This window comes from Ostrea edulis, chromosome 1, assembly GCF_947568905.1.
Source record: "Ostrea edulis chromosome 1, xbOstEdul1.1, whole genome shotgun sequence".
Taxonomy (NCBI): Eukaryota; Metazoa; Mollusca; class Bivalvia; order Ostreida; family Ostreidae; genus Ostrea; species Ostrea edulis.
This window is the reverse complement of record NC_079164.1, coordinates 72,548,633-72,668,574: the sequence shown is the minus strand read 5'-3', so window position 1 is coordinate 72,668,574 and position 119,942 is coordinate 72,548,633. Positions and strand designations below refer to the sequence as shown.

Below are 119,942 nucleotides of genomic sequence, written 5' to 3'. Positions count from 1 at the left end.
ACATGTACAGGTAAACATTCACGACATACTACATGTACAGGTAAACATTCATGACATACTACATCTACAGGTAAACATTCACGACATACTACATCTACAGGTAAACATTCACGACAAACTACATCTACAGGTAAACATTCACGACATACTACATCTACATGTACAGGTACACATTCACGACATACTACATGTACATGTACAGGTAAACATTCACGACATACTACATCTACATGTACAGGTAAACATTCACGACATACTACATGTAGATGTAAACATTCACGATATACTACATGTACATGTACAGGTAAACATTCACAACATACTACATGTACAGGTAACCATTCATGACATACTACATCTACAGGTAAACATTCACGACATACTACATCTACAGGTAAACATTCACGACATACTACATCTACAGGTAAACATTCACGACATACTACATCTACATGTACATGTACACATTCACTACATACTACATGTAGATGTAAACATTCACGACATACTACATGTACATGTACAGGTAAACATTCACGACATACTACATGTACAGGTAAACATTCACAACATACTACATCTACAGGTAAACATTCACGACATACTACATCTACATGTACAGGTAAACATTCACGACATGCTACATGTACATGTACAGGTAAACATTCACGACATACTACATCTACATGTACAGGTAAATATTCACGACATACTACATGTAGATGTAAACATTCACGACATACTACATGTACATGTACAGGTAAACATTCACGACATACTACATGTACAGGTAAACATTCACAACATACTACATCTACAGGTAAACATTCACGACATACTACATCTACATGTACAGGTAAACATTCACGACATGCTACATGTACATGTACAGGTAAACATTCACGACATACTACATCTACATGTACAGGTAAACATTCACGACATACTACATGTACATGTAAACATTCACGACATACTACATGTACATGTACAGGTAAACATTCACGACATACTACATGTACAGGTAAACATTCACGACATACTACATCTACATGTACAGGTAAACATTCACGACATACTACATGTACATGTACAGGTAAACATTCACGACATACTACATCTATATGTACAGGTAAACATTCACGACATACTACATGTACAGGTAAACATTCACGACATACTACATGTACATGTACAGGTAAACATTCACGACATACTACATGTACAGATAAACATTCACGACATACTACATGTACATGTACAGGTAAACATTCACGACATACTACATGTACATGTACAGGTAAACATTCACGACATACTACATGTACATGTACAGGTAAACATTCACGACATACTACATGTACAGATAAACATTCACGACATACTACATGTACATGTACAGGTAAACATTCAGGACATACTACATCTACATGTACAGGTAAACATTCACGACATACTACATGTACATGTAAACATTCATGACATACTACATGTACATGTACAGGTAAACATTCACGACACACTACATGTACAGGTAAACATTCACGACATACTACATCTACATGTACAGGTACACATTCACGACATACTACATGTACATGTACAGGTAAACATTCACGACATACTACATCTACATGTACAGGTAAACATTCACGACATACTACATGCTGATGTAAACATTCATGACATACTACATGTACATGTACAGGTAAACATTCACGACATACTACATGTACAGGTAAACATTCACGACATACTACATCTACAGGTAAACATTCACGACATATTACATCTACATGTACAGGTAAACATTCACGACATGCTACATGTACATGTACAGGTAAACATTCACGACATACTACATCTACATGTACAGGTAAACATTCACGACATACTACATGTACATGTAAACATTCACGACATACTACATGTACATGTACAGGTAAACATTCACGACATACTACATGTACAGGTAAACATTCACGACATACTACATCTACATGTACAGGTAAACATTCACGACATACTACATCTACATGTACAGGTAAACATTCAAGACATACTACATCTACATGTACAGGTAAACATTCACGACATACTACATGTACATGTAAACATTCACGACATACTACATGTACATGTACAGGTAAACATTCACGACATACTACATGTACAGGTAAACATTCACGACATACTACATCTACATGTACAGGTAAACATTCACGACATACTACATCTACATGTACAGGTAAACATTCACGACATACTACATCTATATGTACAGGTAAACATTAACGACATACTACATGTACAGGTAAACATTCAAGACATACTACATGTACATGTACAGGTAAACATTCACGACATACTACATGTACAGATAAACATTCACGACATACTACATGTACATGTACAGGTAAACATTCACGACATACTACATCTACATGTACAGGTAAACATTCACGACATACTACATGTACATGTACAGGTACACATTCACGACATACTACATGTACATGCACAGGTAAACATTCACGACATACTAAATGTACATGTACAGGTAAACATTCACGACATACTACATGTACAGGTAAACATTCACGACATACTACATCTACATGTACAGGTACACATTCACGACATACTACATGTACATGTACAGGTAAACATTCACGACATACTACATCTACATGTACAGGTAAACATTCACGACATACTACATGTAGATGTAAACATTCACGACATACTACATGTACATGTACAGGTAAACATTGACGACATACTACATGTACAGGTAAACATTCACGACATACTACATCTACAGGTAAACATTCACGACATACTACATCTACATGTAAAGGTAAACATTCACGACATGCTACATGTACATGTACAGGTAAACATTCACGATATACTACATCTACATGTACAGGTAAACATTCACGACATGCTACATGTACATGTACAGGTAAACATTCACGATATACTACATCTACATGTACAGGTAAACATTCACGACATACTACATGTACATGTAAACATTCACGACATACTACATGTACATGTACAGGTAAACATTCACGACATACTACATGTACAGGTAAACATTCACGACATACTACATCTACATGTACAGGTAAACATTCACGACATACTACATCTACATGTACAGGTAAACATTCACGACATACTACATGTACAGATAAACATTCACGACATACTCCATGTACATGTACAGGAAAACATTCACGACATACTACATCTACATGTACAGGTAAACATTCACGACATACTACATGTACATGTAAACATTCAAGACATACTACATGTACATGTACAGGTAAACATTCACGACATACTACATGTACAGGTAAACATTCACGACATACTACATCTACATGTACAGGTAAACATTCACGACATTCTACATGTACATGTACAGGTAAACATTCACGACATACTACATCTACATGTACACATTCACGACATACTACATCTACATGTACAGGTAAACATTCACGACATACTACATCTACAGTACACATTCACGACATACTACATCTACAGTACACATTCACGACATACTACATCTACAGGTAAACATTCAAGACATACTACATCTACAGTACACATTCACGACATACTACATCTACATGTACAGGTAAATATTCACGACATACTACATGTACATGTAAACATTCACGACATACTACATGTACATGTACAGGTAAACATTCACGACATACTACATGTACAGGTAAACATTCATGACATACTACATCTACAGGTAAACATTCACGACATACTACATCTACATGTACAGGTAAACATTCACGACATGCTACATGTACATGTACAGGTAAACATTCACGACATACTACATCTATATCTACAGGTAAACATTCACGACATACTACATGTACATGTAAACATTCACGACATACTACATCTATATCTACAGGTAAACATTCACGACATACTACATCTACAGGTAAACATTCACGACATACTACATCTACATGTACAGGTAAACATTCACGACATGCTACATGTACATGTACAGGTAAACATTCACGACATGCTACATGTACATGTACAGGTAAACATTCACGACATACTACATCTACAGATAAACATTCACGACATACTACATCTACAGGTAAACATTCACGACATACATTTACATCTACAGATAAACATTCACGACATACTACATCTACAGGTAAACATTCACGACATACTACATCTACAGTACACATTCACGACATACTACATCTACATGTACAGGTAAACATTCACGACATACTACATGTACATGTAAACATTCACGACATACTACATCTACATGTACAGGTAAACATTCACGACATTCTACATGTACATGTACAGGTAAACATTCACGACATACTACATCTACAGTACACATTCACGACATACTACATCTACATGTACAGGTAAACATTCACGACATGCTACATGTACATGTACAGGTAAACATTCACGACATACTACATGTACATGTACAGGTAAACATTCACGACATACTACATCTACATGTACAGGTAAACATTCACGACATACTACATGTACATGTACAGGTAAACATTCACGACATTCTACATGTACATGTACAGGTAAACATTCACGACATACTACATCTACATGTACACATTCACGACATACTACATCTACATGTACAGGTAAACATTCACGACATACTACATCTACAGTACACATTCACGACATACTACATCTACAGTACACATTCACGACATACTACATCTACAGGGAAACATTCACGACATACTACATCTACAGTACACATTCACGACATACTACATCTACATGTACATGTAAACATTCACGACATACTACATGTACATGTAAACATTCACGACATACTACATGTATATGTACAGGTAAACATTCACGACATACTACATGTACAGGTAAACATTCACGACATACTACATCTACAGGTAAACATTCACGACATACTACATCTACATGTACAGGTAAACATTCACGACATGCTACATGTACATGTACAGGTAAACATTCACGACATACTACATCTATATCTACAGGTAAACATTCACGACATACTACATGTACAAGTAAACATTCACGACATACTACATCTATATCTATAGGTAAACATTCACGACATACTACATCTACAGGTAAACATTCACGACATACTACATCTACATGTACAGGTAAACATTCACGACATGCTAGATGTACATGTACAGGTAAACATTCACGACATACTACATGTACATGTACAGGTAAAATTTCACGACATACTACATCTACAGATAAACATTCACGACATACTACATCTACAGGTAAACATTCACGACATACATTTACATCTACAAATAAACATTCACGACATACTACATCTACAGGTAAACATTCACGACATACTACATGTACATGTACAGGTAAACATTCACGACATACTACATGTACAGGTAAACATTCACGACATACTACATCTACATGTACAGGTAAACATTCATGACATACTACATCTACATGTACAGGTAAACATTCACGACATACTACATCTATATGTACAGGTAAACATTCACGACATACTACATGTACAGGTAAACATTCACGACATACTATATGTACATGTATAGGTAAACATTCACGACATACTACATGTACAGATAAACATTCACGACATACTACATGTACATGTACAGGTAAACATTCACGACATACTACATCTACATTTACAGGTAAACATTCACGACATACTACATGTACATGTACAGGTAAACATTCATGACATACTACATGTACAGGTAAACATTCACGACATACTACATCTACATGTACAGGTAAACATTCACGACATTCTACATGTACATGTACAGGTAAACATTCACGACATACTACATCTACATGTACACATTCACGACATACTACATCTACATGTACAGATAAACATTCACGACATACTACATCTACAGTACACATTCACGACATACTACATCTACAGTACACATTCACGACATACTACATCTACAGGTAAACATTCACGACATACTACATCTACAGTACACATTCACGACATACTACATCTACATGTACAGGTAAACATTCACGACATACTACATGTACATGTAAACATTCACGACATTCTACATGTACATGTACAGGTAAACATTCACGACATTCTACATGTACATGTACAGGTAAACATTCACGACATACTACATCTACATTACACATTCACGACATACTACATCTACATGTACAGGTAAACATTCACGACATGCTACATGTACATGTACAGGTAAACATTCACGACATACTACATCTACAGGTAAACATTCACGACATACTACATCTACAGATAAACATTCACAACATACTACATCTACAGGTAAACATTCACGACATACATTTACATCTACAGATAATCATTCACGACATACTACATCTACAGGTAAACATTCACGACATACATTTACATCTACAGATAAACTTTCACGACATACTACATCTACAGGTAAACATTCACGACATACTACTTCTACAGGTAAACATCCACGACATACTACATCTACAGGTAAACATTCACGACATACTACATGTACATGTACAGGTACACATTCACGACATACTACATGTACATGTACAGGTAAACATTCACGACATACTACATCTACATGTACAGGTAAACATTCACGACATACTACATGTAGATGTAAACATTCACGACATACTACATCTACAGGTAAACATTCACGACATACTACATCTACATGTACAGGTAAACATTCACAACATGCTACATGTACATGTACAGGTAAACATTCACGACATACTACATGTACATGTACAGGTAAACATTCGCTACATACTACATGTACAAATAAACATTCACGACATACTACATGTACATGTACAGGTAAACATTCACGACATACTACATCTACATGTACAGGTAAACATTCACGACATACTACATGTACATGTAAACATTCACGACATACTACATGTACATGTACAGGTAAACATTCACGACATACTACATGTACAGGTAAACATTCACGACATACTACATCTACATGTACAGGTAAACATTCACGACATTCTACATGTACATGTACAGGTAAACATTGACGACATACTACATCTACATATACACATTCACGACATACTACATCTACATGTACAGATAAACATTCACGACATACTACATCTACAGTACACATTCACGACATACTACATCTACAGGTAAACATTCACGACATACTACATCTACAGTACACATTCACGACATACTACATCTACATGTACAGGTAAACATTCACGACATACTACATGTACATGTAAACATTCACGACATACTACATGTACATGTACAGGTAAACATTCACGACATATTACATGTACAGGTAAACATTCACGACATACTACATCTACAGGTAAACATTCACGACATACTACATCTACATGTACAGGTAAACATTCACGACATGCTACATGTACATGTACAGGTAAACATTCACGACATACTACATCTATATCTACAGGTAAACATTCACGACATACTACATGTACATGTAAACATTCACGACATACTACATCTATATCTACAGGTAAACATTCACGACATACTACATCTACAGGTAAACATTCACGACATACTACATCTACATGTACAGGTAAACATTCACGACATGCTACATGTACATGTACAGGTAAACATTCACGACATACTACATCTACATGTACAGGTAAACATTCACGACATACTACATCTACATGTACAGGTAAACATTCACGACATACTACATGTACATGTACAGGTAAACATTCACGACATACTACATCTACATGTACAGGTAAACATTCACGACATACTACATGTACATGTACAGGTAAACATTCACGACATTCTACATGTACATGTACAGGTAAACATTCACGACATACTACATCTACATGTACACATTCACGACATACTACATCTACATGTACAGGTAAACATTCACGACATACTACATCTACAGTACACATTCACGACATACTACATCTACAGTACACATTCACGACATACTACATCTACAGGTAAACATTCAAGACATACTACATCTACAGTACACATTCACGACATACTACATCTACATGTACAGGTAAATATTCACGACATACTACATGTACATGTAAACATTCACGACATACTACATGTACATGTACAGGTACACATTCACGACATACTACATGTACAGGTAAACATTCATGACATACTACATCTACAGGTAAACATTCACGACATACTACATCTACATGTACAGGTAAACATTCACGACATGCTACATGTACATGTACAGGTAAACATTCACGACATACTACATCTATATCTACAGGTAAACATTCACGACATACTACATGTACATGTAAACATTCACGACATACTACATCTATATCTACAGGTAAACATTCACGACATACTACATCTACAGGTAAACATTCACGACATACTACATCTACATGTACAGGTAAACATTCACGACATGCTACATGTACATGTACAGGTAAACATTCACGACATGCTACATGTACATGTACAGGTAAACATTCACGACATACTACATCTACAGATAAACATTCACGACATACTACATCTACAGGTAAACATTCACGACATACATTTACATCTACAGATAAACATTCACGACATACTACATCTACAGGTAAACATTCACGACATACTACATCTACAGTACACATTCACGACATACTACATCTACATGTACAGGTAAACATTCACGACATACTACATGTACATGTAAACATTCACGACATACTACATCTACATGTACAGGTAAACATTCACGACATTCTACATGTACATGTACAGGTAAACATTCACGACATACTACATCTACAGTACACATTCACGACATACTACATCTACATGTACAGGTAAACATTCACGACATGCTACATGTACATGTACAGGTAAACATTCACGACATACTACATGTACATGTACAGGTAAACATTCACGACATACTACATCTACATGTACAGGTAAACATTCACGACATACTACATGTACATGTACAGGTAAACATTCACGACATTCTACATGTACATGTACAGGTAAACATTCACGACATACTACATCTACATGTACACATTCACGACATACTACATCTACATGTACAGGTAAACATTCACGACATACTACATCTACAGTACACATTCACGACATACTACATCTACAGTACACATTCACGACATACTACATCTACAGGGAAACATTCACGACATACTACATCTACAGTACACATTCACGACATACTACATCTACATGTACATGTAAACATTCACGACATACTACATGTACATGTAAACATTCACGACATACTACATGTATATGTACAGGTAAACATTCACGACATACTACATGTACAGGTAAACATTCACGACATACTACATCTACAGGTAAACATTCACGACATACTACATCTACATGTACAGGTAAACATTCACGACATGCTACATGTACATGTACAGGTAAACATTCACGACATACTACATCTATATCTACAGGTAAACATTCACGACATACTACATGTACAAGTAAACATTCACGACATACTACATCTATATCTATAGGTAAACATTCACGACATACTACATCTACAGGTAAACATTCACGACATACTACATCTACATGTACAGGTAAACATTCACGACATGCTAGATGTACATGTACAGGTAAACATTCACGACATACTACATGTACATGTACAGGTAAAATTTCACGACATACTACATCTACAGATAAACATTCACGACATACTACATCTACAGGTAAACATTCACGACATACATTTACATCTACAAATAAACATTCACGACATACTACATCTACAGGTAAACATTCACGACATACTACATGTACATGTACAGGTAAACATTCACGACATACTACATGTACAGGTAAACATTCACGACATACTACATCTACATGTACAGGTAAACATTCATGACATACTACATCTACATGTACAGGTAAACATTCACGACATACTACATCTATATGTACAGGTAAACATTCACGACATACTACATGTACAGGTAAACATTCACGACATACTACATGTACATGTATAGGTAAACATTCACGACATACTACATGTACAGATAAACATTCACGACATACTACATGTACATGTACAGGTAAACATTCACGACATACTACATCTACATTTACAGGTAAACATTCACGACATACTACATGTACATGTACAGGTAAACATTCATGACATACTACATGTACAGGTAAACATTCACGACATACTACATCTACATGTACAGGTAAACATTCACGACATTCTACATGTACATGTACAGGTAAACATTCACGACATACTACATCTACATGTACACATTCACGACATACTACATCTACATGTACAGATAAACATTCACGACATACTACATCTACAGTACACATTCACGACATACTATATCTACAGTACACATTCACGACATACTACATCTACAGGTAAACATTCACGACATACTACATCTACAGTACACATTCACGACATACTACATCTACATGTACAGGTAAACATTCACGACATACTACATGTACATGTAAACATTCACGACATTCTACATGTACATGTACAGGTAAACATTCACGACATTCTACATGTACATGTACAGGTAAACATTCACGACATACTACATCTACATTACACATTCACGACATACTACATCTACATGTACAGGTAAACATGCACGACATGCTACATGTACATGTACAGGTAAACATTCACGACATACTACATCTACAGGTAAACATTCACGACATACTACATGTACATGTACAGGTAAACATTCACGACATACTACATCTACAGATAAACATTCACAACATACTACATCTACAGGTAAACATTCACGACATACATTTACATCTACAGATAATCATTCACGACATACTACATCTACAGGTAAACATTCACGACATACATTTACATCTACAGATAAACGTTCACGACATACTACATCTACAGGTAAACATTCACGACATACTACTTCTACAGGTAAACATCCACGACATACTACATCTACAGGTAAACATTCACGACATACTACATGTACATGTACAGGTACACATTCACGACATACTACATGTACATGTACAGGTAAACATTCACGACATACTACATCTACATGTACAGGTAAACATTCACGACATACTACATGTAGATGTAAACATTCACGACATACTACATGTACATGTACAGGTAAACATTCACGACATACTACATGTACAGGTAAACATTCACGACATACTACATCTACAGGTAAACATTCACAACATGCTACATGTACATGTACAGGTAAACATTCACGACATACTACATGTACATGTACAGGTAAACATTCGCTACATACTACATGTACAAATAAACATTCACGACATACTACATGTACATGTACAGGTAAACATTCACGACATACTACATCTACATGTACAGGTAAACATTCACGACATACTACATGTACATGTAAACATTCACGACATACTACATGTACATGTACAGGTAAACATTCACGACATACTACATGTACAGGTAAACATTCACGACATACTACATCTACATGTACAGGTAAACATTCACGACATTCTACATGTACATGTACAGGTAAACATTGACGACATACTACATCTACATATACACATTCACGACATACTACATCTACATGTACAGATAAACATTCACGACATACTACATCTACAGTACACATTCACGACATACTACATCTACAGGTAAACATTCACGACATACTACATCTACAGTACACATTCACGACATACTACATCTACATGTACAGGTAAACATTCACGACATACTACATGTACATGTAAACATTCACGACATACTACATGTACATGTACAGGTAAACATTCACGACATATTACATGTACAGGTAAACATTCACGACATACTACATCTACAGGTAAACATTCACGACATACTACATCTACATGTACAGGTAAACATTCACGACATGCTACATGTACATGTACAGGTAAACATTCACGACATACTACATCTATATCTACAGGTAAACATTCACGACATACTACATGTACATGTAAACATTCACGACATACTACATCTATATCTACAGGTAAACATTCACGACATACTACATCTACAGGTAAACATTCACGACATACTACATCTACATGTACAGGTAAACATTCACGACATGCTACATGTACATGTACAGGTAAACATTCACGACATACTACATCTACATGTACAGGTAAACATTCACGACATACTACATCTACATGTACAGGTAAACATTCACGACATACTACATGTACATGTACAGGTAAACATTCACGACATACTACATCTACATGTACAGGTAAACATTCACGACATACTACATGTACATGTACAGGTAAACATTCACGACATTCTACATGTACATGTACAGGTAAACATTCACGACATACTACATCTACATGTACACATTCACGACATACTACATCTACATGTACAGGTAAACATTCACGACATACTACATCTACAGTACACATTCACGACATACTACATCTACAGTACACATTCACGACATACTACATCTACAGGGAAACATTCACGACATACTACATCTACAGTACACATTCACGACATACTACATCTACATGTACAGGTAAACATTCACGACATACTACATGTACATGTAAACATTCACGACATACTACATGTACATGTACAGGTAAACATTCACGACATACTACATGTACAGGTAAACATTCACGACATACTACATCTACAGGTAAACATTCACGACATACTACATCTACATGTACAGGTAAACATTCACGACATGCTACATGTACATGTACAGGTAAACATTCACGACATACTACATCTATATCTACAGGTAAACATTCACGACATACTACATGTACATGTAAACATTCACGACATACTACATCTATATCTATAGGTAAACATTCACGACATACTACATCTACAGGTAAACATTCACGACATACTACATCTACATGTACAGGTAAACATTCACGACATGCTAGATGTACATGTACAGGTAAACATTCACGACATACTACATGTTCATGTACAGGTAAAATTTCACGACATACTACATCTACAGATAAACATTCACGACATACTACATCTACAGGTAAACATTCACGACATACATTTACATCTACAAATAAACATTCACGACATACTACATCTACAGGTAAACATTCACGACATACTACATCTACATGTACAGGTAAACATTCATGACATACTACATCTACATGTACAGGTAAACATTCACGACATACTACATCTATATGTACAGGTAAACATTCACGACATACTACATGTACAGGTAAACATTCACGACATACTACATGTACATGTACAGGTAAACATTCACGACATACTACATGTACAGATAAACATTCACGACATACTACATGTACATGTACAGGTAAACATTCACGACATACTACATCTACATTTACAGGTAAACATTCACGACATACTACATGTACATGTACAGGTAAACATTCATGACATACTACATGTACAGGTAGACATTCACGACATACTACATCTACATGTACAGGTAAACATTCACGACATTCTACATGTACATGTACAGGTAAACATTCACGACATACTACATCTACATGTACACATTCACGACATACTACATCTACATGTACAGATAAACATTCACGACATACTACATCTACAGTACACATTCACGACATACTACATCTCCAGTACACATTCACGACATACTACATCTACAGGTAAACATTCACGACATACTACATCTACAGTACACATTCACGACATACTACATCTACATGTGCAGGTAAACACTCACGACATACTACATGTACATGTAAACATTCACGACATTCTACATGTACATGTACAGGTAAACATTCACGACATTCTACATGTACATGTACAGGTAAACATTCACGACATACTACATCTACATTACACATTCACGACATACTACATCTACATCTACAGGTAAACATTCACGACATGCTACATGTACATGTACAGGTAAACATTCACGACATACTACATCTACAGGTAAACATTCACGACATACTACATGTACATGTACAGGTAAACATTCACGACATACTACATCTACAGATAAACATTCACAACATACTACATCTACAGGTAAACATTCACGACATACATTTACATCTACAGATAATCATTCACGACATACTACATCTACAGGTAAACATTCACGACATACATTTACATCTACAGATAAACGTTCACGACATACTACATCTACAGGTAAACATTCACGACATACTACATCTACAGGTAAACATCCACGACATACTACATCTACAGGTAAACATTCACGACATACTACATGTACATGTACAGGTACACATTCACGACATACTACATGTACATGTACAGGTAAACATTCACGACATACTACATCTACATGTACAGGTAAACATTCACGACATACTACATGTAGATGTAAACATTCACGACATACTACATGTACATGTACAGGTAAACATTCACGACATATTACATGTACAGGTAAACATTCACGACATACTACATCTACAGGTAAACATTCACGACATACTTCATCTACATGTACAGGTAAACATTCACAACATGCTACATGTAGATGTACAGGTAAACATTCACGACATACTACATGTACATGTACAGGTAAACATTCACTACATACTACATGTACAAATAAACATTCACGACATACTACATGTACATGTACAGGTAAACATTCACGACATACTACATCTACATGTACAGGTAAACATTCACGACATACTACATGTACATGTAAACATTCACGACATACTACATGTACATGTACAGGTAAACATTCACGACATACTACATGTACAGGTAAACATTCACGACATACTACATCTACATGTACAGGTAAACATTCACGACATTCTACATGTACATGTACAGGTAAACATTGACGACATACTACATCTACATATACACATTCACGACATACTACATCTACATGTACAGATAAACATTCACGACATACTACATCTACAGTACACATTCACGACATACTACATCTACAGGTAAACATTCACGACATACTACATCTACAGTACACATTCACGACATACTACATCTACATGTACAGGTAAACATTCACGACATACTACATGTACATGTAAACATTCACGACATACTACATGTACATGTACAGGTAAACATTCACGACATATTACATGTACAGGTAAACATTCACGACATACTACATCTACAGGTAAACATTCACGACATACTACATCTACATGTACAGGTAAACATTCACGACATGCTACATGTACATGTACAGGTAAACATTCACGACATACTACATCTATATCTACAGGTAAACATTCACGACATACTACATGTACATGTAAACATTCACGACATACTACATCTATATCTACAGGTAAACATTCACGACATACTACATCTACAGGTAAACATTCACGACATACTACATCTACATGTACAGGTAAACATTCACGACATGCTACATGTACATGTACAGGTAAACATTCACGACATACTACATCTACATGTACAGGTAAACATTCACAACATACTACATGTACAGGTAAACATTCACGACATGCCACATATACATGTACAGGTAAACATTCACGACATACTACATGTACAGGTAAACATTCACGACATACTACATCTACATGTACAGGTAAACATTCACGACATTCTACATGTACATGTACAGGTAAACATTCACGACATACTACATCTACAGTACACATTCACGACATACTACATCTACATGTACAGGTAAACATTCACGACATACTACATGTACATGTACAGGTAAACATTCACGACATACTACATCTATATGTACAGGTAAACATTCACGACATACTACATGTACAGGTAAACATTCACGACATGCTACATGTACATGTAAACATTCACGACATACTACATGTACAGGTAAAGATTCACGACATACTACATCTACATGTACAGGTACACATTCACGACATACTACATGTACAGGTAAACATTCACGACATACTACATCTACATGTACAGGTAAACATTCACGACATACTACATTTACATCTACAGGTAAACATTCACGACATACTACATTTACATCTACAGGTAAACATTCACGACATACTACATCTACATGTACAGGTAAACATTCACGACATTCTACATGTACATGTACAGGTAAACATTCACGACATTCTACATGTACATGTACAGGTAAACATTCACGACATACTACATTTATATCTACAGGTAAACATTCACGACATAATACATCTACATGTACAGGTAAACATTCACGACATGCTACATCTACATGTACAGGTAAACATTCACGACATACTACATGTACATGTACAGGTAAACATTCACGACATACTACATCTACATGTACAGGTACACATTCACGACATACTACATGTACATGTACAGGTAAACATTCACGACATTCTACATGTACAGGTAAACATTCACGACATACTACATGTACATGTACAGGTAAACATTCACGACATACTACATGTACATGTACAGGTAAACATTCACGACATACTACATCTATATCTACAGGTAAACATTCACGACATACTACATCTACATGTACAGGTAATTCACTTTCACAGATCACACCGTCTCCATTTATCACCCCGAACCATCAAACCTTAATTTACACCCCAAAAAAACCCTATTCAACTTATAACTTAAGACTCGGGCTTGAAAGAATATCTTAGAGAAAGCGATTATATAAGAATTTTCATAAGTGGCAGGGTACATGTATAATGATATCCTTGTAAAACGGGATAGTTGATCCCTTCACAAGCTAATTACCAGTCAGTCATTTAATTTCATCTCCTTTAACCTTGGACCTTGACCCCCCTTTAAAAAACGTTAACATTGGCTATATCTATTGAACCAAGATGAATAGGGATTTGATATTTCTCAAATGGATGCCTCATGACAAGGCCTTACATATGGAAACCAAAACATTTGACCTTGAACTTCGACCTACTTAAAAAAAACTTTAGCCTTTTGAACGAAAGGGGATAGGTTAGTAAGTAGAATATGCTTCCGATTGATTGATTGAATATTGTTTTACGTCCCTCTCGAGAATATTTCACTCATATGGAGACGTCACCACTGCCGGTGAAGGGCTGCAAATTTAGGCATATGCTCGGCGCTTATATTATGGCTATTGAGCAGGGAGGGCTCTTTATCGTGCCACACCTGCTGCGACACGGGGCCTCGGTTTTTGCGGTCTCATCCGAAGGACCGCCCCATTTAGTCGCCTCTTACGACAAGCAAGGGGGTACTGAGGACCTATTCGAACCCGGATCCCCACGGGATTCATGCTTCCGAGTGAGTTGTGTTATCGTCTGACCACTGTCGTCAAGCATTGTATAATCATGATGTATCAGACTTTGTATGATGACATTGTCTGCAGACAACTATAATCAAGTATTCTCTTATTCTCCAGTCGTATCTATATGTAATTTACCTTTATCATTTACATTTGCAGGAAGCAAGATGATAGTCAGAACATTTGAACATTTTTTTTTATTGTGCGAAAGATACATTCTTATCTCATTTAAAAATAATTTTCAGGATTGATATGTCATACTATTTTAAAAAAGGGACACCCGGGCCTTTTTCACTCCTATCTATATCATTTACTTTTGCAGGAAGCAAGACGATAATTAAAAGCAAGACAGATGCCTACACCATTTATTGCCAATTTTAAGGATTGTAATGTAAAACAAAGAAGGACACTCGGACCGTTTTTTCTGCTACGCTTCGATGGTTCGGCTGTGTAATTTTTGTTTTTCTTCTTTAGACCTTACATTTGTTTTGGAATCTTTCAGAATGTGAGCCTCGAAAACAGATCTGAGGCTAGTTTTGCTGACAAAATTTACGTATTCTAAATTTTCGTTGGCTTTGCTTGTGTGGAAATGATGCAAGCGACACAGATCGCATTGTTAGCTCACCTGATCGTCTGTTGTCCGTCGTCTGTAAACCTTTCACATTTTCGACTTCTTCTCCAGAACCATTGGACCAATTGCAACCAAACTTGGCCAAAAGCATTGTTAAGTAAATAAATTTCACGTTTGTTCAAATGAAGGATCATGTCCTCTTCAAAGGGGAGATAATCACAAAAATGCAAAAATTGGGCGGGGTCATTTAAAAATCTTCTCAAGAATCATTGTCAGAAAAGCTTCCTGACATAGTTCAGATTCACGTTTGTGAAAAGCATGGCCCCCGGGTGTAGGATGGGGCTACAGTAGGGGATCAAAGTTGTACATGCTCTTATATACTATTAGGTAAAATCTTTGATAATCTTCTCAAGAACCACTGGGCTAGGAAAATACAAATTTACTTGAAAGCTTCCTGACATCGTGTAGACTCAAGTTTGTTAAAAGCATGACCCCCGGGTGTAGGATGGGGCCGCAATAGGGGATCAATGTTTTACATACAAATATATAGAGAAAATCTTTAAAAGTCTTCTCAAGAACCACTGGGCCAGAAAAGTTTACATTTACATGAAAGCTTCCTGACATAGTGCAGATTTTTGTTAAAATCATGCCCCCACCCCCGGGAGGCGGGTAGGATGGGGCCCACAATAGGGGATCAGTTTTACATACAAATATATAGAGATTTTGATTTTAAAAATCATCTTCTCAAGAACCATTGGACCAAAGAAGTTTATATTTACATGAAAGCTTCCTGATTCCTGACTGCAGATTCAAATTTGTAAAAATCATGGCCCTTGCGGTAGGTTGAGACCCCAATAGGGATCAAAGTTTTACATGCAAATACGATAGGGAAAATCTCTAAATATGGACCAAGGTGACTCAGGTGAGCGATGTGGCCCATGGGCCTCTTGTTGATTTCACCAGAGCAAAATTACTTCTATGGCCTTCAAAAACGTTTACCTTCCATGGAACACTCAATACATTTCACAGCTACTGGAACAGGTTTCCTTGTCAAAAGTTATGGACATAGTATATGCCACATCCATGTAGAGATGCATGAATGTTCCGTTGTCCTCTCTTCTAAAATGTTCTTCAAATACTTGAAATAAATTTAGATGTATGCATACCATACTGGCTTTCTTATTATTAAGTAACCGATATCAATTCTACAACGTGATTGAAATAAACTCGTATTTGAAATATATGTGTCGTGTAGCGGTCAACCATTCAAGGATTGATCAAGCTCACCATTACTTAACTTGCGTGGTCAGGAGAGAGAAACTCACTGGCGAGGCAGTATAAGTTCCCTCTTATGCTGTACGCTAAACTTCCCACTACTTCGCCCCCCAGCTTAGCGTGAGTATTCTCTGACTCAGCGGCGGCATCCACACTACACTGTCACCATTTTGTAACGCGTAGCGGTCACCCATCAAAGGGCTGATCACTCTCGCCTATGCTTAACTTCATTAAGCGTGATCAAGAGAGAGACTCTACTACATATGTACATCTCTAGAAAAGCTAACTCGCTGGCAAGGCATTACAAGTTCCCTAAATACTGACCGTTACAATAAGCAGATGTATACCCGAGGGAATGTACCGGTGTAATGTATAAAGATGTACATGTTATATAAAATGTATTTTACATATTTACAAGTTTAATCAAAGGACAAAGTTTTATCGTGGACAAGCACCGTGATATTAAAACAACAGGTGTAACATATATCAGCGATGTAATTAAACTCTGATTACTAGAATACTGTAGATGTGTAGAAAATTTTAGAAAAAATGCACAAATATAAACCAAAGTACCGAGACTCGATATAAAATCTCATCGTTATCTTCCAAGTCACAGACGTGTCCCAACCATCAAAAGTTTTATACTGAATATCCATGATACAAACATACAATCTGCATCGAAGTTCTATATGGCAATAGGGGATTTTCAAGTTCATCCATATCCGTCTTTATTCTGCATTTAGTCACTATTACGTCATACTTTTTTAGGCATGGTCATATCCGGTTTATCGTAGTTACGTAAATACACTAAGTCATGTGTAAGTGTATACACAACCTATTGAAATGGACGTTGATTCTATGCAAGTATAATCGAACTAAAGAAATTTTTTGTTACAGATAAGTGTTTCTTGTTCCTTTTACCGTAAAAGTAACCCACAAAGGCAATGTAAGTTTGCGATTGGTATAAATTTGGAAATCCTTTCCACAAATGTTGATGTAGATACAGAAAAAAATTTATCTCAAGCTCTTGAAAATCAATCGCCGATCCGTAAAAATTGGGGGGGGGGGGGGATTGAATGAAGACATATACCAGCTATTGAAAGTTATTATGCCATGATTTATCTTTACAAATATTGGGCATCATTGGAATGAACGGCGACTTCGGCATTGCAAATCCGATAATGGATATATAGGTACTTCTGAGGCATTCACGTAGAATGAGGGAGGGGGGATGGTTCCCATTTTAACAACCATAACTTTCTATTATATATATATATATATATATATATATATATATATATATATATATATATAAAGATATATTTCGTGACGCAACCACCCAGCCCCCCCCCCCCCCCTTCCGAATTTTTATAGCGGCAGAAGTGAATGGTACGAATGCAGTTTATGCCGTGAATCCATAATATGTTCTCCCTACGATTCAAGTAATCAGAATTTGGGGAAAAAATCTTAGGCAATATATATGATACGCTACTACCCCCCCCCCCCCCCCCCCCCCCGGCGGGCGTTGGTACGATAAAAAAAAAACCTCACTGCTACGGCCCTGAGCGCTAAGCATACATGTAGGTCTAAATTTGCGGTACTTAACCTAAAGCTGTTGGTGTCTTAAAATAAGAAATGAGTGAAAACTCCTCAACCAGTCATAAAAACAATCAATCATTAACCCTTCCCCCTCCTGAATTTTAAAAGGTGTGAAAAACTATATATTGAGGTATAATAAGTCGTATGCCACTACTTAACCTTCATCCATGCATTTTAAATTTGAAAGATTTTGAATATTAGTCAAATGAACATGTTAGGATTTGTTTGTTTTGATATATCTATTTATTCTTGTCAAGAATTTTAGACAAAGTCTTGTGAAGGCATCTTCTCTGACTATCCACCCCCTTCCCTGAAAAACGATGCTACGTCACGTGCCTGCTTTCCTCTCTTACGTAAATCCGTATTACATCCCTCTGCCACACACCAATGGCACTGGTACTTAAATTCGGTATCAAAACCAGTAAGTAAAATAAATGAACGAAATCGTCTGATTGTTAGCTAAACCGGAAGAAAGCATGCCTAAAAAATCGCCAAATCACGTGACTTAGGTAGATTCTAAAACACAAAATACGCACGGAACGGAAGAACTCGAAAATCCCCTATTGTTTTATCAGATACCGGATTCTAACATGGGACTTGTTCAGGTAGTGGTGGACAATAAAAAAATGAGTGGGAAATGGAAAAGCTGTCATTTAGCTTCCGCTGTAATGCCATTTTATCATGTATACCTCGGATACCTAGACCAGAAATCATGATAGCGCGCGTCGCTTAATCATTCCTTTCTCATTTTACTTTAGTGACTTCAAATACCAATGTATTGGACTTGTTTCATTTTATTTCCATCTGGTACAAAATCCATTCTATTTTGCATGTCGGCAGTTTCCCCAATTTAAACACGAATTAAAGCTTGATACATATATGTAACATATTGTGGTAATTAAACCTCAACTTAACTCAACAAAAGAAACCACATTGGCGTCATTGAGACCGTCTATATTGAAATTTTAAAAAGCTGATCGTACAATCAAGGGGAATTATGTGTTTCCTATATCATACGAATTATTTAGTGTCCGTTATGTCATAACTGTGTGTTGAAGAGCATATATTTCGTAAAGGTCCACATAGACTTAAAACGTCGTTTTAGAGAATTTGTCCAGAGTGCATGAAATTATTGACAATTAATCAAATAACCGAAATTTTGTTAGCATCACATTCAAGGAACCCGGCCCGATTTCTTGTCGCAATATTATAATACTTAACACATACATGTACACTAAATGTCATTTATTAACTAATGTTAATCTCATCGTACACAAATATTGGGTTAAGACATGGGACAATAAAGAGTATTACAAATATACTGCATGAACAAAAATAAAACACAACCTCTTAGTATCTTCCCACAGAATGGAGAGCACAGTAAATGTACCCCAAATCTAACTGATCATGGGTATTCTAAACCTAACTGACCATGGGTATCCCAAACCTAACTGACCATGGGTATTCTAAACCTAACTGACCATAGGTATCCCAAACCTAACTGACCATGGGTATTCTAAACCTAACTGACCATGGGTATTCTAAACCTAACTGACCATGGGTATTCCAAATGTAACTGAACATGGATATCCCAAATGTACGTCATTTTTCTGCACAATGATTTAAAACAAAACAGTAAATGAATGTGTAAAATCATATACAATGCATGTACATGCAGCATGAGCTTAATCGGCGTCACTGTCATTCACAAACGTTTCTTTCATTCAAATAAATCCACATTAACAAGCATACCGACAATATTCATCAAAAAAAAGTAAAAGGTGGTATATGAAAGGCAATTTTTTTCTAAAGTATACCTTTGAAATGAAAATCATTAAAAATCAATGCTGGTACAGTGTATTTATCCATGTACTTCCAGTAGCATTAATGCTGGTTTCAGTTGGATTTAGTAGCATTAACGCAGGTTTGAAACCAGAAAGTTTTGAGAGAAAAGTGTCTATAAGCATTTCTAGCATTCAAATTAGCAATGATTGCAAGTCATTCACAATTCACAAGTCAAGCATTTAGGAAATGTACATGCAAAATATTCAATGTCATTTTCGTGTATGTACATGTATATACAAAATAACTATTGAACGAAACAATGACTTTCATGGCTAACATTTCGTACATTTTCTGTTTTATAAATTGTGTTACAATGCATGCAGTGATAGCTTAACCTAATGTAAGCTAAGTACAATGAATGGTACAAAACTTTATAAAACAGTACAAGAGTCAGATACAAAACGACTAAATAATCTAAAATGCAATTATAACTACATGCACTTTGTAACAGGTGCATAGGTTAATCAAACATATCCTAGAAGTACCAGGAGTCTGTCTTGTTTAGTTCAATTCAATACTACATGAAATAGGGAAGAGTTATATTCAGTGATATCGTGTACATTTGAGAATTACTCGAAAAGCATCTAAGCAGATCTAAAATTGTTTTCATCGAGTTCGTGTGAAGTATGTCTATAAATACAAACGGGAAATTGTTACGTTATCTATTAGACTTTACCTCCTGACACGGAAGTATGTCTGGTGATATTTGTAAAGGTCCCCGTTACACTAAGTATGGGGATTAAAATTTATAATTAGTTTTTTATTGAGATCTTATGGTTTTTGGAAAGTAGTTATCTGATATGAGATGAAAATATCGACACACGACAAATGTTTATTATTTCCTTAAATGTGGATGTTTTAGTGCAAACAAAATCTATACAATGTATTATTATATACAGCTTACTGCCATACATAAGTCAACTTCTATTCATCTTAGAGTAGAATTCACTGAAACAACTATTTTAAAATAATTTTTCATAAACTTATTCAATACGGAACTTTCGGGATATCCCGATTATATTTGACGTTTATACACCACGGTCAAGTGATAATAACCAATTGTAGGGCAAAGTTGACATCGATACATAAGGTGTTTCGCTAACAGACGGTCCGTAAAAAGTTATTCGCAGTCCCACGATGACGATCCAAGTCATTATTGGTGCTTAGTATCTGGGTGTAAATTAGATGGAGGGGAAAAGGCGCATTTAAACGCGTACCATTGGATGCAAGGCGTGAAGTTTTACCGATATCTTCAAGATATTCCCTAGATTTCTTTCCCGCGCCGACTCGCATAATTTAATCAATTGTATTTTCCTATAAAATGTTTGTAGTGATTCCTTTCTTTCAAAGATAGCATTTAAATGCAGGAAATTGATACCAGTTGAAATATTCCATGTTTGTTTATTTAGTTGTTATTGTAATCCGGAAGTGACATGCCCTACAATTACATTCAACGCGCGATAAAAGTCAGAGTGGATCTGTATCTCGAAAGTCCCGTATTCACGGTAACATTTGCACCATTAACAGTCCAAATATTTGCAGTTTCTCGTCTGAGTATCTTAGTTTTCCTGTGCATTCATACACCTACCATATTACTGTAAGAACACCACACTTAACGTTTCCGTTCCACTCTTAAAAAGAAATATAAAAAGAAATCGAATGCTGAAAGTTAATGTTAAAGTTTCATAAATCATGTGTCTACAATTCTTGGTAAAAGTTTTAAAATCATGAAAAGAATAATGTACACATGCTTTGTAATACATATTTTACATTTCATAAAGATCAAAGCAAAAATGAGTTCAGAATGATTGTTCAAACAATAAATATTTTTCAATGAAATCCATAGCGTAAACCATGGGAGTTGACTCACATTTGGCTCTATACTGTATTTTAAAAATCACATCGAGCTCAACGCTATTGTAATTAACAGAGTAATATGATTGGTTGATATCACTATTGGCATAAAAACGAACGTGAAAAGCGAAGATAACGAATAGTGATCAATCTCATAACTCCTATAAGGAATACAAAATAGAGAGTTGGGCGAACATGGACCCCTGGATATACCATATGTGGGACCGGGTGCCTAGAAGGAGTAAGCATCCCCTGTCGACCGGTCATACCCGCCGTGAATACAGACAGCCACAGGGTAATTATTCATAACTCGATTATCACCATGAGAAATGCTTATCTGGCGGCCGCCTGGTAATGTTATGTGATGATCGCCTTAAACGTATTTGGTGACCGTCTAAAATTCATTTGGCGGCCGCCAAATAAAATGTTTTTTTCACCTGGGTCTAACCTGCTCCATTACCATGGAGAAATAGCAAGTTTAAAAATACATGTGTAAGGTCAGTCATCATATTGCACGTGTTATTTGATTGATTGCAAAAAGTACATTTTGTACATTTTGGCATTCACATCCGATTTTGTAGGCACATCATTTATCCTCCATTTTCATCTTTAGGCAATTAATTTCATTCATATAAGTTGTTCTTTGTGCCTACATGTGGTCTTTTCACAAAAGCTTTGTCGTACACGTTTTCAGCAACACACACATACGGGTTCACCTCCTCCTCTTCCTGAATGGTATCTTCGGAAAAATGTTCGAGTGGGATGGATTCGTAGACATTGTTGACGCTTAATATCGTCTTACGAGACACAGGTCTAATGTTATCATTTTGGTTCCGGCGAAAAGTCGAGGTTTCAGAAACTCTGTTGAGAAGAACAGTTTCCAAGAAAAGTAGCAGGACGATAATAATAAAAGACACCTCCCATTCGAAAAACAAATTGCAAACAAGGCTAAATTATTTTACCTTTTTCTACGTTGTATTCCCATACATACCCCTAATGCAATCAATGTAATTTCCACAATACAAATTCCAACCGCAAGGAACACTAAAAAAGTATTTTCAAAAGGTGCATGAAAAGGAAAATATAACAAACAGTTCATACAAAACGAAAACGTTCATACATTTTTTTCAATATTTTATCCCAAGTATACTTAGTATAAAAACCCACACGCAAAGGCATAAATATACGATGCTATCCACATTAAATGTCATTGTCCCCATGCATGTACGTTACCTATTTGGTTTGGACGCAATGAAGTGTCTCCTGTAAATGTAAAGTCTCTAATTGTAATGTATGAAAGAAAAATTGATATGATTAAAGCTACTAAAAGAATACTTAACTTCAATTGTACGGATTGCAGTTTCAGAAGATCAAAAATATGATAGATATCACATATAGAAACTATTACAAAATATAAAAGGCTATTTGATATTCTGACAGTAAAACCAAAGGGATCTGTGGATTAGTAATGTTGACAATGGTTAAGCCCCCTCAAAATCTGAAATTACAGGTGCAATTTTTGAGAGTGAAGTTGAACTGGAATTTCCATGTAGAAAACTGACTATATGATACTATCACAAATTTCACGCCATTTCTTGTAATATGAAACAAGGAATGAAGTATTTTATTGTCCTATGTCAGCTTTGGACGGAAAACGTTGCTTTCATACGAAATATCTTTTTATTCTAAAAACTGCGGAACTTAGTAAACAAGAAAATTATTATCACTGACGTACATGAATGTTTGACAGAGACATGTTTTGTAACAACACGAATCTTTTTCATGAAGTTGCTCTATTTGAGGAATATACGTTTTTGAAATTGCCAGTTTTTCATTAAAATTTAAAGAACAACAATTGGATAAATTACTGTGACGTCATATCAAATTAGAAGTCTATCACTACCACTTCATATCCAAAACGCTGTTATTCAAAATACAACAAAGTTAATTTTCAGAAAATTATCAGTAATAGCCAATTTCAAAAAAATTGTAAGTAATTGTAAGACCAAATTTGGCCCACATCACTTATATTAGAGACATTTTGAGAGAACACTCACAATGAGGAAGTAATGCAATACAATTGCTCGAGGATGTTACAACCGATTTCGTCGGATCGGCCATATAAGACCGTTCATTACTGTCGACGCTTGCAAAATACTTGGGAAAATTTTAGTGACGTCGTGCATTGACTATAATGAAGCCCTTCTTTATAGAGTTAACAAGTCTTACATAAAAAAAACTTCAACGCGGCTCATAATAACGACAGCGAGAAGTGACCATAATACACCAATTTTGAAGTGAAATTCATCAGTAAATGCGAATTATATCTATATGTTTTTAAATCTTCACATGGTCTAGCACCAATGTATATTGCGGAGCTCATCAAGGGTTACGTCCCAAACCGTTCCTTTCTTTCAGAAGAGTCTATATTGTTGCTCGGACGAAGAGGTATGGTGAACGGTGTTTGGACAAGGCGGCTCCTGTGCTCCAATACATATTAGCAAATCAAACATTCTTAACAGTTGTTTTTTATGTTTTCCGCCACACTCAGCAATTTTTCAGTTATCTGGTGACACCCAGTTTTTATTGGTGGAAGAGAGAACCCAGATACAATGTACCTGGGAAGAGACCACCGACCTTCCGAAAGTAAACTGGGAAACTTTCTCACTTATCGGCGCGAGCGGGATTCGAACCCGCGTCCCGCTCGCGCCGATAAGTGAGAAAGTTTCCTAGTTTACTTTCGGAAGGTCGGTGGTCACTAAGTTGTGAATGTATCTGACGATCTTTTTTTAAAAATTCGTATTTCTGTTTAAATTGCCCCAGTTAGTCCTTCTAAACATTTTGATCCCTTTTATAACCATTTGCCAAATTATCTGTGTAATATAAAAAATCGATTTAAAAACAGAAATCGCCGGGTTGTTTTAAAATATATTATGCATCATAGAGACAGCAGTACAAAACATACTGGGAAAAAGATATATCAAATGTTGAATTTTATCCAAAACATGGAAGCACTTTTAAAATGCCACATGTATGTCTTAAATGTTTTTATAACATATATAATGTACAAGGTCTGAAAAATGTTAAGTACAACCTGTGAGGAGATGGCTACTTAAAGTAGGTACCTTGCTTAAAAATTACAAAGTTCAACTACATGATGTGAAACTAAATTTTTCAAAGAATGTCCGATCACCCAAAATGACACATGCAGATCTTCAATGCTTCTATAAGAGCTGTACAAGGTCTGAAGGATGTCAAATAAATGCTGTAAGAGGTGATTACAAAAATAGGTACCGTCTATTCAAGACATGCTCAAAAGTTCAACTACACGTAAATATTTCGAAAGATGTCTTATCAATGTGTAAATGGCATATGCAGATCTTCGATGTACACAGTTTGAGGAACGTCAAGTTAGAGGTGTGAGAGGAGTAAATTACATAAAGCAGGTACCCTATTACAAGGATGCCCGCCCGCCATTCACCATTCTATAAGCCGCTTATACGTTATGCAACTCGGCCAATAATCTAAATCTTTGTATCGTATTTTATTGTATTATAATCCTCTCCTTATCATACTATACTTATCTCCAATGACAGTTTGTCCCTTTCATAATATAATCGACATTCTGAAGTAAATTGTACATTATTTCATATACATGTACCTGTGTCTTCAGGAGTTGTACTTCTTTCATTGCTTGGAGTCCCCGTAAAAACCACTGGTGACGTAGTAGGGTCTTCCTTTTCTTTCTCGTTGGTAGAGACACTGGTCTGGATTTCCGAGGACGACCTAATGAACGTTGTTGGCGTTGTGCTCGTGTGAATTGTTGATGTGAAATCTCCTGTGTTGGCTAGAGTTGTTTTATTTGCTTTAGTGACGATAAATACAAGTTGCACAGGTGTCAATGGATTCAATATACAATTCTAAATATGGTTAAGTACTTTTGTGTTAGTATCTAGTTTATCAAAAGTGGAAAATGGTTTTAAGAATTGAAGATGTGCATTTACATGGAATGTTTATGATTAGCATACACAGTAAAAGTGGGGCTTGATCACCAAACGTATAAGTACATGCGTAAGGTGTATATGGTCTTGATTGTTGAAAAGTGTATTTATATATTTTTCTATATATTGTTTTACGCCTCACTCGAGAATAATTCATTGAGATAGAGACGTCGCCAGCTGTAGTTTGTCTGGGACATACTACAATTGTTAAAGGTGAGGTGGTAGTTGGAGGAAAAGTGGGAAAGTTGCCCCCCCCTTCTTGATAAACAAATAGCAGCAACAAAATTCCTGATTCGTAAGTGGGGGAGGGGGGGGGGGCTATATTGTCTCAAATATAAAAGAAGTTCTTTAGTCTTCATGTTCGTAATCCGTGTGTGGATATTTTACTATTTCAGGACATTAAAGCTTACATTCTTCTCTTTCACTACTACTGTTGAAAATCAGGGGGGGGGGGGGGGACTCACCCAATGTGATTTGCATTACTAAATAACAAACAGCGCCAATACTGTCGATATCCTTTGGGGTATACATAGCCATCGCATCTTTCAGAACTCGAGATTAATTCGGATAGCCATTATTCTGTTTGAGTTTTGTACTGTTTACGCACTTCCGTGATTAGAGATTTGAATGAGATGATTCTGGACAGAAATAAATTATTAAGAATATACAACGGATAGACAGCCGTTATCAGAGGATTTTAATCATTAAAGAAGAATTACCGGGAGTGAATGGGGCTCTGAAACTAGCTGGTAAGCAGTGTAAATAACTTTTAATCGACAAATATCTCTCATGGAGTACGGAAAGGGGTAGATTGAGTGTTATATATTATGAATCAGTTGGATAGGACATTTTTTAAAACGTGAATAAATTAGTGTTCTGTGATAATGACACGTGTATTTAAGCTTCCTGAAACATGACAAAAATGTGTAAAGAGACACCATAGATCGGAGAGAAATAGTTCGAATTTCCTCCATTGTTTACATAAACATGGAGGTTATAGTGCAATATCCTTGACCCAAGCGTCTATGATCTAGGTCGGAAATACAACCTATCATTGGGTCAAATGCTGTCTGACGTTTTTCATACCGATTGTTAGGCCGTTCTTGGCAGACTGATTTTGACTACGGATAACTCCTTTTACCTGATCAGGATATCTAGGGCTCACGGCGAGTGTGACTGGTCGACAAGGGATACTTACTCCTCTTGGGCACAATCCCACCTCTGGTGTGTCCAGGGGTCTGTGTTTGCCCACCTATCTATTTTGTATTACTTAAACACACGCACGCACGCACAGTCACACACTCATAGAGATAGATCGATAGATAACAAATACTTTTCGCAATGATCGGTAAAAGTATAGGTAAAAAATAAAAAGGATACACGAAGACGTTTAGTAAAGCTTTGGAGCTTTCATTTCAAATCTTCAGAAGCTTTACATTTAGTAACGTGTTACTAAATGTAAAGCTACTGAAGATTTGAAATGAAAGTGCTAAAGCTTTACTAAACGTCTTCGTGTATCTTTTTATTATTATTATTATTATTATTATATATATATATATATATATATATATATATATATATATATTTATATATATATTCAACTGTATTCTCCTACATAACACTATTACGAGCAATACGTATTTATCACTGCATAAATCCACTACGGGGTCAACAGAGGTCACGGCTGTGCGTATGAAGATTTGTTTAAAGTAGGTAATAGGTACTACTTTTACTAAGGCAATACGCATCTAGCAATCGCTCTCACTTATTACAGAAGTCTATCAATAGATGAAATGAACATCACAAAATGTATTTATGGTTTTATTTGTATTCCAAGCAGTGAATTTTCATCAAAATATTTGATAAAAGCATTTCTATAAACAATGTCTTTAGTTACTTATGTATGTCTAAAATTTCGTCTGCTACAACTTCACCCTGGTCATCGGTGATGCGGAATTGGACATTAGGCTTTAGGAAAAAGGTCATTCACAGGATGTATGGCCGATAAGTTGTCAAAGTGCATTAAGACCTAAATGTACACCCCCACTGCCTCCGTGCCACAACAGCCATAAGGTGATTGATGTCGGTATCCAAGTTTATGTCGGGACATCGAAGCGAGGCGTGATCCCCTATTGTGGCCCAATCGTACCCCCGGGGCTGGGGGCCATGATTTTAACAAACTTGAATTTGGATTTTGTTAGAAAGTTTTCATGTAAATTTGTAGTTTCTTAGCTCAGTGTTTTTTTTGGTAAGATTTTTAAAGATTTTCTCTATATATTTGTATGTGAAACTTTGATCTCCTATTGTGGTCCCATGTTACTCCCGGGGTCATGATTTCAACAAATTGGAATTTGTTCCATGTTAGGAAATTTTCTTGTAAATTTCTACTTTCCTGGCCCAGTGGTTCTTGAAAAGATTTTCAAAGTTTTTACTTCTGCTTACTTCTCCTAGGAACCTGATCCCACCTCTGGCATATCCAAGGCTGCATGTTTGCCCAACTCTGTATTTTGTGTTGCTCACAGCAGTTGTGAGATTGGTCACTGTTCGTTATCTTTACCTTTCATTTTACCTATATATTCGTATATAAAACTTTGATCCCCTATTGTGGTCCCATCCTACTCCAGGAGTTCAGGACTTTAAAAAACTTGAATCTGTACTATGTCAGAACCATTTCATGTAAATTTGTACTTTCCTAACACAGTGGTTCGTTCGAAGAAGAATTTTAAAAAAGCTTTTCATTATATATTTGTATATAAAACTTTGGTCCCCTATTGTGGCCATGTCCTACCATCGGGGGTCATGATTTCAGGAAGCTACTACACTATGTCAGGAAGCTTTCATGTAAATTTAAGTTCTTCTGGCTAAGTAGTTCTTTAGATGAAGATTTTAGAATTACCCCACCTCTTCTTTTTGTGATTATCTCTCCTTTGAGGTGACATGGCCCTTCATTGAACAAACCTGAAAGCCCTTTAACCATGGATGCGTTTTTCCAAGTTTGGTTGAAATTGACCTAGTGATTTTGGAGAAGAAGTTGATAATGTTAAAAGTTTAGAGACGGACAGACAGACAAAGAAACGGGCATACAAACTATGGATAAAAAGCGATCAGAAAAGCTCTTTGAGTTTTCAGATCAGGTGAGCTAAAAAGTAATGAACAGAAAGATGGCACAGGAATTAAATGTTTCAATTTCAAAATCAAATTATACTCTGAATAATGATCTACCGCTCGAACATATCTGATCTCATATGATTTCAGAATGAGTCACTGTACTGATATCTCCCAATTTCTAAATTTTCGAAAAATTAATCATATATTTCTAAATTACGTATTGATATTATTACCCATCGTGAAATAGGGGGTTGTGTTTGTAGTTCTCGTAGTTGTAGGTGATGTTGTTGTTACTCCTGTTGTTGTCTTTACTCGTATTGTTGTTGTTGTTGATACTGGTGTTGTTGTTGTAACTGGTGTTGTTGTTGTAACTGGTGTTGTTGTTGTTACTGGTGTTGTTGTTGTTACTGGTGTTGTTGTTGTCACTGGTGTTGTTCTTTTTTTTGTTCCTAATGTTATAATTGTTGTTCTTCGTACTAAAGTTGTTTTTGTAGTTGTTTCAGTCGTACTTTTCGATTTCGGTAGAGCGACTACAAATGATGAATTATACTTCATTAAGCAAAAATCCATCTGCTTGTGTTTCCTCTATTACCTTAGAGTGAGAATATCCGATCTAGTCTAGTGAAAATGCATTATTTACCTTTCCATCGGAGTGAGAATCCCTTTGCTGAGTGGCGTTCGTTAGACACGAAGGTTAATCTTATCACGTTACCCCTCACCACCTGCTTAAATTGATCAAAGTCACCACACCTCTTCAGGGCAACAAAACAACATGGTTCTTGTTCTGTAATCTGTTACGAACGATGGTGTTAATAGAATATTCCCAATAATATACTTACAAATGTTTACCTTCATAAAGAAAACAATATTATGCGTTGTTTTGGACAATTTTATTTGGATTTTTTGTACTGTTTGTAATCCATACAATGTAGTGTATAGGAAGTGATTTTTGAAACTTACAGCTTCAAATATCAATACCACATAAAGATAGAAAAATCACAAAAATCCACACCCGCTTCATCCTTACATGTGTTAATGAACATATATATTAACGGGAAACTAACAATTCAACTAGTGACAAACGGGATAACTTCATCTTCGTTCACATTCCACATTTATGTAGCAATACTCCATTATCACCTGGGTATGTAGTATATTTATTAAAGCCCCATACAACCGAAAGCTTACAGCTTCAAAGGATTTCGTTTCTTAATGTAACCATGTTAGATAGTTCATGGCAAGTGTGACCGGTCGGTAGAAGATGCTTACTCCTCCAAGGCACCTGAACCCACCTCTGGTATATTCAGGGGTCCGTGTTTGCCCAACCCTGTATTTTGTATTGCTTCCAGGATTATGAGATTGATCACTGTTCAGTGTCTTCGTCTTTCAGGACAACAATTCGATAAGATATATATTATTACACATAATTATTGATATGCAGTATTTTATGTGATGATATTAGAAGGATATCAGCATTTTGTAAAATCAAAAGGTTTATGTACAAGGGAAGAAGTTACTGCGAGAACAGGAAGTCATACTTAGAATCCACCGTTTCATATACTTCATACAAATATCTTAAAATCATCAAAATTCATAATGAAAGATATCAATCAAACGCCTGTGGATGTTACCCTCTTACCCTGGCTTTGTCATTTTCTGACCCCCCTTACGCTTCACCCATCGATTGTGCTAGTATGTTGTAAAAACCACAAATGTACTGAATTAGACTTGAAGTATAAGCTAACATTTCAACTGGCTGTCACCATCACAAATGATTTAATGAACATAGCCAATGAAAGAGAGGCGTTCACCATCCACCCCTCCCGAAAACAACATTGAAAACTAAAATAATTTTCTCAACACTTTTCAACAAACATAGCCTTGAGGCAACACTAATGATATGAAAACCACTAATGATGTATGTTGCATTAATGAATACATTTGTGTTTTCTAATGAAAAATAATACAGATTTGATGATGCACCATGATAACCATTAATGATTGATTAATTGATGTTTTCTGCCACACTCAACACTTGTTCAGTTATCTGGTGGCGCCCAGTTTTTATTGGTGGAAGAGAGAACCCAGATACAATGTACCTGGGACGAGACCACTAACCTTCCGAAAGTAAACTGGGAAACTTTCTCACTTACCGGCGCGAGCGAGATTCGAACCCGCGCCGACAGTGGTGAGAGGCCGTGTGATTTTGAGCGCGATACTCTAACCCCTCGGCCAAGGAGGCCCTACCATTAATGATAATCCGTTCGTTAATGAAAAAGTAAAGTTTAAACAGACGATTTATAATCAATGGTTATGATAGTGCATGATTATAGCGATCTAGTTTGCCAAAACAACCTATCATTGGGTGAAATGTTGTCTGAAGTGTTTCATAGCGATTGTTAGACCATTCTTGTCAGATTGATTTTAACTACGGATTACTCAGTTTACCTGGTCAAGAGATAAGGGCTCACGGCTACTGTGACTGGTCGACAGGAAAAGCTTACTCCTCCTAGGCACCTGATCCCACCTGTGGTATATTTTGGGGTCCGTGTTTGCCGGACTCTCTATTTTGTATCGTTTATAGGAGATATTAGATTGATCAGTGTTTGTTATCTTAACCTTTCATAGAGGACAATCCCTCAAAATATTACAGCAATATTGAATGTCGTAAAAATATTACAGTCAATCAAAAATGACAACCAACAGCAGATTGGTAACCGTGACCTTTTTTTTTGTACAAGTATGCAATAATGACGTCTAGTTGTATTCATTATGACGTTTTATGATAACTTTTATTTGATAAGATGTTTTTTTTGCTAAAGAATGACTTAGATTCCAAAGCAAACGAATCACGTGTATGAAACGTTTGCCTCTCTTGGGATCGAGGTATGAAAAATGCAAGTTCACACATGTACCGGCATCCTGTTGACATGTGTTGAGCCCGAAAAGATACAGCGAAAAAGAAAGATTGAAACAGACTCAATGTATACTAAGATGAAGTTGATTGCCCTAGTAAGATATGAAAAACTAAAAGGCTTACAGATAATTGATTTTGAGATTAATTAAAAAAAGTCATCTCAATATTAATCTAAGTAATAAAATACCAATAGTAAGATTAGAAATCAACTGTTTGAAGTTCTTGGCTATTTACAATTAGAGTGCTGCAGTCATCCAGTCTCTTGTTAGTTAAAAGATGATAAATCAAATACAAGGTATTTAATTTCTTGCCTTAATAAGATCACGAATTATAATTGTTTTATATATACAACACTCCATGTATGATCGTATTATTGAATGCTAAATATTTTTCTATATAATAAATTCCGTGAGTAGTGTAAGTATGTACTGCATTATGTGTAAATACATGTGCGTTGAAAACGTTTTGCCACGAGAAGGGGAATTTAAACGATTTTTTCCCCATTCTCTATCCTCTGCTCGCTAACACCTACGCTATATCAATGCTAAAATTACAAGTTTCTTGTAAACCACTTTTAAAACGTTTGGTCTACATTAAAGGGGAAGTGAATTTCATTTACATCACAGGGGCCAATGATACCGTTTTTAGTGTTTAAACTAAAAGAGTTCCGTTATACAATATGTCTCCCTTTGTTTTGTTTCCATTTGGTTTTGCTTCGTTGGATTTCGTTCCATATTTTACCGGTACCCACCAACAGCATGATCAAATCGCTGTTATTGTTGAAGATCTAGAAAGTGTAATAGCAGTATCTAATTGGAAAATGTTACGTTTCACATTTTCCTAAGACTTCAAATCAACACGAAATTCACTTTCATCCGTGTTATTAAAGTAGTTATATTTCTGTTCCTTTTTGCAAACGCAAAGATTGTATACTCAAGTAGCCGGCAATCTGTAGAGGAATGAAATATTCTCGGGATCATTATATGATGTAATATTCATTTCCCTGTGTGATTTCTATTCGTATAAGATATTTTAAGGAAAGAGTCCATAAAATAGATGAACCTAAACAAATTGAATGTCATGATCCAATATCAGATCATTTATATTGAGATCGACAGTTATAGTCAAAAGGCATTGAAATGAAAATCTTTGGACGGTCAAAAGCGTTGTCCTGACAATTCTAGTAAGCTTCACATTATATTGATGTGATTTTACTGTGAATTTTCACGGTTTGTGTTTAGAATATTATGTTATGTTCTATAGTTGAGGATACTAATATGGGGTTAGACTCGTTGTAATTTGAAAACGATTTGGTATATTGACTTTAAACTTAAATCAAACTAATATTGCAATACCACACCATGTTTCTTATCTCAATGGAAAAAGTGTATTTTGAAGGCAATTATTATATTTTAGATATTGTGCATTGACTTCCACTTCAACATGTGACCTTCTTTTCCATTCTCCGTTCGACGGTCTCTCAATACAGGTTTGACTGTATACCCTGCTGATGAAGAAAATGGTTTTATGACGAAGACCAGTAAAGTTAGAAGTTAGCGACAAATAAGAAATCAATTCAAATGCACGTATATCACCTCCAAGAAATCTGTACATGGTCCATACTGATATTTATCAATGTCAAACTTGTCAAATGTAAAAGTGACATTTGCTGTCGGATCTCCCGTTGTGAGAATCCAGGTGTAATTGACGTTGTTGGGATAGGGTTCAGGATAACCTGGGGATGTGAATCTCCCTGTGTTCTCTGAGATGTACTGCATCACCAGCTGTCTCTCCGCCCATCCGTAAACTTCAATACCAACATTACTGAATTTTACTTTCCTATTTCACAACATATTAGTCATCTTTAGTAACCTTGGTATGATTGGATAAAAAGGAATCTTACCTTGGAATAAAACAAACAACAGTGAACATATAACAAAGTACATGCTTTGTCGTTTGAACACTCCCAAATAGTCTGTTAGGAAAGATTTACAAAATACACACACGGAAAAGAAAACCGGATCCGGCGTTAAATGTTCAATACGAATACATGAGTACTATTTTGATTTACTATCAATGCAAGTTTTGGCCATGAAGGAAGGTGCTGGACAAGTGATGTGGGAAAACAATAATTTTTTAGACGTCCTTGAAGTGAGAAGGAAATATTTTTGAGATAGCCTAATTACAACATACAATGTAGAATGACAGTGTTTTGGTTCAATATCAGCAGGCTTAAACCTTCCAATCGTTAATTTGGTGAACGGAAATTTTCAGTTTTGATTTTATCAAACTTTCCCAAAAATAGAACTCCTCATAATATTATGATTTTGTGTTTTTATAATCATGTCTAATATTTCTTTCAAAGGAGGTGGGATTGTTGTATAGATCCATATTTCGAATATATGAAAAAGTTATGATAACGAGCAGCAATTATTCTCATTGCTCCAATAAGGAAATGCAAAATAAAGAATTGAGGAAACACGGACTTCTGGATATATCAAATTGGGGATCAGGAGCCTTAGGAGGAGTAAACATCCTCTGTCGACCGTTCATACCCGCCGTGAGCCCTATATCTTGATCCTGGATACAGAGTAATCCGAGTCAGAATCAGAGAGTGAAGAACGGCCTATCAACTGGTATGAAACATGTTAGACAGCATTTGAATCCAAGGCAGGTTGTATTTGCAACTAGGTCATTATAATTTCTCCTGGCCATTTCAAAACGGCAGTATAAACATTTATCGCCATTTCTAGCTGATAAATATACGTACTATATTTACCATCTACATGTAGATGTGAAAATCACGGTCTTTTCGCTATGACCTTAAAAACGTCGGTCCCGTATCCCAGCAGGCGTTGGCACGTGAAAGAACCCTCAATGCTTCGGCCCTGAACGCTGAGCATATATCTAATTTTGTGGTACTTCACCTACAGCTGCTGATGTCTTATATGAGTGAAACATTCTTGGTGGGACATAAAACAAGCATTATATCTGTCAAGATTGATATGCATTATTTCCACTTGCAGAGAATTGATGAGGAAATGTCATACGATATACATATAGATAGCATATTTTGATGTTGTCAGGTATCCACTACGCCTTGGGTTTTTCTCCTTTGTGACACAAGTCTTGCATGCTCTGATTTAATGTTTTCATGATATAAAGTTTGGATTGGAATATACTAACCTTCGTCAGACCGTTTCTCTCTTCCACTCTTATGAACGGAAGCTACAGGTAAAACAAGTGCACTTACACTCAAAACTGTTTCATTGTATTCATTTGATGCTTTTTACCTATATTCAACATGGATGTACCGGTTAGCCTGTTCTACATCCTATTACAATGGGTCTCTCATGTGCTCCAAAAAATACTTATGCATATACTTCCTTCTCTCTTGCCATACATTGTATTGGTTGTATTGCTTTGAAGCATTGTAAGTAATTAGAATGAATAAATATCGGAACATGATTATGTCCTTTATTTGTTACGGAAGCACTGTGTGGAGATATGTACCGAGAAAGATGAAAGATCTGCACCAATAAAGAAATACTAATTAAAATAAAATAAATACAAAAGTATGCATGATCCAACCTTTATTGAAATGAGTTAAGTGTCTCGCTGACAAAATATCGTTTCAATTAGTATTTTAAAGAAATGTTCTGCATAAAAAGGAAGTTCTTATACAACAATCTATATCGTTTTCATAAATATTTTCATACGAGAACCTTGAAGAAAGTTTACTAGCTGATGACCTCAATGTAATCAACATCTGGTTCGATGTAATCATCTGAACAATCGTTACCGTCTCTGGGTGTGACGACCTCCTGTAAAGGTAATGTGTTGACTGTACAATATGGCTGTCTTCTTTCCTGCAGTGAGACGTCTATGATATTTGCACAAACGTATGGTGATTCCCGACGACGATATCTGAATGATATGTTGAAAAAAGTGAAGCTAACGAACAATGGTCAACCTCATAACTCCTATAAGAAATACAAAATAAAGAGTTGGCAAACAAGGAACCCTGGATATATCAGATATGGGATCAGGTGCCTAGGAGTAAGAATCCCCTACCAACCGGTTACATCAGCCGTGAGTTCTATATCTGATCAGGTAAAAGGAGTAATTTTAGTCCAAAACAGTGCTCCAAAAACATTCGGTTATTAATTGGTATGAAGCATGTCAAATAGCATTTGATCAATTGACAGATTATATTGCAAACTAGATACATGTAGTTAGATTCGATGTTCAATAAAATATCTAAGTAGGAAGCAGATGTGAATACGAATTTACTTATTTAAGGATTGTTTTATTTTACAAGACGTAGGTATTTAGGTACATGTATACATAAAACATGGAACTTTGTATACTTTATATCGTCTTGGGTTTATCATGATACGTATTTATGATCTTCATTGATTCCATCGAGTCCCCGAATCCAAAGAAATTTTGGAGAGGAAGTTTGAAATGGAAAGGGTGTTACATTCCAAATACTCGCTCAAAATAATTGTTTTGCAATGTTTTTCAAAAAAATGGTGTTCAAATTCTCGTAGCCTATTTTTCACATGTAAATGTACCATTACGAAGTCCAAAGGTGAATTTAAAAATGCATCTTCGTAATAACCTGTCGAAAATTTCAAGATGATGTTTCAATTACTATCAGAGCTATAGTCTTCACACTTTAACTTTACACGATCACTGTCTGTTTTCTTCACTTTGTCACGAAGAGTTGATATTTATTATCAATAACCCTATTTTGTTGAAATAAAGGTGTGGTTTTTTTTTTTACGTCAGGACATAAATTCACCGAAGTTAAGCAGATTTAAAGTGTCCCTAAATATACAAGGAAAGTATATTTGATTCTTAATCAGTCATATCGGACCACAAAAAACAAGTGTCAAATTTTTGGATCGACCTGTCCCTCCCTCAGGTCGATAGAAGAATTACATAGAAAAAGAATACAAAAAGCACACAAATACTAAAACTAAACAACAGAAGCTGATAACAAGTCTACATATTGAAACTATCGCGTTTGATATGGAGCAAGCCATTTTTAGATCGAGCATCACAACTGAACTGAACTAATCAGTCTTACTTTAGGATATAGGGCTCACGGTGGGTGTGACCGGTCGACAGGGGATGCTTACTCCTCCTAGGCACCTGATCCCACCCCTGGTGTGTCCAGGGTCCGTGTTTGCCTAACTATCCATTTTGTATTGCTTATAAGAGTTATAAGATTGATCAGTGTTCGTTATCTTCGCCTTTCACTAGATAAATTCAAAAAAGAAGGAGGTTACTAATCATGCAGTATGTTAACTTGTTCTAAGGTGGCAGGGGACAGTTTTTTGGGGTTCTGACATATGTGGGTAGGGGGTATACATCAAAGTCAAATTATGACAGACTAATGAAAAATCATATTTTCCTTTTATGTCAATACTGGTATTTCATATTGGTGTAGTTAATAAATTAGGAACCTAAATTACATGTAATCTATACATACTGGTGTTGGTGCACAAAACATTTTCTGAGCAGGTGCCCTTTTCTTACTTCGATTTCTTTTATGTTGGCTAATCCGCACCTCTCCCACACCAACACTGTACCAAGCGAGGGGATTTAGACACTGTGCAATCAAGAACCCTGTCTGCCCTTCTTACACTCTACCTTTCATATGGGACCATTCACCTTCCCTATCAGCTACAGACCTTTTGCTGGACCATGTATATTTTCACCGGAATTTCTTCAGCAACTCACTACGTACCGTAGTTTTGCATTCGCACCCATCTATATGCTAGGAATCATGGTGACACTTACATGTTGAAAGGTGAAGATAACGAACAGTGATCAACCTCATCACTCCTATCATTTTTATCAAGCACTCAGCTACATTTGGCATATACCGTAGACTTATTCTTTACATTTTTCACACATGTAAAAGAAAATTGATAGGGCCTAAAGTGCGAAACTCTCCCCTGCTACCTAATGACGGCTTATAATGAGTGTTTCGTACCTGAAGTTCTAAAGCTATATAACTAGTGTTGAACTTTGACCAATTTGAAGATTCACTGTTCATGTCGTAGGTCATTTTTGTGCTTTTTCATCCTTATTTATTTGATCTCGCATCTAGACGATATTCATATTGGTATTTACTGTACTTAAGCATTAAAATGCCATTTTTGTCGAAAACATATTTGTAAGTGATAAAAATATGAAAAAAATATATATATATACTCGGATTTCTTTAATTTCATTCCCAGAAAAGCTATGACGATGATGAAAATTCCATTCGTAGTCAATAGCAAAAGAAGTACGTATCCGGCTGCAAAAGATAAAACACAATTATAGCATCATTGTCATTTCAAAGAAGGCGTTGTTTAATGTATTGATTCAGATTGTATAAGCTGTGTAATTATTTTGATTCTTACTGCCTTTCCTTGACATTGAGGTGGGAAAAAAACCGGACATCTCGTCCTCGCCAGTTCCTGAAAAATGAGCAATGCTAACTGCAGTCAATAGAAAAATACTAGAAATTCTTTATATATCATATCAACAATCTCTCTCTCACTCTTTCTCTCTCTCTCTCTCTCTCTCTCTCTCTCTCTCTCTCTCTCTCCAGATTACAATTTTATCTCGTTAAATTTCGCAATTCCTATACTGTACGAACACGCCTTTGTCTCAAGTCAAATACACATTCTGTTATTCTATTAATTTAACACTGAGATAATGTTACACGTTTATTCAAATTTCCATATTCCTCATGACAGTATATACAATATGTATAGTATAATAACTATTGAAGCCAAATTCATTAACTGTGGGGTTGAATACATCACCACCTTTTTAAAAACACTAAAAAATAAATTTTGGATTGATGTATTCAAGTCCTACATTACATTAGTCTTATTGATGGGTCTACTGTTGCTGCTGATTCACCTCTGTTTTATAATCCACAGATTCATATTGGCGGAAAACCTATTTTTGATAAACAAATGTTTGACAGCAACATCAGACTAATTAATGATATTATTAATGAAGATGGTTCACTTTTTAGTTTTAAATATGTTTGTGATATTTATACAAACAATAGGATAGTTTTTAAAGAATTTAACAGCATTATCCATGCAGTAAGAGCATGGATACAAAAAAATTCAGACCCTGGAAAAAACATCATGAAGCTCACAATTCCATAACTTATGACAAATACTGACATAATTGTGAAATGTTGCAAATCCAATTTTTTCTATGGAATTTCTAATAAAAATAACTCGGTCTCAGATGGCAAAAAGAAATGGAGTGAGCTTTTAGATGTAGACGACAGGGAATGGAAAATAATCCACAAAATACCCTTCAGAGTGACAAAAGACTGTAAGATCCACTGGTTTCAATACAGCCTTATAAATAAAATTTTAGGAACAAATTCATTATTGTTCAAAATAAAAAGAATAGATTCTAAATATTGCAACTTTTGTCACTCTGAGGAGGAAATAATAGAACATATTTTATGGGAATGTGATTGTTTACAACTATTTCTCGTAGAATTCAAACAATTTTTAGAAGATAAGACTGACCGATAGATAACAATTACAAAGAAATCCTTTATATTAGCTTGTATTGAAAACAATGGTGATGTACAAAACACTATCATTTTATTTATGAAGTATTATGTTTATACTGCAAGATGCACTAAGAAACCTTTAAACTTGCCCAATGCAATATCACAAATGAGATTATTTTATGAAACACACAAATATATCGCATATACATGTAAGAATTGCGGGAAAAAAGATACTTAATGGAACAGATGGAACTTACTATTTACTTATTAAAACATGTCTCTATCTCTCTTTTTCTCTCTTTCTCACTATCTCTCTCCATGCACATAATTATAATTATTATACGACATGTTATATTCATGTACTTTATTATGTGTACAAAAATCAATAAAAAACTATTGAAGCCATCTTTTGTTTGTTATTATGTTCTAGAGATAAAAAACATTAGTTAACAAACATTAATCATGTGGTGTGAAAGCACACGATGTAAATTTCGGTGACATATTTTTCATCCATTGAGATTGGACTAGAAATAAATTCACTACTTTGCCATTGGCTAGTTTTTCCCAGAACAATTGTGGAACGGTTACAGTCATAAACGTTCATGAATCTTCTACTTTATAATGAAAAGGTAAAGATAACGAGCAATGATCAAAATCATAACTCCTATGAGGAATACACAATGAAGAAATGGGAAAACACGGACACCTGAATATAGCAGAGGCAGGATCAGGTGCCTAAAATGCTTAAAATCAAGTGTAAGATGGCATTTCTTTGAGCTTAAAGCTGACAAAGGAATTTTATCCATAAAATGAAACCATTATTTTGTATTTACGCTTTATTTCATCGGAAATTGACATCGAAGTACATTGTGTGTTAGGTTGTAGGTAAAAAGATTCAATATAGATCGTGGTAAGTGTTGATGCTCGAATATTGTCTTACATGCAAGTCATACAATGTAGTGTTCAGTATTTTGGATTTTAGGTATAGTCCTAATCTTATCTTAATCTGGACACCTTTTTCTGTAATTTGAAGTCTTTCAATTTTAAAACAGTCAATATATAGATCAAGACATCTTGTGTTTTTGTGGTGGGGTACTTGTGATACAAGATAATTGCTAATTCACAAACCAGGAGTCGAGAAAGTGGCTATAAGAGTGCTCAATTTCATACTTCTTTTAAGCAATAGAAAATAGGGCAAACACGGATCACTGGATAAACAACCGTTCCATGTTGAAGGTCACATCCGTCAAGAACCCTATATGTTGATAAGGTACACGGAGTAATTCGTAATCAAAATCAGTTTGCAAAGGACGGTCTAACAATTGGTATCAAACACATCAAACAGTATTCAATCTAATGGCAGGTTGTATTTGTAAATAAGATCATTTTAACGACTATAGAATTTTAAAACTGCTGACTTTAAGGGAGACTGTTACAATCCCTGCGACATCAACTTATTTGTCTTTAACCTACCTTGATTTAACAAGATTACCGTTAACGGTACATAATACGCCAGTGAGAAGATTATATGTTTTTTTAAATTATGTTTGTTTTGTGACATTAATTAACAAACATGACAGATCAGAAGTTGCAGTTTAAGAATAAAGTAAAGAAAGTTATATATAATTGGTGATAAATTTGTGTTATATATACATGATGTGTAGAAGTAATATGATTTACTGTCAGTTAAATTAATACAAGTTTAACATTTGAAGGGATTTTTTTTTTACTTTACAGGGTTATGGATGTGAAAAAAAAATTAACACAAAAATATTAAATTCTAGTAGTTTAACAGCAGTTTAATTCAGCATCAACACACAAGCTTACCAAATCTTGTTCTCAATATCTAATTGTTCCAGATGTGTATGAAGTCAATATCTTCTGCTCATTAAAAAAAAGGAAACAAAATCAAATGAAACTTTCAACAATATAGTAACAGTAACAAACAAGAGACCCATGGGCCACATCGCTTAACTGAGTCACCTTTGCCCATATCTGAAGACTTTCCATATATATTTGCATGTAAAACCTTAGTCCCTATTATGACCCCAACTACCTCTGGAGGCCACCATTTTTGCAAACTTGAATCTATACTACGTCAGAAACCTTTCATGTAAATGTCAACTTCTTTGGCCCCAATGGTTCTTGAGAAGAAGATTTTTAAAGATTTTCCCTATATTTGTATGTAAAACTTTGACCCCCCCCCACTTGTGGCCCCATCCTACCCCCGGGGGCCATGATTTGAACAAACTTGAATCTGCACTATGTCAGAAAGTTTTCATGTAAAAATCAGCTTTTCTGGCTCAGTGGTTCTTGAGAAGAAGATTTTCCCTATATATTTGTATGTAAAACTTTGATCCCCTATTGTGGCCCCATCCAACCCGCGGGGCCCATGATTTGAACAAACTTGAATTTACATTATGTCAGGAAACTTTCATGTAAAAATCAGCTTTTCTGGCTTAGTGATTCTTGAGAAGAAGAGTTTTAAAGTTTTTCCCTATATATTTGTATGTAAAACTTTGATGCCCCGGGGGCCATGATTTGAACAAACTTGAATCTGCACTATGTCAGAAAGTTTTCATGTAAAAGTCAGCTTTTCTGGCTCAGTGGTTTTTGAGAAGAAGATTTTTAAAGATTTTTTCTATATATTTGTATGTACAACTTGATCCCCTATTATGGCCCCATCCAACCCCCGGGGCCCATGATTTGAACAAACTTGAATTTGCAATATATCAGGAAGCTTTCAGGCATATTTCAGCTCTTCTGGCCCAGTGGTTCTTGAGAAGATTTTTAAATGACCCAACCCTATTTTTGCATTTTTGTGATTATTTCCCCTTTGAAAGGAACATGGCCCTTCATTTGAACAAACTTGAAAGCCCTTCACCCAAGGATGTTTTTGGCCAAGTTTGGTTGAAATTGGCCCAGTGGTTCTGGAGAATGTGAAAAGTTTACAGACGGACAGACAGACGGACAAAATGTGATCAGAAACTCACTTGAACCTTCGGTTCAGGTGAACTAAAAACTTGGATCGTCATGCAGTGAAACATAATACTATTTTTTTAATCATTAAAAAAAATTATTAGTTTTAAAATCATCATAACACAACATAAAAAACATGCATTTGCTCCAAGTAAAATAACAACAATTAAATTAAAAATACAAAGAACTATCCAGACTTAATCACAGCATGTTCACATCTGTTCCAAAAAAAAAGCTAATTTTGTATAGATGCATATCTTTTCTGTCTACATGGAGATAATTATTAGGACTATCAAAAGGCAGTGGTATTTTGTAAAAGCTGCATTTTTGGGTACCCATGGCGTCTTCATTTTCATATGTACATGTATGTATTCCATTTCTCTTTTGATACACATATTTTACATACTGATATATCTTCTTAATCTGAATTTATGTCATGTTTTGTTGCAAAATTTAAATCAAACATCTGTGTATAATTCCCCCCCCCCCATGTTTATTCCCTAAAGTATATTTGTAATCTTTAATGCTCGTCTAATGGCAAAGAAAGGGAAGTGTCTCAACATGCAAATTTGTATAAATGCACAGTCAGACATAGATGGGTATATGAGAAGAGCCACCATTGGTTACAGACACTATTTTTGGAACAGACACTTACATTGTTGTTCTTACTTGTTCATTAACATAATATAGATAAGTGAACAAGGTATTGTTGACATGAACATTAACATGCCTCTTACCTGGATTTTACCAGTTACATTTGATTCCTCATTACCAGATGAAAACAATGCCCTTTTGGTTGGTTTATTCTTTTCATTTTGTATTGTAGTTCCAAATGTAGAAATTGCCAGATTTTGTCCATCTATCAATAATTTGTGAAAATGAGAACAAAATCATGTAGAAATGTTTTAAAATATGACTATTAACAGCATGTGAAATAATGGGATGCAAGTTTATCAGTGACCATAAATGTACCCGAGATATTGTCATGACTTTGCCATGGCTATTTCTCTTGAATAAATATGAAATGTCAGACTATTCTTATGCTTTGTTATGTACAATGCAAAGTAGATACTTCAATTTCAATCAGGTTGGCTTAGGTTGTTTATTCTGTTATAAAAATTCACTGTCTCAATTTAACCCTTGTATTGCAGTGTGGTCAACAAACTAGAATTGTCTATAGTAATATCAAAGAATGCTTTGTGCTAGGTTTGGCTGAACTAGAAATTGACTCACCATGGCCAGTTATGGAAAAAAAAAAGAAAAAAAGAAATCATTAATTTTAACCTTACCACATTTGTCCTCATTTGGAGTAATGGGGACACATCCAAGCAATTGTTGAGAAGGTTCAGGCAACTGTCAATGTAAATGTATGCAAATGTATAAATATATATACTAAATATAATTTACTGGACATGAATTTGTTATTATCGAATCTAATTGTGGTGCCAACCAGGGTTGGGCGGTCAAAACCGCCCCCGGTTTTAAACAGTGGTTTTAACCGTCCTGGTCAATACTCCCCAAGTGGTCAATACTGGTCAATTGTGAATTAAACTGTCCATTTTCCTATTTTTGTACATTTCTTGCAAAGATAAAGATAAATTAAGTCTTTTAATTATATGGATCAATTGTTGATTAATATTTTTCGTTAGATAATCATATGTAATTTCATAAGTTTAATATATTTGGTTTGCTGAAACTGACCGAAATATCTTCAGTACCAACCAGAGGGTCACAGTTCTATAGCATAGCTTGACAATTGGAGACAGACCTTTTACTACATGTACCTGGACAGATTAAGAATAAAAGGTAGCTGGACATTACCTGAGCACTGGAAGCAGAGTTGACAGGTGTTAATAAGCATAGGCTGGGACCAGAGATGAACAGTGTGCCAGTAATTGTTATGAAAACATCACCAACACACCCCCTCAAATGTTTATTCAACTGTTAAATGAAGATTGATGAAACAATTCTTATATAAGTAGTTCTTGTTAAACTAAGGAATTTGAACAGAAACTTTTACATCATCCCCAATTCAACAGAGTCATTTGTACATTATTTATTTAATATTATGACTTATAAGTATATTATAAACTGATAGTGCATGTTATGAATTACAGTATTTACCATAATGGTCATTTAAACATTTAAAATAAATAACATACTATAATGACCAAATAATCTTCAATCGACCAGTATTAACCAGTATTGACCGCTTTTAACCAGTATTGACCACTGGCCCGGTCATTACGCATATTGGCCACTTTTTTCCAACCCTGCTATATACTGCCAACTGATAAGGTTAATTATGATATATATATATATATATATATATATATATATATATATATATATATATATATATATTTGTGTATATATAGGGGTCTAATGCTCTTATTAATGTTTTAATCATCTCTATATTAAAATTTTAAAGCAAATATTTTATTTTTATTCAAACGAGAGCATTCAAACATTAGAAATAACTTAGTGTAACTTACTTGTACTTCTGCATCATGTGATGTACAAAGGTCTCTAGGGGTAATGTCCTTAAATTCTTTAATTTCCACTGGGACAACAGCAAGTACATTAGAAGGAAACTTAGTCAGTTTCCTGGGTTGCTCTGATGCTGGACTCCTGGCCAAACGTTTTTCTACATGATACACACGTAAACCGTGGGTGGGCGATGGTAACGCAAGTGTAAATGCCCGCATTGTCCTCGTATTGGCATCCTTAATGTGCTCTGTAAGTGAGCGTATTTCATTTTTCAAACGCAACACCCTTTCTATTGACCTGTTGCATTTAACACAAATACCTTTAGGTCCGTCGAAATTGAAATTCTCCTTCGACTCGATCACTTTTTCTATATTCTGAACCCTTTCAGCAGTTAATTTTAATTTCAGGTTATTCAATTTTTTCACAATAACGTCACCAGATGTAGTAGTTTCTCGTGTTTCAAAACAAAACCCACAAATTACACAAACGTTTTCTTGTAAATAAATTCGACATGACGTCAAGGGCGCCGCCATTACAAACAACATTCGATACCTTTCGGATTTTTACTGTGATAACCGTGTGATAATCTTGTTCCGACTTACACTTATGCCTCGGCATAAGCTGTCATCTGATTGGCTAATGACTCACGTGACTGAACACGAGTCTCTGTGGGTCGTTGTTAGATCTTTGTGTAGCGATTGCATGAGCGGATCAAAGATCTAATTTTAATTAGATTGTTATTTAACAAGATATACTTTGATATGTATTTAAATTGACCTACTTCATTAAAAACAAACTCTGTGTGTGTTTTTGTAGGTTTTTTTTTTTCCATGTATATACAAGGGACTTATGAATTTATGAACTTAAATAGTTGAAATTGAAAAGAAAACACTAATTGTTTCTTCTCCGTTCGATGTATGAATATTGTGCGTTCAAATTCTCAAGTACAAATGTAAAATAGATCAAGCTAACAGCCGTGTGTGACATTGCCGTAATATGCGGACATTTGTTAGTGTAACACGTTGCTACAGCTTTACAGTTACGATTGACAGACTTCATATTTTATAAGAAACTTTGAACTGTAGCCTATAATGATTAAACGTACAAAATTTGTAAAAATTGTGAGAACCCATGGACAAATTCATACGATAGAACATACTGTCTGAATATATATCGCACATCTCCATGCGTAATACACGTGTACATGCTGGGCCTGTGTAATTGAAATGTTTACCGGGGTATTCCTAGATAGGATGTTCTATCGTTAAAATGATAATGTCCTACGGACCGATTGTGGTGAGGGCCTGTCCCGAGACACATTTAGATTATTCTAACTAGGGTATTCCGTATGGCCGTATAAGTTTGTACTGTATGTTTGATTCGAACATTCATTCTGTTTCGAACAATATCATTTTTAAAGTAACAAAAGGTAGGGTAATCGGTACTTTTAAAGCCATCGGAACGGACTTCGGAATCAAACATACACGATAGGTGTAACCCTCCCCCCCCCCTCCCCTCTCCTCTACCTTTTTACTATAGGCCATGACTCTCATATTTACTCGTTTAGATATTGTTTTTTATTTTAAAAAATATATAACAACATAAAAACTCACCTCTTTGCTGTTTCTTTTTGAGTCGTATCAACTGCGTTAGATGTATGTATTGCGTTCCTTGGAATCTGACGTTTCCAGACGACACTTTTGTTATTATTATTTATTTCTTTTCGACATGGCCGCATTGATTACGAGTTAATTTTTTTAATGGAAAGTGTTAATCTAACTTTGCATTTTAATTTTAGTTTACAAAATTGAGTCGTGAGTAATGCGGCCCATGTGAATTTATAGACTGAAGTTGGCAAATTTATGCGATTTTCCCGGAAAACGTGAAACTGCGGTAGGTTTGGGCATTTACTTGAGTGCTTTAAACATCCAGTGTGAGGAAACGATTGCGCAATACAACTTGGCTCATGTTATGGATAAAAAATATAATCTTAGATTTATTCTAAAGTGTTCTTTAATTTTTCCAAATTTGGTAGACCAAAAATGGCATATTGTGGGTCATGTTCTTTGTTGAAGACGTTTTTGATTTCACTTGGACACAATATTGCCAGTTATGCAGTTATAAATGTTTTAAACAGAAAAATATCTATGATCCTTATCAAATTTTGAGTAGTACTTCAATACTGGTGTATAGATACATAATGATTTTTAAACCTGATTACACACATTAAAAGTCTTTTTACTAAAGAATCTAATCTACATAACATTTTATGTTTGTATATTCTATAGGCTACATAATTAATAAGTAAATTTAAGGATTTGGTTTTATCATTTTGTTCTAGAAAAAATCCAACAACAATGTGTTTCCATTGAACTTTGAAGGATAGATTACTGCTAACAGTGTTCCATATATTTAAAACATCATCACACTCGTAAATCAAATGTTTTGTAGTCTCAACTTGCTTACAATGTGTACTTTCATTCTTTACATCTTTTTTCCATTTGCTAATATATGTAACTTCTTTAATATGGTAAGATAATCCACATTCACAAACAAACGTTGACTCAAATCGATTTAAGCGAAAAGAATTCTTAAGGGAAGTACGAGGTGAAAACGAGCGATAAATTGATTCATTCACCTTTCCAAATTAACCTCTGGCTCAGGAAGTAAACGTAGCTCAATGACTACTCCAATATTTCCATATTCAATGCTTTTGAAATGATAAATTCTTTCAACTCCCAGATGTTTAAAAAGTTAAAAATTATATATGAATCTTAGATAAAAGAATATCATATACTAATTACTTACCTGTCGTGCAATTGTAGAACGTTTTTGTAGTTGTTTCAGTCGTACTTTTCGATTTCGGTAGAGCGACTACAAATGATGAATTATACTTCATTAAGCAAAAAATCCATCTGCTTGTGTTTCCTCTATTACCTTAGAGTGAGAATATCCGATCTAGTCAAGTGAAAATGCATTATTTACCTTTCCATCGGAGTGAGAATCCCTTTGCTGAGTGGCGTTCGTCAGACACGAAGGTTAATCTTATCACGTTACCCCTCACCACCTGCTTAAGTTGATCAAAGTCGCCACACCTCTTCAGGGCAAGAAAACAACATGGTTCTTGTTCTGTAATCTGTTACGAACGATGGTGTTAATAGAATATTCCCAATAATATACTTACAAATGTTTACCTTCATAAAGAAAACAATATTATGCGTTCTTTGGACAATTTTATTTGGATTTTTTGTACTGTTTGTAATCCATACAATGTAGTGTAAAGGAAGTGATTTTTGAAACCTACAGCTTCAGATATCAATACCACATAAACATAGAAAAATCACAAAAATCCACATCTGCTTCATTCTTACATATGTTACTGAACATATATATTAACCGGAAACTAACAATTCAACTAATGACAAACGGGATAACTTCATCTTCGTTCACATTCCACATTTATGTAGCAATACTCCATTATCACCTGGGTATGTAGTATATTTATTAAAGTCCCATACAACCGAAAGCTTACAGCTTCAAAGGATTTCGTTTCTTAATGTAGCCATGTTAGATAGCTCATGGCAAGTGTGACCAGTCGGCAGAAGATGCTTACTCCTCCAAGGCACCTGAAACCACCTCTGGTATATTCAGGGGTCCGTGTTTGCCCAACTCTGTATTTTGTATTGCTTCCAGTATTATGAGATTGATCACTGTTCATTGTCTTCGTCTTTCAGGACAACAATTCGATAAGATATATATCAATTACGCATGAGTATTGATATGCAGTATTTTATGTGATGATATTAGAAGGATATCAGCATTTTTTAAAATCAAAAGGTTTATGTACAAGGGAAGAAGAAATTACAAGGAGAACGGGAAGTCATACTTAGAATCCACCGTTTCATATACTTCATACAAATATCTTAAAATCATCAAAACTCATAATGAAAGATATCAATCATACGCCTGTGGATGTTACCCCCTTACCCTGGCTTTGTCATTTTTTGACCCGCCTTACGCTTCTCCCATCGATTGTGCTAGTATGTTGTAAAAACCACAAATGTACTGAATTAGACTTGAAGTATAAGCTAACCTTTCAACTTTTATTATTTTCAACTGGCTGTCACCATCACAAATGATTTAATGAACAGAGCCAATGAATGAGGGGCGTTCACCATCCACCCCTCCCGAAAACAACATTGAAAACTATAAAATAATTGTCTCAACTCTTTTCCACAAACATAGCCTTGAGGCAACACTAATGATATGAAAACCACTAATGATGTATGTTGCATTAATGAACACATTTGTGTTTTCTAATGAAAAATAATACAGAATTAATGATGCACCATGATAACCATTAATGATTGATTGATTGATGTTTTCTGCCACACTCAACAATTTTTCAGTTATCTGGTGGCACCCAGTTTTTATTGGTGGAAGAGAGAACACAGATACAATGTACCTGGGACGTGACCACTAACCTTCCGAAAGTAAACTGGGAAACTTTCTCACTTACCGGCGCGAGCGAGATTCGAACCCGCGCCGACAGTGGTGAGAGGACGTGTGATTTTGAGCGCGATTCTCTAACCCCTCGGCCAAGGAGGCCCTACCATTAATGATAATCCGTTTGCTAATGAAAAAATAAAGTTTAAACAGACGATTAATAATCAATGGTTATGATAGTGCATGATTATAGCGATCTAGTTTGCCAAAACAACCTATCATTGGGTGAAATGTTGTCTGAAGTGTTTCATACCGAATGTTAGACTATTCTTGTCAGATTGATTTTAACTACGGATTACTCCGTTTACCTGGTCAAGAGATAGGGCTCACGGCTACTGAGACTGGTCGACAGGGGAAGCTTACTCCTCCTAGGCACCTGATCCCACCTGTGGTATATTTTGGGGTCCGTGTTTGCCGAATTCTCTATTTTGTATTGTTTATAAGGGATATGAGATTGATCACTGTTTGTTATTTTAACCTTTCATAGAGGACAATCCCTCGAAATATTAGAGCAATATTGAATGTCGTAAAAATATTACAGTCAATTGAAAATGACAACCAAAACCTGATTGGTAACCGTGACCTTTTTTTGTACAAGTATGCAAAAATGACGTCTAGTGGTATTCATTATGACGTTTTATGATAACTTTTATTTGATAAAATAGGGGTCTTTTTTGCTAAAGAATGATTCAAAATTCAAAGCAAACGAATCACGTGTATGAAACGTTTGCCTCACTTGGGATCGAGGTATGAAAAATGCAAGTTCACACATGTACCGGCATCCTGTTGACATGTGTTGAGCCCGAAAAGATACAGCGAAAAAGAAAGATTGAAACAGACTCAATGTATACTAAGATGAAGTTGATTGCCCTAGTAAGAGGAATTACCAGATCTATTTCATAAGATATGAAAAACAAAAAGGCTTACAGATAATTGATTTTGAGATTAATTAACAAAAGTCATCTCAATACTAATCTAAGTAATAAAATACCAATAGTAAGATTAGAAATCAACTGTTTGAAGTTTTTGGCTATTTACAATTAGAGTGCTGCAGTCATCTAGTCTCTTGTTAGTTAAAAGATGATAAACCAAACACAAGGTATTTAATTTCTTGACTTAATAAGATCACGAATTATAATTGTTTTATATATACAACACTCCATGCATGATCGTATTACTGAATGCTAAATATTTTTCTATATCATAAATTCCGTGAGTAATGTAAGTATGCACTGCATTATGTGTAATTACATGTGCGTTGAAAAGGTTTTGCCACGAGAAGGGGAATTTAAACGCGTTTCCCCCATTCTCTCTCCCCTGCTCGCTAACACCTAAACTCTATCAATGCTAAAATTACAAGTTTCTTGTAAACCACTTTTAAAACGTTTGGTCTACATTAAAGGGAATGTGAATTTCATTCACATCACAGGGGCCAATGATACCGTTTTTAGTGTTTAAACTAAAAGAGTTCCGTTATACAATATGTCTCTCTTTGTTTTGTTTCCATTTGGTTTTGCTTCGTTGGATTTCGTTCCATATTTACCGGTACCCACCAACAACATGATCAAATCGCTGTTATTGTTGAAGATCTAGAAAGTGTAATAGCAGTATCTAATTGGAAAATGTTACGTTTCACATTTTCCTAAGACTTCAAATCAACACGAAATTCACTTTCATCCGTGTTATTAAAGTAGTTATATTTCTGTTCCTTTTTCAAACGCAAATATTGTATACTCAAGTAGCCGGCAATCTGTAGAGGAATGAAATATTCTCGGGATCATTAGATGATGTAATATTCATTTCCCTGTGTGATTTCTATTCATATAAGATATTTTAAGGAAAGAGTCCATTAAATAGATGAACCTAAACAAATTGAATTTCATGATCCAATATGAGTTCATTTATATTGAGATCGACAATTATAGTCAAAAGGCATTGAAATCAAAATCTTTGGACGATCAAAAGCGTTGTCCTGACAATTCTAGTAAGCTTCACATTATATTGATGTGATTTTACTGTGAATTTTCACGGTTTGTTTTTAGAATATTATATTATGTTCTATAGTTGAGGATAATAATAGAGTTAGACTCGTTCTAATCTGAAAACGATTTGGTATATTGACTTTAAACTTAAATCAAACTAATATTGCAATACCACACTATGTTTCTTATCTCAATGGGAAAAGTGTATTATGAAGGGAATTATTATATCTTAGATATTGTGTATTGACTTCCACCTAAATATGTGACCTTTTTTCCATTCTCCGTTGGACGGTCTCTTAATACAGGTTTGACTGTATACCCTGCTGATGAAGAAAATGGTTTTATGACGAAGACCAGTAAAGTAAGAAGTTAGCGACAAATAAGAAATAGATTCAAATGTCACGTATCTCACCTCCAAGAAATCTGTACATGGTCCATACTGATATTTATAAATGTAAAACTTGTCAAATGTAAAAGTGACATTTGTTGTGGGATCTCCCGTTGTGAGAATCCAGGTGTAATTGACGTTGTTGGGATAGGGTCCAGGATAACCCGGGGACGCCAATCTCCCTGTGTTCCCTGAGATGTACTGCACCACCGGTTGTCTCTCCGCCCATCCGTAAACTTCAATACCAACATTACTGAATTTTACTCTCCTATTTCACAACATATTAGTCATCTTTAATAACCTTGTTATGACTGAAAAAAAAAGGAATCTTACCTGTGAATAAAACAAACAACAGTGAATATATAACAAAGTACATGATTTGTCGTTTGAACACTCCCAAATAGTCTGTTAGGAAAGATTTACAAAATACACGCACGGAAACGAAAACCGGATCCGGCGTTAAATGTTCAATACGAATACATGAGTAATATTTTGATTTACCATTAATGCACATTTTTACCATGAAGGAAGGTGGTCGACAAGGGATGTGGGAAAACAATAATTTGTTTAGACGTCCTTGAAGTGAGAAGGAAATATTTTTGAGATAGCCTAATCACAACATAGAATGACAGTGTTTTGGTTCAATATCAGCAGGTTTAAGTCTCCTCCTTCCAATCGCTAGTTCGGTGAACGGAAATATTCAGTTTTGATTTTATTAAACTTTCTCCAAAATAGAACTCCTAATAATATTGTTAAGTTAGTAGTTAGCAACAAATGAGAACTTAATTAAAATGTACTCTACTCAAAGCAGGCCTCTCACACTACACTGCCACCATTTTGTAACGTGTAGCGGTCACCCATCAAAGGGTTGATCACGCTCAGCTATGCTTAACTTACGTGATCAACAGAGAGACTCTACTACATATGTACATCTCTAGAAAAGCTAACTCACAAACAAGGCAGTACAAGTTCCCTAAATATTGACCGTTACATTAAGCAGATGTATACCCAAGGGAATGTATCAGTGTATTCTAAAACACAAAAATACCCATGATTGAATATTTTCCGAGTTCATTAAGCATGTACAAGTAGGAAGAGATGTGATGATGTATAAAGATATACATATTATGTTTTTACATATTTACAAGTTTAATCAAAGGACAAAGTTTTCTCGTGGACAGTGCTTGTCCACGATAAAACTTTGTCCATTGATAAATCTGGTGCATCAAAATTGGTACCATATAAGTTTTACATTGACATGTTTCATTTTCTTTCCATGTGGTACAAAATCCAATCTATTTTGCGTGTCGGCAGATTCCCCAATTTAAACACGGATTAAAGCTTGATACATATATGTAACATATTGTGGTAATTAAACCGGAACTTAAGTCAACAAAAGAAACTATCATGGCGTCATTTAGACCGTCTATATTGAAATTTTAAAAAGCTGATCGTACAATGAAGGGTAATTATTGTTTCCAATATCATACGAACTGCGTGTTGAAGAGCATATATTTCGTAAAGATCCACATAGTAAAACGTCGTTTTAGAGAATTTTTCCAGAGTGCATGAAATTGTTGACAATTCATCAAATAACCGAAATTTGTTAGCATCAAATTAGCATCACATTCAAGGAACCCTGCCCGATTTATTGTCACAATACAATACTTAACACATACATGTACAATAAATGTCATTTATTAACTAATGTTAATATCATAGTATACAAATATTGGGTTAATACATGGGACAATAAAGAGTATTACAAATATACTGCATGAACAAAAATAAAACACAGCCTCTTAGTATCTTCCCATAGAATGAAGAGAACAGTAAATGTACCCCAAATCTAACTGACCATGGGTATTCCAAATCGAACTAACCATGGGTATTCTAAATCTAACTGACCATAGGTATTCCAAATCTAACTGACCATGGGTATTTCAAATCGAACTGACCATGGGTATTCTAAATCTAACTGACCATGGGTATTCCAAATTGAACTGACCATGAGTATTCTAAATCTAATTGACCATGGGTATTCCAAATCTAACTGACCATTGATATTCTAAATATAACTGACCATGGGTATTCTAAATCGAACTGACCATGGGTATTCTAAATCTAACTGATCATGGCTATTACAAATTTAACTGACCATGGGTATCCCAAATGTACGTGATTTTTCTGCACAATGATTTAAAACAAAACAGTAAATGAATGTGTAAAATCATATACAATGCATGTACATGCAGCATGAGCTTAATCGGTATTACTCTCATTCACAAACGTTTCTTTCATTCAAATCAATCCACATTAACAAGCATACCGACAATATTCATCAAAACAAAGTAAAAGGTGGTATATGAAAGACAATTTTTTTTTCTAGAGTATACCCTTGAAATGAAAATTATTAAAAATCAATGCTGGTACATATATTTATTCATGTACTTCCGTTAGCATTAATGCTGGTATTTATACAATGTACATGTACTTTCGGCAGCATTAATGCTGGTATTTATCAATGTACTTCCGTTAGCATTAATGCTGGTACTTATCCATGTACTTCCGGTAGCATTAATGCTGGTATTTATTCATGTACGTCCGGTAGCATTAATGCTGGTTTCAGTTGGATTTAGTAGCATTAACTCAGGTTTGAAACCAGAAAGTTTTGAGAGAAAATAGTGTCTACAAGCATTTCTAGCATTCAAATTAGCAATGATTGCAAGTCATTCACAATTCACAAGTCAAGCATTTAGGAAATGTACATGCAAAATATTCAATGTCATTTTCGTGTATGTACATATATATACAAAATAACTATTGAACAAAATTGAATGACTTTCATGGCTAACATTTTGTACATTTTCTGTTTTATAAATTGTGTTACAGTGCATGTTGTGATAACGTGATCTAATGTAAGCTAAGTACAATGAATGGTACTAGACTTTTATAAAACAGTACAAGAGTCAGATACAAAACGACTACATAATCTAAAATGCAATTATAACTACATGCACTTTGTAACAGGTACACAGGTTTATCAAACATATCCTAGAAGTACCAGGAATCTATCCTGTTTAATTCAATTCAATACTACATGAAATAGGGAAGTGTTATATTCAGTGATATCGTGTACATTTGAGAATTACTCGAAAAGGATCTAATCAGATCTAAAATTGTTTTCATCGAGTTCGCGTGAAGTATGTCTATAAATACGAACGGGCAATTGGTACGTTATTTATTAGACTTTACCTCCTGACACGGAAGTATGTCTGCTGATATTTGTGAAGGTCCCCGTTACACTAAGTGTGGAGATTAAAATTTATAATTAGTTTTTTATTTAGATCCTATGGTTTTTGGAAATTAGTTGTCTGATATGAGATGAAAATATCGACACACGACAAATGTTTATTATTTCCTTAAATGTGGATGTTTTAGTGCAAACAAAATCTATACAATGTGTTATTTTATACAGCTTAGTGCCATAAATAAGTCAACTTCTATTCATCTTAGAGTATAATTCACTGAAACAACTATCTTAAAATAATTTTTCATAAACTTATTCAATACGGAACTTTCGGGATATCCCGATTATATTTGACGTTTATACACCACGGTCACGTGATAATAACCAATTGTAGGGCAAAGTTGACATCGATACATAAGGTGTTTCGCTAACAGACGGTCCGTAAAGAGCTATGCGCAGTCCCACGATGACGATCCAAGTCATTATTGGTGCTTGGTATCTGGGTGTAAGTTAGATGGAGGGGAAAAGGCGCATTTAAACGCGTACCATTGGATGCAAGGCGTGAAGTTTTACCGATATCCTCAAGATATTCCCTAGATTTCTTTCCCGCGCCGACTCGCATAATTTAATCAATTGTATTTTCCTATAAAATGTTTGTAGTGATTCCTTTCTTTCAAAGATAGCATTTAAATGCAGGAAATTGATACCAGTTGAAATATTCCATGTTTGTTTACTTAGTTGTTATTGTAAACCGGAAGTGACATGCCCTACAATTACATTCAACGGGCGATAAAAGTCAGAGTGGATCCGTATCTCGAAAGTCCCGTATTCACGGTAACATTTGCACCATTAACAGTCCAAATATTTGCAGTTTCTCGTCTGAGTATCTTAGTTTTCCTGTGCATTCATACACCTACCATATTACTGTAAGAACACCACACTTAACGTTTCCGTTCCACTCTTAAAAAGAAATATAAAAAGAAATCGAATGCTGAAAGTTAATGTTAAAGTTTCATAAATCATGTGTCTACAATTCTTGGTAAAAGTTTTAAAATCATGAAAAGAATAATGTACACATGCTTTGTAATACATATTTTACATATCATAAAGATCAAAGCAAAAAAGGAGTTCAGAATGATTGTTCAAACAATATATATTTTTCAATGAAATCCATAGCGTAAACCATGGAAGTTGACTCACATTTGGCTCTATACTGTATTTTAAAAATCACATCGAGCTCAACGCTATTGTAATTAACAGAGTAATATGATTGGTCGATATCACTATTGGCAAAAAATCGAACATGAAAAGCGAAGATAACGAATAGTGATCAATCTCATAACTCCTATAAGGAATACGAAATAGAGAGTTGGGTGAACATGGACCCCTGGATATACCAGATGTGGGACCGGTGCCTAGGAGGAGTAAGCATCCCCTGTCGACCGGTCATACCCGCCGTGAATAAAGACAGCCACAGGGTAATTATTCATAACTCGATTATCACCATGAGAAATGCTTATCTGGCGGCCGCCTGGTAATGTTATGTGACGGTTGCCTTAAACGTATTTGGTGACCGTCTAAAATTCATTTGGCGGCCGCCAAATCAAATGTTTTTTTCACCTGGGTCTAACCGGCTCCCTTACCATGGAGAAATAGCAAGTTTAAAAATACATGTGTAAGGTCAGTCATCATATTGCATGTGTTATTTGATTGATTGCAAAAAGTACATTTTGTACATTTTGGCATTCACATCCGATTTTGTAGGCACTTTTCAGTTAAATTCTTAACATCACTTGTCCTTCATTTTCATCTTTAGGCAATTAATTCCATTCATATAAGTTGTTCTGTGTGCCTACATGTGGTCTTTTCACAAAAGCTTTGTCGTACACGTTTTCAGCAACACACACATACGGGTTCACCTTCTCCTCTTCCTGAATGGTGTCTTCGGAGAAATGTTCGAGTGGGATGGATTCGTAGACATTGTTGACGCTAAACATCGTCTTACGAGACACAGGTCTGATGTTATCATTTTGGTTCCGGCGAAAAGTCGAGGTTTCAGAAGCTCTGTTGAGAAGAACAGTTTCAAAGAAAAGTAGCGGGACGATAATAATAAAAGACACCTCCCATTCGAAAAACGAATTGCAAACAAGGCTAAATTATTTTACCTTTTTCTACGTTGCATTCCCATACATACTCCTAATGCAATCAATGTAATTTCCACAATACAAATTCCAACAGCAAGGAACACTAAAAAAGTATTTTCAAAAGGTTCATGAAAAGGAAAATATAACGAACAGTTCATACAAAACGAAAACGTTCATACATTTTTTGCAATATTTTATCCCAAGTATACTTAGTATAAAAACCCACACGCAAAGGCATAAATATACGATGCTATCCACATTAAATGTCATTGTCCCCATGCATGTACGTTACCTATTTGGTTTGGACTCAATGAAAAGTCTCCTGTAAATGTAAAGTCTCTAATTGTAATGTATGAGAGAAAAATTGATATGATTAAAGCTACTAAAAGAATACTTAACTTCAATTGTACGGATTGCAGTTTCAGAAGATCAAAAATATGATAGATATCACATATATAAACTATTACAAAATATAAAAGGCTATTTGATATTCTGACAGTAAAACCAAAGGGATCTGTGGATTAGTAATGTTGACAATGGTTAAGCCCCCTCAAAATCTGAAATTACAAGTGCAATTTTTGAGAATGAAGTTGAACTGGAATTTCCATGTAGAAAACTGACTATATGATACTATCACAAATTTCACGCCATTTCTTGTAATATGAAACAAGGAATGAAGTATTTTATTGTCCTATGTCAGCTTTGGACGGAAAACGTTGCTTTCATACGAAATATCTTTTTATTCTAAAAACTGCGCAACTTAGTAAACAAGAAAATTATTATCACTGACGTACATGTATGTTTGACAGAGACATGTTTTGTAACAACACGAATATTTTTCATGAAGTTGCTCTATTTGAGGAATATACGTTTTTGAAATTGCCAGTTTTTCATTAAAATTTAAAGAACAACAATTGGATAAATTACTGTGACGTCATATCAAATTAGAAGTCTATCACTACCACTTCATATCCAAAACGCTGTTATTCAAAATACAGCAAAGTTCATTTTAAGAAAATTATAAGTAATAGCCAATTTCAAAAAAATTGTAAGTAATTGTAAGACCAAATTTGGCCCACATCACTTATATTAGAGACATTTTGAGAGAACACTCACAATGAGGAAGTAATGCAATACAATTGCTCGAGGATGTTACAACCGATTTCGTCGGATCGGCCATATAAGACCGTTCATTACTGTCGACGCTTGCAAAATACTTGGGAAAAATTTAGTGACGTCGCGCATTGACTATAATGAAGCCCTTCTTTATAGAGTTAACAAGTCTTACATAAAAAAAACTTCAACGCGGCTCATAATAACGACAGCGAGAAGTGACCATAATACACCAATTTTGAAGTGAAATTCATGAGTAAATACGAATTATATCTATATGTTTTTAAATCCTCACATGGTCTAGCACCAATGTATATTGCGGAGCTCATCGAGGGTTACCTCCCAAACCGTTCCTTTCTTTCAGAAGCGTCTATATTGTTGCTTAGACGAAGAGGTATGGTGAACGGTGTTTGGACAAGGCGGCTCCTGTGGTCCAATACATATTAGGAAATCAAACATCCTTAACAGTTGTTTTTTATGTTTTCCGCCACACTCAGCAATTTTTCAGTTATCTGGTGGCACCCAGTTTTTATTGGTGGAAAAGAGAACCCAAATAAAATGTACCTGGGAAGAGACCACCGACCTTCCGAAAGTAAAATGGGAAACTTTCTCACTTATTGGCGTGAGCGGGATTCGAACCCGCGTCCCGCTCGCGCCGATAAGTGAGAAAGTTTCCTAGTTTACTTTCGGAAGGTCGGTGGTCACTAAGTTGTGAATGTATCTGACAATCTTTTTTTTAAAATTCGTATTTCTGTTTAAATTGCCCCAGTTAGTCCTTCTAAACATTTTGATCCCTTTTATAACCATTTGCCAAATTATCTGTGTAATATAAAAAATCGATTTAAAAACAGAAATCGCCGGGTTGTTTTAAAATATATTATGCATCATAGAGACAGCAGTACAAAACATACTGGGAAAAAGATATATCAAATGTTGAATTTTATCCAAAACATGGAAGCACTTTTAAAATGCCACATGTATGTCTTAAATGTTTTTATACCATATATAATGTACAAGGTCTGAAAAATGTTAAGTACAACCTGTGAGGAGATGGCTACTTAAAGTAGGTACCTTGCTTAAAAATTACAAAGTTCAACTACATGATGTGAAACTAAATTTTTCAAAGAATGTCCGATCACCCAAAATGACACATGCAGATCTTCAATGCTTCTATAAGAGCTGTACAAGGTCTGAAGGATGTCAAATAAATGCTGTAAGAGGTGATTACAAAAATAGGTACCGTCTATTCAAGACATGCTCAAAAGTTCAACTACACGTAAATATTTCGAAAGATGTCTTATCAATGTGTAAATGGCATATGCAGATCTTCGATGTACACAGTTTGAGGAACGTCAAGTTAGAGGTGTGAGAGGAGTTGATTACATAAAGCAGGTACCCTATTACAAGGATGCCCGCCCGCCATTCACCATTCTATAAGCCGCTTATACGTTATGCAACTCGGCCAATAATCTAAATCTTTGTATCGTATTTTATTGTATTATAATCCTCTCCTTATCATACTATACTTATCTCCAATGACAGTTTGTCCCTTTCATAATATAATCGACATTCTGAAGTAAATTGTACATTATTTCATATACATGTACCTGTGTCTTCAGGAGTTGTACTACTTTCATTGCTTGGAGTCCCCGTAAAAACCACTTGTGACGTAGTAGGGTCTTCCTTTTCTTTCTCGTTGAAGGAGACACTGGTCTGGATTTCCGAGGACGACCTAACGAACGTTGTTGGCGTCGTGCTCGTGTGAATTGTTGATGTGAAAATCCCTGTGTTGGCTAGAGTTGTTTTATTTGCTTTAGTGACGATAAATACAAGTTGCACAGGTGTCAATGGATTCAATATACAATTCCAAATTTGGTTAAGTACTTTTGTGTTAGTATCTAGTTTATCAAAAGTGGAAAATGGTTTTAAGAATTGAAGATGTGCATTTACATGGAATGTTTATGATTAGCATACACAGTAAAAGTGCGACGTGATCACCAAACGTATAAGTACATGCGTAAGGTGTATATGGTCTTGATTGTTGAAAAGTGTATTTATATATTTTTCTATATATTGTTTTACGCCTCACTGGAGAATAATTCATTGAGATAGAGACGTCGCCAGCTGTAATTTGTCTGGGACATACTACAATTGTTAAAGGTGAGGTGGTAGTTGGAGGAAAAGTGGGAAAGTTGCCCCACCTCCTTCTTGATAAACAAATAGCAGCAACAAAATTCCTGATTCGTAAGTGGGGGAGGGGGGGGGGCTATATTGTCTCAAATATAAAAGAAGTTCTTTAGTCTTCGTGTTCGTAATCCGTGTGTGGATATTTTACTATTTCAGGACATTAAAGCTTACATTCTTCTCTTTCACTACTACTGTTGAAAATCAGGGGGGGGGGGGGAGGGGGGACTCACCCAATGTGATTTGCATTACTAAATAACAAACAGCACCAATACTGTCGATATCCTTTGGGGTATACATAGCCATCGCATCTTTCAGAACTCGAGATTAATTCGGATAGCCATTATTCTGTTTGAGTTTTGTACTGTTTACGCACTTCCGTGATTAGAGATTTGAATGAGATGATTCTGGACAGAAATAAATTATTAAGAATATACAACGGATAGACAGCCGTTATCAGAGGATTTTAATCATTAAAGAAGAATTACCGGGAGTGAATGGGGCTCTGAAACGAGCTGGTAAGCAGTGTAAATAACTTTTAATCGACAAATATCTCTCATGGAGTACGGAAAGGGGTAGATTGAGTGTTATATATTATGAATCAGTTGGATAGGACATTTTTTAAAACGTGAATAAATTAGTGTTCTGTGATAATGACACGTGTATTTAAGCTTCCTGAAACATGACAAAAATGTGTAAAGAGACACCATAGATCGGAGAGAAATAGTTCGAATTTCCTCCATTGTTTACATAAACATGGAGGTTATAGTGCAATATCCTTGACCCAAGCGTCTATGATCTAGGTCGGAAATACAACCTATCATTGGGTCAAATGCTGTCTGACGTTTTTCATACCGATTGTTAGGCCGTTCTTGGCAGACTGATTTTGACTACGGATGACTCCTTTTACCTGATCAGGATATCTAGGGCTCACGGTGAGTGTGACTGGTCGACAAGGGATACTTACTCCTCTTGGGCACGATCCCACCTCTGGTGTGTCCAGGGGTCAGTGTTTGCCCAACTATCTATTTTGTATTACTTAAACACACGCACGCACGCACAGTCACACACTCATAGAGATAGATAGATAGATAACAATTACTTTTCGCAATGATCGGTAAAAGTATAGGTAAAAAATAAAAAGGATACACGAAGACGTTTAGTAAAGCTTTGGAGCTTTCATTTCAAATCTTCAGAAGCTTTACATTTAGTAACATGTTACTAAATGTAAAGCTACTGAAGATTTGAAATGAAAGTGCTAAAGCTTTACTAAACGTCTTCGTGTATCATTTTATTATTATTATATATATATATATATATATTTATATATATATATATATATATATATATTCAACTGTATTCTCCTACATAGCACTATTACGAGCAATACGTATTTATCACTGCATAAATCCACTACGGGGTCAACAGAGGTCACGGCTGTGCGTATGAAGATTTGTTTAAAGTAGGTAATAGGTACTACTTTTACTAAGGCAATACGCATCTAGCAATCGCTCTCACTTATTACAGAAGTCTATCAATAGATGAAATGAACATCACAAAATGTATTTATGGTTTTATTTGTATCCCAAGCAGTGAATTTTCATCAAAATATTTGATAAAAGCATTTCTATAAACAATGTCTTTAGTTACTTATGTATGTCTAAAATTTCGTCTGCTACAACTTCACCCTGGTCATTGGTGATGCGGAATTGGACATTAGGCTTTAGGAAAAAGGTCATTCACAGGATGTATGGCCGATAAGTTGTCAAAGTGCATTAAGACCTAAATGTACACCCCACTGTGTCCGTGCCACAACAGCCATAAGGTGATTGATGTCGGTATCCAAGTTTATGTCGGGACATCGAAGCGAGGCGTGATCCCCTATTGTAGCCCCATCGTACCCCCGGGGCTGGGGGCCATGATTTTAACAAACTTGAATTTGGATTTTGTTAGAAAGTTTTCATGTAAATTTGTTGTTTCTTAGCTCAGTGGTTTTCTCTATATATTTGTATGTGAAACTTTGATCTCCTATTGTGGTCCCATGTTACTCCCGGGGTCATGATTTCAACAAATTGGAATTTGTTCCATGTTAGGAAATTTTCTTGTAAATTTCTACTTTCCTGGCCCAGTGGTTCTTGAAAAGATTTTCAAAGTTTTTACTTCTGCTTACTTCTCCTAGGAACCTGATCCCACCTCTGGCATATCCAAGGCTGCATGTTTGCCCAACTCTGTATTTTGTGTTGCTCACAGCAGTTGTGAGATTGGTCACTGTTCGTTATCTTTACCTTTCATTTTACCTATATATTCGTATATAAAACTTTGATCCCCTATTGTGGTCCCATCCTACTCTAGGAGTTCAGGACTTTAAAAAACTTGAATCTGTACTATGTCAGAACCATTTCATGTAAATTTGTACTTTCCTAACACAGTGGTTCGTTCGAAGAAGAATTTTAAAAAAGCTTTTCATTATATATTTGTATATAAAACTTTGGTCCCCTATTGTGGCCATGTCCTACCATCGGGGGTCATGATTTCAGGAAGCTACTACACTATGTCAGGAAGCTTTCATGTAAATTTAAGTTCTTCTGGCTAAGTAGTTCTTTAGATGAAGATTTTAGAATTACCCCACCTCTTCTTTTTGTGATTATCTCTCCTTTGAGGTGACATGGTCCTTCATTGAACAAACCTGAAAGCCCTTTAACCATGGATGCATTTTTCCAAGTTTGGTTGAAATTGACCTAGTGATTTTGGAGAAGAAGTTGATAATGTTAAAAGTTTAGAGACGGACAGACAGACAAAGAAACGGGCATACAAACTATGGATAAAAAGCGATCACAAAAGCTCTTTGAGTTTTCAGATCAGGTGAGCTAAAAAGTAATGAACAGAAAGATGGCACAGGAATTAAATGTTTTAATTTCAAAATCAAATTATACTCTGAATAATGATCTACCGCTCGAACATATCTGATCTCATATGATTTCAGAATGAGTCACTGTACTGATATCTCCCAATTTCTAAATTTTCGAAAAATTAATCATATATTTCTAAATTACGTATTGATATCATTACCCATCGTGAAATAGGGGGTTGTGTTTGTAGTTCTCGTAGTTGTAGGTGATGTTGTTGTTACTCCTGTTGTTGTCTTTACTCGTATTGTTGTTGTTGTTGATACTGGTGTTGTTGTTGTAACTGGTGTTGTTGTTGTAACTGGTGTTGTTGTTACTGGTGTTGTTGTTACTGGTGTTGTTGTTGTTACTGGTGTTGTTGTTGTCACTGGTGTTGTTCTTTTTGTTGTTCCTAATGTTATAATTGTTGTTCTTCGTACTAAAGTTGTTTTTGTAGTTGTTTCAGTCGTACTTTTCGATTTCGGTAGAGCGACTACAAATGATGAATTATACTTCATTAAGCACAAAATCCATCTGCTCGTGTTTCCTCTATTACCTTAGAGTGAGAATATCCGATCTAGTCTAGTGAAAATGCATTATTTACCTTTCCATCGGAGTGAGAATCCCTTTGCTGAGTGGCGTTCGTTAGACACGAAGGTTAATCTTATCACGTTACCCCTCACCACCTGCTTAAATTGATCAAAGTCACCACACCTCTTCAGGGCAACAAAACAACATGGTTCTTGTTCTGTAATCTGTTACGAACGATGGTGTTAATAGAATATTCCCAATAATATACTTACAAATGTTTACCTTCATAAAGAAAACAATATTATGCGTTGTTTTGGACAATTTTATTTGGATTTTTTGTACTGTTTGTAATCCATACAATGTAGTGTATAGGAAGTGATTTTTGAAACTTATAGCTTCAAATATCAATACCACATAAAGATAGAAAAATCACAAAAATCCACACCCGCTTCATCCTTACATGTGTTAATGAACATATATATTAACGGGAAACTAACAATTCAACTAGTGACAAACGGGATAACTTCATCTTCGTTCACATTCCACATTTATGTAGCAATACTCCATTATCACCTGGGTATGTAGTATATTTATTAAAGTCCCATACAACCGAAAGCTTACAGCTTCAAAGGATTTCGTTTCTTAATGTAGCCATGTTAGATAGCTCATGGCAAGTGTGACCGGTCGGCAGAAGATGCTTACTCCTCCAAGGCACCCGAACCCACCTCTGGTATATTCAGGGGTCCGTGTTTGCCCAACTCTGTATTTTGTATTGCTTCCAGTATTATTAGATTGATCACTGTTCATTGTCTTCGTCTTTCAGGACAACAATTCGATAAGATATATATTAATTACACTTGATTATTGATATGCAGTATTTTATGTGATGATATTAGAAGGATATCAGCATTTTTTAAAATCAAAAGGTTTATGTACAAGGGAAGAAGAAATTACAACGAGAACGGGAAATCATACTTAGAATCCACCGTTTCATATACTTCATACAAATATCTTGAAATCATCAAAACTCATAATGAAAGATATCAATCAAACGCCTGTGGATGTTACCCTCTTACCCTGACTTTGTCATTTTCTGACCCCCCTTACGCTTCTCCCATCGATTGTACTAGTATGTTGTAAAAACCACAAATGTACTGAATTAGACTTGAAGTATAAGCTAACCTTTCAACTTTTATTATTTTCAACTGGCTGTCACCATCACAAATGATTTAATGAACAGAGCCAATGAATGAGGGGCGTTCACCATCCACCCCTCCCGAAAACAACATTGAAAACTATAAAATAATTGTCTCAACACTTTTCCACAAACATAGTCTTGAGGCAACACTAATGATATGAAAACCACTAATGATGTATGTTGCATTAATGAATACATTTGTGTTTTCTAATGAAAAATAATACAGAATTAATGATGCACCATGATAACCATTAATGAATGATTGATTGATGTTTTCTGCCACACTCAACAATTGTTCAGTTATCTGGTGGCGCCCAGTTTTTATTGGTGGAAGAGAAAACTCTGATACAATGTACCTGGGACGTGACCACTAACCTTCCGAAAGTAAACTGGGAAACTTTCTCACTTACCGGCGCGAGCGAGATTCGAACCCGCGCCGACAGTGGTGAGAGGACGTGTGATTTTGAGCGCGATTCTCTAACCCCTCGGCCAAGGAGGCCCTACCATTAATGATAATCCGTTTGCTAATGAAAAAATAAAGTTTAAACAGACGATTAATAATCAATGGTTATGATAGTGCATGATTATAGCGATCTAGTTTGCCCAAACAACCTATCATTGGGTGAAATGTTGTCTGAAGTGTTTCATACCGATTGTTAGACCATTTTTGTCAGATTGATTTTAACTACGGATTACTCCGTTTACCTGGTCAAGAGATAGGGCTCACGGCTACTGAGACTGGTCGACAGGGGAAGCTTACTCCTCCTAGGCACCTGATCCCACCTGTGGTATATTTTGGGGTCCGTGTTTGCCGAACTGTCTATTTTGTATTGTTTATAGGGGATATGAGATTGATCACTGTTTGTCATCTTAACCTTTCATAGAGGACAATCCCTCGAAATATTAGAGCAATATTGAATGTCGTAAAAATATTACAATCAATCAAAAATGACAACCAAAACCTGATTGGTAACCGTTACCTTTTTTGTACAAGTATGCAAAAATGACCTCTAGTGCTATTCATTATTACGTTTTATGATAACTTATTTGATAAAATAAGGGTCTTTTCTGGCTAAAGAATGATTCAAATTTCAAAGCAAACGAATCACGTGTATGAAACGTTTGCCTCACTTGGGATCGAGGTATGAAAAATGCAAGTTCACACATGTACCGGCATCCTGTTGACATGTGTTGAGCCCGAAAAGATACAGCGAAAAAGAAAGATTGAAACAGAATCAATGTATATTAAGATGAAGTTGATTGCCCTAGTAAGAGGAATTACCAGATCTATTTCATAAGATATGAAAAACAAAAAGGCTTACAGATAATTGGTTTTGAGATTAATTAAAAAAAGTCATCTCAATATTAATCTAAGTAATAAAATACCAATAGTAAGATTAGAAATCAACTGTTTGAAGTTTTTGGCTATTTACAATTAGAGTGTTGCAGTCATCTAGTCTCTTGTTAGTTAAAAGATGATAAATCAAACACAAGGTATTTAATTTCTTGACTTAATAAGATCACGAATTATAATTGTTTTATATATACAACACTCCATGTATGATCGTATTACTGAATGCTAAATATTTTTCTATATCATAAATTCCGTGAGTAATGTAAGTATGCACTGCGTTATGTGTAATTACATGTGCGTTGAAAATGTTTTGCCACGAGAAGGGGAATTTAAACGCTTTTCCCCCATTCTCTATCCCCTGCTCGCTAACACCTAAACTCTATCAATGCTAAAATTACAAGTTTCTTGTAAACCACTTTTAAAACCTTTGGTCTACATTAAAGGGGAAGTGAATTTCGTTTACATCACAGGGGCCAATGATACCGTTTTTAGTGTTTAAACTAAAGAGTTCCGTTATACAATATGTCTCCCTTTGTTTTGTTTCCATTTGGTTTTGCTTCGTTGGATTTCGTTCCATATTTTACCGGTACCCAACAACAACATGATCAAATCGCTGTTATTGTTGAAGATCTAGAAAGTGTAATAGCAGTATCTAATTGGAAAATGTTACGTTTCACATTTTCCTAAGACTTCAAATCAACACGAAATTCACTTTCATCCGTGTTATTAAAGTAGTTATATTTCTGTTTCTTTTTGCAAACGCAAATATTGTATACTCAAGTAGCCGGCAATCTGTAGAGGAATGAAATATTCTCGGGATCATTAGATGATGTAATATTCATTTCCCTGTGTGATTTCTATTCATATAAGATATTTTAAGGAAAGAGTCCATTAAATAGATGAACCTAAACAAATTGAATGTCATGATCCAATATGAGTTCATTTATATTGAGATCGACAATTATAGTCAAAAGGCATTGAAATCAAATTCTTTGGACGATCAAAAGCGTTGTCCTGACAATTCTAGTAAGCTTCACATTATATTGATGTGATTTTAATGTGAATTTTCACGGTTTGTTTTTAGAATATTGTATTATGTTCTATAGTTGAGGATACTAATATAGAGTTAGACTCGTTCTAATCTGAAAACGATTTGGTATATTGACTTTAAACTTAAATCAAACTAATATTGCAATACCACACTATGTTTCTTATCTCAATGGAAAAAGTGTATTTTGAAGGGAATTATTATATCTTAGATATTGTGTATTGACTTCCATCTAAATATGTGACCTGTTTTCCATTCTCCGTTGGACGGTCTCTTAATACAGGTTTGACTGTATACCCTCCTGATGAAGAAAATGGTTTTATGACGAAGACCAGTAAAGTAAGAAGTTAGCGACAAATAAGAAATAAATTCAAATGCACGTATCTCACCTCCAAGAAATCTGTACATGGTCCATACTGATATCTATAAATGTCAAACTTGTCAAATGTAAAAGTGACATTTGATGTGGGATCTCCCGTTGTGAGAATCCAGGTGTAATTGACGTTGTTGGGATAGGTTCCAGGATAACCCGGGGATGTGAATCTCCCTGTGTTCCCTGAGATGTACTGCATCACCAGCTGTCTCTCCGCCCATCCGTAAACTTCAATACCAACATTACTGAATTTTACTTTCCTATTTCACAACATATTAGTCATCTTTAATAACCTTGGTATGACTGAAAAAAAGTAATATTACCTGAGAATAAAACAAACAACAGTGAATATATAACAAAGTACATGATTTGTCGTTTGAACACTCCCAAATAGTCTGTTAGGAAAGATTTACAAAATACACGCACGGAAACGAAAACCGGATCCGGCGTTAAATGTTCAATACGAATACATGAGTAATATTTTGATTTACCATTAATGCACATTTTTACCATGAAGGAAGGTGGTCGACAAGGGATGTGCAAAAACAATCATTTGTTTAGACGTCCTTGAAGTGAGAAAGAAATACTTTTGAGATAGCCTAATCACAACATAGAATGACAGTGTTTTGGTTCAATATCAGCAGGTTTAAGTCTCCTCCTTCCAATCGTTAGTTCGGTGAACGGAAATATTCAGTTTTGATTTTATTAAACTTTCCCCCCAAAACAACTCCTAATAATATTGTTAAGTTAGTAGCTAGCAACAAATGAGAATTTAATTAAAATGTACTCTACTCGAAGCAGGCCTCCCACACTACACTGCCACCATTTTGTAACGTGTAGCGGTCACCCATCAAAGGGCTGATCACGCTCAGCTGTGCTTAACTTGCGTGATCAAGAGAGAGACTCTACTACATATGTACATCTCTAGAAAAGCTAACTCAAGAACAAGGCAGTACAAGTTCCCTAAACATTGACCGTTACACTAAGCAGATGTATACCCAAGGGAATGTATCAGTGTATTCTAAAACAAAAAACTACCCATGATTGAATATTTTCCGAGTTCATTAAACATGTACAAGTAGGAAGAAATGTGATGATGTATAAAGATATACATATTATGTTTTTACATATTTACAAGTTTTATCAAAGGACAAAGTATTATCGTGGACAGTGCTTGTCCACGATAAAACTTTGTCCATTGATAAATCTGGTGCATCAAAATTGGTACCATATAAGTTTTACATTGACATGTTTCATTTTCTTTCCATGCAAGGTGAAGATAACGAACAGTGATTAATCTCATAACTCCTACAAGCAATACAAAATAGATAGTTGGGCAAACACGGACCCCTGGACACACCAGAGGTGGGATCAGGTGCCTAGGAGGAGTAAGCATTCCCTGTTGACCGGTCACACCCGCCGTGAGTCCCATATCCTGATCAGGTAAACGGAGTTATCCGCAGTCAAAATCAGTGTGCCAAGAACGGCTTAACATGTGTTACAAAATCCATTCTATTTCGCGTGTCGGCAGATTCCCCAATTTAAACACGGATTAAAGCTTGATACATATATGTAACATATTGTGGTAATTAAACCTCAACTTAAGTCAACAAAAGAAACCATCATGGCGTCATTTAGACCGTCTATATTGAAATTTTAAAAAGCTGATCGTACAATGAAGGGTAATTATTTGTTTACAATATCATACGAACTAATTAGTGTCCATTATGTCATAATTGCATGTTGAAGAACATATATTTCGTAAAGATCCACATAGTAAAACGTCGTTTTAAAGAATTTGTCCAGAGTGCATGAAATTATTGACAATTCATCAAATAACCGAAATTTGTTAGCATCAAATTAGCATCACATTCAAGGAACCCTGCCCGATTTCTTGTCACAATACAATACTTAACACATACATGTACAATAAATGTCATTTATTAACTAATGTTAATATCATCGTATACAAATATTGGGTTAATACATGGGGCAATAAAGAGTATTACAAGTATACTGCATGAACAAAAATAAAACACAACCTCTTAGTATCTTCCCATAGAATGAAGAGAACAATAAATGTACCCCAAATCTAACTGACCATGGGTATTCCAAATCGATCTGACCATGGGCATTCTAAATCTAACTGACCATGGATATTCTAAATCTAACTGACCATGGGTATTCCAAATCGAACTGACTATGGGTATTCTAAATCTAACTGACCATGGGTATTCCAAATTCAACTGCCCATGGGTATTCTAAATCTAACTGACCATGGGTATTACAAATTTAACTGACCATGGGTATCCCAAATGTACGTGATTTTTCTGCACAATGATTTAAAACAAAACAGTAAATGAATGTGTAAAATCATATACAATGCATGTACATGCAGCATGAGCTTAATCGGTATTACTCTCATTCACAAACGTTTCTTTCATTCAAATCAATCCACATTAACAAGCATACCGACAATATTCATCAAAACAAAGTAAAAGGTGGTATATGAAAGACAATTTTTTTCTAAAGTATACCTTTGAAATGAAAATCATTAAAAATCAATGCTGGTACATATATTTATTCATGTACTTCCGTTAGCATTAATGCTGGTATTTATACATGTACTTTCGGCAGCATTAATGCTGGTATTTATCAATGTACTTCCGTTAGCATTAATGCTGGTACTTATCCATGTACTTCCGGTAGCATTAATGCTGGTATTTATTCATGTACTTCCGGTAGCAGTAATGCTGGTTTCAGTTGGATTTAGTAGCATTAACTCAGGTTTGAAACCAGAAAGTTTTGAGAGAAAATAGTGTCTACAAGCATTTCTAGCATTCAAATTAGCAATGATTGCAAGTCATTCACAATTCACAAGTCAAGCATTTAGGAAATGTACATGCAAAATATTCAATGTCATTTTCGTGTATGTACATATATATACAAAATAACTATTGAACGAAATTGAATGACTTTCATGGCTAACATTTTCTACATTTTCTGTTTTATAAATTGTGTTACAGTGCATGTTGTGATAACGTGACCTAATGTAAGCTAAGTACAATGAATGGTACTAGACTTTTATAAAACAGTACAAGAGTCAGATACAAAACGACTACATAATCTAAAATGCAATTATAACTACATGCACTTTGTAACAGGTACACAGGTTTATCAAAAATAGCCTAGAGATACCAGGAATCTATCCTGTTTAGTTCAATTCAATACAACATGAAATAGGTAAGGGTTATATTCAGTGACATCATGTACATTTGAGAATTACTCGAAAAGCATCTAAGCAGATCTAAAATTGTTTTCATCGAGTTCGTGTGAAGTATGTCTATAAATACAAACGGGCAATTGGTACGTTATCTATTAGACTTTACCTCCTGACACGGAAGTATGTCTGGTGATATTTGTAAAGGTCCCCGTTACACTAAGTATGGGGATTAAAATTTATAATTGTTTTTTTTTATTATTTAGATCTTATGAATTTTGGAAATTAATTTTCTGATATGAGATGGAAATATCGACACACGACAGATGTTTATTATTTCCTTAAATGTGGATGTTTTAGTGCAAACATAAATCTATGTTCTTATATACAGCGTAGTGTCATAAATAAGTCAGAGTATAATTCATTGAAACAACTATTCTAAAATAATTTTTCATAAACTTATTCAATTCACGGTAACATTTGCACCAGTAACAGTACACATATTTGCAGTTTCTCGTCTGAGTATCTTAGTTTTCCTGTGCATTCATACACCTACCATATTACTGTAAGAACACCACACTCAACGTTTCCGTTCCACTCTTAAAAAGAAATATATAAAAATATCGAATGCTGAAAGTCAATGTAAAAGTTTCATAAATCTTGTGTCTACAATTCTTGGTAAAAGTTTTTAAAATCATGAAAAGAATAATGTACAAATGTTTTGTAATACATATTTGACATTTCATAAAGATCAAAGCAAAAATGAGTTCAGAATGATTGTTCAAACAATGGATATTTTTCAATGAAATCCATAGCGTAAACCATGAGAGTTGAATCATATTTGGCTCTACACTGTATTTTAAACATCATATCGTGCTCAACGCTATTGTAATTAACAGAGTAATATGATTGGTCGATATCACTATTGGCATAAAAACGAACATGAAAAGCGAAGATAACGAATAGTGATCAATCTCATAACTCCTATAAGGAATACAAAATAGAGAGTTGGGTGAACATGGACCCCTGGATATACCATATGTGGGACCGGGTGCCTAGAAGGAGTAAGCATCCCCTGTCGACCGGTCATACCCGCCGTGAATACAGACAGCCACAGGGTAATTATTCATAACTCGATTATCACCATGAGAAATGCTTATCTGGCGGCCGCCTGGTAATGTTATGTGACGGTCGCCATAAATGTATTTGGTGACCATCTAAAATTCATTTGGCAGCCGCCAGATTAAATGGGTTTTTTTTCACCTGGGACCAGCCGGCTCCCTTACCATGGAGAAATAGCAAGTTAAAAAAATACATGTGTAAGGCCAGTCATCATATTGCATGTGTTATTTGATTGATTGCAAAAAGCACATTTTGTACATTTTGTCATTCACATCCGATTTTGTAGGCACTTTTCAGTTAAATTTTTAACATCACTTGTCCTCCATTTTCATCTTTAGGTAATTAATTCCATTCATATAAGTTGTTCTGTGTGCCTACATGTGGTCTTTTCACAAAAGCTTTGTCGTACACGTTTTCAGCAACACACGCATACGGGTTCACCTCCTCCTCTTCCTGAATGGTATCATCGGAAAAATGTTCGAGTGGGATGGATTCGTAGACATTGTTGACGCTAAATATCGTCTTACGAGACACAGGTCTAATGTTATCATTTTGGTTCCGGCGAAAAGTCGAGGTTTCAGAAGCTCTGTTGAGAAGAACAGTTTCAAAGAAAAGTAGTAGAACGAAAATAATAAAAGACACCTCCCATTCGAAAAAACGAATTGCAAACAAAGCTAAATCATTTTACCTTTTTCTACGTTGTATTCCCATACATACTCCTAATGCAATCAATGTAATTTCCACAATACAAATTCCAACAGCAAGGAACACTAAAAATTATTTTCAAAAGGTTCATGAAAAGGTAAATATAACAAACAGTTCAAACAAAACGAAAGTATACTTAGTATATGAACCCGCACACAAAGGCATAAATATACGATGTTACATGTATCCACATTAACTGTCATTGTCCCCATGCATGTACGTTACCTATTCCGTGTGGACTCAATGAAGTGTCTTCTGTAAATGTAAAGTCTCTAATTGTAATGTATGAAAGGAAAATTGATGTGATTAAAGCTAATAAAAGAATATAACTTGAATTGTAGGGACTACAGTTTCAGAAGATCAAAAATATGATAGATATCACATATTTAAACTATTACAAAATATAAAAGGCTATTTGATATTCTGACAGTAAAACCAAAGGAATCTGTGTATTGGTAATCTTGACAATGGTTAAGCTCCCTAAAAAATCTGAAATTACAAGTGCAATTTTTGAGAGTGAAGTTGAACTGGAATTTCCATGTAGAAAACTGATTATACATGTATGATACTATCACAAATTTCCCAATATTTCTTGTACATGTAATATGAAACAAGGAATGGAGTATTTTATTGTCCTATGTCAGCTTTGGACGGGAAACGTTGCTTTCATACGAAATATATTTTTATTCTAAAAACTGCGCGACTTAGTAAACACTTAGTATCACTCACGTACATGTATTTTTGACAGAGACATGTTTTGTAACAACACGAATCTTTTTCATGAAGTTGCTCTATATTTGAGGAATATACGTTTTTGAAATTGACAGTTTTTCATCAAAATTTAAAGAACATCAATTGGATAAATTACTGTGACGTCATATCAAATTAGAAGTCTATCACTACCACTTCATATCCAAAACGTTGCTATTCAAAATACAGCAAAGTTAATTTTAAGAAATTTATAAGTAGTAGCCAATTTCTAGAAAATTGTAAGTAATTTTACGACTAAATTTGGCCCACGTCGCATATATTAGAGACATTTTGACAGAACACTCACAATGGAAAAGCAATGCAATACAATTGCTCGAGGATGTTACCACCGATTTCGTCGGATCGGCCATTTAAGCCGTTCATTACTGTCGACGCTTGCAAAATACTTGGGGAAAATTTCAGTGACATCGCGCATTGACTGTATTGAAGCCCTTCTTTATAGAGTTAACAAGTCTTGCATAGAAAAACTTCAACGTGTATATTTCATGGTAGCGCGATTCATAATGACGACAGCGAGAAGTGACCATTTTGAAGTGAAATTCAAGAGTAAATACGAATTACATCTGTATGTTTTTAAATCTTCACATGGTCTAGCACCAATGTATATTGCGGAGCTCATCGAGGGTTACGTCCCAAACCGTTCCTTTCTTTCAGAAGCGTCTATATTGTTGCTCAGACGAAGAGGTATGGTGAACGGTGTTTGGACAAGTAGGCTCCTGTGCTCCAATACATATTAGGAAATCAAACATCCTTAATAGTTTTAAAACAAATCTTAACATTCATCATTAAGTTGTGAATGTATCTGACAATCTGTTTTAAAAATTCGTATTTCTGTTTAAATTGCCCCAGTTAATCCTTATAAACATTTTGATCCATTTTATAACCATTTGCTAAATTATCTGTGTTATATCAAAATTCGATTTAAGAACAGAAATCGCCGGGTTGTTTTAAAATATATTATACATCATAGAGACAGCAGTACAAAACATACTGGGAAAAAGATATATCAAATGTAGAATTTTTCCAAAACATGGAAGCACTTTTAAAATGCCACAAGCATGTCTTAAATGTTTTATAACATCTATAATGAACAAGGTCTGAAAAATATTAAGTAAAACCTGTGAGGAGATGGCTACACAAAGTACGTATCATGCTTAAAAATTACAAAGTTCAACTATATGATGTGAAACTAAATTTTTTCAAAGAACGTCCGATCACCCAAAATGACACATGCACATCTTAAATACTTCCATAACAGCTGTACAGGGTCTGAAGGATGTCAAATAAATGCTGTAAGAGGTGATTACAAAAATAGGTACCATCTATTCAAGACATGCTTAAAAATTCAATTACACGTAAATATTTCGAAAGATGTCTTATCACTTTGTAAATGGCAGATGCACATCTTCAATGTACACAGTTTGAGGAACGTCAAGTTAGAGGTGTGAGAGGAGTTGATTACATAAAGTGGGTACCCTATTACAAGGACACCCGCCCGCCATTCACCATTCTATAAACCGCTTTTACATTGTGCAACTCAATCTGTCCCTTTCACAATATAATCGACATTCTGAAGTAAATTGTACATTATTTCATATACATGTACCTGTGTCTTCAGGAGTTGTACTACTTTCATTGCTTGGAGTCCCCGTAAAAACCACTGGTGACGTAGAAGAGTCTTCCTTTTCCTTCTCGTTGGTGGAGACACTGGTCTGGATTTCCGAGGACGAGCTAATGAACGTTATTGGCGTTGTGCTCGTGTGAATTGTTGATGTCAATTCTCCTGTGTTGGTAGGAGTTGTTTTATTGAAAATAAACACAAATTACATAGGATTCAATATATTAAATATGCAATTCCAAATTTGTTTATTAAGTAATTATGTTTTAGCATGAAAGGTGAATATAACGAACAGTGATCAATCTCCTAACTCCTATAAGCAATACAAATTAGATAGTTGGGCAAACACGGATCCCTAGACACATCAGAGGTGGGATCAGGTGCCTAGGAGGAGTAAGCATCCCGTGTCAACCGGTCACACCTGCCGTGAGCCCTATATCCTGATCAGGTAAATGGAGTTATCCGTAGTCAAAATCAGTGTGCGAAGAACAGCCTAACAATCGGTATGAAACATGTCAGACAGCATTTGTCCCAATGATAGGTTGTATTGACGAACTAGATCGTTATATCGACCATAGAATTTGCAAATTCTTGACTTCAATCGAGACTGTTGAAACCGCTGTACCACCAGCTTGCCTCGATTTAAAACTGACTATATGCAGAACAAACTCTTGCGTATCGAATCAGTTGTGAGATATAAATACTATATGCAGGTGATAATGTAATATTGCTACATGAATATGGGAAGTTGACAATGAAGAAGCTGAAATCATCCCGTTTATCATACAGTTGAGTTGTCAGTTTGCCTATAATGTCTACTTTCAATAAAATATCTAAGTATGAAGCATAAATGGACGATACTGTGTTGTCTTTTACTATAGTTTATCAAAAGCGAAAAATAGTTTTAGGATTTCAAGATGTGCATTTACATGGAATGTTTATGATAAGCATAAACAATAAAAGCGGGGCTTGATCACCAAACGTATATGTACATGTCGTATCAGGTGTCTATCGTTTCGATTGTTGAAAAGTGTATTTATATGTTTTGCTATATTGTTTTACGCGTAATTTGAGAATATTTCATTGCGATAGAGACGTCACCAGCTGTAGGTGAAGTACCACAATTTTTACCTCTCCATGGCGCTTAGGGTTTTGGCAGTAAGGGTTATTTATCGCGAAAACGACTATTATGAGAAGGATCCGCTGGTTTTAACGTCATATCCAAAAGACTCGTGATTTTCACCTCTAATACCGGGCACTCAACGAAAGAACAGTCACTATCTGTGTTGAACATCTGAAGGAATTGTCACTATCTGTGTTGAACATCTGAAGGAATTGTCACTATCTGTGTTAAACATCATAGCTTGGGTGATGAACCAGAATCGAAAATTGAAGTCAGGCCTCTGGTTGAGAAGCGAACGCTCATATAAAATCGATATCCCTACACGGTGGAGTTTTTATGACCGTATTAAGGACAGCGAATTTAGGTTCCGCAGAGAAGTCTTTGTATGTACCCAAAATGCAGTTGTGGATGTATAGAAATATATTTAATTATTGCTTTGGATCGTGAATTCAATTGGTATATTGCATTAGCAATCTAATTAAAATTTGATGTAGTGAGTGTACGAGCGGATGAAAGGTGAAGATAACTGATGAATCTCATAACTGTTATATGCAATACAAAGTAGAGAGTTGGGCAAACACGAACCCTGGACACCCCAGAGGTGGGATCAGGTGCCTAGGAGGAATAAGCATCCCCTGTCGATCGGTCACACCCACTATCAGCCCTATATCTTCATCAGGTAAACGGAGATATCCGTTATCAAAATCAGTGTGCCAAGAACGGTCTAACAATCGGTATGAAACACGTCAGACAGCATTTGACCCAATGATAGGTTGTATTGACAAACTAGATCGTTATACCTATAACGATCATAGAATTTCCGAAATGCTGACTTTTGAAACCCTTGTACCATCAACTTGTTTTTCAATAGCTTTCTTTGATTTAAAAACGGACTATACGCAGAACAAGCTATTGCCAATCGAATCAGTTGAGAGATATAAACACCATATGCAGGTGATAATGGAGTATTGCTACATACATATGGGAAGTTGACGATGGAGACGCTGACATCATCCCGTTTTCATAAAGTTGAGTTGTCAGTTTGCCTATAATGTCTACTTTCAATAAAATATCTAAGTATGAAGCAGAAGTGGACAACTTTGTGTTGTCTTTTATTTCGAACTCACGGGAATACATATATATCGCATCGACATATGAATGAAAATAGTTATTAATAGATAAAACGCGGTCGATATATGTAAATGTCGAAAGGAAGGCCACAGCAACATATTTTTTTTTCTCACGTAGAAGTGTTTGAATAAATTCTGCTTCATATGAATATAGAAACAGGTCAGTTAACAAAGGAGCACAATTCGTGCCCATGGGAATTCCAACAGACTGTTGGAAGACCTGATCACCAAAGACCACGAAGATATTGTCATTGAGGAACTGTAGCATAAATTTTTTTCAACTTTAGAGTACTTGTGCGTAGAATCAGAGTGGTGTTTAACAAAGTAAGGTTGGGAATGACTGATCACTAGATATGAATATTTCCTTTTTCCATTTTTTGCTAAAGAAGCAACTATATATGATGTCAAAAAGTATAGTCTTTGATTTATCGTGAGGAATGGTCGTGTATAATGTTGAAAAGTCATAGGTTTTGATGTTATTGATTTGGGAAAAGTTTTGCGATTTCAAGTTTTCAAAAAGTTCTTTAGAATTTTTTAGAATCCACATTTGATTAACACCACTTCTGGCAAATGTAGTCGCACAATACGTTTGAAGTTTCTCCTTCACAGCTGTTAATAATGTCGTGAGGAACAAAGATAGGGGCTTGATAGATCACTGCAAGGGTTTTACGAAGTTTGGGAATCCAGTTTAGGTACGGTAAGTCATATTCATTCGACCCATTGACTGGGATTTTAAATGTGTCTAAAACTGAAGCATGGTTTTGAAGAATTTCATCTTTTGAAAGAGCAGTTGGATTATAAGTATGATTACCAAAGGTGGAATTAATGCCAAGTTCGTTTAAAATACAGTTGTAATAATGAACCTTACAAACAAAGACAATTTCCTCATGTAACCTATCTAATTCTTTTATCCCTTCTGGTTTACTAAACACAGAAGGATAGATGGTACGTGATTTTGTTTTAATACATTGATGAGAAATGCGAGATTTTAATATTCCTCTTATGTTTCGTTTCATACCGATTGTTAGGCCGTTCTTGGCACACTGATTTTGACTAAGGATAACTTCGTTTACCTGATCAGGATATAGGGCTCACGGTGGGTGTGACCGGTCTACAGGGGATGCTTACTCCTCCTAGGCACCTGATTTCACCTCTGGTTTGTCCAGGTGTCCGTGTTTGCCCAACTATCTATTTTGTACTGTTTATAGGAGTTATGGGATTGATCACTGTTCGTTATCTTCACCTTTCGCAAGAAGAAGTAGTACTATCCCTGGGGTCCATGATTTTAACAAACTTGAATTTGCACTATGGCAAAACATCTCATATAAATTTGTACTTTCCTAGTACAGTGGTTATTGGGAAGATTTTTAAAAAGATTTTCCCTATATAATTGTATATAAAACATTGCTCTCCTATTGTGGCCCCATACTACCATCGGGGGCATGATTTTAACAAACTGGAATCTGCACTATGGCAAGAAGCTTTCTTGTAAATTTCAGCTCTCCTGGCTTTAGACGAAGATTTTAAAATTATCCAAACCCTTCTTTTTGTGATTATCCCCCCTCTGAAGGGGTATGGCCCTTCATTTGAAGAAACCTGAAAGCCCTATATCCATGAATGTTTTTGCCAAGTTTGGTTGAGATTGGCCAAGTGATTTTGGAGATGAAGTCGAGAATGTAAAAAGGTTTAAATACGGACTGACAGACAAAGAAACGGACATACAGACGCCGGATAAAAAGCGATCAGAAAAGCTCACTTGATCTTTCAAATCAATTGAGCGAATAAGTAATGAACAAAAAGATGACATATGAATAAATGTACTTTCACTTTCAAAATCAAATTGTACTCTGAATAACGATCTACCGCTCCAACATATCTAATTTCATATGTTTTCAGAATAACTCACTATGCTGACACCTCTAAAATTTCTAAATTTACGAAAAATTATTCATCAAATCACAGATTAAAGAATATCATCTGCTTCTAAACTATATCTTGATATTATTACCCATCGTGGAATAGGAGGTTCTGTTTGTAGTTTTACCTGTTGTTGTTGTTACTGATGTTGTTGTTCTTGCTGATGTTGTTGTTGTTACAGGTGTTGTTGTTGTTGATACTGTTGTTGTTGTTGTTATTGGTGTTGTTGTTGTTCTTACTGGTATTGTTCTTGTTCTTCCTAATGTTACAATTGTTGTTCTTCGTACTAAAGTTGTTTTTGTAGTTGTCTCTGTCGTACTTTTCGATTTCGGTAGAGCGACTACAAATGATGCATTATACTTCAATAAACACAAAACCCATCTGCTTATGTTTCCTCTATCACCTTAACGTGAGAATATTCGATCTACATGTAGTCAAGTGAAAATACATTATTTACCTTTCCATTGGAGTGAGAATCCCATTGCTGTATCGCGTTCGTTAGACACAAATTTTATTCTTATCACGTTACCCGTCACCGTCATGTTAAATCGTCCAATATCACCACATCTCTTCAGGGCAACAAAACAACATGGTTCTTGCTCTGTAATCTATTACGAACGATGGTGTTAATAGAATATTCCCATTAATATACTTACAAATGTTTACATTCATAAACAAAACAAATATATGCGTTGTTTTGGACAGTGTTATTTGCATTGTGTGTGTGTGTGTGTGTGTGTGTGTGTGTGTGTGTGTGTGTGTGTGTGCAGTTTGCAATCCATACAATGTATAGTAAAGAAAGTGTTTGTTTTTTTAAACCTACAGCTTCAGACATCAATATCAAATATAGTTAGAAAAATCACCAAAATCCACATCTGCTTCATCCTTACATATGTTAATGAACATAGCTATTAACGCGAAACTAACAATTCAACAAATGACAAACTGGATGACTTCATCTTCTCCATCGTCCACTTCCCATATTTCTGTAGCAATTCTCCATTATTATCTGTATATGCAGCTGCAGACCTGTAGCACACTTAATAAAATATTGGGAGAGATCAGAAAGCTGCAGATCCACCCTTTATAAAACCTTTGATTTACGGCACAAAAAAATACGCACGATTGAGGCCTTTTTCCTGCATTCTTGCACCGCTGTCTCAAATTTAATATAATCAGATATTCTCCTCCTTCTATACTTGTGTCCAAACATAATTTCAAATATAAAGCCCCATATAACCCGAAAGCTCACAGTTTCAAAGGATTTCATTTAGTGACGGCCTCTACTGGTGGACTGTTAGTCCCCGAGGGTCTCTACAGCCCAGTAGCTAAGTACTTCGTTAGTAGCTTGAAAATACGGATGTATATTTAATTGCCGTGATATAATTTAGAAATGCATTTCAAAATTAAGGATTATATCCTCCATCCATAGCTCTTATCCTTAGACGAATTTGACTTCACTTTTTTGGCGCGCTGTTTTTCTCTATAATAGCTCTAAAACTTCATTCCTATTTCGGATTTCAAACATTTCAAACATTTCGGTTGAGCATCACTGAAGAGACATTATTTGTCGAAATGCGCATCTGCTGCATCAAAATTAGTACAGTATAAGTTTTACATCCATATTAGATAGCTCATGGCGGGTGTGACCGGTCGGCAGGGGATATTTACTCCTACTAGGCACCTGATCCTACCTCTGATATATCCAGGGGTCCGCGTTTGCCTTACTCTCTATTTTTTACTGCTGATAGGAGTTATTAGATTTATCTCTCTTCGTCATATTCACCTTTCATAGAGAACAATCCCACAAAATATTAGAGCAATATTGAATGTTGTTAAAATATTACAGTCAATCGAAAATGACTACAAACTCTTGATTAGTAACGGTGACCATTGTCTTTACAAGTTTGCAAAAAATGACGTCACATTGTTTTCATCATGACGTTTTATAATAAAACATAATTGGATAAGAAAAGTGTCTTATTCTCCCAAGATCAGCTCAAATTTCAAAGTAAACGAGTCACGTGTATGAAACATTTGTGATCGATGTATGTAAAATGTAAGTTCTACCGGCATCCTGTGGACATGTGTTGAACCCATAATGATACAGCAAAAACAGATTGAAACGGAACCAATATATGCTAAGATGAAGTTGATGAAGTAAGACTAATTACCAAATTTATTTCAAAAGATATGAAATAGCTAAAAGGCTAACAGATTATTTATGTTGAGATTAATCAAAAGGTCATCTCAATATTAATCTAACTAATAGAATACCAATAGTTAAATTAGAAATCAACTATTTCAAGCCTTTGGCTTTTTAGTATTGGAGAGCTGCAGTCATCCCGTCTCTGCTAGTTAAAAGATGATAAACAAACACAGGATGTTCAATTTGTTGATTTAATAACATCACGAATTATCGTTGTTTTATATGCAAGGTGAAGATAACGAACAGTGATCAATCTCATAACTCCTACAAACAATACAAAATAGATAGTTCGGCAAATACGGACCCCTGGACACACTTGAGGTGGGATCAGGTACCTAGGAGGAGTAAGCATCCCCTGTTGACCGTTCACACCCGCCGTGAGCTCCATATCCTGATCAGGTAAACGGAGTTATCCGCAGTCAAAATCAGTGTGCCAAGAACGCCTTAACAATCGGTATGAAACACGTCAGACAGCATTTGACCCAATGCGAGGTTGCATTGACGAACTAGATCGTTATAACGACCATAGAATTTGCGAAATGCTGACTTCAATCGAGACTGTTGAAATCCCTGTACCATCAACTTGTCTATCAGTAGCTTACCTCGATTTAAAAACTTACTATACCCAGAACAAGCTCTTGCATATCGAATCAGTTGAGATATATAAACACCATATGCAGGTGATAATGGAATATTGCTACACAAATGTGGGAAGTTGACTATATATATAGAACACTCCATGTATGATCGTATTACTGAATGCTGAATATACATATGTATATATAATAAATTCCATGAACAATGTAAGTACATGTATACACTGCATTATGTGTAAATACATGTTCGTTTAAGATGTTAATCCACGAGAAGGGGCATTTAATCGCTATTCGTTTCCATCCTCTGCTTGCTAACACCTCACCTCTGTCAATGATGAAATGACAAGGTTCTGGTAAACCGCTTTTTAAAATTTTGGTCAACATTAAAGAGGAGGCGAATTTCACTTACATTACAGGGACCCAGGATACCGTTTTTCATTGTTATAACTAAAATAGTTCCGTTATACGATCTGTTTCGCTTTGTTTTGTTTCGATTTGGTTTTGTTTCGGTAGGTTTTCCTTCGTTGGATTTCGTTTATAAATTTCTATAAGTTGAATTGTAATATAGGATTTATTCTAATACGCGGAAGGGCATAATAATTATTTGTTAAATAAGGTTCGGGTCAAGGTAAATTGCTCATCGACGAACAATCAAGTAGTTGGAACATGTTTGTTCCCAATTCGCATCTATGACCGAGTTCAATTGGGGCTTCATCGCTGAAGAGCATGGAGTTCATGCGGATTCACAAATCAAACGACCCGGTCCTATGCATGATTCTTCTGACGAAATTACCACTATAGATGTTTTAGACCTTTTTTGATAGACTTGAACGGGTCCCGAGATGACAGAAATTTGTTAGTTAAATCAACTTGACATTGAAAACAGTGGAGACAAATGTACCAGACTACGTATAGAGGGAATGACATTACGAAAGCTATCAATTTACTAAACAATACAAATGCTTACTTGGCAGTTGATGTTTTGAATTCTATTTTAAAGCAATTAAAGAACAGATTTGTTTTCGTATTGTCGATAAATATGCATTTGATTTTGTTCAGGACTAGAAAACTGACACGGTCTGCTGAGGGTTATTAGAGGGAAGTGACTCTACATCTGTATTTGATATAGCAATATTTGGGGCTGGTGAATATGTTAGAATTAATAATATTCAAAGATACATTGGAATGCAAATTTGTGAAAAAGGAACCATGAAGCATATTTATGAGAGACTGATGCAAATTTAAATTACTTCTGTTTGACACACACTCATCCACTCAAACACAACAGTGCAACTAAATCCCATTATAACAGGGATTCAAAATGGATAAATGGTACCAAATATGGTACATACTATTCGAAAAGGATTAGGAATTTGACATATTGATGTCTTGGAAAAGGAAATTCTGACATCGGGACTCTAAGCGTTTTCAAACACATTGCCATTTGATAAAAGTGTTCTACAATTTCAAAAATAGATTGCCAAAATGGCGTAAAACCGCAATCAATCAACCAATCAAAAATAGAAATAAATAGAATATGTCTTTACATACATATGTGAAAAAGTTTCCATTATTCCTAGCCGAGACATATCATGTATGCGTAAAAAAAGCATAAGCAAATGCAAAAAATACTCACGTAGAAAATGTGGACATTACCGTCAACAAGCGCAGTGATACACGTCATTTCGAGATTTTCACCGACGAAATCTCGGTAACAGTAATAAATCAGGTACACTGATTGTGTATATATTTTGTGACTTTCTTTATTAAAAGGAACAGTTCTCTAAGGTGTAACGTGCAATTACTACATAATTCAATTTCTTGAAGCAGTTCACTTTGCAACCGGATATAAGAAATTTTATTTTGTATTCTGATCCCGATCGAAAGTTGTTGACTGGGAATGACGTGTTTTAATTCAATATACATGTTCAATATCACATTAAAAAACAAAAATATACACATACAAACAAGTTGATGGTACAGGGATTTCAACAGTCTCGATTGAAGTCAGCATTTTGCAAATTCTATGGTCGTTATAACGATTTAGTTCGTCAATACAACCTCGCATTGGGTCAAATACTGTCTGACGTGTTTCATACCGATTGTTAAGCCGTTCTTGACACACTGATTTGACTGCAGATAACTCCTTTACCTGATCAGGATATGGGGCTCACGGTGGGTGTGACCGGTCAACAGGGGATGCTTACTCCTCCTAGGCACCTGATCCCACCTCTGGTGTGTCCAGGGGTCCGTGTTTGCCCAACTATCTATTTTGTATTGCTTGTAAGGAGTTGTGAGATTGATCACTGTTCGTTATCTTTACCTTATATACAAATTGTTGTAGAATTATTTTTTGTAGATTTTCTATATTAATACAATGCATATCATAATCCAAATTGAATTATCTCCCTTCGACAGTGGTAAAAAGATACGGTCATAATAAGAAAGAAGATGACAGACAGACAACGTGTCATGTCTCCAAAATCTATAAGTGTCTTGCTCTTATTTTAAAGTTTTTCTGTACAAAATTTGAAAAAGTACAACGAAAACTGTTTGAGTTATCGTGTCACAAAGAAAGCACTCATAATAACAGATATGATGACAGACAGACAAAGTGACATGATCCCAAAATCTATAGGTGTCTTCCTCTTATTGTAAAATATTTCTGTACAAAATTTGAAAACTGTACAATGAAAACTGTTCGAGTTATTGTCACAAAGAAAGTGTTCATAATAACAAAGATCATGGCACACAGACAAAGTGAAATGACCCTCAATTCTATAGGCTTCTTCCTCTTATTGGAGATTATTTCTGCACAAAATTTGAAAACTGTACGATAAAAACTGTTTGAGTTGTCGTGCCACAAAGAAAGTGTTGAGGGACAGAGGAACGGACGGATGGACAATGTGATTACTATAGGGCATACCGCATTTCATGCGAGGCCCTATATATTAGGATGACCCAATTACTGATGATTTGTATTATCGTATTGTCGATCAATATGGGTGTGATTTTGTTAAGGAATATTAGGATGACCCAATTAATGATGATGTTTCAGAGCTCAAGCAAGCTACATGTATTTGCAGTGCTACGAGACGCAACTCTAGGAAGCCTTATGATAGGACATCTTGACAAGATGCGCATTCCTTTCCTGGTAGCACCTCCTGTTAATGTGTATGAGTAATTAACAATTAATTTGTGTAAAGCAAGAGGTACCCTTATTGTACCCAAGTGGCAGTCCGCACTTTTTTGGCCTATGCTGGTTCAACCATTTTCCGGAGAGTTTCGAGATTTTATGGATTAGCTGGAATATCATAAGCCTCATTATTCTTTTCTGTAGATAAAGGTTCTCATGCCAGAGCGTGTGTACTGAACCACAGTTTCAGAATAATATATTAGTACTGTACATTGACTTTTCAGATTTTTTGAAGTGTTTCTCATGAATATCTATTCGACAATATATACTTAATTAGCGCGACCTTAACAACATCTAACTTTTTTACGCATACCTTGATATGGCATTATGACTTAGCCTTGATGGGGCATTATGAAATAGCCTTGATGGGGAAGTGCAAATTAGCTTTGATGAGGCATTGTAAAGTAGTCTAGATGGAACATTGTGATTTACCATTGATGGGGCATTGGGATTTAACCTTCAGGGGTATTATGACCAAGCCTTGATGGGGCATTGATTGATTCTGGACCGTTTCAATTAGCCTTAATGGGGCAATATAAATATATATCATAACCTTCATTCGACAGATCATTGTGTTAATGCTTTATTAATTAGTCTATATATAAATACATACTCATATTTTAAGTATTTTTTGTAATTTCAGCTTACATGTAGTTATTTTCATTGGAAAGAAATTAAAGAGATTCAAGATTCAAGGACACGGTGCGCAGATCGAAATATATTGTTTTACCTAGTGTGTTTAGATAGGGCAAAATTGTTTTTGTGGCTAGAACAGATACATGTAACAAATTATACCCTGTGTCTTGAAAAAAAATATTTTTCTGAGGTCTTCTTCTTTCAATCGAATGAGTTTATTTTTAGAGCAGTTCCCTTTTATAAATAGGACAATATTCACAGATTCTATAGATAGACTCTTTAAGGCTCTTGGTAGATGGCGTTCGGAAAATTTCAAAGATGGATACGTAGGTTGACATATTGCATGATACACATTTAGTTACATTGTCGAAATAAGCATCTGGTGTATCAAAATTGGTACCGTATAAGTTTTACATTGAATCTTGATTGTGATATCTTTATTTCCTTTTTCAAGTTACTCTTTACCTATTCTTTGTAATCGAACCGGTTTATAGACACTCAACACACTCTATATTTAGTTTAGTTTCTTTTAAATACTTAATATAGATATACTTTATGTTCGGATGAGTGAAATGAAGAACATAAATAAATTTCTATAAGTTGTACAATTGTAGTATAGGAACTATTTTAATATGCAAAAGTGCATGATAGTTATTTGGTTCAGGTATATAAGGTTCTGGCCAAGGTAAATTGGTAATCGACGCGCAATCAGCCAGTTGGAACACGGTTGTTTTCTTTTGTGTATGCATCTTAAAAGGACAATTACATTTACACCGTATTATTGATATACACATACCTCTGATCCTTAGACGAATTTGGCTCCAGTCTTTGGCACCGTATTTTTCCTTTAAGTTCTTACAAGTTTATTGTTATTTCGGATTTCCAAAATTTCGGCTTGATCATCAATGATAAGGCATTATTGGTCGAAATGCGCATCTGGTGCATCAAAATTGGTACCGTATAAGTTTTACATTTTGAAGATTGTATTGGACCTACTTCTCAAGGTGTCCACTTCCATTTCCTCGCTGTTAAAGTCGAGTGATGTTTGTATATTAGATGACGAATAAATTGGTTGATAGGCGCTCAACACACTCAATTCTTAGTTTTCTTATATTGTTTTGAAATACTTATTATAGGAATATTTGTGTTCGGATGAGTGAAACAAAGAAGAACATAACATATTTTACCGGTACCCACCAACATAATCAAATTGCTGTTATTGTTGAAGATCTAGAAAGTGTAAAAGCAGTATTTAAATGGAAAATTATACATTTCACATTTTTCTAAAACATCAAACTAACACGAAATACACCTGTATAAAAACAAGCATTATGTGAGTATTGCATGACAATACATAGTCCCCTACCGGTTGCAAAAATTACTGTACCACAACAATATTCAAAGTTCATTATGTAGGTTATGGTAAAAGGGAGAAATGGGGAACCAGGATAGGAATGGTTGGAAATCAACTACTATTCGAGTAGAGACTAGACTAAGAAAAAAGACAAATTTATAATTAGGTTTAGATTTTTAACCAAGTCAATAAACTATGACATGTAGATAATCATGAATAATTTAGTTATATTGTTGTATTACTATGCTAGAAGTTTTAATGAGTGTAGTATTCTTAATTCGTATCTAAAAGATAAAAAACTTGGATATAAACTAACAATTCATGCTATTTTTCTAAGTCCAAGGGCCATCACTAAGTGAAAAATCAACGGACAGAGAGCAAATTCAAACTTGATCTGTAATGTGTTATGGCAAAGCAATGTACCAAATACCAAATGAATATCTGCAAGCACAACCAAATAAGTCCGGAAAACGCATAATTCATGCTATTTTTCTAAATCCAAGGGCCATAACTAAGTGAAAAATCAACAGACCGACACAAAATTCAAGATTGATCTGTAACTTGTTATGAAAAAGCAATGTAACAAATATCAAATGAATATCTGCAAGCACAACCAAAAAAATCTGGAACTTGATCTGTAAGTAGTTATGGTAATGCAACATACCAAATATACAATGAATATCTGCAAGAACAGAGTGCTGAAAACTGGACTGACGGAGAGACGGACCGAGACAAAATTCGAACTTGATTTGTAACTTGTTATGGCAATGCGACATACCACATATAAAATAAATATCTGCAAGAACAGAGAAAAAAGTGCGGAAAACTGGACTGACAGACAGACGGACGGAGCGCAAATCTAAAGTCCCCTCGATTTCGTCGGTAGGGCACTTTATAGGACCATCACGCAGACAGTAGACAACCCGTTTTGTGACTGGCAAGCCGTGGATTTGAACTCCCGAAGGGAATAAATGCAATGAATGAATAGAATAGGAATGAATGAATGCAACCTATCATTGGGTCAAATGCTGTCTGACGTGTTTCATACCGATTGTTCAGTCGTTCTTGGTACACTGATATTGACTACGGATCCCTCCGTTTACCTTGATCAAGACATAAATGTAGGATTTAAGGCGGACGTAACCAGTTAACAGGAAATGCTTAATCTTCCTAGACACCTGATTCCACCTCTGGTATCTCCAGGGGGTCCGTTTTTGCTCAACTCTTTATTTTGTATTCCTTATAGGAGCTATTAGATTGACCACTGTTCGTTATCTTCGCTTTCATTTGTGATTTTAAAGTGGTTATTTTTGTGTTCCTTTTTCCAAAAGCAAAGATAACATACTCGAGGAGCCGACAATCTGGAGAGGAATGAAATATTATATTTATGTCCCTGTGTGATTTTTGTGAATATAAGGTAGTTTAAGAAAAGAGTTCATTAAATTGATAAACCCAAACATGTTGTATGGCATGTTCCAATATGAGTTAATTATATTGAGACCGACAGTCAAAAACGCAGTCAAATTATGATATTTGGACGATTAAAGGCGCTTACCTGACAAATCTAGTAACCTTTACGTTATATTGATGTGAATTTTTACAGGTTTATATACAATGTTAGATTGTGTTCTATAGTACAGGAGATCAATTTGTAAACGATTTGGTACATTGCCTTTCAACATATATCATGTTAATACTGAAATACGACGCTAATTTTCTTACCTTAATGGAAAAAGTGTATTTTGTAGAGAATTATTATATTTTAGATATTGTGTATCGACTTCCACTAAAATATACCCTGATGATAAAGATTATGATTCTATGACGAACACCAATAAAGTTAATAGTTAGCAATGAATAAGAAATAAATTCAGATGCATGTATCTCACCTCCAGGTAATCGTCCGTACATGGTTCATATCGATATCTATAAATATCAAAGTTGTCAAATGTAAAGGTGACATTTGCTGTGAGATATCCAGTTGTGAGAATCCAGGTGTAATTGACGTTGTTGGGATAGGTTCCAGGATAACCCGGGGACGTGAATCTCCCTGTGTTCCCTGAGATGTACTGCATCACCGGCACTTCCTCGGCCCATCCGTAAACTTTAATTCCAAATGACTGATGTTTACTTTCCTATTTCACAACATATCATTAAATTTTAGTAACCGTGATATGATAACTTACCTAGGAATAATACAAACAACTGTGAACATATAACGAAATACATGCTTTGTCATTTCAACACTGAAGAGAGTTCCCAACTAGTCTGTGAGGAAGGATTAACAACATATTCGCACGGAAATGAAAACCGGATCCGGCGTTAAATTTTCAAAAAGATTGAGTAATCATTTGATTTACCAATGATGCAAGTTATTGTCATTAAGGAAGGTGCCCGACAAGGCATGTTGTAGGAAAGCACTATTTTTGTTTTTACATGTCCTGGAATTGAAGTGCGGGAAATGAAATACATTTGAGCCTAATCACAACTTAGAATGACAGATGAGTGTTTTAGTTCAAAATCAATTGGTTCAACTTTCATTCTCCCAATCGCCAGTTTGGTGAGCGGAAACGCTCCATTTTGATTTTTTTTAAACTTGCTTTTAGATAGAACCCTTCGTAATATTGATATGATGTTTTATGATTTTGTGTTTTTATAATCATGTTTAATATTCGCAGCGCAGTTAAGGCTACCCGAGAAAAACCACAGTGCTGTAAATGTACAGACTATGGACAAAAGTAATCGCACGGACGATGGTGGCCATTTTGTTTATCGAAAACGCTTGACGGTAAACAAAAATGTTTTTAAAGTGTCTGAACAGGACAAATAACTTGTAAATGCCAAAATATTGTATATAAACAATTTGTTTCTATCAATAATCAATAAAAATGAATAAAAGAATGTCAAGTACCTTAATTCTTTCGTAATATACCATCAGGCCTTTTGAACTTGGCGCACCCGTTGTGGAAGGGTGCATGGAGATTTTGTATAATTTACGGTAAATGAAGTCCAGATTTCCAGAATTTTGTGATACAGTTCATCACCAGAATTTAATGTACAACTGTGATATGAAGTTTTCTTTTAATTACCAGCCAAATGTTTTCTAAGGGGCATACATCAGGCGATTGTGTGGGCCACTTCAGTGCTGGAATTTGTTTGTCAATTTTGTAATTAGTTGAAAGACAAGATCAATAAACAGGTGTATGGTCATCCATAAACAGATAATTGTCATCTTGAAAGAGTTTTGCTGTACAGGCCACAAGTTATCTACACATTGTTCAGAGTTATTCATGTTGCTATATGTATTGACTCTGCAAAGAGTAATAACGCCATGACACGTAATGCATCCCCTAATATTTAACCAGTTTCGGGGGGGGGGGGGGAATACCGTCCGACAGTCAATATTTAAATCACTTCTTCTCCATATATATACTCAATGGTATTTCCCAAAGAACATCTTGCGCTTGTCAGAAGAAATTACCATTTTCCATTCATTTCCCACGTTCCAGTTTATTTTACCCGCACACCATTGCACACGTTTTACACGATTGGCAACTCGGACCGTATTTTCTTAATACAAACACATATCTAGTATCCATTTCTGTCTTAAACATTGCCAAATAGTTTCCTTCGAAATATTTGCATTGTTATTTTCATTATATTTTTTGTAACGTCCGACTGTGGTATTTTTCTCTCCAACTGTCTCTATCTAACAAGTCTCCGTTCTGCACGTGCAGTCACTAATTTCTTTCGTCCACTTCTTTGTTAATTTTCTGTTGTACCTCGCTTTCGAAACTTATTCCAAGCACTATACACAGTTGATATAGGAATTCTTAATAATTTTCCAACTTCCCCGGAACTTTTACAACTCTGAACTAATGGTACGATGTTTTCTTAGCAGCCTATACCGAGTTCCTATGTTTACAACCCATGTTTTCTAATCACTACCTTGCATGTAGAAACAGAGTTGCAGACGACCACAAACATCATTACGTCACATAATTGACTTTCAACTTTTTAAATACATCATCGGTGAAAGGATAACTCATGTCTGTGGAAAGAGAGATAACCCGCAATGTATGATACTCGATAAAAACGTTTGAAAAATGACGCAATCGTGCGAATACTTTTGTCCACAGTCTGTATCTCTGTGCACTTTGCACCATATGACGTCACAATGAAAACGTACGTCACAGCGTACATGTTCTGATTGTTGTATCGCGGGGAAAGTGTCATGATATTTTGTCGTTGATTACTACTGTTATCAAGTGATAAGCTGTATATGTGAAAACACATCTTGTCAAATGATTATATACATTATTCGGTCCGATAGATGGCCGGTTTAGAGAAGTTTCACTGTATATCAATAAAAATTCAGCTTGTTACACGCATGAATGTGAACTTTTGTTCACAAGTAGGGCCTCTTGCTGTTTTCCAAAAATAAAGTGTTACGTGTTATTTAACTGACGTCACGGGAAATTACCATGAGGGAAATTTACAGTAGCTCAGTCACAATCAACATATGGGTAGTATCGTTTCGGTGTTTAACCGTAACAAGTATAACGATACCTGTGAATTTGAGGTGCAATTTCACCCCTTGGTTATCGTGCATTTTACTATGGAAGGCCTTAACCTGGTTGCGTTCCTTTGGGGAAATTTCATTTGTCTAGAACTTCATTCTTCAAATAGATGAAAAGGTGAGGATAAAGAACAATAAGGAAATACAAAATAGAGAGATGGGCAAACACGGACACTGGATATACTGGAGGTGGGATCAAGCGCCTAGGAGGAGTAAGTATCCCCTGTCGATTGGTCACCCGCCGTGAGTCCTATATCCTGATCAGGTAAACAGTAATCCCTAGTCAGAAACAGTGTGTCAAGACCGGTCTATCAACTGGTATAAAGCACGTTAGAGAGCATTTGACTCAATGACAGGTTTCATTATCAATTAGGTCGTTATAGCTTCTCCTGACCATTTCAAAATGGAAATAAAAACATTTATCGCAATTCCCAGCCGATAAATAAAGGCAATATTTCATCATCTAGAAGTGAGAATCCCGGATCTTTCAGCTATGACTTTAAAAATGGTGTATCGCGGCAGACGTTGACACGTTAACAAACATTCAGTGCTACTACCCTGGGCGCTAAGGATAAGTCTAATTTTGTAGTACTTCACCTACAGCTGCTGAGATCTTAATATGAATGAAATATTCTCAACTGGACGTATACCAAACAAGTGATATATTTACCAAGATTGCGCATTAATTACAACAGAAAGTATTCGCAAGGAAATATCAGAAGGAATGCATATATAACATGATTTTAATGGTGTCAGGTATCCACTACGCCGTGGCTGTTTCCGGTTTGGTGAAACTAGTCTTTCATGTTCTGATTTAATGAATGTTTTCATGGTACAAAGTTTGTACTGGAATAGTGTAGCCTTAGCCCGACTGTTTTTCTATTCCACTCCTAGAAACGGAAAGTGCAGGCATAGACGCCTAGGTCAAGGATATTGCACTGTAACCAATATCTAAACAATGGAGGAAATTCAAACCGGAAATAAATATGAATGAGAACTATTTATTTGAGGTTCGAATTTCTTCTATTGTTTACATATAGGTTGTAGTGCAATATCCTTGACCCAGGTGCCTATGTGTACAGGTAAAGGATTCTACTGACACTCAAGACTGTTTCATTGTATTTATTTGGTCCTCTCCGCTTACCTTTAATGCAAGGTGAAGATAACGAACAGTGATCAATCTCATAACTCCTACAAGCAATACAAAATAGATAGTTGGGCAAACACGGACCCCTGGACACACCAGAGGTGGGATCAGGTGCCTAGGAGGAGTAAGCATCCCCTGTTGACCGGTCACACCCACCGTGAGCCCCATATCCTGATCAGGTAAACAGAGTTATCCGCAGTCAAATCAGTGTGCCAAGAACGGCTTAACAATCGGTATGAAACACGTCAGACAGCATTTGACCCAATGCGAGGTTGTATTGACGAACTAGATCGTTATAACGACCATAGAATTTGCGAAATGCTGACTTCAATCGAGACTGTTGAAATCCCTGTACCATCAACTTGTTTGTCAGTAGCTTACCTCGATTTAAAAACTGACTATATCCAGAACAATATCTTGCATATCGAATCAGTTGAGATATATAAACACCATATGGAGGTGATAATGGAATATTGCTACATAAATGTGGGAAGTTGACGATGGAGAAGCTGAAATCATCCCGTTTGTCATACAGTTGAGTTGTCAGTTTGCTGTTAATGTCTACTTTCAATAAAATATCTAAGTATGAAGCAGAAGTGGACGACTCTGTGGTGTCCTTTATTTCGAGCTCACAGGGATATATCAAATCGACATATGAATGAAAGCCATCATTGTTAATAGACAAAACGTCATCGATATATCTAAAAGTCGAATTGAAGGTCACAGCGAGACAGTTTTTCTTCTCATGTAGAAGTTTTTAATATGGATCTACCAGTTACTATGTTTTACATCCTATGACAACATTCCTGGTTGTCTCCCATGTACTCCTACATGTAAGAGTATATACTTTTCTCTATCTTGTCATACATTGTGTTGCTTATGTGTATAAATATTGAAACTTGAGTAAGGCTTTATTTATTATGGAAGCACTGTGTGGAGATAAACATCGAGAAAAGTGCAAGATATGTACCAGTAAAGAAATGCTAATTAAAATGAAAAAAATCAAGTATGTATGATCCAAACTTTTAATGAAATGCACTGGGTGACTCGGTTACAAACTGTCTTTTGAATTAGTGTTTTTACAACTATCTACATCGTTTTCATCAATTCTTTTATATGAGAACCATGTAGAAAGTTTTCTAGCTGATGACCTCAATGTAATCAGCATCCGGTTCGGTGTAATCGTCTGAACAATCGTTACTGTTTCTGAGTGTGACGCCCTCTTGTAAAGGTATGACGTTGACAGTACAGTATGGTTGTCTCCTTTCCTGCAGTGAGACGTCTATGATATTTGCACAAAGGTATGGTGATTCCCGACGACGATATATGGATGCCATGTAAAAAAAAAATGTGAAGATATAGAACAGTAACCAATCTCAAACTTCTAAAAGGACAATAATTACAAAAATAGGAGATAGGGAAACACTGGACTGCAGGATATACAAAGAAGTGGACCAGTTTCCTAGGAAGAATAAGCATTTCTTGCCGACAGATCACACCCACCGTGAGCACTATTTCTGATCAGGTAAATGGACTAATCCGTGGTCAGAGTCACCGCGTAAAAATACCTGATTAATTGGTAGGAAACATGTCAAACCGCATCCCAGCCAATGACAGGTTGTATTGGCAAACTAGATGGTTGACATCGATGTTCAATAAAAATATCAAAGTACGAAGCAGATATAAACTAGAATTTACTTATCTAATTGGTTAATTGTTTACGTCTCGTCGATATTTTTTACCTCGTATTGATACTTCAGTAACTGTAGGTAAAGTGTTACACATCTAGACTGATGCGTAGCGCTCAGGACCGTAGCAGTGAGGGTTTTCTATCGTGCCAATGACTATCATGACACGGGGTATCCGTTTTTAAGGTCACATCTAAAAGACCCCCGAATCTCTCTTATAAATGTCGAGCGTTTGGCGAAGGAGCAATCACTACCTATTTTAGCGTCTTAGGTTTGACGTGACCGGGCTTGAATTCACGACATCCTTTTACGAAGCGAAAGCTCTACCGCTGAGCTATCTTGACATTTCCCAAGACTGTGATGTTTAGGTTTATATACATATAACATGAAATGTCGTATCCTTTTTATCTTCTTGGGTTTATCATGATACTTACACATAGAGATGTGGTACGCAAATTCAGGGACAATTATTCTACAATATACGTATGTCAAACATACTTCACTCCATCGAGGCCCAGAATCCAAAGAAAGTTTGGAGGGGAATCTCGAACTTAACGATTATTTTTCCAAGAAAGGATGTTGCAGTTTATATACTAGTACGAAATGATTGTGTTTGCGATATTTTCTAACCATGTGGTGTTGAAATTCTCATACCCTCCTCTTCACATGTAAATGTGCCATTACCAGGTCAAGCGCGTGCGTGCGTGCGTGCCTGTGTGTGTGTGTGTGTATGTGTGTGTTTGTATTGTTAATCACGCCTCTTGAGAATTTTCACTCATATGGAGACGTTGTCAAAACTGAATTACAAGATGCATGTTCGTAAAACCCTGCCGAAATTTAGACGCACATCATTTCCAGGTGATGAGATTTCAAATGCTCCTGAATAATCGTGTGAAGTATTTTTAATTCTTAATCACGCATTTATGCAGGATTATATCGAACAACAAAATAGATGTGTTATATATTTATACATGTAAGACTCTAAATCGCGATGGTTGCTCCAAAGTGCGATGGTCTGCGCCAAAGTGCAATGGTTTGTTAGCGTTACGGACGCCAAAGTGCGATGACCACACCAAAGTCCGATAGTGCGGGGTTCAATGACGTTTGTGATGTCACGTCATTGTGACGTCATTCTTATCGTCTTTCAAAATAAATCCTGAGGAATGCAACTTCAGTTTGCCCCAACGAAGGTTCTCTCTGCTGCAGTTCTGACACCAACTTCTTCGGTATATATTTGAGGAAGCATGGGGGATTAAGATAGACATGGACGACAGCAACGGCAAGGTTTACACTGTTGATGATTGTGAAAACAGTATATTTGTTGTCAAACCATCTACTTCGCCCAAACATTCTTAAATTCATGATCATTCATTACTTGTGATATATACATAATAAATTATATGGGGGTGCAGTGTATGCTATAATGCAAAATATTCTATACGATTTCGCGTTGGAAATTTTTATGTTTAATAATACAACACCTACATGGTTTTGAAATAAGTCCTTATTCTTACTTTTTGTGAATGGATTTTGCACTGATAATTTGGTCAAACAACACAGTTGGTACGGTCTGTACCAAAACACCGTGTTGTTTACAAACCAATGGAATTCTGTGTATCACTCCATCCCACTTTGGCGCATCATTATGCACCATCGGATTTTGTCGTGTCGACACCATCGCGCCACGGCGCATTTATTTCACACCATCGTATTATGGCGTGTCAGACCATCGCACGTTGGCGCATTCATGAGTGTGGACCATCGCACTTTGGGGTATCATACCATCGGGATTTGGCGCACACTATCGTACTTTGGAGTCCTGCATACAGGTCCCGTGGAGATCCGGATTAGAAAAGGTCTTCAGTACCCCTTGCTTGTCGTAACAAGCGACCAACTGGGGCATTCCTTCAGATGAGAACGTAAAAGCCAATGTCTCGTGTCACAGCAAGTTTGGTACGATAAAGATTCTTCCCTGCTAAAAGGCCGTAAGCGTGGATCATACATATAGGCCTATATTTTCAGCTCGTCATCGGCAATGGTGACGTCTCCATATGGGTGTGAAAAATTCTCAAGTGGGACATTAAACTATCTATCTATCTATCCCAATATATATATATATATATATATATATATATATATATATATATATATATATATATATATATATATCAATATATATATATATATATCATATATCATATATATAAATGAGAGAGAGAGAGAGAGAGAGAGAGAGAGAGAGAGAGAGAGAGAGAGAGAGATATGATCACATTGAATAATTGTCATTTTGTTGAAAACATACCTGTAAGTGATTAAAATGTTAAATAAAGGTATATACTTGGATTTCTTTAATTTCATTCCAAGGAAAGCTATTACAATGATGAAAATTCCATTCATTGTCAACAGGAAAAGATGTACGTATCCAGCTGTAAAAAAAAAATGTGACTCAATTATAGCATCTTTATCACTTTCAAGGAGGCGTTGTTTACGGTATTGATTTCAACTGTATAATTCTTTTTATTCTTACCACCTTTCCTTGAAAATGTGGTAAAAAAACCGGATATCTCATCGTGGTCAGTTCCTAAAAAAAATGAACATATGCTAACTACAGTCTATATATTGATTGATTGGTTGGTTTTAACGCCGTTTTGGCAATATTTCAGCCATTTTACGGCGGTTAACTAGTTTAATTATGTTTGGTTGTGAGTGTTTGAGTTTCCCTGATGGCCCCCAATGAGCCTACTCTTTTTCGAACATCAGGGAAACGATCTTCAGCGTGCCAAGGGGGTTGTGATCGTTGACACGGGACATCCTTTAACGTCCCATCCGACGGACATAAAAGTTAAAAATACATAAGCAGGTTTAAAAAAAACATTAATCCGTGTATATAAACAGTTGTATTATAAAATATTGTATAATATAATGATTGTCGATATTTGTGAAAAGTTCTTTCATTGATTGAACACTATTAAAGAGTTTATTTCGTATGGGCGTAGAATCACTACATTCTAAAAGAATGTGATGTATGCAAGGTGAAGATAACGAACAGCGATCAATCTCATAACTCCTACAAGCAATACAAAATAGATAGTTGGGCAAACACTGACCCCTGGACACACCAGAGGTGGGATCAGGTGCCTAGGAGGAATAAGTATCCCTTGTTGACCGGTCACACCCGCTGTGAGCCCCATATCCTGTATACACATGTATATGGACAGTTACAAAATATGCATTCAGACTGAAGTTGTTAAAGTTATTTAAATAAAAAAGAATTGAGTGACAGAGATTTCTAATAGTATTTACCTACCTTTATATGGTAAGATATTTCACTTTGTTATCAACATCCACAAACAAACGTTGACTCATATTGAATGAAGTAAAAGTAACTCTTAAGTAAATTACGAGGTGAGAACGAGAGATTGATTGATTGATTGATTGATTGTATCTTCCTTAATGTCTCTCTCGAGAATTTTTCACTCATATTGAGATGTCACAAAGACCGTGAACGGCTTCAAATTTAGGCCTATGCTCGGCGTTTACGGCCATTGAGCAGTGAGAGTTATTTAGCGTGCCACACCTACTGTGACACGGGACATCAATTTTTAAGGTCATCTCCGAGGACCCGTGACATTCACACCTGATGCCGAGCGTTTAACGATGGAACTGTCACTACCTGTTTTAACGACTTGGGTCTGTCGCGGCCGGGATTCGAACCCCGGCCTTCCCCATGCGGGGCGAACGCTCTAACCCCTAGGCCATCGCGGCGGTTGAAAATTAATATTTCTATTCACCTTCCAAATAAACATCGCTCAATGACCACTCCAACATTTCCATATGCAATGCTTTTGAAATAATGCATTCTTTCAACTCTTAGATGTTTAAAAAGTTAAGAATTGTACAAGTCGCATGGATAAAAGAACACAATATTTATACTAGTTAATTACCTGTCGTGCAATTGCAGATTATTTTCGCACCTGTTGTCGTACTTGTATCCATTTTTGTTGTTCTAGTTGCTGTTGGGGTTGTTTTTGTTGTTGAAACTGTTAATTGTATTATAGTTGTTACTGGTGTTGTTAATACGGGTGTTTCTATTTTTCCTGACGCTGTCGTTGTTACTGGTGTTGTTGTTCTTGCTGCTGTTTTTGTTGTTACATGTGTTGTTGTTGTTGATAATGTTGTTGTTGTTGTTATTGGTGTTGTTGTTACTGGTATTGTTCTTGTTGTTCCTAATGTTACAATTGTTGTTCTTCGTACTAAGGTTGTTTTTGTAGTCTCTGTTGTACTTTTCGATTTCGGTAGAGCGACTACAAGTGATGCATTATACTTCAATAAACACAAAACCCATCTGCTGATGTTTCCTCTATCACCTTAAAGCGAGAATATTCGATCTACATGTAGTCAAGTGAAAATACATTATTTACCTTTCCATTGGAGTGAGAATCCCATTGCTGTATCGCGTTCGTTAGACACAAATTTTATTCTTATCACGTTACCCGTCACCGTCATGTTAAATCGTCCAATATCACCACATCTCTTCAGGGCAACAAAACAACATGGTTCTTGTTCTGTAATCTGTTATGAACGATGGTGTTAATAGAATATTCCCATTAATATACTTACAAATTTTTACCTTCATAAACAAAACAAATATATGCGGGTTTTTTTCGACAATACTATATGGATTGTGTGTGTGTGTGTGTGTGTGTGTGTGTGTGTGTGTGTGTGTGTGTGTGTGTGCAGTTTGCAATCCATACAATGTATAGTAAAGAAAGTGTTTTTTGAAACGTACAGCTTCAGACATCAATACCACATATAGATAGAAAAATCACCAAACCCACATCTGCTTCATCCTTACATATGTTAATGAACATAGCTATTAACGGGAAACTAACAATTCAACAAATGACAAACGGGATGACTTCATCTTCTCCATCGTCCACTTCCCATATTTCTGTAGCAATTCTCCATTATTATCTGTATAATATTATGTAGCTGCAGACTTTTAGCACACTTAATGAAATATTGGGACAGATCAGAAAGCTGCAGATCCACCCCTTATAAAAACCTTCGATTTACGGCACAGAAAAAAATGCGCACGATTGAGGCCTTTTTCCTGCATTCTTGCACCGCTGTCTCAAATTTAATATAATCAGATATTCTCCTTCTATACTTGTGTCCAAACATAATTTCAAATATAAAGCCCCATGTAACCCGAAAGCTCACAGTTTCAAAGGATTTCATTTAGTGACGGCCTCTACTGGTGGACTGTTAGTCCCTGAGAGTCTCTACAGCCCAGTAGCTAAGTACTTCGTTAGTAGCTTAAAAATACGGATGTATATTTAATTGCCGTGATAAAATTTAGAAATTCATTTCAAAATTAAGGATTATCTCCTCCATCCATAGCTCTTATCCTTAGACGAATTTGACTCCACTTTTTGGCACGCTGTTTTCCCCTATAATAGCTCTAAAACTTCATTGTTATTTCGGATTTCAAACATTTCGGTTGAGCATCACTGAAGAGACATTATTTGTCGAAATGCACATCTGCTGCATCAAAATTGGTACAGTATAAGTTTTACATCCATTTTAGATAGCTCATGGCGGGTGTGACCGGTCGGCAGCGGATACTTACTCCTCCTAGGCACCTGATCCTACCTCTGATATATCCAGGGGTCCGCGTTTGCCTAACTCTCTATTTTGTATTGCTGATAGGAGTTATTAGATCTATCTCTCTTCGTCATATTCACCTTTCATAGAGGACAATCCCACAAAATATTAGAACAATATTGAATGTCGTTAAAATATTACAGTCAATCGAAAATCACTACAAACTCTTGATTAGTAACGGTGACCATTGTCTTTACAAGTTTGCAAAAATGACGTCACATTGTTTTCATCATGACGTTTTATAATAAAACATAATTGGATAAGAAAAGTGTCTTATTCTCCCAAGATCAGCTCAAATTTCAAAGTAAACGAGTCACGTGTATGAAACGTTTGCCTCATTTGTGATCGATGTATGTAAAATGTAAGTTCTACTGGCATCCTATGGACATGTGTTGAACCAATAATGATACAGCAAAAACAGATTGAAACGGAATCAATATATACTAAGATGAAGCTGATGAAGTAAGACTAATTACCAAATTTATTTCATAAGATATGAAATAGCTAAAAGGCTAACAGATTATCTATGTTGAGATTAATCAAAAGGTCATCTCAATATTAATCTAACTAATAGAATACCAATAGTTAAATTAGAAATCAACTATTTCAAGTTTTTGGCTTTTTAGTATTGGAGAGCTGCAGTCATCCCGTCTCTGCTAGTTAAAAGATAATAAACAAACACAAGATGTTCAATTTGTTGACTTAATAAGATCACGAATTATCGTTATTTTATATATACAACACTCCATGTATGATCGTATTACTGAATGCTGAATATACATATAAATATATAATAAATTCCATGAATAATGTAAGTACATGTATACACTGCATTATGTGTAAATACATGTTCGTTTAAGATGTTAATCCACGAGAAGGGGTATTTAATCGCTATTCGTTCCCATTATCTATCCTCTGCTTGCTAACACCTCACCTCTGTCAATGCTGAAATGACAAGGTTCTGGTAAATCGCTTTTAAAACTTTTGGTCAACATTAAAGAGGAGGCGATTTTCGCTTACATTACAGGGACCCAGGATACCGTTTTTCATTGTTATAACTAAAATAGTTCCGTTATACGATCTGTTTCGCTTTGTTTTGTTTCGATTTGGTTTTGTTTCGGTAGGTTTTCCTTCGTTGGATTTCGTTTATAAATTTCTATAAGTTGAATTGTAATATAGGATTTATTTTAATACGTGGAAGGGCATAATAATTATTTGTTAAATAAGGTTCGGGTCAAGGTAAATTGGTCATCGACGAGCAATCAAGTAGTTGGAACATGTGTTTCCCTATCCGCATCTATGACCGAGTTCAATTGGGGCTTCATCGATGAAGAGCATGCAGTTCATGCGGATTCACAAATCAAACGACCGGGTCCTATGCATGATTCTTCTGACGAAATTACCACTATAGATGTTTTAGACCTTTTTTGATAGACTTGAACGGGCCCCGAGATGACAGAAATTTGTTAGTGAAATCAACTTGACATTGAAAACAGTGGAGACAAATGTACCAGACTACGTATAGAGGGAATGACATTACGAAAGCTCTCAATTTACCAAACAATACAAAATGCTTACTTGGCAGTTGATGTTTTGAATTCTATTTTAAAGCAATTAAAGAACAGATTTGTTTTCGTGTTGTCGATAAATATGGATTTGATTTTGTTCAGGACTAGAAAACTGACACGGTCTGCTGAGGGTTATTAAAGGGAAGTGACTCTACATCTGTATTTGATATAGCAATATTTGGGGCTGGTGAATATGTTAGAATTAATAATATTCAAAGATACATTGGAATGCAAATTTGTGAAAAAGGAACCATGAAGCATATTTATGAGAGACTGATGCAAATTTAAATTATTTCTGTTTGACACACACTCATCCACTCAAACACAACAGTGCAACTAAATCCCATTATAACAGGGATTCAAAATGGATAAATGGTACCAAATATGGTACATACTATTCGAAAAGGATTAGGAATTTGACATATTGATGTCTTGGAAAAGGAAATTCTGACATCGGGACTCTAAGCGTTTTCAAACACATTGTCATTTGATAAAAGTGTTCTACAATTTCAAAAATAGATTGCCAAAATGGCGTAAAACCGCAATCAATCAACCAATCAAAAATAGAAATAAATAGAATATGTCTTTACATACATATGTGAAAAGTTTCCATTATTCCTAGCCGAGACATACAATGTATGCGTAAAAAAAGCATAAGCAATTGCAAAAATACTCACGTAGAAAATGTGGACATTACCGTCAACAAGCGCAGTGATACACGCCATTTCGAGATTTTCACCGAGTAAAGCTCGGTAACAGTAATAAATCAGGTAAACTGATTGTGTATATATTTTGTGACTTTCTTTATTAAAAGGAACAGTTCTCTAAGGTGTAACGTGCAATTACTACATAATTCAATTTCTTGAAGCAGTTCCCTTTGCAACCGGATATAAGAAATTTTATTTTGTATTCTGATCCCGATCGAAAGTTGTTGACTGGGAATGACGTGTTTAATTCAATATACATGTTCAATATCACATTAAAAAAACAAAAATATACACATACAGAATGTTGTAGAATTATTTCTTGTAGATTTTCTATATCAATACAATGCATATCATAATCCAAATTGAATTATCTCCCTTAGACAGTGGTAAAAAGATACGGTCATAATAAGAAAGAAGATGACATACAAACAGACAGACAACGTGTCATGCCTCCAAAATCTATAGGTGTCTTTCTCTTATTTTAAAGTATTTCTGTACAAAATTTGAAAACTGTACAATGAAAACTGTTCGAGTTATTGTCACAAAGAAAGTGTTCATAATAACAAAGATCATGGCACACAGACAAAGTGAAATGACCCTCAATTCTATAGGCTTCTTCCTCTTATTGGAGATTATTTCTGTACAAAACCGTACGATAAAAACTGTTTGAGTTATCGTGCCACAAAGAAAGTGTTGACGGACAGACGGACGGACGGATGGACAATGTGATTACCATAGGGCATCCCGCATTTCATGCGAGGCCCTATATATTAGGATGACCCAATTACTGATGATTTGTATTATCGTATTGTCGATAAATATGGGTGTGATTTTGTTCAGGAATATTAGGATGACCCAATTAATGATGATGTTTCAGAGCTCAAGCAAGCTACATGTATTTGCAGAGCTACGAGACGCAACTCTAAGAAGCCTTATGATAGGACATCTTGACAAGATGCGCATTCCTTTCCTGGTAGCACCTCCTGTTAATGTGTATGAATAATTAACAATTAATTTGTGTAAAGCAAGAGGTACCCTTATTGTACCCAAGTGGCAGTCCGCACTTTTTTGGTCTATGCTGGTTAAACCATTTTCCGGAGAGTTCCGAAATTTTATGGATTAGCTGGAATATCATAAACCTTATTATTCTTTTCTGTAGATAAAGGTTCTCATGCCAGAGCGTGTGTACTGAACCACAGTTTCAGAATAATATATTAGTACTGTACATTGACTTTTCAGATTTTTTGAAGTGTTTCTCATGAATATCTATTCGACAATATATACTTAATTAGCGCGACCTTAACAACATCTAACTTTTTTACGCATACCTTGATATGGCATTGTGACTTAGCCGTGATGGGGCATTATGAAATAGCCTTGATGGGGCAATGCAAATTACCCTTGATGAGGCATTGTAAAGTAGTCTAGATGGAACATTGTGATTTACCCTTGATGGGACATAGGGTTTAAACCTTGAGGGGCATTATGACCAAACCTTGATGGGGCATTGATTGATTTCTGGACCGTGTCAATTAGCCTTAATGGGGCAATATGAATATATATCATAACCTTCATTCGACAGATCATTGTGTTAATGTTTTATTAATTAGTCTGTATATAAATACATACTCATATTTTGAGTATTTTTTGTAATTTCAGCTTACATGTAGTTATTCTCATTGGAAAGAAATTAAAGAGATTCAAGATTCAAGGACACGGTGCGCAGATCGAAATATATTGTTTTACCTAGTGTGTTTAGATAGGGCAAAATTGTTTTTGTGGCTAGAACACATACATGTAACAAATTATGCCCTGTGTCTTGAAAAAAATATTTTTCTGCAGGTCTTCTTCTTTCAATCGAGTGAGTTTATTTTGAGAGCAGTTCCCTTTTATAAATAGGAAAATATTCACATGTTCTACAGATAGACTCTTTAAGACTCATGGTAGATGGCGTTCGGAAAATTTCAAAGATGGATACGTAGTAGACAGTTTATAATATACACATTTAGTTACATTGAATCTTGATTGTGATATGTTTTTTTCCTTTTTCAAGTTACTCTTTACCTATTGTAATCGATCCGGTTTATAGACACTCAACACACTCTATATTTAGTTTAGTTTCTTTTAAATACTTAATATATGTATACTTTATGTTCGGATGAGTGAAACGAAGAAGAACATAAATAAATTTCTATAAGTTGTACAATTGTAGTATAGGAACTATTTTAATACGCAAAAGCGCATGATAGTTATTTGGTTCAGGTATATAAGGTTCCGGCCAAGGTAAATTGGTAATCGACGCGCAATCAGCCAGTTGGAACACGGTTGTTTTCTTTTGTGCGTGCATCTTAAAAGGACAATTACATTTACACCATATTATTGATATACATATACCTCTGATCCTTAGACGAATTTTGCTCCAGTTTTAGGCACCATATTTTTTCTTTAAGTTCTTACAGTTTATTGTTATTTCGGATTTCCAAAATTTCGGCTTGAGCACCACTGATAAGGCATTATTGGTCGAAATGCGCATCTGGTGCATCAAAATTGGTACCGTATAAGTTTTACATTTTGAAGATTGTATTGGACCTACTTCTCAAGGTGTCTACTTCCATTTCCTTGCTGTTAAAGTCGAGTGATGTTTGTATATTACATGACGAATAAATTGGTTGATAGGCGCTCAACACACTCTATATTTAGTTTTCTTAAATTTTTTTGAAATATTTATTATAGGAATATTTTTGTTCGAATTAGTGAAACAAAGAAGAACATAACATATTTTACCGGTACCCACCAACATAATCAAATTGCTGTTATTGTTGAAGATCTAGAAAGTGTAAAAGCAGTATTTAAATGGAAAATTATACATTTCACATTTTTCTAAAACTTCAAACCAACACGAAATACACCTGTATAAAAACAAGCATTCTGTGAGTATTGCATGACAATACATAGTCCCCTACCGGTTGCAAAAATTACTGTACCACAACAATATTCAAAGTTCATTATGTAGGTTATGGTAAAAGGGAGAAATGGGGAACCAGGATAGGAATGGTTGGAAATCAACTACTATTCGAGTAGAGACTAGATTAAGAAAAAAGACAAATTTATAATTAGGTTTAGGTTTTTAACCAAGTCAATAAACTATGACATGTAGATGATCATGAATAATTTAGTTATATTGTTGTATTACTATGCTAGAAGTTTTAATGAGTGTAGTATTCTTAATTTGTATCTAAAAGATAAGAAACTTGGATGTAAACTAACAATTCATGCTATTTTTCTAAGTCCAAGGGCCATCACTAAGTGAAAAATCAACGGACAGAGACCAAATTCAAACTTGATCTGTAATGTGTTATGGCAAAGCAATGTACCAAATACCAAATGAATATCTGCAAGCACAACCAAAGAAGTCCGGAAAACGCATAATTCATGCTATTTTTCTAAGTCCAAGGGCCATAGCTAAGTGAAAAATCAACAGACCGACACGAAATTCAAACTTGATCTGTAACTTGTTATGAAAAAGCAATGTAACAAATATCAAATGAATATCTGCAAGCAGAACCAAAAAAATCTGGAACTTGATCTGTAAGTAGTTATGGTAATGCAACATACCAAATATAAAATGATTATCTGCAAGAACAGAGTGCTGAAAACTGGACTGACGGAGAGACGGACCGAGACAAATTTCGAACTTGATCTGTAACTTGTTATGGCAATGCGACATACCACATATAAAATAAATATCTGCAAGAACAGAGAAAAAAGTGCGGAAAACTGGACTGACAGACAGACGGACGGAGCGCAAACCTAAAGTCCCCTCGATTTCGTCGGTAGGGAACTAATTAGGACCACCACGAAGACAGTAGACAACCCGTTTTGTGACTGGCAAGCCGTGGATTCGAACCCCTGAAGGGAATAAATGCAATGAATGAATAGAATAGGAATGAATGAATGCAACCTATCATTGGGTCAAATGTTGTCTGACGTGTTTCATACCGATTGTTCGGTCGTTCTTGGCACACTGATATTGACTACGGATCCCTCCGTTTACCTTGATCAAGACATACATGTAGGATTTAAGGCGGACGTAACCAGTTAACAGGAAATGCTTAATCTTCCTAGACACCTGATCCCACCTCTGGTATCTCCAGGGGGTCCGTGTTTGCTCAACTCTTTATTTTTTATTCCTTATTGGAGCTATTAGATTGACCACTGTTCGTTATCTTCGCTTTCATTTGTGATTTTAAAGTGGTTATTTTTGTGTTCCTTTTTCCAAAAGCAAAGATAACATACTCGAGGAGCCGACAATCTGGAGAGGAATGAAATATTATATTTATGTCCCTGTGTGATTTTTGTGAATATAAGGTAGTTTAAGAAAAGAGTTCATTAAATTGATAAACCCAAACATGTTGTATGGCATGTTCCAATATGAGTTAATTATATTGAGACCGACAGTCAAAAACGCAGTCAAATTATGATATTTGGACGATCAAAGGCGCTTACCTGACAAATCTAGTAACCTTTACGTTATATTGATGTGAATTTTTACAGGTTTATATACAATGTTAGATTGTGTTCTATAGTACAGGAGATCAATTTGTAAACGATTTGGTACATTGCCTTTCAACATATATCATGTTAATACTGAAATACGACGCTAATTTTCTTACCTTAATGGAAAAAGTGTATTTTGTAGAGAATTATTATATTTTAGATATTGTGTATCGACTTCCACTAAAATATACCCTGATGATAAAGAATATGATTCTATGACGAACACCAATAAAGTTAATAGTTAGCAATGAATAAGAAATAAATTCAGATGCATGTATCTCACCTCCAGGTAATCGTCCGTACATGGTTCATATCGATATCTATAAATATCAAAGTTGTCAAATGTAAAGGTGACATTTGCTGTGAGATCTCCAGTTGTGAGAATCCAGGTGTAATTGACGTTGTTGGGATAGGTTCCAGGATAACCCGGGGACGTGAATCTCCCTGTGTTCCCTGAGATGTACTGCATCACCGGCACTTCCTCGGCCCATCCGTAAACTTTAATTCCAAATGACTGATGTTTACTTTCCTATTTCACAACATATCATTAAATTTTAGTAACCGTGATATGATAACTTACCTAGGAATAATACAAACAACTGTGAACATATAACGAAATACATGCTTTGTCATTTCAACACTGAAGAGAGTTCCCAACTAGTCTGTGAGGAAGGATTAACAACATATTCGCACGGAAATGAAAACCGGATCCGGCGTTAAATTTTCAAAAAGACTGAGTAGTCATTTGATTTACCAATGATTCAAGTTGTTGTCATGAAGGAAGGTGCCCGACAAGGCATGTTGTGGGAAAGCACTATTTTTGTTTTACATGTGTCCTGGAATTGAAGTGTGGGAAATGAAATACATTTGAGCATAACACAACTCAGAATGACAGATGAGTGTTTTAGTTCAAAATCAATTGATTCAGCTTTCTTCCTTCCAATCGCCAGTTTGGCGAGCGGAAATGTTCCATTTTGATTTTTATTAAATTTTCTTTTAGATAAAACCCTTCGCAATATTGATATTATATGATTTTGTGTTTTTAAAATCATGTTTAATATTCCTTTAAGGAAATTTCATTTGTCTATAACTTCATACTTCGAATAGATGAAAAGGTGAGGATAAAGAACAATAAGGAAATACAAAATAGAGAGCTGGGCAAACACGGACCCTGGATATACTGGAGGTGGGATCAAGTGCCTAGGTGGAGTAAGCATCCCCTGTTGATTGGTCACCCGTCGTGAGTCCTATATCCTGATCAGGTAAACAGTAATCCCTGGTCGGAAACAGTGTGTTAAGAACGGTCTATCAACTGGTATAACACACGTGAGACAGCATTTGACTCAATGATAAGTTTTATTATCAACTAGGTCGTTATAGCTTCTCCTGAGTCCTGACCATTTCAAAACGGAAGTAAAAACATTTATCGCAATTCCCAGCCGATAAATAAAGGCAATATTTCATCATCTAGAAGTGAGAATCCCGGATCTCTCGGCTATGACCTTAAAAATGGTGTATTTCGGCAGACATTGGCACGTTAACAAACATTCACTGCTACTGTCCTGGGCGCTAAGTATAAGTCTAATTTTGTAGTACTTCACCTACAGCTGCTGAGATCTAATATGAATGAAATATTCTCGACGGGACGTATAACAAATGATATATTTACCAAGATTGCGCATTGATTATAGCAGAAAGTATTCACAAGGAAATGTCAAAAGGAATGCATATATAACATGTCAGGTCTCCACTACGCCGTGGCTGTTTCCGGTTTGGTGAAACTAAGAGGGTTACCACCGCCACCCTTTTTATAATGACCATGATTTGAGGTTTGTAATATAATCAAATAAATTGTTTGAGTCCTCTTTTATTTTCACAGTAGTAGTAAAAAAGAATCAAATTCTGAAATAGTAGTAAACTCACTCCCCTCACCATGGAGTATAAGTTAGTAGAAATTGGGGATTAAGGCATTATAAGACACCCCCTCCCCCCGTACGAATTTTTTTGATGTATGGTTTTTCTTTTCAATTTTTTTTTTGCTTTCTGCTGCCACCGGTCGCGAGAGCTCAGTGGTAGAGCTTTCGCTTTGTAACCGGGAGGTCGTGACTTTGAGCTCCGCTAGTTTTATGGCCGTGTCAAACTTAATTAAGACGTAAACATACCTGTAGGTTGTGATTACACCTTTGCCAAACACTCGTCATTTAGAAGTGAGAATCACGGGTTTTTCAGTTATTAGAGAGGTTAAGCAACTGACCGTGTACGTCTACGCGTACGTGTACAAACAGAAGTATGTTTACAAGTACACGCATCCAACGTAATGTTACGTTTAACAAACAGTACGTGTACGCGTACGTGTAAAACCATTAATTACAAATAAATTGATTGGATACAAATGTGCAAATAAACGAATCAAAAGAGGGTTTACTGCGTTAAGATCAAAGAAAAAAAATGACGCAAAATATGATGTTGCTTGCAGCTCTGACAGACGATGATGATGTTTTACTTTTGTCTTGCATGAGCAATGAAAAAGAGGCATCGATTTATCACCGATTAAACCTGGATGAATTGAACGACGAACAATTTCGCCTGTTATTCCGGTTTCAAAAAGATGATTTGCTAGGATTACGAATAGCACTGCATATTCCAAACAAAATTGTATGTAAAAACAGGACTGTATGTTCAGGAATAGAAGGTTTGTGTATTCTCATACGAAGATTGGCATACCCAAATAGATTAGAGGATCTTTCCCATGTATTTGGAAGATCAACTGCTGAATTGTCATATATTTTCAACTCAGTCCTTGATTGCATAGATACAGTACATGGACATCTCCTCGAAAACCTAAATCAGCCTTGGTTGTCTCATGCAAAACTGGATGAAATGGCAGCAGTCGTGAATAGATGTGGAGCGCCTCTGTCCAATTGCTGGGGGTTCATTGACGGAACTGTCAGACCGATATGCAGACCTCAGTCTCATCAGCAGGTGGTGTTTAATGGTCACAAAAGAGTACACGGTTTAAAATTTCAGTGCATAACGACACCTGATGGTATGATTGCGCATCTATTTGGCCCGGTTGAAGGCCGTCGTCATGATGCCGGTATGTTAAGGGAAAGCAACGTTGAATACCAGATGTATCAACATATGACAAAACCAAACAATGATGTCTACTCTGTCTACGGCGACCCTGCGTACCCGTTATCGCCTTACATAATTCCCCCATTTCGAGGAGGTGTAATTACTGCAAATCAACTGCGATTTAACAAAAGGATGTCCGCAGTGAGAGTCTGCGTGGAATGGACTTTTGGCAAAATCTTAACTCTCTTTTCTTTTTTAGATTACAAGAAAAATCAAAAGCTCTATCTACAACCTGTTGGAAAGTACTATAGGGTAGCTTCAATCCTTACTAATTGTCACACTATTTTGTACGGGAGCGAAACTGGCACTTTCTTTGATATGTCTCCCCCATCACTACAGGAATATTTGGCCTAAATGTGTTCAAATGTATAGAATGTGTGTTGTAACGTGGACACATATATGAACAAGACTGACTTTAATGGTTTAGTTTATTCAGATAAATTAAACAAATATCTGGAATAAAATTTTACACTTCTGAACAGTTTTTATGATTAGTTATCTTTCGTTAATTTTTTAAGTAAATCAATGAAAGCAAGTTTCTCTTGCTTTTCTATTTCCATTCTCTGCATCCGTTCCTCTCGCTCCATTTCAAACTTTGCCTTCTCCAACTTTAATTCTTCTTTTCTTACTTCCATTTCTGATTTTCTCATAGATATCTCATTTTCTGATTTTTCTTTTAAATAGTCCACAAGATACGTCTGCGAATTCTTCTTCTTGAGTACTGGCAAATCGCATTCGTCGTCTGAAAAAACAAACAAAAAATATATATGGCTGTATAATGAAAGAATTTGTTTACACGACAAATCAATGCATTTTCCCCCAAACAAATCACATGAGCCTTGTAATACAATGACACAATAATATTTTCATACTTTTCTTTGGTGTAAGGCATTCAAGTGCCCTTTTCCTGATTTCTTTCCCTAAATTTTCTGATCTGTCCTTCTTTTCTTTTTCTTCTTTCTTCTCTCTCTCCTCTTCATTTTTCAATTCTATGACATCGTCCAGCAGGTTTGTTTTTTCCGAAACATCTTCATCGACACCAGATCTTAAAAAAATAAATATACAGGAACGTAAGTGTATTGAAAATGTATGGGAACATATTAGTGTACGGTATTATGAAATATTTCAGGCATGGGGAAAATAAGACAAGAATATTAAAAGATAAGCGGTGTATCAGAGAGAGAGAGAGAGAGAGAGAGAGAGAGAGAGAGAGAGAGAGAGAGATAGAGAGAGAGAGAGAGAGAGAGAGAAAACCTTTTAAGATGTTCCCTAGTTTCTCGTTTATGTTGTTCAATGAGGAGATTTGTACGTTCTCTCACTCGTCTACTGTCCAGAATAAAAGTCGATGTTGATAGAGTTTCAGCTATTTCAGCCCATTTGTTTTTGTTTCTCAGGGGATTACTCCCGACAACTTCCCTTAAAAGCCGTAGATCATCCTCAGGTTTAAATCGGATCTGTTTTTTCCTGTCGGTATTCATTTCTGTCTAAAGTATAATGATATATATATAATTATATATTTGAATGATAAACAATACAATTATTATAGCTTGCCGGGGGGCGAGCCCCCCCCCCCCCCCCCCCCCCCCGGTAACATGGAATAAATTTTATTTAAATATATCAATTTGCATTTTGATTTAACTGTCACATATATCAATTCATCCATCAATATAGACTTAGCAAGCTTTCTTTTTTCCCTAAATAATATGATCTGTGATGTAGACACCGGTCTACAAGGGTAATTTTACAATAATTTTTCATCAAATATTTCTATGACAATGATCAGTTCAGGTAAACATTCGTGCGTAATAAATCCTCTAGATTGTTACAAAATTCATATGTTGCACAAAATCGTTGTATAATGAGCTTAAAATGTTACAAGTTCTTACCCCCGTGTACTCTCAGCTCTACGCGTTGTGTACAACTTGTAGAATGACGTTGTGTGCGAAAATGATGACGTAATACGCAATAAAAGAGGGGATTCCCCTAGTCACAAGTACACGTAGACGTACACGGTCAGTTGCTTAACCTCTCTATTATCTCACCAATAACTGGTGATGTCTCAATATGAATGATTGATTGTTTTGCGCCACAATCAACAATTTTTTAGTTATCTGGTGGCGCCCAGTTTTTATTGGTGGAAGAGATAATACAAATACAATGTTACCTTGGAAGAGACCACCGACCTTCCGAAAGTAAACTGGTAAACTTTCTCACTTACCGGCGCGAGTGGGATTCGAACCCGAGCCGACCAGAGGTGAGAGGCTCTCTGATTTTTTTTTTTTTTTTTTTAATTTAACAACATTCATTCAGGGATATAGTCATACTTTTACACAAACCTTACAACTCAACCTGACCAGGGAGTACAGGGTTTTACGAATTCCAACTCTTTAGCTCACACATTCATACTAAACAAAGGCTAGAAGGAACGAAAGTAGACAAAATTGAGTTCATAAATATCATACTATAGCATACTACAATAATTAACAATCAAATATAGGATGTAATACCAAGGTTGTTATATAAAAAAAAATACTACTTTAAACACACTATTGATTGAATATACATTTACCTCACTTCTTACGAAGAAAAAGAAAAATTATAACAAATGTATATAATAAAACAGAAGCATTTTAAGATATTTTTGTTTTAACATAGTTTAGGTTATACTTCAGCTAATGTTTCAAATAATTTCCATTTCTTTTCAAACTGATCTGTACAATTATATTTACTTGCAATTTGTTTTTCCACTCTGTATACATTAGTCCAAGTGACTTTAAATTTACTCAATGACAAACAATCTCCTGTACATTTCGTTAAGTATATATAATGTTTCAAATGGTAATTTACAAAGTTTACCATTTTAATTTCCGAACATCCAAGGATAAAAGTTTCTTATCAGTTATAATAGTGAATGAAAAGGTTTCAGTAAACCAACATTGCACATTTCTTTAAACAATACTGACTTTTTCACAATCGTACATAATGAGTTCCAATAAGGGGTACACTGGGGGCCAGAGTAAAACATTCAGTGCCCAGACCTGAACGGACGCCAGCGTTCTAAGGAGGTAAGCGAGACCCGCCCTTCTCACCCTGTCTTCTGCAGTGCTACCTGGTATGTACATTATCATGTTAGACATAAGCCCCTAACATGCATCAGACTGTAGCATCCCCTCACTGAAGTGAGGTGGATGTGACCCTAACCGCCCCCAGTGGTGGCCCCACTATTAGTTTATTTGTTTTAACTTATACGACTTTTAGTACTGTAAATTACCCCCTGCTTTAGAAGCAGGTGGGGAAAACAACCAGGTTTAGGAGCAAAAACAGTCATCACATAATATTACTGACTCCCTAGTCCCCCCTTAAACATGCGACAGTCTAATTAATTATACACAAAATAATTAATATCAACAATTTGACTTAGAATCAAAAATTCCCCTTTAACATTTAAAAAGTTTGTATTAAGGCACTCCATCCCGAATGGCAATGCAGTCACACTTGGTGTGGTCCAGGCTTCACCATTTACTTTTTAAGGTAACCTGTTGCGAGTCTTCATTAGTTGAGAACCTATGGAAGAGAAGGAAACAGCAGGACCAAGAGGAAACAACGTGTATATATACAAATCAAAAATGGTAGTTTTTATCGAGTGCGATAATGTGATGGCAAAATTATGAAAACACGTTGTTTCTTCTCATCAAACGCAAAAATCAGAAACATAATCGAGATTATTTGATATTTGAGTTCATAAATCCTCTAAAGAATACAAAATTGAAAGCAGAGAAAACAAAGATGCCTGGAAACTTTTGTGTTGAAAGATCGGTGTTTTATTGAAGAAAAAAGAAAGAAACGATGGCATCACACATATATATGTTTATTACTGACACAATACAGGAATGTTTATTGGTGATGAAAATATTGTACTACTCAAATTTATGTTCAAACACACAATGAGTAAAAATATATAGACTTAATGTGCCAAATAACTTGAATGGAAACTGTTAACGATTGCTCAATGTGATACAAGTGTGAAGAGGCCCAAAGTATAATATCTCATACTTCATTTCTAATAGTTACATGCTCTGTGTTGATTGTTTGATAATAAATACGTGTTGCACTCTCACACGTTGCGAATATATAGAGTTCAATATATAGGTCTATTCATATACAGTAATTGGCCTTTTTTAAGAGTTGAACGTTTATGATACTAATTTGGAAAAAAAATGGTATGGAGAAAATAGAATAAATGTAACTACATGTATTAATGTATATGGGGATGATTTTGAAAAAAAAATATCTGGACTAAACATATTTCAAATCATACACAAGGATGTATACCTCGTTTATCAGTTAATATTCTTCAATATGAGAACCATGTAGACAGTTTTATAGCTGATGACCTCAGTGTAATCAATATCCGGTTCATCTGAACAATCGTTGGTGTTTCTCGATGTGACGCCCTCCTGTAAATGTAACGTCTTGACTGTACAGCACAGTTGTCTCCTTTCCTGCAGTGAGACGTCTATGATATTTGTACAAACGCATGGTGATTCCCGACGAATATACCTGGATGGCATAGAAACAAGTTACGAAGTTAGGAATTTACTTATTTTGGTGCGATTTGTATCAGATGTATACTTAATATTAACAGATGAAACATTCCGTGAGTATTGCATAAGTAATATGCATGTACGTCCCCTTCTGACGCCTCCATTAATTGACGGATGTAATTCGAGAGAATGTGCATTTGATGTTGTTTGAACTGTGACCTAGCATGTTGGTACCAAGTCACCATATTTACAAGTATCGAATTAGTTTGATGTTTCGTTGTCCATTCAGTTGACAGAGATGAAAGTCTTATTCACAACTCAATATTTCTTTTAATTTCATAAATAAACATGCAATATACCTTAAACGTCACAAAGTGAATTTACGTTAGATTCCTACAATTATATAAGCAACCAAGAAAACTGCAAAAAAAATAATAATAAAACGTGGGGAAAGTAATCGTGCTAGTGTAATACAAAAACCACATCTATTTAACGTTCACATCTGCATTTTTATTACATAAAAATTGGTTAATCATTAATAAGAGATTTGATATATATTTTCATTGATACGTTCCGTTTGCGATTACTGAAATCGGTATGTTAAATTAATAAAGTGATTATTTACGCAACCAGCGACCGAGTTTCGTGGATTGCCTCTATTTAGTTATCCTACTTTTACAGTCTTTCCATCGGACCAGAATTCCGATCCCGATGAATATAAAACGTAACACTATACCTGTCGATCAAGCGTTAAGAAATTCGATCTTGATCTGTAGTTCGCCACTCTGAAACTGCATTGTAAGTTTCAAATGAATCCTCGCAAGCATAACGGGAAAAATCTGGAAAACGAATAGGACAGATAGAGGGATAGAAGAAAAACATAATATCCTTCAGTTTTACAAACCGGTGGTGCACTACAAAAGGATTTGTATATCATCCACCAACTTTACCATCAGATATCTACATGTACGTATACGTTAATATATATAGTATTTGTATTGTATTTTTATAACCAGTTAGATTGGGATCTTGGACATTTAAAACATTCCTTGTTTTGTTACATAGGGGGGTTGGGGGGTTGCAGGCGCAATAATTTTAGAAAATGTTTTTGTTCATACTTTTAAAAACAAGAAGAAGAAGAGACATGGGAATTCCAATAGATCCCTCTAAATTTGCCACTTCCAAGGAAAGCATTGGCATACTTAAATTTAAAGAAACAATAATAGCTAATGCATAAAAACCCACACAATTTGTGGATGACATATCAGTCTAAGTCTCAATACTGATAGTTTCCAGGAAGGGTACATATCATCAATGATGATCCTACTGCTTTAAGATGAATATATCAAAGATGACGTTCACAGTCTTTTAGGTTAGGATATAACTTCTGTGAAGTTCAAGAATACGTCAAGGGCCTTCATATCTACGTTTGCGCGATCACAACGCATCTATGCAGAAAGTTATCGGAACATAAAATTTAATATGGCCTTCATTATCTTTTTGTTAAAAAGTATTCATATCAAATCGTCGTTTTTGTTCAACACATACACTGTACTAGTAACTAGTTAAAATGAATTCACGATATATACTTTGATTGCTTTAGTTTTATTCCCAGAAAACCTTGAATGATAATGAAAATTCCATTCGAGGCATGTATCCATCTGAGATTGAAATAAAAAATTCTTTAAGGAGGTATCTTTATCATCTAATCAAATTGTTATGTAAAGGTATTTAATCAAACCGAATAATTATTATCGATGTTCTTTCAAAATATGGTTCTAAATAATCAAACTCATTGTCATAGCTGTGTTCTGAAAATGAGATAGGAACATATGCTAAAAATTATGGAAATTATGTACCGATTCTATCTCCATAGTACATGTACCAAAACACTGTTTCAATATTGTGAATAATGACATCACAACTACCCAATCACAGTCATTTTCTTAACTTTAAAAAAAAAATAAAACAAAAATATTTTTCAAATACATGAACACAAACAATTGACGTACTTGTTATTTATGATAATTAATAGGACTATCATAGGTCTACGTCATTTATTGTTTTGGGGGCAAATGCATTTCCCAATTTCAAATGTCAAGAC

General features: G+C 35.5%; 5 protein-coding genes across 8 annotated transcripts; all 5 read right to left on the bottom strand.

The window, feature by feature from the left end:
* Positions 1-22,177: 22,177 nt before the first annotated feature.
* LOC130046439 (mucin-2-like) lies at positions 22,178-37,028 on the bottom strand. 2 transcript variants are annotated; one of them, XM_056159563.1, is made up of 8 exons: positions 36,576-37,028; positions 36,268-36,479; positions 32,396-32,546; positions 31,989-32,285; positions 28,308-28,511; positions 25,880-25,909; positions 25,609-25,690; positions 22,178-25,507 (listed from the first exon to the last, which is right to left on the bottom strand). In XM_056159563.1, the coding sequence occupies exons 1-8, from the start codon at positions 36,616-36,618 to the stop codon at positions 25,270-25,272; spliced, it is 1,257 nt and encodes a 418-aa protein (XP_056015538.1). In that variant the 5' UTR covers positions 36,619-37,028; the 3' UTR covers positions 22,178-25,269. The 2 variants fall into 2 exon arrangements, with proteins under 2 accessions (XP_056015538.1, XP_056015540.1); XM_056159565.1 differs by having other exon boundaries at positions 28,308-28,493.
* A 1,226-nt stretch (positions 37,029-38,254) lies between these two features.
* Positions 38,255-56,181, bottom strand: LOC125682654 (uncharacterized). Of its 2 annotated transcripts, XM_056159568.1 has the most exons (7): positions 54,903-56,181; positions 54,594-54,805; positions 50,679-50,829; positions 50,502-50,567; positions 41,095-41,151; positions 40,901-40,988; positions 38,255-38,599 (listed from the first exon to the last, which is right to left on the bottom strand). In XM_056159568.1, exons 1-7 carry the CDS (start codon positions 55,090-55,092, stop codon positions 38,413-38,415), a joined length of 951 nt encoding a protein of 316 aa, XP_056015543.1. In that variant the 5' UTR covers positions 55,093-56,181; the 3' UTR covers positions 38,255-38,412. The 2 variants fall into 2 exon arrangements, 1 of the variants encoding a protein (XP_056015543.1); XR_008801493.1 differs by lacking the exons at positions 38,255-38,599; positions 50,502-50,567; positions 50,679-50,829; positions 54,594-54,805; positions 54,903-56,181 and adding exons at positions 44,052-44,105; positions 45,941-46,062; positions 46,493-46,556; positions 47,699-50,493 and having other exon boundaries at positions 40,925-40,988.
* A 70-nt stretch (positions 56,182-56,251) lies between these two features.
* LOC125682541 (mucin-17-like) lies at positions 56,252-93,055 on the bottom strand. Its single transcript, XM_056144330.1, has 16 exons — positions 92,433-93,055; positions 92,136-92,350; positions 82,713-82,863; positions 82,347-82,595; positions 78,074-78,250; positions 75,922-75,951; positions 75,680-75,761; positions 75,335-75,577; positions 70,973-71,181; positions 70,666-70,877; positions 66,750-66,900; positions 66,330-66,638; positions 62,684-62,887; positions 60,256-60,285; positions 59,985-60,066; positions 56,252-59,883 (listed from the first exon to the last, which is right to left on the bottom strand). The coding sequence occupies exons 1-16, from the start codon at positions 92,473-92,475 to the stop codon at positions 59,640-59,642; spliced, it is 2,631 nt and encodes an 876-aa protein (XP_056000305.1). The 5' UTR covers positions 92,476-93,055; the 3' UTR covers positions 56,252-59,639.
* A 3,926-nt stretch (positions 93,056-96,981) lies between these two features.
* LOC130053038 (cubilin-like) lies at positions 96,982-110,869 on the bottom strand. Of its 2 annotated transcripts, none has more exons than XM_056159544.1 (7): positions 110,740-110,869; positions 110,443-110,657; positions 102,082-102,232; positions 101,605-101,964; positions 100,188-100,241; positions 99,999-100,086; positions 96,982-97,307 (listed from the first exon to the last, which is right to left on the bottom strand). In XM_056159544.1, the coding sequence occupies exons 1-7, from the start codon at positions 110,780-110,782 to the stop codon at positions 97,112-97,114; spliced, it is 1,107 nt and encodes a 368-aa protein (XP_056015519.1). In that variant the 5' UTR covers positions 110,783-110,869; the 3' UTR covers positions 96,982-97,111. The 2 variants fall into 2 exon arrangements, with proteins under 2 accessions (XP_056015519.1, XP_056015527.1); XM_056159552.1 differs by having other exon boundaries at positions 101,635-101,964.
* Positions 110,870-113,704: 2,835 nt separating this feature from the next.
* LOC125682686 (uncharacterized) lies at positions 113,705-114,815 on the bottom strand. The gene is made up of 3 exons (XM_048923298.2): positions 114,549-114,815; positions 114,167-114,339; positions 113,705-114,036 (listed from the first exon to the last, which is right to left on the bottom strand). The coding sequence occupies exons 1-3, from the start codon at positions 114,770-114,772 to the stop codon at positions 113,786-113,788; spliced, it is 648 nt and encodes a 215-aa protein (XP_048779255.1). The 5' UTR covers positions 114,773-114,815; the 3' UTR covers positions 113,705-113,785.
* Positions 114,816-119,942: the final 5,127 nt, after the last annotated feature.

Bases quoted from the DNA above. Each gene is read 5' to 3' on its own strand.
- LOC130046439 (XM_056159563.1), bottom strand. From the start codon at position 36,618: ATGTACTTTGTTATATGTTCACTGTTGTTTGTTTTATTCCAAG. The intron at 28,512-31,988 runs GTAATAATATCA...TCGTCACTAAAG, and splicing joins AACCCCCTATTTCACGATGG to CAAATAAAACAACTCTAGCC. The intron at 25,910-28,307 runs GTACATGTATAT...TTACATTTACAG, and splicing joins TACAACTCCTGAAGACACAG to GAGACACTTCATTGCGTCCA.
- LOC125682654 (XM_056159568.1), bottom strand. From the start codon at position 55,092: ATGGTAAAAATGTGCATTAATGGTAAATCAAAATATTACTCATGTATT. The intron at 54,806-54,902 runs GTAAGATTCCTT...TTGGTATTGAAG, and splicing joins GTTGTTTGTTTTATTCACAG to TTTACGGATGGGCGGAGAGA. The intron at 50,568-50,678 runs GTAAATAATGCA...CATCATTTGTAG, and splicing joins ATTCTCACTCCGATGGAAAG to TCGCTCTACCGAAATCGAAA.
- LOC125682541 (XM_056144330.1), bottom strand. From the start codon at position 92,475: ATGTATTTCGTTATATGTTCACAGTTGTTTGTATTATTCCTAG. The intron at 75,762-75,921 runs GTAACGTACATG...AATAATTTTTAG, and splicing joins ATTGAGTCCACACGGAATAG to TGTTCCTTGCTGTTGGAATT. The intron at 60,067-60,255 runs GTAACGTACATG...ATACTTTTTTAG, and splicing joins ATTGAGTCCAAACCAAATAG to TGTTCCTTGCTGTTGGAATT.
- LOC130053038 (XM_056159544.1), bottom strand. From the start codon at position 110,782: ATGTATTTCGTTATATGTTCACAGTTGTTTGTATTATTCCTAG. The intron at 110,658-110,739 runs GTAAGTTATCAT...TTGGAATTAAAG, and splicing joins GTTGTTTGTATTATTCCTAG to TTTACGGATGGGCCGAGGAA. The intron at 101,965-102,081 runs GTAAATAATGTA...CATCACTTGTAG, and splicing joins ATTCTCACTCCAATGGAAAG to TCGCTCTACCGAAATCGAAA.
- LOC125682686 (XM_048923298.2), bottom strand. From the start codon at position 114,772: ATGAATACCGACAGGAAAAAACAGATCCGATTTAAACCTGAGGATGAT. The intron at 114,340-114,548 runs GTTTTCTCTCTC...TATTTTTTTAAG, and splicing joins ACTAGGGAACATCTTAAAAG to ATCTGGTGTCGATGAAGATG. The intron at 114,037-114,166 runs GTATGAAAATAT...TTGTTTTTTCAG, and splicing joins ATGCCTTACACCAAAGAAAA to ACGACGAATGCGATTTGCCA.